Consider the following 144,179-nt stretch of genomic DNA (forward strand, 5'->3'; position numbering starts at 1 on the left):
TAAATGATGATTGAGTATGTGGACTTGCTGAAAAGCTCTTATTGACTCTTTCTGATGTTATGATAAATTGCAATTGCCTCAATGACTGAGATTAGAGTTTGTTTGTTCTCAATGAAGTTTCTGATTAATACTTGAAATTGTGATTGAATTATTACTTTAGCATAAGAGATCATATGAAAAAATATATGTATGTTGTTGTTCTAAGAATGATCATGATGCCCTCATGTCCGTAGTTTATTTTTATCGACACCTCTATCTCTAAACACGTGGACATATTTTTCGATTTTGGCTTTCGCTTGACGACAAGCGAGGTCTAAGATTGGGGGAGTTGATACGTCCATTTTGCATCATGCTTTTATATCGATATTTATTGCATTATGGGATGTTATTACACGTTATGTCAAAATACTTATGCCTATTCTCTCTTATTTTACAAGGTTTACATGAAGAGGGGGAATGCCGGCAGCTGGAATTCTAGGCTGGAAAAGGAGCAAATATTAGAGACCTACTCTGCACATCTCCAAAAGTCCTGAAACTCCACAGGAATTATTTTCAGAATATATAAAAAATATTAGGCGAAAGAAGTACCAGAGGGGGGCCACCCACCGTCCAAGAGGGTGGTTGGGGGGGCGCCCTACCCCCTGGGCGCGCCCCCTGCATCATGGGCCCCTGGTGGCCCTTTGATGCCCATCTTTGGCTATATGGAGTCTTTTGTCAAGGAAAAAAATTATAAGCAAGCTTTCGGGAAGAAACTCCACCGCCACGAGGCGGAACCTTGGCGAAACCAATCTAGGGCTCTGGCAGAGCTGTTCTACCGGGGAAACTTCCCTCTGGGAGGGGGAAATCATCACCATCATCATCACCAACGATCCTCTCATCGGGAGGGGGTCAATCTCCATCAACATCTTCACTAGCACCATCTCATCTCAAACCCTAGTTCATCTCTTGTATCCAATCTTTGTATCCAAACCTCAGATTGGTACCTGTGGGTTGCTAGTAGTGTTGATTACTCCTTGTAGTTGATGCTAGTTGGTTTACTTGGTGGAAGATCATATGTTCAGATCCATTATGCATATTAATACCCCTCTGATTATGAACATGAATATGCTTTGTGAGTAGTTACCTTTCTTCCTGAGGACATGGGAGAAGTCTTGCTATAAGTAGTCATGTGAATTTGGTATTCGTTCGATATTTTGATGAGATGTATGTTGTCATCCCTCTAGTGGTGTCATGTGAACATCGACTACATGACACTTCACCATTGTTTGGGCCTAGAGGGAGGCATTGGGAAGTAATAAGTAGATGATGGGTTGCTAGAGTGACAGAAGCTTAAACCCTAGTTTATGCGTTGCTTCATAAGGGGCTGATTTGGATCCATATGTTTCATGCTATGGTTAGGTTTACCTTAATACTTCTGTTGTAGTTGCGGATGCTTGCAATAGGGGTTAATCATAAGTGGGATGCTTGTCCAAGTAAGGGCAGTACCCAAGCACCGGTCCACCCACATATCAAATTATCAAAGTACCGGACGCGTATCATATGAATGTGATGAAAACTAGCTTGATGATAATTCCCATGTGTCCTCGGGAGCGCTTTCCTTTATATAAGAGTTTGCCCAGGCTTGTCCTTTGCTACAAAAAGGATTGGGCCATCTTGCTGCACCTTATTTACTTTTATTACTTGCTACTCGTTACAAATTACCTTATCACACTTGTGGGTGATCAACGGCTCTATGGCGTATGCGTCCCATAGTGCGTGCCTATGCTCCTCTGTAGGGGTGTGCGTCGGTATACCATATTTACGGTTTTTATTTCGGGGGGAAATTGTTTCTGACCCCCGGTATTCGGCTAGCGAGTCTCTTCATCATCGCTATCACTGGGCAGCCCCTTCCCCATATGTTCGGTATTAAGCTTGCCGGCTTGTTTGAAGACCCAACAGCTTCTGTTGGTGTGAGTAGCTGGTTTATCGGGGGTGCCATGAATCTGGCAGGGCCGATCCAGTATTCTGTCTAGATTGGATGATCCGTCTCTATGTGCCTTGAATGGCATTTTCCGTTGACCGGGTTTGGAGCCGCTGAATCCGGGGTTGACCGCCATGTCTTGCGTTCTTTCGCTATGATTGCGATGTTTGTGTTTATTGCGCCGTGGCTTGCCGTTGTTGTCTCGTACTTCGGAAGTGCTTGGATCGCTGGTGCTGTTGCTTCTACGAGCGAGCCAACTGTCTTCTCCTACGCAAAAGCGGGTCATCAGAGCGGTAAGGGCTGCCATGGACTTTGGTTTTTCTTGACTGAGGTGGCGGGCGAGCCACTCATCCCGGACGCTGTGTTTGAAGGCCGCGAGGGCTTCAACATCCGGACAATCGACAATTTGGTTCTTTTTAATTAGGAATATAGTCCAGAGCTTCCTGGCTGCTGGATGACGTGACTTAAGTCATCGGCATCTGGTGGCCGGACATATGTACCTTGGAAGTTATCGCGGAAGGCGTCTTGTAGGTCTTCCCAGTTGCCAACGGAGTTCTCTGGAAGGTTGTTGAGCCAGTGCCGTGCTGGTCCCTTTAGTTTTAATGGGAGGTATTTGATGGCGTGGAGATCATCACCGCGGACCATGTGGATATGGAGAAGAAAATCTTCAATCCATACCGGGGGATCTATTGTTCCATCATATGATTTGATATTCATGGGTTTAAACCCCTTTGGGAATTCATGCACCATTACTTCATCAATGAAGCAAAGAGGGTGTGCGGCGCCTCTATATCGGGCCACATCGCGACATTGCTCAGATGGAGTTCGTCTGCGGCATTCGGCCTGCGTGTGATTAAGCTTGTCACGTCCGAATAGATAGCCGTCGTCGCTTGTCGGGGCACACCCCCGCGATCCCTAGATCGATCTGGTATGTCCTGCTCTTCTATCTAGGTTTTTCCGAAGGTCATATGTATATGCCCGAGCTGTTTTATCCTTGCTTTTACAGTGAGGTAGTACGGGCTGGTGTTCAGCTTGGGTTACCGCTTTGTCCCGACCACGTGGTGGCCGGTCAGCCGCATTGTGTGCTGATGGCACGGGCTCCAACGCCTCGTGTCGAATTGAGGTAGTAATTTGCGCTTCGGGTAACTTTCGGGTGGTCGCTCGCGGCCGTATTCCTCGGCTGCCAGGATGTTAGTCCATTTATCATTGAGCAAATCCTGATCGGCTTGAAGCTATTGCTGCTTCTTTTTCAGGCTCCTCACAGTGGCTATTAGCCGGCGCTTAAAGCGCTCCTACTCGAGAGGTTCCTCAGGCACAATAAAAGCCTCGTTGCCGAGGCTCACCTCATCCTCGAAGAGTGGAAGATAATTACTGTCCTCCGAGTCTTCGTGCATGGCCTGTTCGTCAGGGCTGACGCGCCCATCTTCTCATTGGTCCTGTCCGGAAGTTGGCTCAATGGGGTCTTCATTGTCTTCGACATCGTCTAGAGTATTATTTTCTCATATGCCGGTATTGCTGTCTTTCTCACGGCGTGACTTAGAATGGCGCCGCTGTCATCGGTGCTTTGGCTGTGTCTCAGGAGGTTTATCTTCCACTGGGTCTTCTTTGTCATCGCCATTGGTTTCTTTGGGTGTGTCTACCATGTACACGTCGTAGGAGGAGGTGGTCGTCCAGCGCCCGGTAAATGGCGGGTTTTGGGCCTGCTCCTTTTCGGCATCATCGTCCATACCAATGTCTCCGGAGTCATAGTCGAGCATATCGGTTAGATCTTGGACAGTGGCTATTAAGTGGGAGGTGGGTGGGGCACGAAATTCCCCGTCGTTAGCCCCTAGTTCAAACCAGATATAATTCGACTGTGAGTCCCCTGCTAAAGAGAGGTTTTTTAATGAGTTTAGCACATTGCCTAAAGATGTCCGCGGAACTGAATTCGACGACCGGCGCCTGGTAAGGCTCATCAGACGCAGATGCATGAAGTTCGGAACCAGTGACTAGAGATGAGTCCGGGGGTCCGGTGATGCATACCTTGCTCGAAGTCGGGTCTGTGTGCGGCTCCAACGCCGCTGAGTCTGCGGCTTCCATGGAGGGGTTAAGCTTCCCGTCTTTGGATGGCGCAAGTTGCTTCTAATATAGGGCCGGAGCACTTATAGGCGCAATCTCCTATGCATGGTCCGACAAATTTAGGTCATGTTCATCGTGGTGGCAGGGAGTGGCTGCTATGGGCTCAAATCCATCGAAGATCAAGTCTACGTGGGTATCAGCGATGTAGTTCAAGCTTCCAAACCTGACCTGACGGCCAGGGGCGTAGCTGTCGATCTGCTCTAGATGGCCAAGCGAGTTGGCCCGCACTATGAAGCCACCGAATATGAATATCTGGCTAGGGAGAAAGACACCCCCTGGCAGCATTGTTGTAGATGATGGATGGGGCCATCGAACCTTCTGATGACGGCACAATGGAACTCTCAATGAAAGCACCAATGTCGGTGTCAAAACCGGCGGATCTCGGGTAGGGGGTCCCGAACTGTGCGTCTAAGGTTGATGGTAACAGGAGACAGGGGACATGATGTTTACCCAGGTTCGGGCCCTCTCTATGGAGGTAATACCTACTTCCTGCTTGATTGATCTTGATGAATATGAGTATTACAAGAGTTGATCTACCTCGAGATCGTAATGGCTAAAACCCAAAAAGTTTAGCCTATGTGATTATGATTATCCCTATGGACTAAACCCTCCAGTTTATATAGACATTGGAGGAGACTAGGGTTATACAAGGTCGGTTACAGAGAAAGGAATCTTCATATACACAAACCAAGCTTGCCATCCACGCCAAGGAGAGTCCCATCCGGACACGAGTGAGAATCTTCGGTCTTGTATCTTCATAGGCCCATCAGTCTAGCCCATGTCCAACAGGCCGGACGCTCGAGGACCCCTTATTCCAGAACTCCCTCAGTAGCCCCTGAACTTTGATTTGGCGGTATTGTTGGATGAAGCGGTCCGGACCGACATTACATGACCGCGTTCATGAGACTAGTTCTACCGACGCGCTTCACACACAGGTGGCTAGCAGGTGTCTGTTTCTCCAGCTTTAGTTGAATTGAATTTGACTACGCCCGGTCCTTGTTGAAGGTTAAAACAGCACACGTGACGAAAAATCGTTGTGGTTTTGATGCGTAGGTAAGAACGGTTCTTGCTAGAAGCCCGTAGCAGCCACATAAAACTTGTAACAACAAAGTAGAGGACGTCTAACTTGTTTTTGCAGGGCTTGTTGTGATGTGATATGGTCAAGATGCGATGATATATAAATTGTTGTATGAGATGATCATGTTTTGTAACAGTTATCGGCAACTGGCAGGAGCCATATGGTTGTCGCTTTATTGTATGAAATGCAATCGCCATGTAATTGCTTTACTTTATCACTAAGCAGCAGCGATAGTCATAGAAGCAATAGCTGGCAAGACGACAATGATGCTACGATGGAGATCAAGGTGTCAAGCCAGTGATGATGGTGATCATGACGGTGCTTTGGAGATGGAGATCAAAGGCACAAGATGATGATGGCCATATCATATCACTTATATTGATTGCATGTGATGTTTATCCTTTATGCATCTTATTTTGCTTAGTACGACGGTAGCATTATAAGATGATCTCTCACTAAATTTTAAGGTATAAGTGTTCTCCCTGAGTATGCACCATTGCTACAGTTCGTCGTGCCAAGATACCACATGATGATCGGGTGTGATAAGCTCTATATTCACATATAACGGGTGCAAGCCAGTTTTGCACACGCAGAATACCCGGGTTAAACTTGACGAGCCTAGCATATGCATATATGGCCTCGGAACACTGAGGCCAAAAGGTTGAGCATGAATCATATAGTAGATATGATCAACATAGTGATGTTCACCATTGAAAACTAATCCATCTCACGTGATGATCGGACATGGTTTAGTTGATTTGGATCACGTGATCACTTAGAAGATTAGAGAGATGTCTATCTAAGTGGGAGTTCTTAAGTAATATGATTAACTGAACTTTAATTTATCATGAACTTAGTACCTGATAGTATTTTGCATGTCTATGTTGTTGTAGATAAATGGCCTGTGCTACTATTCCTTTGAATTTTAATGCGTTCCTAGAGAAAGCTAAGTTGAAAGATGATGGTGGAAACCACACGGACTGGGTCCATAACTTGAGGATTATCCTCATTGTTACACAGAAGAATTACGTCCTGGAAGCACCACTGGGTGCCAAACCCGCTGCAGGAACAACTCCGAACGTTATGAACGTCTGGCAGAGCAAAGCTGATGACTACTCGATAGTTCAGTGTGCCATGCTTTACGGCCTAGAACCGGGTCTCCAACATCGTTTTGAACATCATGGAGCATATGAGATGTTCCAAGAGTTGAAGTTAATATTTCAAGCAAATGCCCGAACTGAGAGATATGAAGTCTCCATTAAGTTCTACATCTGCAAAATGGAGGAGAATAGTTCTGTCAGTGAACATATACTCAGAATGTCTGGGTACCACAATCACTTGACTCAACTGGGAGTTAATCTTCCTGTTGATAGTGTCATTGACAGAGTTCTTCAATCACTGCCACCAAGCTACAAAAGCTTCATGATGAACTATAATATGCAAGGGATGGATAAGACAATTCCCGAGCTCTTCGCGGTGCTAAAGGCCGCGGAGGTAGAAATCAAGAAGGAGCATCAAGTGTTGATGGTTAACAAGACCACTAGTTTTAAGAAGAAGGGCAATGGGAAGAAGGGGAACTTCAAGAAGAATGGCAAGCAAGTTGCTGCTCAAGTGAAGAAGCCCAAGTCTGGACCTAAGCCTGAGACTGAGTGCTTCTACTGCAAAGGGACTGGTCACTGGAACCAGAACTGCCCCAAGTATTTGGCGGATAAGAAGGATGGAAAAATGAAAGGTATATTTGATATACATGTTATTGATGTGTACCTTACTAATGCTCGTAGTAGCGCCTGGGTATTTGATACTGGTTCTGTTGCTCATATTTGCAACTCGAAACAGGGGCTACGGATTAAGCGAAGATTGGCTAAGGACGAGGTGACGATGTGCGTGGGAAATGGTTCCAAAGTCAATGTGATCGCGGTCGGCACACTACCTCTACATCTACCTTCGGATTAGTTTTAGACCCGAATAATTGTTATTTGGTGCCAGCGTTAAGCATGAACATTATATCTGGATCTTGTTTGATGCGAGACAGTTATTCATTTAAATCAGAGAATAATGGTTGTTCTATTTATATGAGTAATATCTTTTATGGTCATGCACCCTTGATGAATGGTCTATTTTTATTGAATCTCGATAGTAGTGATACACATATTCATAGTATTGAAGCCAAAAGATATAAGTTTAATAATGATAGTGCAACTTATTTGTGGCACTGCCGTTTAGGTCATATTAGTGTAAAGTGCATGAAGAAACTCCATGCTAATGGGCTTTTGGCATCACTTGATTATGAATCACTTGATGCTTGCGAACCATGTCTCACAGGCAAGATGACTAAGACTCCGTTCTCCGAAACAATGGGGCGAGCAACATACTTATTGGAAATAATACATATTGATGTATGTGGTCCGATGAGCGTTGATGCTCGCGGCGCGTATTGTTATTTTCTGAACTTCACAGATGATTTGAGCAGATATGGGTATATCTACTTAATGAAACATAAGTCCGAGACATTTGAAAAGTTCAAAGAATTTCAGAGTGAAGTGGAAAATCATCGTAACAAGAAAATAAAGTTTCTACGATCTGATCGTGGAGGTGAATATTTGAGTTATGAGTTTGGTCTTCATTTGAAACAATGTGGAATAGTTTCACAACTCACGCCACCTGGAACACCACAGCGTAATGGTGTGTCTGTACGTCGTAACCGCACTTTATTAGATATGGTGCGATCTATGATGTCTCTTAATAATTTACCGCTATTGTTTTGGGGTTATGCTTTAGAGACGGCTGCATTCACGTTAAATAGGGCACCATCGGAATCCGTTGAGATGACACCATATGAACTGTGGTTTGGCAAGAAACCCAAGTTGTCGTTTCTTAAAGTTTGGGGCTGTGATGCTTATGTGAAAAAGCTTCAACCTGATAAGCCTGAACCCAAATTGGAGAAATGTATCTTCATAGGATACCCAAAGGAAACTGTTGGGTACAACTTCTATCACAAATCCGAAGGCAAGATATTCGTTGCTAAGAATGGATCCTTTCTAGAGAAGGAGTTTCTCTCGAAAGAAGTGAGTGGGAGGAAAGTAGAACTTGATGAGGTAATTGTACCTTCGCCCGAATTGGAAAGTAGTCCATCATAGAAATTAGTTCATGTGATTCCTACACCAATTAGTGAGGAAGCTAATGATGATGATCATGAAACTTCAGATCAAGTTACTACTGAACCTCGTAGGTCAACCAGAGTAAGATCCGCACCAGAGTGGTACGGAAGTCCTTTTCTAGAAGTTATGTTACTTGACCATGACGAACCTACTGTCAGGACCCCGATCCTAAGTCACACCGATCTAGCATGTAACACATCATATTACTTTGCGGCCTCACGCACGATATTCCCACGGGTGCCACCTTACCTGGCCCGGGACCGTTTGCGCCTTTTGGCTCACGTATATGATAGTGTCGCTAGCATCCATATGACAGAGAACTCGAGCCGACATGACTAGTCTTGAATCCAAAGTGGCACTAACTTACAGGGACAGACATACATGACCCAGCAACGAACGTGTCGGTCATCAATGTATGAACCCAAGTCGTAGCAAGCTATAAGGACTTAAAGGAACAACGCGTGATATTTCCCTGAAGGGACAGACACATGAACAAAGAAGGACACATGCCGGCCAGCCTAAGTGTTCCAGAGCAGTAGCAAGCTACCATGGCTCAGTGGAAACACTAGGAGACATTTCCCCATAAGAGCGGCTACCAAAAATAAACAACTAGGTTGTCGGATCCCACACATACCAAGCATTTCAAAATCATACACACAATATGCTTGATATGTGCAAATACAACATGGCATCACAACAAAACTCCATGACTCAAAGTATTTATTCAGAAGGCTCCGAAGAGTCATACATAGTAAGAATTACAATCATGGGTCACATGACCCAACATACAGAGCATACAAGCAACGGAAGCATACACATGTCTGGGTACAGACATCTGAAAAGGAAGAAGGCTTTAGAGCCTGACTATCTACAATACCCTCCCAAAGGTACAAGATCGTAGCTGAGGTAACAAGCTAAACGCCGGAGTCCACGTGGAACTACTAGTGAGACTGAAGTCTCTCTGCAAAAACATAAATTAAGAAAACGTGAGTACAAATGTACCCAGCAAACTAGCTACATATGCATCAGTATCAACAAAGGGGGTGGTGGAGTTTAACTGCAGCAAGCCATCTTTGACTTAGTGGCTATCCTGTACTACGACTACTGGTAACTCTTTTGAGGTGGCGCACACGAGTCCACATATTCACCAATCAATACACCACTATGGATCCGCTCCCGTCTCCCTGCAAGAACGCCACCCATAGCACTCACGCTTATCTTGCGCATTTTAGAGTATCCACTTTCACTTGTCTATGAACTATATAAGCAACCCAGTAGTCCTTTACCGCGGACGCGACTATTCGAATAGATCATGTTAACCCTGCAGGGGTGTACTTCTTCACACACGCTCTCGCCACTTACCGCCATGTACACGTCATGTATCTCGGCAACCTTCAAGCGGAAGCCTGGCAAGGGTGTCGGCCACGACCTAACTAACCAAGCAAGACTCTAGTCTAGGTTTATCGCCTATTCGGGTTCCATCCGCAAGGAGAACCGGCCGAGGTGTCGCTCACGGCCCCAAACGATGTGTGTAGGGTTCCCAATCCCACCTCGTCGGATGGATCTATGCTTGGTACACGGTGCCACGGTGCCAGTCTATCCCAAGCCCACCTGTACCGGGTGCCACTTGCTAGACTATTAACACAACCTACAAACACCAGAAACTAGTTGCAACTCCTGGATAGAGATCGAGGCGATTAATAAGCCGAGAGGGGTCGAGTTACCGGAACCCAATGTGTGGTAGTAACCATCTTGGATCACAGACACAGAACTCAGTTCCTGAGGACAGTTTCAATGAGACAACCCACCATGTACTCCTACATGGCCTCTCACCGCTACCTTTACCAAATCATGTTCACACACTTAGCTCTCAACAGTAAGACATGTTCACCACATTCCAATTCATCCCCGATGAATCAGACCCGACTCAACTCTAAGCAGTAGCAGGCATGACAACAAGCATGAATGAGTAGGCACATCAGGGTTCAAACAACTCCTACTCATGCTAGTGGGTTTCATCTATTTACTGTGGCAATGACAGGTCATGCAGAGGAAAGGGGTTCAACTACCACAACATGTAACAGTTGAATCGTTGTTGTCCTAATGCAGTAAATGAGAGCAGGAGCGAGAGAGTGGGATTGTATCAAAATGAACAAGGGGGTTTTGCTTGCCTGACACTTCTGAAGATGTGTAACACCCCGTATATGATTTACCTAATATGTAATCCAACTCTTGTCGTTTCTGGCGTTAAGTTATTTTATTTTCTCGGGTTCTGGTTTTTGTCTCCGTGTGTTGTTATCGTTGTCATGCATCTCATATCATGTCATCATGTGCATTGCATTTGCATACGTGTTCGTCTCATGCATCCGAGCATTTTCCCCGTTGTCCGTTTTGCATTCCGGCGCTCCGTTCTCCTCCGGTGGTCATTTCTACCTTTCTTTTGTGTGTGGGGATTAAACTTTTCCGGATTGGCCCGAGACTTGCCAAGCGGCCTTGGTTTACTACCGGTAGACCGCCTGTCAAGTTTCGTACCATTTGGACTTCGTTTGATGCTCCAACGGTTAACCGAGGGACCAAAAAGGCCTCGTGTGTGTTGCAGCCCAACACCTCTTCAATTTGGCCCAAAACCCACCAAAACCCTCTCCATCATCTAGAGCGTTCGATCATGATCGCGTGGCCGAAAACCGCACCTCATTTGGACTCTCCTAGCTCCTTCTATGCCTATATAAAGACCCCCCCCCCCGAAATTCTCCTTCTCCTTCCCCCCGAAACCCTAGATCCATTCCATCCGCCGCCGCCGGACAAAAATCGCCGGGCCGGACATTGTCTGACCCGCACCGCCGCCGCCACGTGTCGCCCGCCAGTTGGTCCGCGCCGCCGCCGGCCCGGGAGGCCCAGGAGGGGCCCCCGAGGCCCATCTCATCCCGCCGCTGCCCGGGATCCTCTTCCCCGAAGCCGGCCACGTTGCCGCCCGCCGGTCGCCGCCGCCGACGCGCCCTCGCACCGGTGCGAGCTCGCCGCCGCCTCGGCTCACCGGAGCTCGCCCCGCCGCCCACCGGCTCTGCCTCCCCGGCCTCTCCGTCCTCCCCGGCCCCCATCTCCGTCCTCAACCCCGGCCGTCTCCGGCATCTACAGTGCATCCCAGCGGTCCTCGGTTCCCGCAACCTCAGATCCAGATCTAGAAACCATAGGGGTTGTTTTTCCCTAAGTCCCTAAATATTTTTCTATGTTTGTCTTGTCGTAACTCTGCATTCGTAGCTCCGTTTTGGGCATATAGCATATCAAAATGTTCGCCTCAGAGAGCCCATCATTTCATCTCATTGCATCATTTTTATTTGAGTTCATCTTGATGCACGAAATGCTGTTGGAAAAATGCTATTTGAGATAATTGTCAGATCTGCTGCTCCAATTAGATATTTGTCATTTTTGCCATGATTATTGTGTGCATGATATGCCCCTGAGCTCTACATGTGTTTTGTTATATGTTTTTCCATCTATCCAGAGGTGCAACCCATGTATTTTTGTGATGTGTGTGTGGTGACTAGCACAAGCTTGCAAAGTGGTGCAATTGATAATGCTGATTTCAGGGACTTAGCTTTTCCACTAAGTCCTTGGATTGTTTATCTCAATATGCCATATGTTCATGTTGTTTCCTAGTGATCTGTGCCTCTTTTGAGGATGATCAGTAAGGATGTTTTGCTAATCTTATAGTGCTCTATCCATCCATGTCTTTTTTGCAAAGATGGAGCACCCTAGCTTGAGTCAATCGAGCTCTACTTTTGCTATTTCGTGAATCTGGGCAGATTGTCTACTTGTTAGCGATTTTGCCGAGGATGTTGTAGTTGATCCGTGCATGCTATGTTATTGTTCTTGCCATGTCTAGCTTGTATAATGTGTATTCTTGATGGGTGTATGCTTAGATTGTCATGACTTGCTCTGTAGTGAGTGCATCGAGCTCGTAAACATGCCTACTTGATATCTGATTTGCATGCTCCAGTTTTTCACTAAGTCTGAGAACTGCTTATGTTTTTGCCATGTTCACATGCTTGCAAATGTATTTTCTGATCCCTTTTGGCTCAAGGTCACTAAGGGACTTTTGTTAAGCTCTTTGAGCACCTCCATTCCATTCTTTACTTTGCCATGTTCAGGTCTTGTAGAATATAGTTTTCATGCTCCAAAGTGTGCTACCTGATCTGAAATTCCAGACAAGTGTTAATTTCACTAAGTCTGAAATCTGTTTACCAAATGCATTTTTGCCATGCTTGTTTGAACCTGTTAATGGATGAATTGGCCGTAGCTCAGTGTTCATCTTTTGTTAAGCATCATGAATGGATCCCTGCCATGTATTTTGTTGTCATGTTTGAGTGCTGTAGCATGTTCATCTTGTTGCATTTAGATGGCTACTTGCTGTATATCACAGACCGGTGCCATATTTGAATTGCTTGCCATTTCCAAACCGTAACTCCGATTCCGGTGATCTTTATATCGTTTTCAAGCGATTTCATCTCACCTTTCCAGTGGCACACTTGGATTTCCAAGTTGAGGCCAGGTTCATTCATTCCTTGTCAAATCTTGCATATGCATCACATATCGCATCCCGCATAGCATACCATGTTTGCATCATATTGTTTGAGCCTTGCACGTGGTTGATTGTGTCCTTGTTGCTTGTTTGTATTGTTTGGGTAGAGCCGGGAGACGAGTTCGCTAATGAGGAGCCCGTTGAGTTTGCTTTCGAGGATCCAGTCAACTCTGACAACTTTGCAGGCAAGATGATCATACCCTCGAAATCACTACTATCTTTGCTTTGCTAGATGCTCGCTCTTTTGCGATGCCTATGCTACGATGCCTACCACTTGCTTATCATGCCTCCCAAATTGCCATGTCAAACCTCTAACCCACCATGTCCTAGCAAACCGTTGATTGGCTATGTTACCGCTTTGCTCAGCCCCTCTTATAGCGTTGCTAGTTGCAGGTGAAGATTGGAGACCGTTCCTTGTTGGAACATTATTTACTTGTTGGGATATCATTATATTGCCTTGTTATCTTAATGCATCTATATACTTGGTAAAGGGTGGAAGGCTCGGCCTCTCGCCTAGTGTTTTGTTCCACTCTTGCCGCCCTAGTTTCCGTCATATCGGTGTTATGTTCCCGGATTTTGCGTTCCTTACGCGGTTGGGTTATAATGGGAACCCCTTGATAGTTCGCCTTGATTAAAGCTTTTCCAGCAATGCCCAACCTTGGTTTTACCATTTGCCACCTAGCCTCTTTTTCCCTTGGGTTTCCGGAGCCCGAGGGTCATCTTATTTTAAACCCCCCCGGGCCAGTGCTCCTCTGAGTGTTGGTCCACCTGTCAGCTGCCGGTGGCCACCAGGGGCAACTCTGGGCTGGCCTACCCGTACCTAAGACAATCTGAGTGTGCCCTGAGAACGAGATATGTGCAGCTCCTATCGGGATTTGTCGGCACATTCGGGCGGTGTTGCTGGATTTGTTTTAACTTGTCGAAGTGTCTTGTAGAACCGGGATACCGAGTCTGATCGGAATGTCTCGGGAGAAGGTCTATTCCTTCGTTGACCGTGAGAGCTTGTCATGGGCTAAGTTGGGACTCCCCTGCAGGGATTTGAACTTTCGAAAGCCGTGCCCGCGGTTATGGGCAGATGGGAATTTGTTAATGTCCGGTTGTAGATAACTTGAACCTTAACTTAATTAAAATGAATCAACTGTGTGAGTTACCGTGATGGTCTCTTCTCGGCGGAGTCCGGGAAGTGAACACGGTGTTGGAGTAATGCTTGCCGCAGGTTGTTCCTCTAGTTATCGTTCGCGCTTTGCCTCCTCTTCTCGCTCTCTTTTGCGAACAGGTTAGCCACCATATATGCTAGTCGCTTGCTGCAGCTCCACATATTTACCTTGCCTTACCTATAAGCTTAAATAGTCTTGATCGCGAGGGTGCGAGATTGCTGAGTCCCTGTGGCTCACAGATTACTTCCAAACCAGATGCAGGGCCTGATGACTCCGTTCCAGATGACGCGCTTGAGCTCAAGTGGGAGTTCGACGAGGACTCACGCCGATACTACGTGTCTTTCCCTGATGATCAGTAGTGGTGCCCAGTTGGGGCGATCGGGACCGTGTCGCATGTTGGGTTTATCTTTTATTTTGGCGCCGTAGTCGGGCCATGAGTGTTTGGATGATGTAATGCTATTTATGTACTTTGATTGACGTGGCGAGTGTAAGCCAACTATGTATCTCCCCTTTTATTATCTATATTACATGGGATGTTGTGAAGATTGCCTAACTTGCGACATTGCTTTCAATGCGGTTATGCCTCTAAGTCGTGCCTCGACACGTAGGAGCTATAGCCGCATCGAGGGCGTTACAAGTTGGTAATCAGAGCCTTCCCCGACCTTAGGAGCCCCCACTGCTTGATCGTTTTAGCAGCCGTTGTTGAGTCTAGAAAAATGTTTTGAGTCATTTAGGAATTATATATCGGAGAGTTTAGGAATTCTTTTTACTCCCCAGTCTCCTCATCGCTCTGGTAAGGCATCCTGACGTAGAGTTTTGACTCTTCTCTTCTCAAATTTCACTAAAAAATTTTAGGATCACGCGGGTATCTTGGAATCGTTCCGATGGTTTTGTGACGAGAACATTGTTCTTGGTGCCTCCTGTCTTTAGGGGTTGTGGCAGTGTCCCGGGGAGTTGAGCTCCGAGGTGTTGTCGTCACAATTTTATCGTTGCAGTTCTGGAATACCTGAGTTTAGTACGCCGACATCGAAAATCTCTTTTATGCAGTTCGTTGGTGAGATAACCTCGACGCCACCCAGTACTGGGGCGGGAGTTCGGGAGTATCGCCATAACTTGTATAACGGATGCTTTTCGAAGGTTGAGGTAGATGGTTTCCGAAGTTTTTCTCGGTTATGTGTTGAAGGATGGATACAGCTGGATGTAGGATTTGCTAGATTTGGGTGAGATATTATGCTTCCCCTGTATCCCCAACACCTGATTGCATAACCGGAAAGGTTCGGGAGTTTCATAGGTGGGAATTCTTGTAGCTCTAGTTCTTCTTCCACGGATATTTGGTTTGAGATTGGGATTTCTTACCGAGTATTCGTTCTTGATCCGTACCTTGTTGATTTATTCCTCTACCTAAATTCTAAGTGGCTTCTCAATTTATGGATATGTGACCATTTCAAGTGGAATGCATTCGTTCATTTTGTTCGGATGTGAAGACTATATGTTGCAATTTCATTCCGTTGGATTCAGCTTCATTTTGTCTATCAATGTGCTAATGGATGTCAACCCTCTTCAGGATGGCTCCTCCAAGCGCACGACTCAGAATCCTGATCCGCCACCACCTCCACCTCCTCCGGAGGCATGGCAAGCTGTGATGGCCGCAACCAATGCAAACACGCAGTTGATCATGCAAATTCTTCAAGAGCGCAATCAAGCGAACCAAGGCAACCAAGGCAACAATCAGAATCACTTTGCTACACTCAACCAGTTCCTTGCTAACGGGCCAAAGACTTTCAGCAATTGTGTTGAGGCAACTGATGCTGACGATTGGCTCGTGGATCTGTGCAAGCATTTCGAGTGCAGTAACGTCAGGCCTGAGGACTTTGTCAAGTTCGCTTCCTTCCAACTCAAAGACCAAGCTGCAGAATGGTTCCAGCAGTACAAGGATTCCAGAGGAGGCCGTGTGATTACCTGGGATGAATTCCGTCAAGATTTCAAAGCTCATCATATTCCTCAGAGCGTGGTTGAAAGCAAGCGTGAGGAATTCCGCAACCTGAAGCAAGGCTCTTTGTCTGTCTATGACTACAACAAGTTGTTTCAGAAGCTCGCCCGCTTTGCTAAGCAGGACGTCCCTGATGAGAAGAGTATGATATACCAGTTCAGGGGTGGTCTCAGAGAAGAAATCCAGCTAGCTCTTGTTCTCTTTGAGCCCTTGAGGTACGATGAGTTCTACAACATGGCATTGAAGCAAGAGGCTGCTCAACTGAGGTGTGATGCTTCCAAGAAGCGAGTCAGAGACACTACTCCTTCCTCCTCTACTCAAGTGGCCAAGCAGCAGAAGTATTGGCTTCCTCCTCCTCCGTTCCGTCAGCCGTTTCAGAAGAGCAAAGGTGGTAGTGGATCTTCCCACCCACCCAACCCTGGCTTTCAGAACAAGACTTGTCTCAAGCTCCAAGATCGAGTGCTCCGTATCACCGTCCGCTTTCAGAGGTCACGTGCAACAAGTGCCAACAGAAGGGTCACTATGCCAACAAATGCTTCAATCAGAGGTGTCTCCCTCCTCCTCCTCCTGTGAGATTGGCAAGTACAACTGTTGTCAAGCATAACCCCAAGCACGCCAAGGTCAACTTGATGAACGCAGCTCAGGCAGAGGACTCGTCAGATGTCATCATGGGTAACCTTCCTATTAACGATATTCCAGCTAAAGTTCTTTTTGACGCTGGTGCATCACATTGTTTCATCTCAAGACCGTTTACATCTAAGCATGGTTTGGCTTTGCAAGTTTTGCCTAGTCCATTAGCAGTTGTCTCTCCCGGTAGGTGCATGCATGCTAACTCCATTGCTCCGGATGTTACTATCACTTTGGGTGACTACAAGTTTCTATCTTCTCCTATGGTTCTTGGTGATTCGGATATTGATCTTATTCTCGGAATGGATTGGCTTTCCAAGCACAAGGCTCAGCTTGATTGTGCTGCCAGACAGATTCAATTGACTCATTCGTTTGAGGATGTAATTGTCTTTGCCGCTCGTGATGATACAATCCGTCTGTTTTCTCTCAACGAGAAGGGTGAACTGGATGCCATCTCGCAAATTCCAGTCATTTGTGAATATCAATACATCTTTCCATAAGAGCTTCCAGGAATGCCTCCACACCGGCCAGTTGAATTCGTCATTGATCTTGAGCCTGGCACGGAACTAGTGTGCAAGCGTCCTTACAAGCTCGGACCTGAAGAGTTGAAGGAACTGAAGAAGCAACTCGATATTCAAGAGAGAATGGGTCTCATCCGACCTAGTTCTTCTCCGTGGGGTTGTGGTGTTCTTTTTGTGAAGAAGAAGGATGGAACGGACCGACTTTGTCTTGATTACCGTCCATTGAACAAGAAGACTATCAAGAACAAATACCCACTTCCCAACATCAATGAGCTGTTCGAACAACTCAAAGGTGCCCAAGTATTCTCCAAGCTTGATCTCCGTATGGGTTATCATCAGATTCGAATCCGTGAACAAGATATTCCCAAGACGGCTTTCAGGACAAGCTATGGTTCATATGAATACACTGTCATGTCTTTTGGCCTCGTCAACGCTCCTCCGACTTTCTCTCGCATGATGAACTTCATCTTCAACGCCTACACCAATGACTTCGTTTTGGTCTATCTCGACGACATTCTGGTCTTTTCGAAGAACAAGGAAGATCATGCCAAGCACTTGCGTTTGGTACTGGATAAGCTCAGGGAACACCAGTTCTACGCCAAGTTCTCCAAGTGCGAATTTTGGCTCGATGAGGTTCTTTATCTTGGTCATATCATCTCTGCCAAGGGCATTGCGGTGAATCCTGAGAAGGTGTCTGCAATTGTGAATTGGGAACCACCTCAGAACGTGAAGCAACTCCGTAGCTTCCTCGGTCTCGCAAGCTACTGTCGAAGATTCGTTGAAAACTTTTCTAAGATCGCGAAGCCTCTCTCAAATCTTCTCCAGAAGCACGTCAAGTACGTTTGGTCTCCGGAATGTGACATCGCTTTCAACACTTTGAAAGAGAAATTGGTCACTGCTCCAGTTCTGACTCCTCCTGATGAATCCAAACCGTACGAGGTCTTTTGCGATGCCTCTCTCCAAGGTCTTGGCGCAGTGTTGATGCAAGAGAAGAAAGTTGTGGCTTATACCTCTCGCCAGTTGAAGCCCAACGAGAAGAACTACCCCACTCATGACCTCGAGTTGGCGGCAGTTGTGCATGCTCTTTTGACTTGGAGACATCTCTTATTGGGAAGAAAAGTGGACATCTTCACTGACCACAAGAGTCTCAAGTACATCTTCACTCAGCCTAATCTCAACCTCAGGCAGACTCGATGGGTCGAAATGATTCAAGAGTATAATCCGAGTATCGAGTATACTCCAGGCAAGGCCAATGTGATTGCTGACGCATTGAGCAGGAAGGCTTATTGCAACAGTCTGATTCTCAAGCCTTATCAACCCGAGCTTTGTGAAGCTTTCCGCAAACTTAATCTGCAAGTTGTTCCTCAAGGTTTCCTCGCCAACCTTCAAGTCTCTCCTACCTTGGAAGACCAGATTCGCCAAGCCCAGCTTCTTGATGCTATGGTGAAAAAGGTGAAGATTGGGATTGCCAAGAGTCAACCCAAGTACAAGTGCTACCGCCTTGATGACAAGGATACTCTCTTCTTCGAGGATCGTATTGTTGTGCCCAAAGGTGACCTTCGTAAAGTGATCATGAACGAGGCTCACAATTCTCTCCTCTCCATCCACCCTGGGAGCACGAAGATGTATCAGGACCTCAAGCAGGCTTATTGGTGGACTCGAATGAAGCGCGAGATTGCTCAGTTCGTGAATGAATGTGATGTCTGCAGAAGAGTGAAGGCAGAACACCAAAGGCCAGCTGGTCTCCTCCAACCTCTTGCCATTCCAGAATGGAAGTTTGACCACATTGAGATGGACTTCGTGACTGGGTTTCCAAAGTCCAAGCGTGGCAATGATGCTATATTCGTTGTCATCGACAAACTCACTAAAGTGGCTCACTTTCTGCCTATCAAAGAGTCTATCACTGCAGCTCAATTGGCGGAGCTCTATACCTCTCGAATTGTCTCTCTGCACGGTATTCCACAAGTGATCTCTTCAGACCGTGGCAGCATCTTTACCTCCAAGTTTTGGGATTCTTTTCAGAAGGCCATGGGCACCAACATCCGCTTCAGCACAGCTTTCCATCCTCAAACTAGCGGTCAAGTCGAGCGTGTCAACCAGATTCTTGAAGATATGCTCAGGGCTTGTGTGATCTCCTTCGGCATGAAGTGGGAGGATTGTCTTCCATATGCTGAATTCTCCTACAACAACAGTTTTCAAGCAAGTTCGGGCAAGGCCCCATTTGAAATTCTGTATGGCAGGAAGTGCCGTACCCCTCTCAACTGGTCTGAAACCGGTGAACGTCAGCTTCTCGGAAATGACTTAATCACAGAGGCAGAGGAAATGTGCAAAGTCATTCGAGATAACCTCAAAGCAGCCCAATCCCGCCAGAAGAGCTACTATGATAGTAAGCACCGTGATTTGGCTTTCGAGATCGGAGATCATGTTTACCTCCGCGTCTCTCCAATGAAAGGTACTCGTCGCTTCGGTATCAAAGGGAAGCTTGCCCCTAGATACGTGGGACCTTTCAAGATCGTCAGCAAGAGAGGCGATCTCGCCTATCAACTCGAGCTTCCTTCAAACTTTGCAAATGTGCATGACGTGTTCCATGTCTCTCAGCTCCGAAAGTGCTTCAAGACTCCTGACCGCACCGTCAACTTCGAAGACATTGAGCTCCAAGAAGATCTCTCTTATCGTGAGCACCTCCTTGCTATTCTTGAAGAGACTGAACGCAAGACTCGCAACAAGTCAATCAAATTCCTCAAAGTCAAGTGGTCACACCATTCCGACCGTGAAGCTACCTGGGAACGCGAGGATCACCTCCGTTCTGAAGTACCCGGCGTTCTTTCAGTCCTAGATCTCGGGATGAGATCCTTTCGTAGTGGTGGAGTGTTGTAACACCCCGGATATGATTTACCTAATATGTAATCCAACTCTTGCCGTTTCCGGCGTTAAGTTATTTTATTTTCTCGGGTTCTGGTTTTTTTCTCCATGTGTTGTTATCGTTGTCATGCATCTCATATCATGTCATCATGTGCATTGCATTTGCATACGTGTTCGTCTCATGCATCCGAGTATTTTCCCCGTTGTCCGTTTTGCATTCCGGCGCTCCGTTCTCCTCCGGTGGTCATTTCTACCTTTCTTTTGTGTGTGGGGATTAAACTTTTCCGGATTGGACCGAGACATGCCAAGCGGCCTTGGTTTACTACCGGTAGACCGCCTATCAAGTTTCATACCATTTGGACTTCGTTTGATGCTCCAACGGTTAACCGAGGGACCGAAAAGGCCTCGTGTGTGTTGCAGCCCAACACATCTTCAATTTGGCCCAAAACCCACCAAAACCCTCTCCATCATCTAGAGCGTTCGATCACGATCGCGTGGCCGAAAACCGCACCTCATTTGGACTCTCCTAGCTCCTTCTATGCCTATATAAAGATCCCCCCCCCCCGAAATTCTCCTTCTCCTTCCCCCCGAAACCCTAGATCCATTCCATCCAACGCCGCCGGACAAAAATCACCGGGCCGGACATTGTCCGACCCGCGCCGCCGCCGCCACGTGTCACCCGCCAGTTGGTCCGCGCCGCTGCCCCACATCATCGCCGCCGCCGGCCCGGGAGGCCCAGGAGGGGCCCCCGAGGCCCATCTCATCCCGCTCCCGCCCGGGATCCTCTTCCCCGAGGCCGGCCACGTCGCCGCCTGCCGGTCGCGCCGCCGACGCGCCCCCGCGCCGGTGCGAGCTCGCCGCTGCCTCAGCTCACCGGAGCTCGCCTCGCCGCCCACTGGCTCCGCCTCCCTGGCCTCTCCGTCCTCGCTGGCCCCCCATCTCCGTCCTCAACCCCGGCCGTCTCCGGCATCTACAGTGCATCCCGGCGGTCCTCGGTTCCCGCAACCTCAGATCCAGATCTGGAAACCATAGGGGTTGTTTTTTTCCCTAAGTCCCTAAATATTTTGCTATGTTCGTCTTGTCGTAACTCTGCATCCGTAGCTCCATTTTGGGCATATAGCATATCAAAATGTTCGTCTCAGAGAGCACATCATATCATCTCATTGCATTATTTTCATTTGAGTTCATCTTGATGCCCGAAATGCTGTTGGAAGAATACTATTTGAGATAATTGTTAGATCTATTGCTCCAATTAGATATTTGTCATTTTTGCCATGATTATTGTGTGCATGATATGCCCCTGAGCTCTACATGTGTTTTGTTATTTGTTTTGCCATCTATCCAGAGGTGCAACCCATGTATTTTTGTGATGTGTGTGGTGACTAGCACAAGCTTGCAAAGTGGTGCAATTGTTAATGCTGATTTCAGGGACTTAGCTTTTCCACTAAGTCCTTGGACTGTTTATCTCAATATGCCATATGTTCATGTTGTTTCCTAGTGATCCGTGCCTCTTTTGAGGATGATTAGTAAGGATGTTTTGTTAATATTGTAGTGCTCTATCCATCCATGTATTTGTTTGCAAAGATGGAGAACCCTAGCTTGAGTCAATCGAGCTCTACTTTTGCTATTTCGTGAATCTGGGCAGATTGTCTACTTGTTAGCGATTTTGCCGAGGATGTTGTAGTTGATCCGTGCATGCTATGTTATTGTTCTTGCCATGTCTAGCTTGTATTATGTGTATTCTTGATGGGTGTGTGCTTAGTTTGTCATGACTTGCTCTGTAGTGAGTGCATCGAGCTCGTAAACATGCCTACTTGATATCTGATTTTGCATGCTCCAGTTTTTCACCAAGTCTGAGAACTGATTGTGTTTTTGCCATGTTCACATGCTTGCAAATGTATTTTCTGATCCCTTTTGGCTCAAGGTCACTAAGGGACTTTTGTTAGAATCTTTGAGTAGCTCCACGCCATGCTTTACTTTGCCATGTTCAGGTCCTATAGCATATAGTTTTCATGCTCCAAAGTGTGCTATCTGATCTGAAATTCCAGACAAGTGTTAATTTCACTAAGTCTGAAATCTGTTTGTCAAATGCATTTTTGCCATGCTTGTTTGAACCTGTTAATGGATGAATTGGCCGTAGCTCAGTGTTCATCTTTTGTTAAGCATCATGAATGGATCCCTGCCATGTATTTTGTTGTCATGTTTGAGTACTGTAGCATGTTCGTCTTGTTGCATTTAGATGGCTACTTGTTGTATATCGCAGACCGGTGCCATATTTGAATTGCTTGCCATTTCGAAACCGTAACTCCGATTTCGGTGATCTTTATATCGTTTTCAAGCGATTTCATCTCACCTTTCCAGTGGCACACTTGGAATTCCATGTTGAGGCCAGGTTCATTCATTCCTTGTCAAATCTTGCATATGCATCACATATCGCATCCCGCATAGCATAACATGTTTGCATCATATTGTTTGAGCCTTACACATGGTTGATTGTGTCCTTGTTGCTTGTTTGTCTTGTTTGGGTAGAGCCGGGAGACGAGTTCACTAACGAGGAGCTCGTTGAGTTTTCTTTCGAGGATCCAGTCAACTCTGACAACTTTGCAGGCAAGATGATCATACCCTCGAAATCACTACTATCTTTGCTTTGCTAGATGCTCGCTCTTTTGCTATGCCTACCACTTGCTTATCATGCCTCCTAAATTGACATGTCAAACCTCTAACCCACCATGTCCTAGCAAACCGTTGATTGGCTATGTTACCGCTTTGCTCAGCCCCTCTTATAGCGTTGCTAGTTGCAGGTGAAGATTGGAGACCGTTCCTTGTTGGAACATTATTTACTTGTTGGGATATCATTATATTGCCTTGTTATCTTAATGCATCTATGTACTTGGTAAAGAGTGGAAGGCTCAGCCTCTCGCCTAGTGTTTTGTTCCACTCTTGCCACCCTAGTTTCCATCATAGCGGTGTTATGTTCCCGGATTTTGCGTTCCTTACGCGGTTGGGTTACAATGGGAACCCCTTGATAGTTCGCCTTGATTAAAGCTTTTCCAGCAATGCCCAACCTTGGTTTTACCATTTTCCACCTACCCTCTTTTTCCCTTGGGTTTCTGGAGCCCGAGGGTCATCTTATTTTAAACCCCCCCCCCCCCCCCGGGCCAGTGCTCCTCTGAGTGTTGGTCCACCTGTCAGCTGCCGTGGCCACCAGGGGCAACTCTGGGCTGGCCTACCCGTACCTAAGACAATCTGAGTGTGCCCTGCGAACGAGATATGTGCAGCTCCTATCGGGATTTGTTGGCACATTCAGGCGGTGTTGCTGGATTTGTTTTAACTTGTCGAAGTGTCTTGTAGAACCGGGATACCGAGTCTGATCGGAATGTCTCGGGAGAAGGTCTATTCCTTCATTGACCGTGAGAGCTTGTCATTGGATAAGTCGGGACTCCCCTGCAGGGATTTGAACATTCAAAAGTTGTGCCCGCGGTTATGGGCAGATGGGAATTTGTTAATGTCCGGTTGTAGATAACTTGAACCTTAACTTAATTAAAATGAATCAACTGTGTGAGTTGCCGTGATGGTCTCTTCTCGGCGGAGTCCGGGAAGTGAACACGGTGTTGGAGTAATGCTTGCGCAGGATGTTCCCTAGTTATGCGTTCGCGCTTTGCCTCCTCTTCTCGCTCTATTTTGCGAACAGGGTAGCCACCATATATGCTAGTCGCTTGCTGCAGCTCCACATATTTACCTTGCCTTACCTATAAGCTTAAATAGTCTTGATCGCGAGGGTGCGAGATTGCTGAGTCCCTGTGGCTCACAGATTACTTCCAAACCAGATGCAGGACCCGATGACCCCGTTCCAGATGACGCGCTTGAGCTCAAGTGGGAGTTCGACGAGGATTCACGCTGATACTACGTGTCTTTCCCTGATGATCAGTAGTGGTGCCCAGTTGGGGCGATTGGGACCGTGTCGCATGTTGGGTTGTTCTTTTATTTTGGCGCCGTAGTCGGGCCATGAGTGTTCGGATGATGTAATGTTTATTATGTACCTTTGATTGACGTGGCGAGTGTAAGCCAACTATGTATCACCCCTTTTATTATCTATATTACATGGGATGTTGTGAAGGTTGCCTAACTTGCGACATTGCTTTCAATGCGGTTATGTCTCTAAGTCGTGCCTCGACACGTAGGAGCTATAGCCGCATCGAGGGCGTTACAAGATGGCAATAGCTCTTCATCGGTGTCATCGAACTCATCGTCAGAACTACGTCCACTGAGAGGGGACAAATACTGGCAAACAAGAGGGAACACAATCAATGCAATGCAACAATATGATGCATGAATGTGACATGGCAATATGCTGTTGATTGAGCTAATGCAACTAGCAACCCGATTAAATGAAGTTGGTTTGAACCAAAGGTTCAAATTCAAACTCCATATTAGACATTTCAAATGCCATTTATTCAAATTGTCATATACAGTGGCTTTAAGTTGTTCAAACATGCATGAGGATGCCATAAACAGATTCTTTGGATTTTTCTGATAATGTTTCCTATATAATTTATTTCATTTGGAGTTACGGTTTAATTTCTATGATTTTTTAGAAGTTTTAACTATTTTCTGAAATTTGTTGGATTATTTTTAATCCGGAAAATGGTTAACTGTGTCAGCATGATGACAGGATGGCGTCAGTAGGACAACATACCGGGTCCGGGTCAAAGCTGATGTGCGGGTCCTACCTGTCATTGAAACATCGGCTAAACAGTGATTAATTAATCCTAAAAAACTACTTAACAGGCACTAGGGCCCCCTGTCAGTGGCCTAGTATTAAACCGACGAGGTAATTAGCCTAAGTAATCACCGCCACGTTGGTGGTCACCGGAGTTAGGCTGGCGACGACCAAACCGACAGCGGAGCGTGTCGGAAGATCGCTATGGGGCTCCGTTTTGAGCGCGGTTTGTTGCTGCGCCTTGTTGAAGCTCTCGCGCATCTAGTGGTGGCAGCGGTAGCAGCTGGGATGGCCTAGGTTGACGGCGGCGATGACTTGTGCAGCGGCCGGAGATCGGGCGTCGGTGAAAACAATGCTGCAGCGCATCTAGTGAGTGTTCTGAGCATGTTGCAGTGCTCGGTTGCGGTCATAGCTAGCTTTGGCAACGACGGCGATGAGGCCTGATGGCGGCAAGCTTCGGAGCTCATGGGGACGGCGGGTACAGGATGCTAGGGATGACGGGGCAAGGAGGAATCGGGTCAGCGGCTCACCGCGGAGCTGCAGGGATGGTTAGCGGGCTCGGGGACACGCCGGAGTGGCCAAATCGACGGAGAAGATCCTCGGCGGCCGGTGGTGGAGAAGGCGACGGTGGAGACGATGGAGGCCATCCGGGATCGCTTCCTTCGGTGGAGAGGTTCTCCATGGATTGGTGGATCTCGTGGTCACGACGATGAGGCACGGGGTTGGCTGTGGCTGCGCGCAGTGTGAGCGGCGGCGGCGTTCGACCGTGTGAGAGAGAGAGAACAGAGGAGGGGGAAAGCACGGGGAAGAGTGAGAGGGAGACCAGGGAGGTGCGTGGCGTCGCGGGAGGCCACCAGCGCGAGCAGGCAAGCTGGAGGTGGCCGGGCGCGTGCGTGCGTGCCGCGGGCACACGCCCTCATGCCTACTGGCACGAGGTTGAAGACAGGGGAGGAGTTGGGCTGGGCTGGCTACAGTGCTGGGCCGCATAGGTGGGCTACAGGTAAGCCAGGTAAGTCCCCCCCCCCTCTCTCTCTCTCTCTCTCTCTTTTGTTTCTGTTTTTTCTATTTATTTGCTCTGTTTTGATTTGATTCAAGACCAAAACACTTCCATAAATTTGGAAAATATTCTTGGGCTCTCTCCGAGTTATTATAGATGCCCTAAAAATAAATCCAGAAGTATTGGAGCTATAACTTATTTTATAGCATTTATTAGCTCCAATTCAAATAGGTAATGAGTTAATTCAAAAATCCAAAAATGTCCTAGAAATACATTCATCATTTTTGGCATAGCTTTCCACCTTAACTAGAAATCATGAACTTTTCTTAAGGCATTTTGGGCTCATTGAAGATTATTTTAGGTTGAACCTATTTGATTTGATCTCGTGCTAGGGTTTGATCAATCCCCATTTCAGATTCATCTGAAGTTAAACATGATGACATGAATGCTAATGCAACTAATTACAATCATTAATCTAGGGCTGTGACACCTATGAACTATGAGAAGCGATGATGAGCCCAGATTCCGCGAAATGGCTTGAGGCCTTGAAATTTGAGATGGGATCCATGTATGAGAACAAAGTGTGGACTTTGGTTGACTTGCCCAATGATCGACAAGCCATAGAGAATAAATGGATCTTCAAGAAGAAGACTGACGCTGACGGTAATGTTACTGTCTGCAAAGCTCGAGTTGTTGTGAAAGGTTTTCGACAAGTTCAAGGAGTTGACTACGATGAGACTTTCTCACCCATAGCGATGCTTAAGTCTGTCTGAATCATGTTAGCAATTGCCGCATTTTATGATTATGAAATTTGGCAAATGGATGTCAAAACTGCATTCCTTAATGGATATCTTAAAGAAGAGTTGTATATGATGCAACCAAAAGGTTTTGTAGATCCAAAAAGTGCTAACAAAGTGTGCAAGCTCTAGCGATCCATTTATGGACTGGTGCAAGCCTCTAGGAGTTGGAATATACGCTTTGATAGTGTGATCAAAGCATATGGTTTTATACAGACTTTTGGAGAAGCCTGTATTTACAAGAAAGTGAGTGGGAGCTCTGTAGCATTTCTAATATTATATGTGGATGACATATTGTTGATTGGAAATAATACAGAATTTCTGGATATCATAAAAGGATACTTGAATAAGAATTTTTCAATGAAAGACCTCGGTGAAGCTGCTTATACATTGGGCATTAAGATCTATAGAGATAGATCAAGGCGCTTAATTGGACTTTCACAAAGCACATACCTTGATAAAGTTTTGAATAAGTTCAAAATGAATCAATCGAAGAAAGGGTTCTTGCCTGTGTTACAAGGTGTGAAGTTGAGTCAGACTCAATGCCCGACCACTGCAGAAGATACAGAGAAAATGGAAGTCATTCCCTATGCTTCAGCCATAGGTTCTATCATGTATGCAATGATGTGTACCGAACTTGATGTGTGCCTTGCTATTAGTTTAGCAGGGAGTTACCAAAGTAATCCAGGAGTGGATCACTGGACAGTGGTCAAGAACATCCTAAAATACTTGAAAAGGACTAAGGATATGTTTCTTGTTTAGGGAGGTGACAAAGAGCTCGTCGTAAACGGTTACGTCGATGCAAGCTTTGACACTGATCCAGATGACTCTAAGTCACAAACCGGATACGTATTTATATTGAATGGTGGACCTGTCGGTTGGTGCAGTTCCAAGCAGAGCATCATGGCGGGATCTACATGTGAAGCGGAGTACATAGCTGCTTCGGAAGCAGCAAATGAAGGAGTCTGGATGAAGGAGTTCATATTCGATCTAGGTGTCATACCTAGTGCATCAGGTCCAATGTAAATCTTTTGTGACAATACTGGTGCAATTGCCTTGGCAAAGTTATCCAGATTTCACAAGAAAACCAAGCACATCAAGAGACGCTTTAATTCCATCCGTGATCAAGTCAAGGAGGGAGACATAGAGATTTGCAAAATACATACGGATCTGAATATTGCAGACCCGTTGACTAAGCACCAAGACTCCATGGGTGTTAGAATCATTACTATGTAATCTAGATTATTGACTCTAGTGCAAGTGGGAGACTGAAGGAAATATGCCCTAAAGGCAATAATAAAGTTGTTATTTATATTTCCTTATATCATGATAAATGTTTATTATTCATGCTAGAATTGTATTAACCAGAAAGTTAGTACATGTGTGAATACATAGACAAACAGAGTATCCCTAGTATGCCTCTACTTGACTAGCTCGTTAATCATAGATGGTTAAGTTTCCTAGCCATAGACATGTGTTTTCATTTGATGAACAGATCACATCATTAGAGAATGATGTGATGGAGACAAGACCCATCCGTTATCTTAGCACTATGATCGTTTAGTTTATTGCTATTGCTTTCTTCATGACTTATACACGTTCCTATGACTATGAGATTATGCAACTCCCGGATACCGGAGGAACACTTAGTGTGCTATCAAACATCACAACATAACTGGGTGATTATAAAGATGCTCTACAGGTGTCTCCGATGGTGTTTGTTGAGTTGGCATAGATCGAGATTACGATTTGTCACTCTGTGTTTCGGAGAGGTATCTCTGGGCCCTCTTGGCAATGCACATCACTATAAGCCTTGCAAGCAATGTGACTAATGAGTTAGTTACATGATGATGCATTACGGAACAAGTAAAGAGACTTTCCGGTAACGAGATTGAACTAGGTATCATAATACCGACGATCGAATCTCGGGCAAGTAACATACCGATGACAAAGGGAACAACGTATGTTGTTATGCGGTTTGACCGATAAACATCTTCGTAGAATATGTGGGAGCCAATATGAGCATCCAGGTTATGCTATTGGTTATTGACCAGAGAGGTGTCTCTATCATGTCTACATAGTTCTCAAACCCATAGGGTCCACATGCTTAATGTCTCGGGTGAGATCACGGACATGACGAGGAGTCTCGAAATGGTCGAGACATAAAGAATGACTAGATCACCGATGGCACGCGTTGCTGCGCCCGTCTATTTTGTCTCTTAGTTATTAAGGATATAAAGTAATTTGTATATATTTGTTGGGAATGCTTTGAAGTATCGTACTTTGTTGTAGCTTGTGCTTGTCTGCTTCATTTAAAAAAAATATTGCAATGAAGAAGAATCTGATACGTTACCAAGATAGTAGTTTGTTGAATTTTTCTCTTTCTTTCTTATTAGATCAAATATACTTGGTTTGAGCTTGGCTTTCAATTGTATGTGCTTTGAATTAGGACGGCCGATACATGTGTTTGTGGCATATCGTGGCCTCTTTTGGCTCACGGTGTCTTCAAAGTGTAGTGTTTTAAATCGGGACAAGTACTGAAAGATCTAAAAAATAGCAAGTGCGGATACAAATTTGCCTTCAAGTAATTATTACAAAATACATGAAAATGTGAATAAATAAGTATATCAAATGAGTTTTCCATGGTAATCTAGAATGACATTGATAATAGAAAGAAAAGAGAATTTATTAGTGGCACTACTTTATTGCCTTACAAAACTATTCAGCCTAACAATTCTATAAAGCATCTTGCATAATGGCTTTTACAGGTTTCACATAATGTATTTCCTACAAAGAAGAGAAGAACAAGAAAATAACCAATACATGGTACATGGTCGAAAGCGTTTTGTGTGCCTTGTGAAGAAATTGCTAGGACAATTCCTTTAACCCTGTAAGAGTGAAAGCAGAACCAAGAATAATTCAAAAATCAAAGTTATGATTTATTCACTTCATTTTATATGTGATGTGCTATCTCAATATGTATATTCAATTGACATTTACTTCTCTGTTAACAAACAAATGCATACCTCTGACTGGCATTTTTTGCCACCAGAATATAAGATGAAACATAATTATCATATGTTACTAACAGAAAGAGAGGCCACTTGCAACTGATTACAAAGTTAGGTTGCTTCAATATATTATATATTGGTAATTTATAGAACTATACCTCAACATGAAAGTTAGTACATGAGCCAACCAACCTAAAGGCTTAGTCCAAATCATTATAATTTTTTAGATCTCATTCTAAGAATTATACTTAGGAACTCTTCAGCTTGAACATAACCTCGTCATTATTTGGCTAGTAGGACAAATGGGCAGTTGTCATTTGACATTGTGTAGTGATTTTTTCCAAAACAGGACCTCTTGCTAGTATCAATTGATACGTTCATCCTGTGTAAATGCATCATAAGGAAAATAACTTGAGGCACAATAATTACAGCCATTAAGCTCATTATGTATATACTATTGGATTAACATTTGGTTCACCCCCTTCCTAAAACTCTTTAGATTCGTAACTGAATGTTTGGAGCATTGGTCTCCCTTTCCAAGTGTTTTAGCAGCTCCAACTCCTTGCACCAAATATAAGGGCCCATCTCGATGAATGACCCTTCTTGTAAGAAAGAGAACTTGAGTGATTCTTGCATTGCGCTCCACCTTCTGTTAAGCATCACAACTCCTCGCCGCACTAATCTACTGAGTTCCATATGAATTTAGCTTGGTTGATGTATACAAGTATATGAAAATGTACAATGTGATGGCAATAGTGGTGATGCTTGTTTACTAAATTCAACACACAGTGGACTGGATACTGTATGCCACCTGGTGAAGAAATAGCTATTAATTGTTTATCGTTTGAGCATATTTATTCAAATAATATGTGCTAATGATAATACGACTGAGGTTTCTAAGATTTATGGGTCTCATATTCGACTTCTGTAGATAATCATAACAGTACAATTTTTGCATGGGTATACGAAATCTTTCAACATCTGATTCTTCCCATTGTGAACTTTGCCTGAAAAATTACGACCATGCTTTCGGTGAGCAGACTGGATTAGAAGTGGCATAAAGCTAATGCAAGGAACAAAATCATGTCCCGGACATCTGCACAGCCCGAACCAAACTTGTCACCTACAACAAGAACTTTATGCTAATTCCAAATGATATTTAATTTATCTAAAATAATGATATTTAGTTCAATGTTTCATGCCTGAAGCAAACCTGAAACATGTACAGTGCTTATCCTCCCAATCTTTGCTGAACCAACAAACTTTGGGGCTTCAGCAATAAGAACTGAACAAATGAAGGCCTCTGTTTGGTCAGCAGCACAGAAATCCTTCATGCCCAATGTACAAAAAATACAAACAAATGTAACACAAGAAAAAAAGAGATATATGCAGAAACAGGAATCACACGTATCCTGACAAACACAACACCTCGCTGCCCAAACAAACTGTAGACGTAGGCGGACTGCTATGAGAGAAGGTGGATGAAGAAGGAGGGCAAGGACCCGGGGGTGGGGTGTGAAATAGAGTTGGAATACATTTTGATCTACTTCCCCTCTGGATATATGCCTTGGGGTGTCTGATCTGGTGGCTTTGGGGCTCGTGGTGACCGGAGACGCCCTGCAGCCCGCCATGGTGCTACTGAATCGAATGCCATTGGCAGCATGGAGCTATATCAGAAGTGTGGCAGCTCTCTTGGACGTCATCGCGGTAGGATGCTGGTGAGTAGAGGTGGGCGCCGCCGTCGAGGTCAAGGGCGGCGGAGGTGGGAGGTATGCCCCCGGGCATGCTAAATAAAGGAAGCGGGGAGCAGGCCGGCGAGTAGAGCACCTCCATTGGCATTAATGGATTTTAGTAACGGCAACATTACTCCTCGCTCGAATATCGGCAGACGTACTCCAATCACCCACGATGCCGCATCACTACCCCTTCAGTGTCTCCCATTCAATGTCTCCCTGAACAAGGGCCGTGTCGCTATCTCTTTGCATCACCCGCACGCTGCCCTTCCCAAATCGGCTGCTCTTTTTTCCTTGCGATATTCTTTGTGCTAAGTGGGCCGGTGTCAATGGGAAACGAATACGTTAAATGGGCTTCATGAGCGAGAAAGGCCCGATTAACCATAAACCACAGATTTTGTTACGAGAGCAGCAGCCCATGAGACATCTGGTCCACTTAAAGCTATTTAAGAGTATCTCACGGCCAAAAATGAGCATCACAAATGATCCAATGGTTAGAAACATCGGTGGCTTGAGAGGGCTAGGAAAGTGCACAGTTTTAATATATCTAAATATATTGGACGATGTTATTCGGACACCGGATGAGTTCCGAGGGGTACCGGATGACTATCGGAGTGCCGGGGGTTTATCGGAACCCCCGGGGGAACTACTGGGCCACCATGGGCCTTATTGGAGAGAGAGGAGGGCATCCAGGGCAGGCCGTGCCCCCCTTAGTAGTCCAAAATGGACAAGGGAAGGGGGGGACGCCCCCTTTCCTACTCCCTCTCCCTCTCCTTCCTTACCCATCTCTCCCTTTTGGTGGAATCCTACTAGGACTAGGAGTCCTAGTAGGACTCCCCTCTTGGGCGCGCCCTAGGGGCCGGCTGGCCCTCCCCTCCTCCCTCCTTTATATACGTGGGTAGGGGGCACCCTAGAACACACAAGTTGATCTTTTAGCTGTGTGCGGTGCCCCACCTCCATAGTAACACACCTCGGTCATATTGTCGTTGTGCTTAGGCGAAGCCCTGCGCCGGTAACTTTATCATCACTGTTGCCATGCCGTTGTGCTGACGAAACTCTCCCTCGGCCTCAACTGGATCAAGAGTTCGAGGGACGTCATCGAGCTGAACGTGTGCAGATCGTGGAGGTGTCGTACGTTCGGTACTTGGATCGGTTGGATCGCGAAGACGTTCGACTACATCAACCATGTTACTAAACACTTCCGCTTTCGGTCTACGAGGGTACGTGGAAACACTCTCCCTATGCATATCCTAGATAGATCTTGCGTGATCGTAGGCAAAATTTTGAAATACTTCGTTCCCCAACACCTCCTCCTCTTATCAGTGATGTCAATTCCTGGTCCAGATGATTTAGAAGACTTATTGGAAACAAAACCGGCTACATCCTGGGGCAAACTAAAACACAATTGATACAAGCTCAAGAACGTATGAAGAGATATGTCAATTGAAAAGATCCTCGTGGGTTTTTAAAGTGGGGGACGTGGTTTATTTGAAGATGATCCGATATAGACTTGCTACATTGGCTTTGGAGGAGCATTGAAGATGTAGAATGAGTGAGCCTCTCATGATCATACAATAGATAGGCAAAGTGGCATACAAGTTACAATTCCTAGAACACATCAAAATACACCCTTTTCATGTAAGTCATCTGAAACAACACTTTCCCCCAAAGCAATTTCTAGTCCAATTTTACTAGAGGTCAATCCTGACGGAACTTTGAAGACAACTCCGACACTAGTTCTTCCAGTAGACGAGTACCACGCATGCAATGTGGCAGTTGTAAAGTGGTTGGCACAATGGAAAAACTTGGCTCCTGATGATGCCATGTGGGAGGACCCCAAGTACATCAAGTACACCTCTCTAGAATTTTTCAAGAAGACAACTACAAAACAGCGTGCTAATTCTTCTTCAATGCCATGAGGTCATGATGATTCTTAGGGGAGGTAATGTCAGGCTCCAGCGACAATATTCAGTTACCTGGCTCAGTTCCAGCAAACGTTCACTTGATCCAGCGTTTGTCATCGCTCAGGTGAAACCCTCCGTCGATGGCCTAGATCTACGCTATCGCAAGTTCCATTTAAACTCAGTTAGAGTATTTTTTTGAAGCAGACATCAATGATGTTTTTCCATTGATTTTAGCAGAAGAGAGAATGACAAATGGGGGAGGGTGATTAAGTGATCAAGCGCTGAGAACGGAAAGTAAAAATTACAGCTCGTCCGAAGATGAAAATCTGCGAACGTTGGGGGATATTCTCACGTCACATCCCCAAAGGGTTGCTCCATGCACCTTGCACGTGCCATCCTCCACTGTTCCATGTCGCGCCTACATGCTTCGATAATGTGCCTCATCTTTGCCTGCTTTCCTCTGAAGATGCATGAGTTGCGCTCCAGCCAGATATGCCAAGAGATGAGCGCCACTATAGTCTTCGCGCCCTTCCTGTGTCCGGGGCAGCTGCGGCCTCAATCCTCTGGACTCTATCGGTTGTTGTTGTGCCCGTGCTCCAAGTCCTTTCGCTCAAGGATGCACATCCATTCCAGGTCGCGTGAATGCTCCAGACCTGCAGGGCGATCGGGCACTCCCACAGCAGATGGACAGAGGTCTCCAGGCCGCGCAAACACATAGGGCAGAAGTATCCATTCTCCCAGCCCCTCCATTGTAGTTGATCATTGCACCAAAGCCTGTCAAGATGCAGCAACCAGAGAAACATCTTGATTTTGCCCGGAGCACAGATTTATCCAGATGAGAGCTTTGAAGTTGCAGGGCTGGCTATTGATGAACTTATGCCGATCGCATTGAGTACATGCCCGAGCTACAGAGCATCCATTTGATTGTATCTTGGGTTCCCTGCTCCAAAATGATAGCAGCTTGTCTGATCTCCCTCGCTAGTTGCACTTCTTGCTGAGCTATGGCATCCAGGTCACCTTGCCACAAGTCTAGGATCCATCTATCTTCATGTAGTGCATCTTTCAACATTCTGTTCTTCCTAATGGATCTAGCAAATAGCAGAGGAAAGGCCTGGCAGATCTGCCTCCCCCCAGCCATGAGCAGAACTGAAAGGAAGCTGTAGCTCTGTCGCCGATGGTCACCACAATGGATGCAGCAAACAACACTCTGTTAGAGGCGTCGCAAGGTGTACCCGTGCCTACCCAGGGTCTGTCTGGTTGTTTCCACAATTGTCGTAGCCATCGCAGTCGCAATGCTCTAACGAATCGAGGCAGATCATGGATGCCCAGACCGCCGTATTGTTCTGGCGTGGTCATCGTGCTCCATCCTACTTTGCATTTTCCACCTGATATCTCCTTGTCCCCCGCCCAGAGGAACCGTCGTCTTGATTTATCTACATCTTTGTAGAACTTCTTTGGAACATGCAGGGCTGTGAGCGCAAAAGTTGGCATGGCCAGGAGCACGCACCGCACTAGGACACACCGGACTGCCAGCAACATTAGCCTACCCTTCCAACCTGCAAGTCGAGCTCTGATTCTATCCAGAATTGGTTGAAGATGAACTAGCCTAATACGCCCGATCGTAACTGGGAGACCTAGGTATCTAATCAGAAAAGCCTTCATGGTGCCGCCAAAATTTTGAAGGACCGCTCCTATGTTTATGTCGTCACATCTGATGGGGACTGTCGAGGACTTGGAGAGGTTGACACGGAGTCTATGAACTTCCTATTGTATTGGGTTTATGAAAATGACGGCGTCGTCGGTGGACAGGCTTGTGCGCATCCTCGCTGCCGTGCCCGGGATCGGGTTCAGAACGCCCGTCCTAGTGGCCGCCTCGAGAAGGTGGTGCAATGGGTCGATGCAAAGGATGAACAACAGCGGCGAGAAGGGATCTCCTTGCCGTAGCCCTCGCAGGTGTATGATGCAGTCTCCCGGATCACCATTGATGATGCAAGTCGAGGAGGAGGATGAGATTAGCAGGGCAATCCAATCTCTCCACCTAGCCGAAAATCCTAGACTCTGTAGTAACTCCATGATGTACTCCCATGATATACTATCAAAAGCTCTAGCTATGTCTAATTTGAGTAGGAGCGCTGGAGTTTTGTTCATGTGAAGAGCTCGAACAGAATTCTGAACATATAAATAGCTATCGAGGATACACTTTCTTCGCTGGAAAGCCGTCTGTGCAGGAGAGATTATCCTATCTATAACAACCACCAATCTCATGGAAAGCACCTTTGTGATCAGTTTAGCAATGGAGTTGATGAGAATTATAGGTCTAAACTCGCTCATTTTGGTGTCCCCGTCCTTCTTTGGTATGAGCGCGATCATGGCCGTGTTAATCTCTGCGAATTTTCCATCTGCTAACCTATAGAAGTGATAAAAAACAGCCATAACATCACCCTTTATTGTGTTCCAGCATGCTCTGAAGAATGTCCCCTAGAAGCCCTTGGGGCCTGGCACTTTGTTGGTCGGGGATGCTATGACAGCAGCCCAGATTTCAGGTTCAGAGAAATGGTTGTCTAATCCCTTGTTTTACAGGCTTGGCATGTCCGATTCCTCCTAGTTGATGGAGCACGGTCTTGCCTCTTTTCTTCCCAATAGGTTTGCAAAATAGTTGTGAGCAATTGAATCTTTCTCCTCATGGGTTGTGGCTGTGATTGTGTCCATTTGCAGTGAAAGAATAAAGTTCTTCCTTCTTCTTGAGTTGATCTTTGCTTGAAAAAATGTCGTGCGTGCGTCTCCTGCCTTGAGCTAGGTGATCCTTGAGGCTTGTCTTTTCCGTGCTCTTTCCACTATTGTCAGTCCAAGTATCCTGAGTTTGAGATGCTTTCTTAACAGGAATTCATTTTGGGTCAGCCCTCTTCTCTCTTGAGCAACGTCAAGCCAAAGAATCACCTCACATGCCAAGTGAAACTGAACTTTTGCATCACTAAAGAGTGACTTGGCCCAAATTTTTAGATCATGTGCTATCCTCTGCATTTTCTTCTTTAGCTTGATGATGGGGCAGGTGTGATTAACACGCCGTTCCCTATCTCTTTCAACGGTTCCATGAAAGTGTGGGAATCTCAGCCAAAAGGATTCAAAATGAAACATTGGTCTTTGATACATCTCCAACGTATCTATAATTTTTTATTGTTCCATGCTGTTATATTATCAATCTTGGATGTTTTACAATCATTTTATATCATTTTTTGGTATTAACCTATTGACATAGTGCCAAGTGCCAGTTGTTGTTTTCTGAATGTTTTTTACATCGCAGGAAATCAATACCAAACGGAGTCCAAACACAACGAAACTTTACGGAGATTTTTTGGGACCAGAAGCCACCTAATGGGCCTTGGCTGCGCCCGGGGGTGCTCCGAGGAGAGCACAGCCCACCAGGGCGCGCTAGGAGGCCCATGCGCGCCCTGGTGGGTTGTGCCCACCTCGGGTGCCCCCGGACCACCTCTTTGCTCTATAAATACCCCAATATTCCCAAAACCCTAGGGGAGTCGACGAAATATTGATCAAGCCGCCGTAGAGTCCAGAACCACCATATCCAATCTAGACACCATCTCTGATGGGGTTCACCACCTCCATTGGTGCCTCTCCGATGATGCGTGAGTAGTTCTTTGTAGACCTTTGGGTCCGTAGTTCATAGCTAGATGTCTTTCTCTCTCTGAATTCTCAATACAATGGTCTCTTGTGGATCCATATGAAGTAACTCTTTTTGCAGTGTGTTTGTTGGGATCGATGAAAGTATTTGAGTTTCTTTGATCTTTTTATGCATGATTAGTTATAGCCTCGTATTTATTCTCCGATATTTGGGTTTTGTTTGGCCAACTTGATCTATTTATCTTGCAATGGGAAGATGTGCTTTGTAGTGGGTTCGATCTTATGGTGCTTGATCCCAGTGACAGAAAGGGAACCGACACGTATGTATCGTTGCTACTAAGGATAAAACGATGGGGTCTATCTCTACATAGATAGATCTTGTCTATATCATGTCATCGTTCTTATTTCATTACTCCATTTTTCCATGAACTTAATACACTAGATGCATGCTGGATAGCGGTCGATGTGTGGAGTAATAGTAGTAGATGCTGGCAGGAGTCGGTCTACTAATCTTGGATGTGATGCCTATGTAATGATCATTTCCTAGATATCGTCATGATTATTTGGAGTTCTATCAATCGCCCAACAGTAATTTGTTCACCCATCGTTTGCTATTTTTCTCGAGAGAAGCCACTAGTGAAACCTACGGCCCCCGGGTCTCTTTCTCATATTATTTGCCTTTACGATCTATTTTCCTTTGCTTTTATTTTCAGATCTATTAAACCAAAAATACAAAAATACATTGCTGCATTTTATTCTTATTTATTTTATTTGGCGTTCGATCTATCAATCTACTACAATTTTATCTCACGTCCGTTTCCCTATTTTGAGGCGCCGTACCAAGAAGGGATTGACAACCCCTTTAACAAGCCGGGTTGCGAGGATTTGTTATCTGTGTGCAGGGTTTTTTTTATGTTGTGTCGCTTGGTTCTCCTACTGTTTCAATAACATTGGTTTCACATATGAGGGAAATACCTACTGTTGCTGTGCTGCATCATCCCTTCCTCTTTGGGGAAATACAGACGTAGCTTCAAGCCGCATCAAAAGGTATTTCTGGCGCCATTTCCGGGGAGGATCTTCAACATATACCATGTTCCTAATCACAAACCTCATCTCCTTGCAATTTACATTATTTGCCATTTGCCTCTCGTTTCCCTCTCCCCCACTTCACAAAAATTGCCATTTTTATTCACCCCTCTTTTTCGTTCACTGTTTTCTTGTCGGGTCTATCCTTTGCTTGCAATCATGAGTGATTTCGGCATGGCACCAACAGATGATGGCCTTACTCCTAAGATTGGACGTACGGGCAATCTGGATGCTAAAACTTTTATCTTGGGGCAAGGGAATGTTATGGGAAAAGAACGTATTCAAGAATTTTTCAATTGTGTTGGAAATTTGTGTCTTCATGATGCTCCTATACTTAAGACTACTAGATCTTATGCGGATGCTATTACAGCACTTGTTCTGAAACTTGAAAGAAAATTTATCAGTACTAATCCTACTTTGCAAAGATTGTTTTTTGAGCTCCCCATTATAAAGAATCCTAAGGCTAAAAAGTTGGACAGTCTCGTTCTTATGAATGAGTTTGACTACATAATACGGGAAGCTAGGGAAATCTTTGATTTTTATGGTATGAATCGTGAAGAACCTGTGATAGATGAAATTCTTTACAATAGTGATTATGCGCTAAGGCATTTGCTTGGGGATAATAAAATCTTTGATGAGAATCTTAAAAGGAAGTACCCGTTTTAGATATAATCCAACAAGTTTTCAATAATGTTAATCAACATCACTCATGGATTGTTGCGGGAAATCAAAGGGGTTATGATGAAGACCAACTTAGAAATGCTAATGTTTCTATGGATAATATGTTTTATGATGTGTTTACAAAACCCCATGATGAAAAAACCTCTAAGAAAATTAAGAAGAAAGATGACAAAACTTAGATCCTTGCTCCATGCCTAGCGAAGGGCGTAAAACTATAGCACTTGTTGGGAGGCAACCCAATGAATACAATTTATTTTTGCTTTTTGCTTTCTGTTCTTGAGTGTTAGCACAATTATTCTACTGTTATGAGTGTGTTTTTTGTGTTTTAATTAGTGTTTGTGCTAAGTAAATCCTTTAGGATCTTCTTGGGTGATAGTTGTTTGATCTTGCTGAAAAACAGAAATTTTTGCTCTCACAAAAACAATTCTCATTTTTTACCAGGGCATGCTAAAATGCCAATTCTTTTCATAGAAGATTAACATACAAATTTCTCAGGTAGTCCTAATTTTTAGAATTTTTGGAGTTCTAGAAGTTTTCGAAATAGTTAAATTGCTACAGACTGTTCTATTTTGACAGATTCTGTTTTCTTTGCGTCGTGTGCTTATTTTGATAGCTCTATGGTTTTCTTTGATGAGTCTTTTCCATAGAAAAGTTGGAATATAGTAGATATAATTCAAAAACAAAATATGAATTGGTTTGATACAATACTTATAGTAGTGATTTGCTTTCTTTACTAACGGATCTCACAAAGGGTTTGTTAAGTTTTGTGAGATTGAAGTTTTCAAGTTTTGGGTTATCTTACGGTGGATGAAGGAATAAGGAGTAAGAGGAGCCTAAGCTTGGGGATGACCCGACATCCCAAGCTATTATCCAAAAATGAGCAAACAACTAATCTTGGGGATTCCTCCGAGTGGCATCCCTCTTTCTTCTAACGACCATCGGTATTTTACTCGAAGCTATATTTTTATTCGTCAGATACTATGTGTTTTGCTTGGAGTGTCTTGTATGATATGAGTCTTTGCTTGTTTTATTTTGTGTTCTAAGTCTTGATTCCTTGCTGGACACACCTATTTGAGAGAGCCAAAATTATGTCATGACTTGTTAGAATTGCTCTCTATGCTTCACTTAAATTTTTATGAGCTATGGACTTGCTCTAGTGCTTCACTAATATCTTTTTGAGCACGGTGTGCTTTAGTATTTTTGAAGAAATGCTCTCTTGCTTCACTTAGATTTATTTGAGAGTTAGTAAAATTTTCAAGAAATTCTCTCTTGCTTCACTTAAATTAATTTGAGAGAAAGAAAGAAATATTATGCTCATGATCTTCACTTATATTTGTTTGAGCTTGTCAAAAGCAACACATGAAAATTAGTCCCAAAGTGATAGATTTCCAAGAAGGATCTAATAAAAACTTTCATGAAGATCATTGGACAAAATAAACTTGATTCTTAGTAATAGTTTTGAGATATGATGATGTGATATGTGAGTTATGTTGATGAGTAATTATGCTTTAGTAAGAATATTGGTGTTAAGGTTTGTGATTCCCTATGCAAGCACGAAAGTCAATAGTTATGCAATGAAATTATATCCTACTTGTGGTGCATTATTCGATGTTAATTATGCTTAATGCTCGCTTATGAGATTATCCATTTCTTGGTTGGTCGCTTCTCAATCTTTTGCTAGCCTTCATTTTGCACTAAGTATGATCACTACTTGTGCATCCAAAAACCTTTAAACCGGTTTTGCCACATGAGTCCACTATATCTACCTATATGCGGTATTCTTTTGCCATTCTAAGCAAATTTGTATGTGCCATCTCTAATTTTCAAAATAAACTTCTCTTTTGTGTGTTCGTTTTGCTCGTGGAGTGGTGAGGGGTGGCTAATATTTTTCATGCTAGATGTGTTATTCTCATGATGTGTGTTTATTCACTTGTCATTGCACAAGAGTAAGGCAAAGGTATTAGGGATGCCCAGTCCCGAAATGAAAAATGATTTTTTATGTTGTCAAATAATAAATTCCTTGGAAAGTGTTGGTATGGAAGGCAACTGTGTATACAGCTAGCCATGAAAAGTGAAAGCATGGTTGAAAAAGGAATAAACTTTATTTTCTGTTTGGGAACCGCCTACGATATATCTAGCATGGAAAGTGTTGGGAACTCTAAGTCATTTTCATTGGTGGGAAGGATACACCTCCCAAAATGTTTTTATCTCTAAATTTTCGCTTTCAGCTCCGGCACCTCTACAAATCCCTACTTCCCTCTACGAAGGGCCTTTCTTTTACTTTGTGCAATTTTTATTTTGAATTTGAGTCTCCATCTTCTCTTATAAAAGCACCAACTAGGAGGCAATATGATCGTACTTGTGTATTAGGTGCATGTCGGGGAAACTGATCATCGAACACCTATGGGGCCGGCGGACCGAGCCCCTTTCGGTTCGGCGGGGGGCGGAGATCACACGAAGAGCAGATCGAGGCGAAGCACACGAGCAGTTTACCCAGCTTCGGAGCTCTCCGGAGAGATAACACTCCTACTGTTGCTTGTTTGATTATCTGGTGTTCTTGCTCCAGAGAGAGAGCGTAGTGTTTTTCTGGGTTCCGAGCCAGTCGAACCTGGCGAACCGAACCCCCTCTACGTTGCGCATGGGCCTCCTTTTATACGCTAAAGGGGTCACCGACAGGTGGCAACGCAGAGAAGGGTACAAATGTAAAAAGTGAGGTGGTTGGTACAGTTACTTGTACAATGTACTCTACCTAACCCTGACGGCAGGGGACAAGGGCATTAAATGCCCGTCTGAGTCGCCCAAACAGTGCAGAAAAGGACCGTTAGGGGCGCCACCGTTCGCCACGATGGCGATCTTGTCAGCTTCGCATGCCACTGCGCACCGCTGGCTGCACAGCCTCCTGCCACGCGCGCCTGGAGAGGCCCCCAGAGCGACACGTTGGTGGATGCGCTGGAGCATGGGCACAGAGTGGCCGCCTGCCGCGGCAAGCGCCTTGCCGCTGCTGTTATCTTGTCGGGTCCGGAAGCTTGTCGCTCACCGGGCCTCGAGGTACCTTGGTTGGTCTTCCCGGCAAGCTCCTCTTGCCGGGGCCTTGTTGCCTTGCCGGAGCACATGGCGCGTCGCGGCAAGTTCCTTGGAGTGCCTTGGTTGGCCTTCCCGGCAAGCTCCTCTTGCCGGGGCCTTGTCTCCTGAGCTTAAATACTTTGTTCTTGAATGGCTCCAAGGGAACGATGGAGGATCTTGGCGTTCTCCCGGCAAGCCTTGCCGCGGGGTGCTGCAACTGCCCGTGCACAAGTTCGGGGTACTAGGGTAGCCCTATTCTAGTACACCGACAGGAGCCCCCGGGCCTGGGCCAGACACGGTGCCGAGCGCTGTTGGGCCAGGCCCAATACAGGGCACGGGCACACCCGGAATGGGCCACGCCGAATCTCACTCCGTATCCACCGCGCTCTCCCCTAACGGCACGCCTTGAATGCGGCATCGTGGGAGAGATCATGGGTGGTTCTTTATTCGGAAGGGCGAAACGTCTGCCCCGTCCCTCTTTATAAGCAGAGGAAACAGGGGCAGTTCGTTCCCCCTCGCTGGTTGCTACTACTCCATCTTCACGAACCTCCGTCGCTCCTCCCCCTTCTTCTCGAAGCCGAGAGAGCAGCGCTCCGCCCCCCATTGCCACCAGCATCACCAACGCCGTCGACCTCCCCCACCACCTCCGCCATGGCTCTGAAAGCCGACAAGGGAAAGGGCGTGAAGTCGGCCAAGGCGCAGCGGCTCGCGGCGCTGCAGAAGGAGCGGGCGATCTTCTCCCCCCAGCTCGGCGCGAAGGAGCTGAGGGAGTACTTCTACCTCTTTTGGGCGACGGAGACGCGGGCGCATCCGCGCACGAGGGTACTCCCGGCCGCTGCTTCGGGACTGGCTCCAAACGGGTACCCATTCTTCGCGCTGTTCTTCTATTGCAGGCTCTGCCCGCCCTTCTCGGAGTTCTTCTGCGATATGATGAACACCTACGGCCTCCGCCTCCTTGATTTCACCCCCAACGCCGTTCTGACCATGGCAGTTTTCGCACATTTGTGCGAAAACTTTGTCGGAGTCCACCCCAATGTTGCCCTTTTCCGCCACTTCTTCATGCCTCGGGTAGAGATAGGAGAGCCGCTTGCCGGAGGGATCGCCTGGATCTCGAGAGTTGGCAAGAAGGAGGCGTACTTGGAGGGTGAGCTCCGCAGCAAGTGGGAGGAGTGGAGAGCGGAGTGGTGCTGGATCGTCGAGGAAAATCCGCAGCCCTTCACCGCCGTGCACCAAGCTCCAATAGTGCGTGGCAATGACTGGAGCAACGTGGCCCCGGAAGACGAGAGGCTGAAGATCGCCATTACTAGGATCCTTCGCCTCAGGCTTGTCGGGCTCACTGTAGGCGCTGTAGGCGCAGATTTCCTCCGCTGCCGCATCGCTCCCTGCAAGAGAGGGGGAGGCCCGCCTGGGAATTCAAGAACTCGGTGGACATCATGAGGCTGTGGCCGGGCCTCAACTACAACTTCACCGTCATGGAGCTGGATGCAATGCTCCTGGAGTTGTTCAAACGCGATCCCCAGCACCCATTCGCGCTGCCGAGGGGCGTCGTTCCATTGTGCAATAATTCTTCGCTTGACCGGATCCGCGCCATGATGCCATTGTGCGATTCACACGGAATCGTTCCAACCTGGCAAGAGCCTGCGGATGACGTCGTGCAAGCGTTCTTAGACAACTTGGAAGAAGTGCCGGTCCACGCTGACGAGCAGAAGAGCCTCACCCGTGACACCACCGACGAGGAGCTGCAGCGCATCGCCACTAGGGCGGAAGAGGTTGCGGCCGCAGCTGCCGCGGGCGCGTTCGGGTTCACTATGGAGGAGGCGGACGCGGCAGAGGCGGCAAACCTCGCCGAGCGCCCGGAGTTCATTGGCGAGGAAGAGCCTACCGGTTCTGAAGCTGAGCCAAGCGAGGCCGGCGAGGAAGAGCCCGAGCCTTCAGAAAGCTTACCGCAGGCGGAGCCCCCGGCCCCGCCAAGAAGGCGTCTTCGCAGGGCCGCGGACGTAGCGGGGTGGCAGCCGGGTCAACAGCCGCCGAGCCGTGCGACACGCTCTACCGCGGCAAGCAATGTTGCCGCGGGAGCGCCTCACGCAGCAGCGGCAACTGGAGCGGGATCTTCCCGGGCCACCGCCACCGCCCCCGCCAAGCGGGCAAGGGATCCTACTCCTCCGCCTCGCCGCACCGGAAGGGAGCCGGACTTCGATCTTTCCGCGCTCAGCTCCGACGAGGAGGAAGAAGAGTAAGTTTCTTTGGTGCTCTTGTAGCTCTTCAATTTTGCTGTTTTTATCTTGTATCTGACTTGCTTCAATCTGGACTCCTTTCTTTTCAGGACACTGGCCCAGAGAGCGGCGAAGAGGGACAAGGCCGCGGTGATTGTCATCGAAGATGACCCCACCGTGTCAGCAGGGGGTGGGTCCGAGACCACCTTGACGGACCCGGCAACCACTCCTCAAAGTAGCCCCCAGCGCAGCCCCCAGCGTAAGTTCATAGTTAGCTTTCTGCTGTCAGGCGCGCATGAGTGCTTTTTCCTTTGTTGATATCTTGCTTGTTGATTTGTGTAGGAGCAAAGCAGCCATATCAGGAGCGCCCGGAAGCTGGTCCCGAAGTGCCATCTGCTTCGACTACGCCGCCAAGGGAGGAGTCCCTGGCAAGGGAGCGCTCTCCAGCAAGGGGCAGCACCGTCGACCCTGCGGCGGCCGAGACCACAACTGCAGATCTTGGCACAGGTAATTCACTTGTCCAAAAACTTTCCCTTGGGTTCTTCTTCTTCTGATTTTCTTCTCTTGGATTTTTGATTGATTTTTCTCCCTTCTTCGTCCTTCAGACCCATCTGCTGGTGAGCCAATGGAGACAAAGGGCGCCGGCGAGGAAGGCGCGCACGGTAGCACTGACGACGCTGCCGCCAATGAAGAAGGGGCCGGTGCTGATGAGACCGCCGGCGAGGAGGCCGCCAAGGCTGCCGCCGCAGAAGCCGGTGAGGGGTCGGGCGATCGTACTGACGACCCTGAGGCCGTAGGAGCGCCAGGCGCTACACCGACCGCCGATCCCTCTGCCGCTGCTGCGGAGCCGGGCTCCGAGGAGCCCCAGCCCAGCGCCTACTTGAAGGCCGGCGACGATATCTTCATCAAGCTACCCTGGGCGTTGAGCTCCAGGGCGCCGGTCGAGGGGGAAACTTTCAATGAGGAGGTGCTCGCCTCCGCCGGACTGTCATTGGTAGACGCGCCCAGCAGCAGCAGTGGCGAGCCTGAGGAGGAGCAGCTGCTGCGGAAGCTGCTATCACTCTACCACGCGTGGCAAGCCAAGCTGGCTTCCCGGGAAGCGCTTGTCGCGAAGGCGGGAGTTGATATGGAGAAGCGCGCGGAGGAGCTCCGGGGACACAATCAAGAAGCTCTCCGGTCCCTGGCACAGGAGCGGGAGCGACTCGACGAGGAGCGCACGGCCTTCCTTCTCGAGAAGGCCGAAGCTGAGGAGGAACAATGGCTGGCCGCCGAGAAGCAGTCCGCGCGAGAATGCGAATTGGTGCAGCAGAAGGCCAACCTCGACAGCTACGAGGAGGAGCTCGCCGAGCGCGAGCAAGCACTTGGCAGGGCACTCAAGGAAGCAAAGGACGTTGCCGCAATCGTAGAGGCCGCCAAGAAAGAGCTGGAGGAGAAGGTGGCGCAGCTGGAGGCCAACATTGGGAAGAGCGGCGAGGAGCTTGCCGCGCTCAAGCGTGAGCGTGAGAAGGATGCTGCCGCCCACGGTGAGCTGCAAGGTCTTCTCGCTGAGAGGGGCAAGGAGCTCAGCGCCGCCAAGGATTCCAATGCAGACCTGGAGTTGAAGCTGGCCACGCTGACGCAGACGCTGGAGGCCGCCAAGGAGCGGGAGAAGATCTTGTCGGAGAAGGTCAAGGCTGACACTGCGCTGCTGGAGAGCATCGCAGTTACCCAGAACTCATTCAGAGATACTGTGGAGCACTGGACCGAGGGTCTGGTGAATATTGCCGCAGTCATCAACGAGGAGCTGGCGCAGCTGGGGATGGAGGACTTTGGGTATCCCTCCGACGAGAATCTCCAACCCAGCGCCAAGCTCAGCCTGTTCTTCAAGGGCGTGGCGACGGCACTCCAGCGGCTCCGGGAGAGGATCCCAAAGTAGTTGGCCGACGAGTCGCGCAAAATCTGTGCCGGGGTTCTCCAGAAGGTGCTGATGAAGGTGGCCTTCCGCAATCCAGGCCTCAGCTTCACCAACGTCCTCAAGTCCTTGCCGCCAGACGCCGATCGGGACGCACTCAAGGCCCTTGTCGCACCCATTGTGGACAAGGTGAGCGAGATCAAGAGGGTTGAGGGCGACCGCGTAGACTAGGCCGCCCATTTCTTCTTTTCCCTTGTCGCTGCTAATCATGTTATGAAAACAGTCTGTTAGAGCTACGACAAGTTATCTTGTAATATAACTTTATTTCTGTTATCAATTGCTATGTTATTTCCTCTACTAGATTCCTTCCTTTGTATGTTTTTACCCTATGCTTCTAGGGAACTTGCCGGCGCAGGCACCCGAGCCGCGAGCGCTGAGTGCGGAACGTCAGCAACCTGCTGGCGGCGCTGCTTCCGACAAGAAACCTTGTCGCGACTAGATGCAGCACACTTAAGTTGTTGAGCGGACTCGAAACAAAGTAAGGGCGCAACTAGCCACGAGTTGGTTCCTCCGCACACAGGTTTTCCATACAAAGCAGGGTCGTTCGAGGAAGATAACTCAAAAATTTAAAAACTGATTGCTCAAACTTTGGCAACTTAGCTTTTCTGCCGTTTGCTTCCCGACAAGGCAAAACTTTGCTTGAACGACGCCTGGTCCATACCGCAATCTTCTCCTCCCCCCCGGTAAACTTGTGTGCGAGGGAACCTTCTTTTCCTTTGTTGAAAAGAAGAAAGAAGAGAAAATAATGATATGGAGCTCTTCGGCTCGTTATTGCTTACCGGATGTAGGTGTTGCACAAAGTGTCAAACAACACATGCAAGAAAGAAACTAATGCATGAAATGGACAAGTTGTGCGGAGCACATGGGGTTTTACTTATGCACGGGATCTGCGCCCGGCTTTGTACAAAGAATTACATGCAACAGCGGCAAGACTTGTACAAAAGGTGGTTGCCGGAACGGGTTCCGGCAACCGCGCCCTACGGAAAAAACTTACGAAGATGTTCTATGTTCCAGGAGTTGCTCACCGGAATGCCATCTTCGGTCTCAAGGCAGACAGCGCTGGGCCTAGTGACTCGTTTCACCCGATAAGGGCCTTCCCACTTCGGCGTCAACCTGTTGGAATTCTTGGCGGACTAAACGCGCCGAAGAACAAGGTCGCCTTCCTCGAAGCTTCTGGCCTTAACTTTGCGGCTATGGTAGCAGCGCAAAGCTTGCTGGTATCGAGCAGCTCGTACAGCAGCCTGAAGACAATCTTCCTCGAGGAGCAGCGCGTCGTCTTGTCGCAGCTGTTCTTGCTCAAGCTCATCATAAGCGAGCACTCGAGGCGATCCGTATACGAGTTCCGTGGGGAGAACTGCCTCTGCTCCATAGACTAGAGCGAAAGGCGTCTGGCCAGTGGCTCGATTTGGCATCGTTCTGATCGACCAAAGAACCACCGGCAGCTCCTCGATCCAGTTTCTTCCGCACTTGCGCAGCCTATCGAAAGTTCTGGTCTTGAGCCCGTGCAGCACTTCAGCATTTGCCCTCTCTGCTTGACCGTTGCTTCTCGGATGAGCAACAGAAGCGAAGCAGACCTTGGCGCCAAGGTCTTGGACGTACTGCATGAAGGTGCGGCTCGTGAATTGCGTGCCGTTGTCGGTGATGATCCTGTTAGGGATCCCGAAACGGCAAACAATTGACCTGAAGAACTTGACTGCTGACTGTGCTGTCAACTTCCGCACTGGCTGCACTTCCGGCCACTTTGTGAACTTGTCGATTGCGACGTACAAGTACTCAAAGCCCCCGACAGCTCGGGGGAAAGGGCCGAGGATAACGAGCCCCCAGACCGAAAATGGCCAGGATAAAGGGATCGTCCGGAGAGCTTGAGCTGGCTGGTGTATCTGTTTGGACTGGAACTGGCACGCTTCACACTTGGTTACTTGTGCAGTTGCATCCTAGAGGGCTGTCGGCCAAAAGAAACCTTGCCGGAAAGCTTTGCCGGCAAGTGCTCTTGCGCCAATGTGGTGGCCACATATGCCTCCATGTATCTCTACCAACAGCTTTTGTCCATCTTCCTGGCAAATACACTTCAATTTCACGCCGTTGAGTCTTCTTCTGTACAGTATGCTATCGACAAACTGGTACATACTTGACTGTCGGGCTACTTTTTCCGCTTCTTCTTGCTCTTCGGGAAGTTCTCCTGTCTGAAGGAAATGGACAATCTGCTGTGCCCATGCTGGAGCTTGTGGCTCGACAACAAGGACTAAAGGCACATCTGCTGCTGCGGGAACATCCGCTTCTACGGCAAGGACTTGCGGCCCTGCCGGAGCTTGATGTTCCCCAGCAAGCTTGCCGGAGCAAAACTTGCCGGGAGCGTCTGCTTCAACGGAACAAACCATAAGGTTTGCCGGAGCAGACTACTCCTCAGCATCCTTGGTGTTGATCTTGGGGGCTTTCTTGGCGGCGGCTTCAGGGAGGTCTACCGGAAAGTAGTCACCAGAAACCAACTTCCTCTTCTTGCTTTGTCCAGTTGATGGTGTTACGGATGGTTGAGTCAACTTGAGCACAAAGATCCCTGGTTCCACAGGTAACTTTAGTGCGGCGCACTTTGACAGGCCATCAGCAATGACATTCTGAGCTCTTGGGATATGCTCCATTTGTAGGCCGTCAAAGTGCTCTTCTAGCTTCCTCACTTCATCAACATATGCTTCCATCAATGGACTCTGGTAGTTCTTGTTCACTTGGCGGACGACAAGCTGTGAGTCACCCCTGACAATGAGCTTCTTGATCCCACGGTCTGCTGCGATTCTAAGACCGGCAAGCAATCCTTCATATTCTGCAGTATTGTTGGTTGCTTGCTCCTTGGGAAAGTGCATCTGGACTACGTACTTGAGGTGCTCTCCGGTGGGCGCGACAAGCAGCATGCCCGCACCGGCGCCTTGCAGCGAGAAAGCACCATCAAAGTACATCAGCCACTCTTTGCTTGCCTCTTTGACGGGGATGCTCGTCTCTGGAATTTCTTCATCTGGTGTTGGCGTCCATTCTGCTATGAACTCTGCCAATGCTCTGCTTTGGATAGTTGAAGTGCTCTCAAACTTGAGGCCAAAGCTTGACAGTTCCAGCGCCCACTCGACAATCCTGCCTGTCGCTTCTGGATTTTGCAGTATCCTCTTCAGCGGAAAGAGAGTGACGACTGTGATCTCATGTGCTTGGAAGTAATGGCGCAGCTTTCTCGAGGCCATGAGGAAGCCGAAAAGCAACTTCTGCACACCAGAGTACCTTGATCTAGCTCCCTGTAGAAGGGAACTAACAAAGTAAACTGGACGCTGCACCATTCTCTTCTGCATCTTATCATGCTCCTGCGCAGATCCATCTCTGTCGGGACCAGAGCTTGTCGGCGAAGCCCCCTGCTTGTCGCTGGATGCATCTGCCGTGGTTGCTGGCTCATCATCTGCCTCCCTCTTCGCCACTAACGCAGCACTAACCACTTGATTGGTTGCCGCTATATACAGCAGTAACTTCTCTTGCGGCTTAGGTGCGACAAGTGTTGGAGTGGAGGACAGGTATCTCTTCAAGTCCTGCAGCGCAGCCTCCGCCTCCGGAGTCCATTTTATTGGACCTGCCTTTTTCAAAATTTTGAAAAATGGCAGAGCGCGCTTAGCAGATCTAGAGATAAACCTGCTGAGAGCAGCCACGCAACCGGCAAGCCTTCGTACATCCTTGACGCGCTTTGGTGCTTCGATCTGCTCAATGGCCTTGATCTTGTCGGGATTGGCTTCAATTCCCCGCTGAGACACGAAGAACCCCGAGAAGCTTGCCGGAAGGGACTCCAAACACGCACTTCTTGGGGTTAAGCTTGAGGTTGATCTTGCGCAGATTTGCAAATGTCTCGTCTAAATCTTGAATCAGGGTTGCCCTGTTCTTGCTCTTGACCACTATGTCATCCATGTAGGCTTCCTCATTTCTGTGCATCTGCGGCTCAAAAGCGTGGTGGACTACCCTTGCGAATGTTGAACCAGCATTCTTCAAACCGAAAGGCATCCGTACGAAGCAGTACGTGCCACACGGGGTGATAAATGCGGTTTTCTCTTCATCCTCTTCCGCCATGAAGATCTGATGGTATCCTGAGTATGCATCAAGAAATGAAAGCAAATCACATCCGGCTGTGGAGTCAACAATCTGGTCAATGCGCGGCAAGGGAAATGGGTCTTTGGGACAAGCTTTATTAACATCAGTGAAGTCAATACAAAGCCTCCATTTCCCGTTAGCCTTGCGCACGACAACAGGATTGGCCAACCACGTGGGATGGAGCACTCCTCTGACAAGGCCTGCTGCTTCCAACTTTTTGATTTCTTCTGCGATGAATTCTTGGCGCTCCACTGCCTGTTTCTTGACTTTCTGCTTGACGGGCCGCGCATGAGGACAGACGGCAAGGTGGTGCTCAATTACTTTCCTGGGAACACCGGGGATATCAGACGGTTGCCACGCAAACACGTCGACATTCGCCCGCAGGAAAGCAATGAGCGCGCTTTCCTATTTGGGGTCAAGAGTGGCACTGATGGTGAAGGTACCACCAGTGCCGTCCTCCTTGGCGGACACCTTCTTGGTCTCAGGTGGAGCTGCCATTGCCTTCTTACACTTGCTGGTGGAGCTCGATGGTGCGTCCTCGACGGTAGCGCAGCACTCCGAAGAGGTGCGCTTGCCGGAGTGGGCATCAGAGCTCTTGCCGGACTTGGTCTTCTTCTTCCCCCCGGGAGCTTCAGCGGCAAGTGTCTTGCGTTCTGCTGCGGCTGCTGCTTCCCGGTAGATCTTGTCGGCACAGATAAGAGCATCCTTCTTGTCGCCAGGGACAGAGATGACACTTATTGGGCCTGGCATTTTCAGTACGTTGTACGCATAGTGAGAGGCTGCCATGAACTTGGCGAGTGCCGAACGGCCAAGGATTCCATTGTAAGGTAATGGAAAGTCAGCAACATCAAACGTGACCCTCTCAGTCCTGAAGTTCAGCTCGCTGCCAAATGTTACCGGCAACGTGATCTTTCCCTTCGGCTTGCTCCTTCCCAGGTTGATTCCTTGAAATGTACCGGTCTCTTCGAGCTCGCTGTCAGGGATCTGGAGTTTCTGGAGCACCGCGGAGGAGATCAGGTTTAAGCCGGCCCCGCCGTCAACTAGCATCTTAGTGACCTTGAGGTTGCGGATTGTTGGTGAAACCAACATTGGCAAGCACCCGAACGCAGTTATGCGATCAGGGTGGTCCTCAGTATCAATGATGATAGGCGTGCTGGACCATTTTCAGAGGCTTGCGTGACTCGACGGGTGGTTCTGCTGCATTAACTTCCTGCACCCACTGCTTGAGCTGACGGTGCAAGGTATGCAAAGAAGCACCACCGTCAATGCACAGGACCTCTGTGGCTTTCTGGAACTCCTGCTCATCAGTCTCCTCATCATCCACGTCTTCATCGTCGTCGTCATCTTCATCCTTGTCGCGGCCGCGAGGAGGTCTGTCTCCTTGCCGCTGCTTGGCCTTGCTGCGGCGTCCTCCTCGGCCGGGACGTTTCTTGCCGGATCCCCCAGCACCTTCCTGGGCCTTCTCCTTGTCGCGCCGCTTGTATTCAGCTCTCTGTTGCTCAACAAGCTGCTCGACTTTTTTGCAGCTCTGGAGATCATGGCCCTTGGTGCGGTGGATCTTGCAATACTGCTTGTTGGTGCCGTCCTGCTTGTCGGCGACCGCCACCTCCGCGGCAACCTTCTTGTCGGAGTCACCAGCTTTGGCTTCCTTGGCGCCACCACCGTTGCAGGACTGCTCAACAACTAGCACTTCTTTGCCTTTCCTCTTCCTGTTGTTCTGCCGCCGGTTTTTCCTTGTCGGGGCAGCATCTTCACTGTCAGATCCTCCCGCTCCTACATTCTCTCCGGGGAGTCTCCTCCCTTCCTCAACATGTGCACACTTGTCGGCCAGTGCATATAATTCACTGACGTCCCTGATCTTGCACATCGCCATTTCGTCCCGCATCCTGCGGTTTCGCACGTTCTGATGGAACGTGCTGATCACCGCGGCAGGGTGGACGTCTGGGATGTTGTGCTGCACACTGCTGAATCTCTGAATGTACTTGCGCAGGGGCTCTCCTTCCTTCTGGGCGAGCAGATGAAGATCACTCTCCTGGCCATGAGGCTTGTGTCCGCCTGTGAAGGCGCCGACAAACTGATGGCACAGATCAGCCCAAGAGGATATGGAGTTGTCCGGCAAGTGCATGAGCCAGGATCTGACGTTGGGCTTGAGCACCTGCGGGAAGTAGTTGGCAAGGATCTTGTCATCCCGTCCCCCGGTAGCCTGCACCGCAATGGTGTAGATGCTAAGGAATTCCGACGGATGCGTCTTGCCGTCGTACTTCTCCGGTACGTCTGGCTTGAAGTTCTTCGTGTTGGGCCACTGGACTTGCCGCAGCTCATGGGTGAACGTAGGGCAACCTACCGCGTACGGCAGATCGCCTGGTTCCCCTGGCGCATGCATGTAAACAGAGGGCCCAGCGCGCTTGTCGGATTGACGTCGCGCTTCTCTTTGGCGCTTGATGCGAGTTCGAGCGTCTTCTTGTTGTCGATCATGAAGAACTTGGCGCTGATCGCGACGAGCTCGTGGATTCGACGATGCGGTGGAGTCGCTGTCAAGGTGGATCCGGCGAGTCGGCGATCTTGGCCTTTGGGGTGGTGATTGCATGGTAGTTGCACCTCCACCCGTTTTGTCGCCACCGGCTCGTGCCCGGCAACCCTGCCGCAGCGGCGACGCGCTCGGCCGCCGTGGAGTGTCGCCGTTGGCGTAGCCGATGAGACTCTGAATGGTGGCCCTCCATTCGTCGATCTTGTCCGACGTCGGAGGGTAATCTAAGAGCAGTTGAGCTCGTGCCAAAGCTTCTGCTGGAGTGGTGGGTGGTAGTGGCAGACGGTGCGAGGAGCGGGACGTGCTCGGACTTCTAACTATGTTAGAAGGAGCAGTATCCCGTCCAGGCGACCGTGCCCCGCTCATGCCAGCACGCTGGCGTGCATGCTGGTCTTGAGTGCCCCGGGATCCACCAGCTTGGTCTTGGCCTATCATGCATATGGCACTGCGAGTGTCATGACGCTGTTGGTCTTGCGCCTCCTGAGAGTGACGCGGAACATGTACAGCCGCCGAGGTTTGTGCAGCCTTGTCCTTGGATCTGGCAGCATCATAAGCTTCCTCGTCGACGTCCATTCTTCTGCCGGCGTCCATTCCACCACCCATTTGCTCCAACGGTGGCGGAAGTGACGTGGACGGAGCGGCTGCCGCCGAAGTCTTCTTCTTCGGTGGCATGTTGATGAAGGGAATGAAGATCTAGCTCGTGTGAATGCCGGATCAGGTTCACACAATCTCGACGCCCCCTACCTGGTGCGCCAAAGATGTCGGGGAAACTGATCCTCGAACACCTATGGGGCCGGCGGACCGATCCCCTTTCGGTTCGGCGGGGGGCGGAGATCACACGAAGAGCAGATCGAGGCGAAGCACACGAGCAGTTTACCCAGCTTCGGAGCTCTCCGGAGAGATAACACTCCTACTGTTGCTTGTTTGATTATCTGGTGTTCTTGCTCCAGAGAGAGAGCGTAGTGTTTTTCTGGGTTCCGAACCAGTCGAACCTGGCGAACCAAACCCCCTCTACGTTGCGCATGGGCCTCCTTTTATACGCTAAAGGGGTCACCGACAGGTGGCAACGCAGAGAAGGGTACAAATATAAAAAGTGAGGTGGTTGGTACAGTTACTTGTACAGTGTACTCTACCTAACCCTGGCGGTAGGGGACAAGGGCATTAAATGCCCGTCTGAGTCGCCCAAACAGTGCAGAAAAGGACCGTTAGGGGCGCCACCGTTCGCCACGATGGCGATCTTGTCAGCTTCGCATGCCACTGCGCACCGCTGGCTGCACAGCCTCCTGCCACGCGCGCCTGGAGAGGCCCCCATAGCGACATGTTGGTGGATGCGCTGGAGCGTGGGCACAGAGTGGCCGCCTGCCGCGGCAAGCGCCTTGCCGCTGCTGTTATCTTGTCGGGTCCGGAAGCTTGTCGCTCACCGGGCCTCGAGGTACCTTGGTTGGTCTTCCCGGCAAGCTCCTCTTGCCGGGGCCTTGTTGCCTTGCCGGAGCGCGTGGCGCGTCGCGGCAAGTTCCTTGGAGTGCCTTGGTTGGCCTTCCCGGCAAGCTCCTCTTGCCGGGGCCTTGTCTCCTGAGCTTAAATACTTTGTTCTTGAATGGCTCCAAGGGAACCACGGAGGATCTTGGCGTTCTCCCGGCAAGCCTTGCCGCGGGGTGCTGCAACTGCCCGTGCACAAGTTCGGGGTACTAGGGTACCCCTATTCTAGTACACCGACAGTGCGGCTAATATGCGAGTGTGTTTTATGAATGGATCAATGATTGAGCATGATGGGCTAGGGATAACTTATTTTAGCATTGATATTTTGAAAGACATGGTTGCTTGTTGATATGCTTGAGTATTTAAGTTATCATGTCAAAACTAGACTATTGCTTTGAACAATATAAAAGTCCAAATGTCCATGCTATAAAGAAAAATATATGATATGACAAGATAGGCAGCATTCCACATCAAAAATTTTGTTTTTATCACTTACATACTCGAGGACGAGTAGGAGTTAAGCTTGGGGATGCTGATACGTCTTCAACGTATCTATAATTTTTGATTGTTCCATGCTGTTATATTATCACTCTTGGATGTTTTATAATCATTTTATAGTCATTTTATATCATTTTTTGGTACTAACCTATTGACATAGTGCCAAGTGCCAGTTGCTATTTTCTGCATGTTTTTTACATCACATGAAATCAATACCAAACGGAGTCCAAATGCAATGAAACTTTACGGTGATTTTTTTGGACCAGAAGATACCTAATGGGCCCTGGCTGCGCCTGGGGGTGCTCCGTGGAGAGCACAACCCACCAGGGCGCGCCTAGAGGCCCAGGCATGCCCTGGTGGGTTGTGACCAACTCGGGTGCCCCCCGAACTGCCTCTTTGCTCTATAAATACCCCCAATATTCCAGAAACCCTAAAGCAATCGACGAAAATCAATTCCAGCCGCCGCAGAGTCTAGAACCACTAGATCCAATCTAGACACCATCTCGGATGGGGTTCACCACCTCCATTGGTGCCGCTCTGATGATGCGTGAGTAGTTCTTTGTAGACCTTCGGGTCCGTAGTTAGTAGCTAGATGTCTTCCTCTCTCTCGCTGAATTCTCAATACAATGGTCTCCTGGAGATCCATATGATGTAACTCTTTAGCGATGTGTTTGTTGGGATCGATGAACTTTGAGTTTATGATCAGATCTATCTTTTTATATCCATGAAAGTATTTGAGTTTCTTTGATCTCTTTTATGCATGATTGCTTATAGCCTCGTATTTCTTCTCCGATATTTGGATTTTGTTTGGCCAACTTGATCTATTTATCTTGCAATGGGAAGAGGTGCTTTGTAGTGGGTTCAATCTTACGGTGCTTGATCCCAGCGACAGAAAGGGAACCGACACGTATGTATCGTTGCTACTAAGGATAAAACAATGGGGTCTATATCCACATAGGTAGATCTTATCTACATCATGTCATCGTTCTTATTGCATTACTCTGTTTCTTCATGAACTTAATACACTAGATGCATGTTGGATAGCGGTTGATGTGTGGAGTAATAGTACTAGATGCTGGCAGGAGTCGGTCTACTAATCTTGGACGTGATGCCTATGTAATGATCATTGTCTGGATATCTTCATGAGTATTTGAAGTTCTATCAATTGCCCAACAGTAATTTGTTCACCCACCATTTGCTATTTTTCTCGAGAGAAGCCACTAGTGAAACCTACGGCCCCCAGGTCTCTTTCTCATATTATTTGCCTTTGCGATCTATTTTCCTTTGCTTTTATTTTCAGATCTATTAAACAAAAAATACAAAAATACCTTGCCGCAATTTATTCTTATTTATTTTATGTGGCATTCGATCTATCAATCTACTACAATTTTATTCACGTCCGTTTGCCCATCTTGGGGCACCGCTACCCGAAAGGGATTGGCAACCCCTTTTGGACGCCGGGTTCCGAGAAGTTGTTATTTGTGTGAAGGTGCTGTTCACATTGTGTTGCTTGGTTCTCCTACTGGTTTGATAACCTTGATTTCACATCTGAGGGAAATACCTACCACCGTTGTGCTACATCATCCCTTCCTCTTTGGGGAAATACCGACGTAGCTTCAAGCCGCATCACACGCGTCGATGCTATACAAACGGTTTTAACCCCTTTCCGCGACGACATTTGGAACCGTCACCAAGTGAGTGTGGGCGATAGGGGGTCCTTCCCACACGACCCAGAAACCGTCGGGGATATGCTCTCCTGGCATACACGCTTGGCAAAATGAGGTCGTGTGCGATCGGCGAGCGATCGAATACGGTTATACGTACAGTAGTGCTAAAAAAATACAATTATATAGGCGAGATCGTTTTCAGTCGTAGGTACATCCCACATAGTCAGCCCCCCTAAATGTTTTCGTTCGTATATACATCCCACACAGTCGCTCCGAGGAAACGTTTCCGTTCCCAGGTACATCACACACATTTCCCCCGTTAAATCGTTTGTGATAGTGTTGCCATTGCACATGATATTAACAATTTTATCATTTGTGTTATTGAATGCATCACACACGGTGCGTAGAAGAAACTATGTGGCAAAGGCTTTCCATCACACACAGTTTTTATGTGATAAACATTTGCGCAAGGTGGCCTAACGCAAATAGTTTTCAAGAGAATGTTGTGTGTGATTGTTCATTGATCCAACACAGTTTATTCCTAGAAACTGTGTGCGTTGCATGAGGTCATCGCCCACGGTGTTTTCTGAATAACCGTTTGCAATAGAAAAACCCAATTTGCAGGCTAATTGCCCTATTATTAATAATATCCACTTATTAATCTAATTGACATTCATATTAAGCACATAATATATTTCATTCCCATATTAAGGAAGCATGATTTCATAATTGACATACATCATAGTACAACATCATATAGCTTCAGCACTCAGCTACCCCATTACACAACTGCACTAGCACCAAGTTTCACATGCAACATGTAGAACCTTTTGAAATTGGCATCATAGACAGTACATAGAAAGATGCATCTCATCTGGAAAACTACTAAAGCGGAAGGCGAATATTGAGCCTTCATTCATGTTGAAGGTCTTTGCTACTTTAGGCTAGTGCCCGTGGATGATTGACCGTCCATCCTTTGTCCTCTTCAGGAAACACTTCAATATTGAACCATGGGTGTTGTATAAAAACCTTCCTCGTCTCCTGACCATAGTTAGTACCATCTTGTAGTTAACTGAGATATGCATAAATATCTTCTCTATATTGGAAATCATCAATGAACTGCTTTGAAAAGGCCTGAAAACAAGGATGTGCATAAATATCTTCTCTATATTGGAAATGGGGCAAAGGAATAAAAAAGGCAAGGTATAATAGTTAGTACCATCTTGTAGTTAACTGATGTCTTCTTCATTGTGCAGACACAGTTCTTGTTGTTTTTTGTCCCTAATTTCTTTATCCTAACAATCTTTCTGAGTTTCTTGACTTGATTCACTACTGCAGGATGTTGCTAACGCGACACTACGATCAGAGACCCTTCGACGAAACTGTATGAGATGCAATAATCACAAATGGTGGTGTAAAAACCGTCAAAAAGGTGCAAAACGTTTGCGATGGAGGATGCATCAAACACGATTCAGATTTTAGTTGCGTGTGCAATGCAGGGCACACAATTCCGTTCAATTATCTGTTTGCGATGAGGAGGAACAAAAGAAACGGGCAGCCAGATGAAGGTGTGTGCGATATACAACATACGGTTCACTCGGATGAAGTTTTTGTGATTAGGCAACACAAAAGAAACGGTCAGCCAGATCAAGGTGTGTGCGATATACAACATGCGGTTCACTCGGATGAACTATTTGCGTTGAGACAAGAGAATAGAAATGGTTCAATATATCAAGATGTGTGTGATACGCGGCAAACATGTCTGTAATCATAAATGTGTGCGAAGACTGATAGTAACACAAATGATTGCTTCTAATAAGACGTATGTGATATGCTCTGTCTACACAACATCTATTGGCCACTGGGGGACGGGCGGTCATCCAGATACGCCATAAGGATGCGAAGAGGCATCCTATATCAACAAGGACTAGCTGTTCCACCAGTAGCTCATGTAAGAGAACTCCCAAGTTAAGTGTGCTCAGGCTGGAGCAGCCATCAGATGGGTGACTGGATGAGAAGTTGTGTTGATGTTAAATTAATTGAGAGGGTGGGTCATATCTGTCAAATTAAATGACTGATATGACCCATCCCATGAGTTAATTTAACCTCGACGTCCTTGTTATTTATTATTTTTTAACACATGTTAAAGAAGGTCTACCGCATTACTTTTTGGCAATCTACGATACGTGGCATACAGTTGATCCACCCGACCTGTTTGTGATGGAATAAGCCATGCGTGTTGTGGGCAAACGCTTGCTAGTATTCAACAGTTTGTGATTGATGTATTCATCACCGATGGGTTTCCTAGTGTGGTCCGTGTTCATCTCATCATCATCTACTTCTTGTGCTAGCTCAATGTTCCTTCTATGCTAAGTTTCCATTAATTGATGGCGTTTTATGAGCACACCACTATTTCCCACAATTTCCTCACCTGTTTCTCGCCACCCAGCGATATTGCGCATAAACCTAGGCGGTGCGTGATGCACGGAGGCGACAAGCGTAGCCTGTAGCACATCAAACTTTTCCAAGCATGCCAACCCACCAAAGCGCCGCCTCTGCCATGCATCAACCTCATCGACAAGGAAAACGAGTAGGCGGCACGGCCCGCCAAGGCCGAGGCGCTCCCTGGCAACGCAATGGACGACCCCATGATGCTTGTCATCGACAGGGTTGAGGAGACCTTTAGCGCATGGCGCTTGAGCGCCGCGGGTCAAGATAGGCATGTCAGCGCCGACAGGCTGTAGCTCGCCGCATAACATGATCAATGGCATGCCGTAGAGTGATGTCTACTACACAACCTTATTCTTGTAGACGTTGTTGGGCCTCCAAGTGCAGAGGTTTGTAGGACAGTAGCAAATTTCCCTCAAGTGGATGACCTAAGGTTCATCAATCCGTAGGAGGCGTAGGATGAAGATGGTCTCTCTCAAGCAACCCTACAACCAAATAACAAAGAGTCTCTTGTGTCCCCAACACACCCAATACAATGGTAAATTGTATAGGTGCACTAGTTCGGCTAAGAGATGGTGATACAAGTGGTATATGGATAGTAGATATGGGAATTTGTAATCTGAAATTATAAAAACAGCAAGGTAACTAATGATAAAAGTGAGCGTAAACGGTATTGCAATGCGTTGAAACAAGGCCTAGGGTTCATACTTTCACTAGTGTAAGTCCTCTCAACAATAATAACATAATTAGATCACATAACTATCCCTCAACATGCAACAAAGAGTCACTCCAAAGTCACTAATAGCGGAGAACGAACGAAGAGATTATGGTAGGGTACGAAACCACCTCAAAGATATTCTTTCCAATCAATCCGTTGGGCTATTCCTATAATTGTCACAAACAACCCTAGAGTTCGTACTAGAATAACACCTTAAGACACAAATCAACCAAAACCCTAATGTCACCTAGATACTCCAATGTCACCTCAAGTATCCGTGGGTATGATTATACGATATGCGTCACACAATCTCAGATTCATCTATTCGACCAACACATAGAACCTCAAAGAGTGCCCCAAAGTTTCTACCGGAGAATCACGACGAAAACGTACGCCAACCCCTATGCATAGGTTCATGGGCGGAACCCGCAAGTTGATCACCAACACATACATCAAGTGGATCAATAGAATACCCCATTGTCACCACGGGTATCCCACGCAAGACATACATCAAGTGTTCTCAAATCTTTAAAGACTCAATCTGATAAGATAACTCCAAAGGGGAAACTCAATTCATTACAAGAGAGTAGAGGGGGAGGAGAAACATAAGATCCAACTATAATAGCAAAGCTCGCGATACATCAAGATCGTGCCAAATCAAGAACACGAGAGAGAGAGAGAGAGAGAGAGAGAGAGAGATCAAACACATAGCTACTGGTTCATACCCTCAGCCTCGAGGGAGAACTACTCCCTCCTCATCATGGAGAGCACCGGGATGATGAAGATGGCCACCGGAGAAGGATTGCCCCCTCCAGCAGGGTGCCGAAACGGGTCTAGATTGGTTTTCGGTGGCTACGGAGGCTTCTGGCGACGGAACTCCCGATCTATTGTGCTCACGGATGTTTTTAGGGTATATGGAGATATATAGGCGGAAGAAGTACGTCAGGAGGCCACGAGGGGCTCACGAGGGTGGAGGGCGCGCCCAGGCAGGTGGGCGCGCCCCCCTGCCTCATGACCTCCTCGCAGATCCCCCGACATGCACTCCAAGTCTTCTGGGCTTCTTTCCTTCCAAAAATGAGTTCTGTGAAGTTTCAGGTCAATTGGATTCCGTTTGATTTTCCTTTTCTTCGAAACCCTAAAACAGGGTAAAAACAGAAACTGGCACTGGGCTCTGGGTTAATAGGTTAGTCCCAAAAATGATATAAAAGTGTATAATAAAGCCCATAAACATCCAAAACAGTGGATAATGTAGCATGGAGCAATCAAAAATTATAGATACGTTGGAGACGTAACATAGAGCAAGCTAAGCGCGTCCGCGCCAATAGGCTACGCCTCGCCGCACGACGAGACTGTTGGAGCACCGCAGAGCGAGAGGCGCGTCGTGCCGCACAAGAAGAGCGGATCCATCGGTGCTTGTCTGCTGTCAACACGACATCGCAGCTAGGTACACGTCCCGTCACTACCCCCATTCCTCGCCAGGAGTGGGCAGAGGCCCTCGGCGCCGTACTTGCAACAGAAGCCGGTCGCGCCATATTTGCACCGGACGCCCACCGTGTTGTTCACATGGGTGGCGCCGTTTTCCTTGTCCGCAACCCGCTGGATGCTAACACGTTGGTTCGTAGGCTCGACCGCCTCCTTGGCCCAGGTGTCCACCTAGGCGGCAGTAGAGGAACATGGCCGTCGCATCCTCGAGCTGGTGATCTCCAATGAAATAGCCAACTTGGAGCTCGAGATCGCGCTCCAGATGTATCGAGAGCGTGTCGACCGTTCGGACGAACGCCTGCGCGAGTTCAGGCAGATCCAAGAGCTACCGTAGGCAAGGGCTACTAGTCATGGTCTCATGGACGCGTTTTATTTTGTAGAGTCATTTCGACGTGGATAGCTATGTATTCATAGCAATCATAGTATTGCTCTGTTTATTCCTTTGTTTCAATGTGTGTACTCTGTTTTTCGTTCTTATATGTTCTATTTTAATGTGTGTATATACGCTTTCCATTTTGTATATGTGGATGATAATAGCTAGATTCAAATTATACAAAAATAGATATAAAATGAAATTCATTATATATATATGTATTAATTGTTCATTAGTTCATCACAGAATATATATATATATATATATATATATATATATATAATCATCACATATACATGATGATACTTAACTACTAGGTACAATGCATAAAATTGAAAACAAACAATACTAAAACTAATAATCCCTCCTGGGGCCAGTATTCCGGAGCCCCTCGCCAGCAGCTCCCTGATGCGCGGCGTCTTCCCAGTGCGGAGGCAGTACTCCGCCTCCTCCGTCTCGCAGCGCTTGACGTACCGTTCTGCCTCTTGCTGGCGGACGCGCGCGAACGATCTTGCCATTTCGTTGGGCGCCCACCGGAGCTCCTCGTCGGTGGCACGTTGGAGCTTATCAGCCCACCTGCACGCAGTGACGAGGCGCCCAACGCCTATGACCTTCCTCGCGAAGTAGCCGTCTTCGTACACCTCCTCGGCACGACGATGCGCCCGCCCCCAAAGCTCCGCCGCCTCCTTTTTCCAGGCGGCATCACAGACTTCACAGGGCGCCTGGTACCAGGCTTCCTACTCCAACATCTCCTTCTTGAACGACACTTGTCTGGCTTTCTCAGCCGGCGGCAGTGACTTCTAGAGACAAAGATTGTACTGCCCCCAAAACCAATCCAAAGTTGGGGGGTCCGGTGCAACCTCGTCCGGCGGCGTGTAGGGGTCCTCGTTGCTGCTATTCGAGTGAGCGTCCTTGGGCGGGGGGGGGGGAGGCGGCGGCTCCTCGTCGGCGCGTGGGCAGACCAGTGACGCCATGGCAGAGATTTGAGAGAGAGAGGGCGAGCGAGGGGAGGATGTAGATGAGAATGCAAGCGGGACAATGTGAGCAAGGTAGTATTTATTGGCGGCCAGAATCTAGATCGACGGGGACAGTACACACGCCGGTCGCCGGAATTTACGAGTACTGTAGTTTGAATTACACATGATTCCCGCAGCAAAATCCGTGTGTGAACATAATAGCTTATGGTTTCCAATGCAGAACCGTCTCTGATTAATGATCCCCGCCACTCACCTACCAAACCTCGAGCTGCGAGATAGATTTCCAATCGTGTGGGGGACGGTTGTATTGCCAGATCTTTACATTTTTTTTGAACACCAGATATTTACATCGTCTAATGATTTTTTAACTCGCACACAAGAACACAAAAATATGATTTTTCGAACTGTTATGGTTAGGCGTTGCATGTAGATGTAGTTCAAATTTGAATTATGGTTATTAAATGGCTAAAAAATCACTTAAATGTCTTTAAAAGGTCAAATGACCCCTGAAATTTTTCAAATTTTCACATGATAGTTGTATTAGTGCACGTTAAACGTAGAAAAAAATTGAAGGCCGTGAATCTATCTCCCATTCGTCATCAAACATGCATTATTCCCACTCGGAACCACGAACTTTCTAGTGAGTTGCTCCGGTTTGTGAGGGGTGTGTGTCCAAACTTTTGTCAAATAGGCCAATTTTTTTACCACATCATCTTGGTAGCATGACATTACATCAAGCAAGGTTTCAGGTTTTTTTGATCATTTTTCAATTTTTTTCGAATTAAAATGCCATGGCACTCCATCCATGTGCCCATGCCGTGAGACCAATATGTTTGAAAATTCCTTCTAATTTACTGCACATGGAATTAACTCGCACACAAGTACACAAATATGTTTTTTCAAACCGTTTTGGTTAGGCATTGCATGTAGATGTAGTTCAAATTTGAATAACGGTCATTAAATGGCTAGAAAATCACTTAAATGTCTTTAAAAAGTCAAATGACTCCTACAATTTTCCAGAATTTCACATTACAGTTGTAGTAGTGCACGTTAAACGTAGAAAAAAATTGAAGGCCGTAAGAGGAAGCTATCTCCTGTTCGTTTCAAAAATGCACTGTTCCCTCTCGGAACCACGAGCCTTCTAGTGAGTTGCTCCGGTTTGTGAGGGGTGTGTGTACAAACTTTCGTCAAACAGGCCAATTTTTTACCACATCATCTTGGTGGCATGATATTACATCAACCAAGGTTTCATGTGTTTCTAATTTTTTTAATTTTTTGGAATTAAACTACCATGTCACTCCATGCATCATATGCATGTGTCCATGTCGCGAGACAAATATGTTTAAAAATTCCTTCTAATTTACTGCACATGGAATTAACTCGCACACAAGTACACAAATATGATTTTTCAAACCATTTTGGTTAGGCGTTGCATGTAGATGTAGTTCAAATTTGAATTACGGTCATTAAATGGATAGAAAATCACTTAAATGTCTTTAAAAGGTCAAATGACCCCTAGAATTTTCCAAAGTTTCACATTACAATTGTACTAGTGCATGTTAGACGTAGAAAAAAATTGAAGGCCATAAGAGGAAGCTATCTCCCGTTCGTCATCAAATATGCATTGTTCCCTCTCGGAACCACGAGCCTTCTAGTGAGTTGCTCCGGTTTGTGAGGGGTGCGTGTCCAAACTTTCGTCAAACAGGCCAATTTTTTTACCACATCATCTTGGTGGCATGACATTACATCAACCAAGGTTTCATGTGTTTTTGATCTTTTTTTATTTTTTGGAATTAAAATGCCATGTCACTCCATGCATACATATGCATGTGTCCATGTCATGAGACAAATATTTTTAAAAATTCCTTCTAGTTTACTGCGCATGAAATTAACTCGCACACAAGTACACAAATATGATTTTTTTAAACCGTTTTGGTTAGGCGTTGCATGTAGATGTAGTTCAAATTTGAATTACGGTCATTACATGGCTATAAAATCACTTAAATGTATTTAAAAAGTCAAATGACCCTCTAGAATTTTCCAAAATTCACATTACAGTTGTAGTAGTGCATGTTAGACGTAGAAAAAAATTGAAGGCCGTAAGAGGAAGCTATCCCGTTCGTCATCAAACATGCATTGTTCACTCTCGAAACCACGAGCCTTCAAGTGAGTTGCTACGGTTTGTGAGGGGTGTGTGTCCAATCTTTCATCAAACATGCCAATTTTTTTACCACATCATCTTGGTGGCATGACATTACATCAACCAAGGTTCCATGTGTTTCTGATATTTTTTTTGGAGTTAAAATGCCATGTCACTCCATGCATACATATGCATGTGTCCATGTCGTGAGACAAATATGTTTGAAAATTCCTTCTAATTTACTGCACATGGAATTAACTCGCACACAAGTACACAAATATGATTTCTCAAACCGTTTTGATTAGGCGTTGCATGTAGATGTAGTTCAAATTTGAATTACAGTCATTAAATGGCTGGAAAATCACTTAAATGTCTTTAAAAGGTCTACTGCCCCCTAGAATTTTTCCAAAATTTCACATTACAGTTGTAGTAGTGCATGTTACACATAGAAAAAAATTGAAGGCCGTAAGAGGAAGCTATCTCCCGTTCGTCATCAAACATGCACTGTTCCCTCTCGAAACCACGATCCTTCTAGTGAGTTGCTCCGGTTTGTGAGGGGTGTGTTTCCAAACTTTCGTCAAACATGCCAATTTTTTCTATCACATCATCTTGGTGGCATGACATTACATCAACCAAGGTTTCATGTGTTTCTGATTTTTTTTATTTTTTGGAATTAAAATACCATGTCACTCCATGCATACATATGCATGTGTCCATGTCGTGAGACAAATATGTTTGAAAATTCCTTCTAATTTACTGCACATGGAATTAACTCGCACACAAGTACACAAATATGATTTTTCAAACCGTTATGGTTAGCCGTTGCATGTAGATGTAGTTCAAATTTGAATTACGATCATTAAATGGCTAGAAATTCACTTAAATGTCTTTAAAAGGTCAAATGACCCCTAGAATTTTCCAAAATTTCACATTACAGTTGTAGTAGTGCATGTTAAACATAGAAAAAAATTGAAGGCCGTAAGAGGAAGCTATCTCCCGTTCATCATCAAACATGCATTGTTCACTCTCGGAACCACGAGCCTTCTAGTGAGTTGATTCGGTTTCTGAGGGGTGTGTGTCCAAACTTTCGTCAAACATGCCAATTTTTTTACCACATCATCTTGGTGGCATGACATTACACCAACCAAGGTTCCATGTGTTTCTGATATTTTTTAATTTTTTGGAGTTAAAATGCCATGTCACTCCATGCTTAATTGTGTCATAGCTGTTAAACTAATATGTTTGAAAATTCCTTCCAATTACCGCACATGGAATTAAATCGCACACAAGTACAGAAAATATGAGTTTTCAAACTGTTATGGTTAGCTGTTGCATGTACGTGTAGTTCAAATTTAATTACGGTTATTAAATGGCTAGAAAATCACTTAAATATCTTAAAAGGTCAAATGACCCCTAAAATTTTCCAAAATTTGACATGATAGTTGTATTAGTACTACAAAATTTCTCGTACATTTAAAACACTATCCGTTGCCACTTTACTCCAAATTCGTCTTTCACAGCTAATAAAAAATATCTTGTAATGCGCGGATAATTATGCTACAGTAAACCACTGTTAATGGTTCCATGTCTTTGATTTTACCGTTGTTAAGTTCGCGTTGATTCAAAGTCGGTTCCAAATTCGAATTTAAAATCAGTAAAAGGGTAAGGAAAAAGTAAATAAAAGAATAAGAGAAAAAACAAACAAACAAACAAAAGGACCTCCTCGGCCCATTGGGTCAATAGGCCCAGCTGGCCACCCATGCAGCCTAGCCGGCCCACCTCCGCTGCCTCTAGGCTATTAGGCCACACCCCGAACCCTAACCACTCGACCCCCCACTTCCCCCATGCCCCCACGCTCCTTCCCCTCTCCTCCCTCGATCTAGGTCGCGGGGCCGCGACCCCGATCCCGCGTCGCCCCGTCGCCCCTCGTTGGCGCCCGCCTCCCGTCTCCTCCCGCATGGAGCCCGCTCCCTCCTCGACCCGTACTGGATCGGGGGCTCGACCCCGCGGCACCCCGAGCCCCGACGCCGCGCCGTCACCACGATGCATCGAAAGCGCCGCCCTAACATCGCCGCTCGCCATCGCCGGACCTCGACACCGGATCACCGCAGCCGTCCCCGACTCCTCCTTGCCGGAACGCTTCCTCCCCGACCCGGCCTCCCCACGCCTCGCCGCCCTCGCTTCCCTCCATCGCCGGTGAGGCCCCTGGCCTCCTCTCCCCTTCTCTCCGCCCCGGCGCTCGTCGGTGTCGCCCTGTGCAGCCGCCCTGCAGTCCTCCCGCTCCACCGCCGCCGCCTGGCCCCAATCGAGCCAGCTCCGGCCGGCCATGTCCACTCGGCCGGGCCTCGACGTGACCTCGGTCGGCCGCCCACGAGCGCCCGCGCCCGGCACGCCCGTCTCCGCCCACGCATGCCTGCGGCCCCGGCCGCCCCTCACCCCGCACGCGCCATCCACTACCGCTATCGGGCACAGCTCCGGCCGGCAGGCCCCGCCTGCTGGCCGCGCCCTGATCCAGCAGCCGCACCCGCTAGGGCCTGTGTGCCACTGCACGTGGGGCCCGCCCCCGAAACATTTAAGAAAATTAAATGAAACGAAAATGTAAATAAAAAATTAAATTAATTAATTGATTATCCTAATTAATCATGTTAGTTAACCTGTTAACTACTTAATTAGTTAAACCAATCCTGTTAGTTAAATAGGCAAGAAATGACAGGGGGCCCCACCCCCTGTCGACCAATCAAACTTTGACTGGTCAACTGGAATCCCATGGACCCACATGTCACCCTCTGGTACACTTCTGTATACGCAGATCTGGGTGCGCCTAGCATTTACTCATTATTTTCAAATTAAATTAAATTACAGAATATCTTTTAAAATTTTGAAAAATCATATAAAATAATCCGTAACTCATATGAAAAAGTTCTCTACATGAAGTTGCTCAGAACGACGAGACGAATTAAAATACGCTCTCCTTTCATCTGTCACACATCCCTAGCATAGTGAACATCGAACCTTTCCCCTCCGGTTTGTCTGTCCAAAAATGCCTAACCCCGGGAAAACTTTCCAGAATGTTTCCCCCTTCGCCGATATCATGTAGAATTGTGGTAGAGCACCCCTAGCGCTGATTATTGTCTGTCATGCATCTGTTTGCTATGTATTTACTATTTCTCCCCCCTCTTCTCTTTGGTAGACCCCGTGACGGATGCTGATGCCCCTGTGATCGACTACGTCACCGACGACCCCCTCCTTCTCGCCTGAGCAACTAGGCAAGCCTCCCCTTTGATCATCCCAATATCGCCCATTCCATTCTCTCATGCTTGCATTAGATTTTGCTACTGCTATTGTTTGCTCCTATTCTGATGCATAGCCTGCTTTTGTAACTTGCTCATTGTACCTTATTTGCTTATCCTAAACTGCTTAGTATAGGTTGGCTAGTAGTCCATCAATGACCCCCACTGAGGGAGTCCTGGATTAGGGGGTGTCCGGATAGCCGGACTATAACCTTTAGCCGGACTCTTGGACTATGAAGATACAAGATTGAAGACTTCGTCCCGTGTCCGGATGGGACTTTCCTTGGCGTGGAAGGCAAGCTTGGCAATACGAATATGTAGATCTCCTCCCATTGTAACCGACTCTGTGTAACCCTAGCCCTCTCTGGTGTGTATATAAACCGGAGGGTTTTAGTCCATAGGACGAACAACAATCATACCATAGGCTAGCTTCTAGGGTTTAGCCTCTTTGATCTCGTGGTAGATCTACTCTTGTACTACCCATATCATCAATATTAATCAAGTAGGACGTAGGGTTTTACCTCCATCAAGAGGGCCCAAACCTGGGTAAAACATTGTGTCCCCTGCCTCCTGTTACCATCCGGCCTAGACGCATAGTTCGGGACCCCTTACCCGAGATCCGCCGGTTTTGACACCGACATTGGTGCTTTCATTGAGAGTTCCTCTGTGTCGTCACCTTTAGGCCCGATGGCTCCTCTGATCATCAACAACGATGCGGTCCAGGGTGAGACCTTTCTCCCCGGACAGATCTTCGTGTTCGGCGGCTTTGCACAGCGGGCTAATTCGCTTGGCCATCTGGAGCAGATTGAAAGCTACGCCCCTGGCCGTCAGGTCAGATTTGGAAGTTTGAACTACACGACTGACATCCGCGGAGACTTGATCTTCGACGGACCCGAGCCACAACCAAGCGCGCCGCACTGTCACGATGGGCATGACTTAGCTCTACCGCCAAACAGTGCCCTGGAGGCCGCGCCCGCAACAGCTCCGACCCTTAGCTTGGAGCCAACTGCGCCGATCGAGGGCGGGTGGCTAGACACCGCCTCGGGGGCTGCAGTCTCAACGGCGATTGAGCTGAACACCAGCTTTATCCTCTGTGAAGCCCGTGACTCCAAGGTGCCGGACCCTGCTCCGGACTCCGAACCCTCCGCGTTCCTGCCAATCGAATCCGATTGGGTGCCGATTATGGAATTCAGCGCCACAGATATCTTTCAGCACTCGCCCTTCGGTGACATTCTGAATTCACTAAGGTCTCTCTCTTTGTCAGGAGAGCCCTGGCCGGATTATGACCAACAGGATTGGGATGCGGACAACGAAGAAATTCGACGCCCACCCACCACCCACTTCGTAGCCACTGTCTACGATTTAACCGGTATGCTTGACTTCGACTCCGAAGACATCGACGGCATGGACGACGATGTAGGAGGCAAACAGGAACTAGCGCCCACAGGGCACTGGACAGCCACCACATCCTACAATGTATACATGGTGGACACACCCAAAAGAAACGACGGGGACGAACGGGAGGATACAACGAAGCGTCGTTCCTCCGAAAAGCAGTCAAAGCGGCGGCGTAAGCGCCACTCCAAGCCCCGCCTCGACAGAGACAGCGGTCATACTGACCCAGCCATAGAGCAGGGCGAGCCGACAAACGATAAACATGGCATCGAGCAACCGTCCGAACAAGGCAACTTGGATAAACAAACCGCACAACCCGTCCCCGGCGAAGATAACAGTCCGGACGACCTCACGCCGGACAAGTTCCTGGAGCAGAAGAACCTCCACAAAAGGCTCGTCGCCACTGCGTGTAGCCTGAAAAAGCAGAAGCGGAAGCTCAAAACTGCGGAAGATGCACTCAGAATCAGGTGGAGCAAAGTACTCAACACCGCAGACAAATACGGCGACAGTCGCCACACAAAAAGCTACCCGAAGCGAAAGCTCCTGCCTGAATTTGATGAGGAGGCCTTAGAACCTCCGCAATCAACAAATAAGGAAGCCACCCGGTCGGATAAACGACCCCATGACCAATATAGAGCGGCAAGAGGCGCCGCACACAAGCCAGCACGCGACCCACTCAAGGATTCACATCAAAAAGATGGCCCAACCAGATCTATCTACGGGCCAAGAAAGCAAGCTTTAGTAAGCAATGCAACACAACAAACATCCGAACACTATGACACACCCAAATACAGGGGTGCCACACCCCCCTATGTTTCACCGATGAGGTGCTGGACCATGAATTTCCAGCGAGATTCAAGCCCGTAAACATAGAGGCGTACGACGGAACGACAGACCCTGGAGTCTGGATTGAGGACTATATCCTCCATATCCATATGGCTAGAGGAGACGATCTCCGCGCCATAAAATACTTACCCCTCAAGCTCAAAGAGCCAGCCCGGCATTGGCTTAAAGGCCTTCCCGAAAACATCATTGGAAGTTGGGAAGAGCTCGAGGATGCTTTTCGGGCAAATTTTCAAGGGACCTATGTCCGGCCTTCGGATGCAGACGATTTAAGTCATATAACTCAACAGCCCAGAGAGTCAGCCCGGGAACTCTGGAACAGATTTCTTACTAAAAAGAACCAGATAGTCGACTGTCCGGACGCCAAGGCCTTAGCAGCTTTCAAACACAGCGTTCGAGACGAATGGCTCGCCAGACACCTCGGCCAAGAAAAGCCAAGAACAATGGCCGCATTAACAAGCCTCATGACCCGCTTTTGCGCGGGAGAGGACAGCTGGTTGGCAAGATGCAGCACCAGCGACCCAAGTACATCCGAAGTAAGGGACAGGAAACCGCGTCGCAGCAAGGACCAGCACCGGAATAAGGGAAACAGCCCGAAGAGCACGGCAGTCAACACCGGATTCAAAAGCTCTCGGCAGGGTCAGAAAAAGCTACCCCTCAAGGATAACAGGGACGAGCTATCTAGCCTAAACAAAATCTTGGACAAAATATGTCAAATCCACAGCACTCCGGGAAGGGTCTTCAAGCAATCCGGTAAACTCAACGCCGAACACAAGGGGCTCAATACACCAAGTGAGGACAATGACGAACCCCACAAGCAGAGCACCGGGAAACAAAAGAATTTCCCACAAGAAGTCAAAATAGTAAACTTACTTCACGTGACAAAAGGGAAAAACAGAGTGGCGCCTATAGAGATACGCGCCATGCGGCCTATCACAAAGCAGTCTCGCCACTGGTTGTTAAAACCGATCACCTTCGACCATCAGGATTACTCCGGAAGTATCCGGAACGCAGGTTGGACCGCCTTGGTATTAGATCCGATAATCAATAGATTCCAGTTTACACAAGTCCTGATGAACGGCGGCAGTGGTCTAAACCTGCTATATCAGGACACAGTCCGCAAAATGGGGATGGACCCAACAAAAACTCGCCATAGCAACACTTCCTTTAAAGGAGTAACGCCAGGCCCGGATGCCCATTGCACGGGTTCTCTCCTACTAGAAGTAATGTTCGGTTCCCCCGATAACTTCCGTCGTGAAAAGCTAACCTTCCACATCGCCCCATTTTCAAGTGGCTATCAAGCACTACTGGGACGCGAAGCTTTCGCCCGCTTTAACGCAATACCGCATTATGCATCTCTCACGCTTAAGATGCCCGGCCCACGAGGCATCATCTCACTAAAGGGAAACATTGAATGTTCCTCGCGCGCAGAAGACTATACGGCTGCCTTGACAGCCACACATTAAAACAACTTCACCAACAAAAGCATCTAACAGGTCATTAAGACCACGGACACGGCTAGGTGAGTCCGGAGCAAACTTATAATTGATAAAGGTTTTTGTAGCCATACACCCCTATACAAGGGGCTCCGCATATGTAAAATAAGCGACAATAAGGCTCAATTTTCCCCATCTTGAATTATACTTTGTTTACTTAGTACAACATATATTTTGCACGGCTATTCTTCTTTCATCTAAGTTCCTCTCTTTTACAGATGAACACCGTGCTACACCCGTCCAGGACACGGCGCAACGGAGACACAGGCGTAGACGTGCAGCAGGGACCCGTCCCAAGGATTCTCTTTAGATTAAGACCCTGCGTAAACCTTTTTCATTATCTCTTGTTGATGCACGTCCCCCGGATTCACAGTATAACCGAGGAGGAGGCTGGCATCTTGGCATGTGGCCACGTCAGAATTTTGCACGTACCTGGACACCAGGGGCTTATTATCATGGGCACTGCTCAGCCCGTTTTTATAAAGACCGAATACCTTAGGGAGTGTTCGGCATCGCGAGTTTGGCCTTATATGCATCAGCTCCGAATCATGTCTTTGGTCAAATGTTGGGTTTGCCCGGATCCTGTGTTTTGCTGCCTTACGTTCCACTCTATCGGCTAAGGCGGCACCAAGAGAACTACTGCGATTGTGCCCCAGTTCAGCAAGGCGAGCACCTCACTAGAGAAAGCCGAAAACTGACTGTCATGATATAGCGTGAGATTGGTCAACCACTATCGGAGTCTTCGGGATTCCTCCGCATTAATGAAGGGCCGTTTCCCGGCTAGGCACACACGCACCCTGAGTTCGGGCGAGCGCGGCGCCACCAGGGGCTATATAGTAGCCCCCCTGTCAAACTCCTATGGCTAAGTGAAAGTGATAAAGCATTATAGTCCGATTGCCTAGTTCGCTGCGCTATCACCTCCTTCATGGACCAAGACGTTGCATCAAGTGTGAGAATGTGCCTTCTGTGAACACCCCCGCATTATATGCGTGGGGGCTAAAGCCGACGACTGCCATCTTTCAGATTATATACACATATACCTCAACGGCCGCACATGAGGCATTATAATACTTGCAGGCACAAGTATAAAAAGCTTCTACAATTCATCAAAATATTGTTTTACAATAATACACGTTATTCGAACATAATATCCTTCGAGCACTGCATCTCTATCAAACGAGCGCCTTGCAGAACTTCCTGAAAATATTGCTCAATAGGTATTCGGCCTCCGTCCGAATCTTGGGATGCAACAGCGGCGGCCTCCATCTCCGCCCAGTATGTCTTGACACGGGAAAGGGTCATCCGCGCACCCTCTATGCATGCTGACCTCTTCATCACATTGATAGGCGGCACTGCATCAAGGAACGGTTGCACCAAGCTAAAATAACTGTTCGGCTTTGGCCTTTCCGGCCACAGATGATTAACGACATCCTTCATGGCGAGTCCGGACAAACTATTCAGTTCGGCCCATTCGGCCAAACGATCAGTCAACAAAAGCGGACGCTCCAGATTGTTGAACTGTGACCAGAAGAGCTTCTCCACTTCGCTATCTTTCTGATCTCGGAAATGTTCGGCCGCATCAGCGGCACTCGCAGCTAAATCCAGATTTGCGTCCGCCGAACTCCACATCCGGTCCAACGAACTGTATTTAGGATCTCCGAACTTCATCCGCAGCATAAAGGGCTTTCCAGCCGCGATATCTCCGGCCTGACGTAGCTCCTCCTTCATCGCTCTCATCGCAGAACAAGCATCCTTGGCCGTTGTAGTGGCCTTTTCCAGGTCTGTCCGCTCCGCCCGATCTTCTTTTTCAAGAAGCTTGCAGCGGTCAGGAGTGTTCTTTTACTTCACAGCCATTTCGGCCATTTCCTTCTTGCTTTGGCAGTGAGCAGCCTGTTCGGCTTTCAGCTCTTCAATTGCCTTTACGGCAGCCGCATCACTTCCCCTGGCTTGCTCCTTGGCTCGGGCAAGTTCTCCCTGAAGGTTCTCCATGGCAGCGGCCCCATCTGCATCAAGCGCACGCGCTGTAAGATACTGGCATCAAGCTCCTCTTACCAGGTGTCTCCGGAGAAATTACATACCTTGTGCCTCGTCAAGCCGCTTGTTGACAAGCGCGATGTCGGCATCTGCCACGTCAAGTTGCCGCGTTAGCTCGGAAAATTCATGAGTCCGACTGGCCACCAGACACTTCGCCACCTACATAGGAAGGCAGCAAAATTACACCTGGGACTATGATCCTCTGCGTGTTGTCGTCTTCGACAACACACAGAGTCTTAGGGGCTACTATCTACACAGGGCACATCTTATATGCAGAACTGTCAAAAGGTACATCACCTCGCGTACCTCAAAACGTGTCAGTGAACTCCTGATGGCCTCATGCAACCCGCTTTCAGCGGACGAAATACTTTCAATTACCGTACCCATCAACGTACGGTGTTCCTCTGAGATAGACGCTCGCCCTAACAGATCCTTCAGGTCATCCGACCGAGCACCAGGCAGTGCCGAACTTGTTCGATGGCCTTTTTCAAAGTCCAGACACGGATGGCCTTGGGGGGCCATATGACTGCCGGATTCGGAGAAACCCTCCGCGATGATACCTTAGGATCGCCCGCCTCGTAAGGCGGTACGGCAGGGGAAGGCGTTCCGCTCTCCATCATCTCCGGAAGAATATCCCCCGAAGATGAGCTCTGCTGAGAAGGGCTGAGATCCGAACTACAAGGTAGAATTTCGGTTATTTTCCTCAGAAATAAACAAGGATTTCTCTCATTTTAAACCCCCCCCTCTACTTACGGCTCGGTGAAGGGCTGATCCCCTTGAGGGCATAGTACGGCCGAGGTATCCCCCGACACAGGACCCTCTGGCAAAGATTTCTTCCCCCGCTTTGAGACCATGGACTCCGGGTCTTCAGAGGCAGTCCTCTTCCTCCCCTGAGTAGAGGAATTTTCGATTCCTCCTTTCCAGACAGCCTCCTTCGGGGAGGCAGCAACTTCTTTGTCCTCCCCTTCGCTTTCTTTCGAAGGCACGATCTCCAGCATCCTGGTTAGCACGGGATCTGACAAGGTCTTGGGAAGGGGGACCGGACACCTGATTAACTTCGCCTTCGCTACCCACTCCTGTTTCAAAGACAACTCTTTTAAGGGTGATGTTGTGATAAATGAACGGATGGTGTGTCCAGGCACAGGGCTACTTACTTGAGTATCCGGACGATTGCAGCTCAAACCTGCGTCCTCCGTAGAATTCGGACACACTACTTGTGGTCCGAAGAACAATTTGTACATCTCCTCGGGTGTCATGCCAAGAAAATGTTGGAGAGCTCGTGGTCCCTCCGGGTTGAACTCCCACAGGCGGAGGGGGCGACGTTTGGGCAGAACTCGGCGAATTAACATAATCTGCGTCACCATGACCAGACTGATGTCTCTTTCTAGGAGATCTCGGATGCGGCCCTGCAACAGGGGCACGTCCTTTGCCGACCCCCAGTCCAGCCCCTTATTGACCCATGACGCCAGTTGTGGAGGGGGACCCGAGCGGAAAGTAGGCGGCGCCACCGACTTGGTGCCCCTGGGAGCTGTGATATAAAACCACTCTTGTTGCCATAAGCTGAACTCCTCTTGAAAAGAGCCCTCGGGCCATGGAGCGTCAGCATTCTTGCTTATAATAGCGCCTCCGCACTCCGCGTGCTGTCCCTCTATCATCTTCGGCTCTACTTTAAAAGTCTTAAGCCACAGTCCGAAGTGAGGAGTAATACGGAGGAAGGCTTCGCACACGACAATGAACGATGAGATGTGGAGGATGGACTCTGGAGCTAAGTCGTGAAATTCCAGCCCATAATAAAACATGACCCCCCTCACGATGGGATCCGTCGCGAAGCCTAGCCCTCGGAGGAAATGAGACATGAACACCACGCTCTCACCATGCTTGGGAGTAGGAATAACCTGCCCGTGAGCAGGCAGCCTATGCGAGATTTCGCCGGTCGAAAACCTGGCCTCTCTCAGCTTTAGCACGTCTTCCTCCATGACGAAGGAAGGCGTCCATCGGCCTCGAAGGTCAAAGTCGGACATCGTCGAAGGTCCGAAGCGCCTGAAATCTGGGGCCTTGGGTGTTGGAACTTGAGGCGAAGGGCGAGTTTGATTGAGATCAAAAGAAAGGAGTAAGGCCTTGGTCTCTTTATAAGAGGTTGAATACCAAGAGCCCTCCCCGTGACCGTTTGCGACTCGCCTTTGATCGAGGAGACACACTAGCGGGCACGATTGGGTTACCCACGCCCGTATTGATGAGAACCCCAGGATAAGAGGACACGATCTCTGCTTTGACAAGACGTGCCAAGGAAACTGCCTCACAAAACGCGCTGAGGCGGGACAGTAAAAGTGGTTCAAATAAAGGCTTGGCTGTGGCGTGATGACATGCTACGGAATACGTCAACAGATTAGATTTGTGTAAATACTATTCTCTCTACGACAGTATGTGGAACTTATTTTGCAGAGCCGGACACTATCCTTGTGTTCAAAATCTTCTATGAAGTATTCGGAGGAGGAACCCGCCTTGCAATGGCGAAGACAACCTGCGCGTCGGACTCGTCGTCATTGAAGCCCGGTTCAGGGGCTACTGAGGGAGTCCTAGATTAGGGGGTGTCTGGATAGCCAGACTATAAGCTTTAGCCGAACTCTTGGACTATGAAGATACAAGATTGAAGAATTCTTCCCGTGTCCGGATGGGACTTTCCTTGGCGTGGAAGGCAAGCTTGGCAATACGGATATGTAGATCTCCTCCCATTGTAACCGACTCTGTGTAACCCTAGCCCTCTCCGGTGTCTATATAAACCGGAGGGTTTTAGTCCATAGGACGAACATCAATCATACCATAGGCTAGCTTCTAGGGTTTAGCCTCTTTGATCTCGTGGTAGATCTACTCTTGTACTACCCATATCATCAATATTAATCAAGTAGGACGTAGGGTTTTACCTCCATCAAGAGGGCCCGAACCTAGGTAAAACATTGTGTCCCCTGCCTCCTGTTACCATCCGGCCTAGACGCACAGTTCGGGACCCCCTACCCGAGATCCGCCGGTTTTGACAACGACACCCACCTTGCCCTTGTTGCCCCTGCTTCATCATCAACGACTCGATCAACGTGACTGACGACCAGAGCCTGACACCTCACATCACATCACACCCCTTTTGTTGCTCGACTCTGCAGAGCTACTATCGAGTGCCGAGGGTGAGACCTCACAACGCACTCCCGATGACAACTCTGTAGTGTAGCTTTTCGGTCGTGGTCAACGAGGGTGGTTCCTGGAGATCTATTCTCTCTTTTTGATTCTCAATACGATGTTCTCCTTGTTGTTCTTGGAGATCTATTTGATGTAATGACTTTTTGCGGTGTGTTTGTTGGGATTCGGTGCATTGTGAGTTTATGATCAGATCTATCCATGAATATTATTTGAGTCTTCTTTGATCTCTTATATGCATGATTATTATAGCCTCACATTTCTTCTCCAAAACGTTGGTTTGGTTTGGCCAACTAGATTGATTTTTCTTGCAATGGGAAGATGTGCTTTCTGATGGGTTCGATCTGTGCTGTCCTCACCCAGTGACAGAAGGGTAGCGAGGCACGCATGTATCGTTGCTATTAAGGATAAAAAAGATGGGGTCTATTCCTATATGAATATATCGAGTCTACATCATGTCATCATTCTTATTGCATTACTCCGTTTCTCCATGAACTTAATACACTAGATGCATGATGGATAGCGGTCAATATGTGGATAAATAGTAGTAGATGCAGGCAGGTGTCGGTTTACTAATCTTGGACGTGATGCCTATATACATGATCTGAAGGAAATATGCCCTAGAGGAAATAATAAAGTTGTTATTTTATATTTCCTTATTCATGATAAAGGTTTATTATTCATGCTAAAATTGTATTGATCAGAAACCTAAATACATGTGTGAATACATAAACAAACACCGTGTCCCTAGTGAGCCTCTACTTGACTAGCTCGTTGATCAAAGATGGTTATGGTTTCCTAACCATGGACATGTGTTGTCATTTGATAATGGGATCACATAATTAGGAGGAGGATGTGATGGACAAGACCCACCCGTTAGCTTATGATTGTTCAGGTTTATTGCTATTGCTTTCTTCATGTCAAATACATATTCCTTTGACTATGAGATTATGCAACTCCCGGATACCGGAGGAATGCCTTGTGTGCTATCAAACGTCACAACGTAACTGGGTGATTATAAAGATGCTCTACAGGTATCTCCGAAGGTGTTTGTTGAGTTGGCATAGATCGAGATTAGGATTTATCACTCTGAGTATCGGAGAGGTATCTCTGGGCCCTCTCGGTAATACACATCATAAGCTTGCAAAAAACAATGACGAAGGTGTTTGTTGATGTATGATAAAGAGACTTGCCGGTAACGAGATTGAACTAGGTATAAAGATACCGATGATCGAATCTCGGGCAAGTAACATACCAATGGACAAAGGAAATTGCATATGTTATTTTAATAAAGTACTTAGATCTAGAAGTTTTTAAATAAAATAGAGTCCTCAAATAGTTTTCAGGGAGGCTAGGTAAGTGGCACACACATCCTGTCAACGAAGCTCTTTTCTGTTGAATTGCTCTAGTGCTTCACTTATATATTTTTGAGCACGGTGTGCTTTAGTATTTTTGAAGAAATTCTCTCTTGCTTCACTTCAATTAATTTCAGAGAAAGAAATATTATGATCATGATGTTCACTTATATCTTTTTGGAGTAGCTTGTCATTTACTCCCGTGCTTCACTTATATCCTATGAGTAAATTGTTGAATGAATTGAATATCACAAAGTTGAAATTATATCATGCCTAGTGGTAGCTTCACATTGGGTTTAGAAAGTGAAATCTTTTGAAGCCTGACAATCACAATATTGGTCATATAAGCAATACATGAATAATTAGTATAAGGGAGAGAACTTTCACATGCAAATATACTATCCTGGAAATCTTTTGTGATTGTGAGCCCCCAACAAAATATTATATGCCAAAATTGTTGACGTTGGACAAGGAAGACAACGTAATGGTTTATGTTTGTTCATATTCACATAGAAGTTATATTGTCATAGATCCTTCAACATGTGGTGCTTTCCCCCATCTTTGCTAGCCAAAAATACCGCACCAAGTGAAGATACTACTTGTGCATCCAAAAACCCTTAAACCCAAATCTTATTTTCAAGAGTCCACCATACCTACCTAGGTATTGAATAAGATCCTTCAAGTAAGTTGTCATCGGTGCAATAAGATAATAAAAATTTCTTCTAAAAGTGTTAGATCATTTAGTGTAAGATAAAATTGAGCGTTGTACGAACTTGTGACGGCAAAGAATAAAAGCGATAGACTGCATAATAAAGGTTGCTATCATAAGGGGCAATATAACGTGATGTTCTTTTGCACTAAGGGGTTGAGCATACAAACAATTAAGTGCATGGCAACCTCTGCTTCCCTCTGCGAAGGGCCTATCTTTTACTTTTCAGTATTTAATTTTATGCAAAGAGTCAAAGTATTTCTCTGTATTCCTTTTTAGTTTTCTCTTTTGGCAAGCATCATGTGGCGAGGAAAGATCTAGACACATATATCCAGTTGGATATGGGTAGCATGAGTTATTATTGTTGACATCACCCTTGAGGTGAATACATTGGGAGGCAAAATTATAAGCCCCTATCTTTCTATGTGTCTGGTTGAAACGTTTTGCTCATGTGTATGCGGTGAGTGTTAGCAATCATAGAAGACTATATGATGGTTGAGTATGTGGAGCTCTTACTTAAACTCTATTGAATAAGTTGAATTGCAATTGCTTGGTGACTGAGAACATAGGTTGTTGAGTTTCAAGAGAATTTATTGTTTGAACCTTAACATGTGAATTGGTTGCTGCTTTAACATGAGAAATTTTATGAGAAAGAATTGCTGTCATGATACTAGGAAAAGTGAATTAAATTATCATTGATCAAACTTGTGCACTTTGCTAGCACTCACACTTCATAAATTATTTCTTTTATCATTTACCTACTCGAGGACGAGTAGGAATTAAGCTTGGGGATGCTGATACGTCTCCAACGTATCTATAATTTATGAAGTATTCATGCCATTATATTATCATTCTTGGATGTTTTACAATCATTTTATAGCAACTTTATATCATTTTTTGGGACTAACCTATTGACCCAGTGCCTAGTGCCAGTTGCTGTTTTTTGTTTGTTTTTACATCGCAGGAAATCAATATCAAACAGAGCACAAACACCACAAAACTTTTTGGAGATTTTTTATGGATCAGAACATTCAGGATGGGCCAGAGAAGCACCTAGGGGGGTGCCCCGAGGGGGGCACAACCCACTAGGGCACGCCTGGGGCCCCAAGCGCGCCCAGGTGGGTTGTGCCCACCTCGGTGGCCTCCTGCACCCCCTGTTGATATATGTCTTGCAATTGAATACTCGTAGTGACAATGGGGTATCGTATTGATTCACTTGATATATGTTTTGGCACTCAACTCGCGGATTCCCGAGGTGACATTGGGGTAAGCTATGAATAGGGGTTGATGCACATTCTCTTTGTTTCTCTGGTAGAAATCTTGGGGCACTCTCTGAAGTTCTTTGTGTTGGACTGAGTATTATGAATATGAATTTGCTTTGGTGTTATTTTAGTACGAACTCTAGGATAGATCGAACGGAAAGAATAGCTTTGTGTTATTTTAGTATGAACTCTTGAATAGATCGAAAGAAAAGAATAGCTTTGAGGTGGTTTCGTACCCTACAAACAATTTATTCTTATGTTCTCTGCTAGATAGGAACTTTGGAGTGATTCTTCATCGCAGTTTGAGGGGTGGTTATATGATCCAATTATATTAGCATTGTTGAGAGATTGCACTAGCTAAAGTACGGGCCCTATGCCTCATTTTCAAGCATTGCAATACCGTTTGTGCTATGTTTTACCAATTGTTGCCTTGCTGTTTTTTATTGTTCTGATTCAAAAATCAATATCTACTATCATCACTACACTTGTATCACCATCTCTTCGCCGAACTAGTGCACCTATACAATTTACCATTATATTTGGTGTGTTGGGGACACAAGAGACTCTTTGTTATTTGGTTGCAGGGTTGCTTGAGAGAGACCATCTTCATCCTACGCCTCCCACGGATTGATAAAACTTAGGTCATCCACTTGAGGGAAAATTTCTACTATCCTACAAAACTCTGCGCTTGGAGGCCCAACACGAGTCTACAAGAATAAAGTTGAGTAGTAGACATCAGGTACTCAGACACCGGAAGTGTTCCGGAGGGTACCGGGTACATATTGGGTCACCGAAAGGTGTTTCTGGCACCCCTGGGAAAAGATATGGGCCTTATGGGCCAAGAGGGGAAACGCACCAGCCACCAGGGGGTGGTGCACCTCCCATATGGGCCGAACCAAGGGGAGAAGGAAAGAGGGGAAGAGAAAGGAAATGGGGGATTCGGCCTCCCCCTTCCCTTTCTCCCCCTCCTGTTTGCTTCCCCCTCCGGCAAATAAGGAAGGGGGCACCGGTCAAGGAGGAAACCAAGTAGGATTTGGTCCTACTTGGGGTGCCTCCTGGCCTCTCCCCTCTCCCTCCCACCTATATATATGTGTGGGGGCGCCCCTAGCACACACCAGACAATTGCCTAGCCGTGTGCGGCGCCCCCCTTCCTCGTTTACTACCTCGGTTATTGATACATCTCCGTCGTATCTACTTTTCCAAACACTTTTGCCCTTCTTTTGACTCTAACTTGCATGATTTGAATGGAACTAACCCGGACTGACGCTGTTTTCAGCAGAATTGCCATGGTGTTATTTTTGTGCAGAAATAAAATTTCTCGGAATGACATGAAAATCAACGGAGCATTATTTTGGAATATATAACGAATATTGGAAGGAAGATCCATGCCAGGGGGTGCTCCAATTGTTCTCGTGGCCTCCCTAACGCTCCACCGACCTCAACCTGGACTCCATATATTCACTTTCAGGGAGAAAAAAACCGAGAGAGAAGGATTCATCGCGTTTTACGATACGGCACCGCTGCCAAGCCCTAAACTCTCTCGGGAGGGCTGATCTGGAGTCCGTTCGGGGCTCCGGAGAGGGTAATCCGTCACCATAGTCATCATCAACCATCCTCCATCACCAATTTCATGATGCTCACCGCGGTGCGTGAGTAATTCCATCATAGGCTTGCTGGACAGTGATGGGTTGGATGAGATTTCTCATGTAATCGAGTTAGTTTTGTTAGGGTTTGATCCCTAGTATCCACTATGTTCTGAGACTGATGTTGCTATGACTTTGCTATGCTTAATGCTTATCACTAGGGCCCGAGTGCCATGATTTCAGATATGAACCCATTATGTTTTCATCAATATATGAGAGTTCTTGATCCTATCTTGCAAGTCTATAGTCACCTATTATGTGTTATGATCCATTAACCCCAAAGTGACAATAATCAGGATACTTACCGGTGATGACCGTAGTTTGAGGAGTTCATGTATTCACTATGTGTTAATGCTTTGGTCTGGTACTCTATTAAAAGGAGGCCTTAATATCCCTTAGTTTCCGCTAGGACCCCGCTGCCACGGGAGGATAGGACAAAAGATGTCATGCAAGTTCTTTTCCATAAGCACGTATGACTATATTTGGAATACATGCCTACATTGCATTGATGAACTGGAGCTAGTTCTGTGTCACCCTAGGATATGACTGTTGCATGATGAAGCACATCCGGCATAATTCTCCATCACCGATCCATATATTGTTCTTCGCTTATTTACTTTTTCACTGCTACTATTGTCATCACTACAAAACACCAAAAATATTACTTTTGTTATTGTTACCCTTTACCACCATTACCATTACTATCATATTACTTTGCTACTAAATACTTTGCTGCAGATATTAATTTATCCAGGTGTGGTTGAATTGACAACTCAGCTGCTAATACTTGAGAATATTCTTTGGCTCCCCTTGCGTCGAATCAATAAATTTGGGTTGAATACTCTACACTCGAAAACTGTTGCGATCCCCTATACTTGTGGGTTATCAAGACTATTTTCTGGCGCCGTTGCTGGGGAGCATAGCTCTATTCTTTGAGTCACTTGGGATTTATATCTGCTTATCATTATGAAGAACTTGAAAGATCCAAGATCCAAGATCTATCCCTCAACTATGAGGGGAGGTAAGGAACTACCATCTAGCTCTGCACTTGATGCACCTTCTGTTTTGAGTAAGCTTGCGACACCTAAACCTGCTTCTGCTATTAATTCTGATATGTCGCATGTTATTGATGATGCTAATTCTGTTATGCATGATACTTATGATGAAACTACTTCTATGGTTGATACTACCGTGCCACTTGGTGAATTTCTTGATGAACAACTTGCTAGGGCTAGAGAGAATGAAATTATTGAAACTGATAATATTGATGAAAGTGATGATGAAGATTCTCCCCCTAGATATGAATTACCTGTTGTTCCTGAAGGTTATGTTATGGATGAAGAAACTGCTAGAGACTTTCTTGCTTGCAATGATAGAAGTGATCTTAAGAAACTATTGGCTAAGCTTAAACAAAAAACTTTGAATGCTAGAATGAAATATGATCCTGCTTATGCTACTTCACCTATCTTTGTTACTGATAAGGATTATGAATTCTCTGTCGACCCTAAGATAATTACTTTAGTTGAATCTGTTCCTTTCTATGGCTATCAATCTGAAACTGTTATGGCACATCTTACCAAATTAAATGATATAGCTACCCTGTTCACTAATGATGAGAAAACTCGCTATTATTATATCCTTAAATTATTTCCGTTCTCATTAAAGGGTGATGCTAAGATATGGTTTAATTCTCTTGATCCTGGTTGTGTGTGTAGTCCCCAGGATATGATTTATTACTTCTCTGCTAAATATTTCCCCGCTCATAAGAAACAAGCTGCTTTAAGGGAAATATACAATTTTGTGCAAACTGAAGAGAGTCTCCCACAAGCTTGGGGGAGGCTTCTCTAGTTACTTAATGATTTGCCCGATCATGCTCTCAAGAAAAATGAGATACTTGATATCTTTTATAATGGACTAACCGATGATTCCAGAGACCACCTAAATAGTTGTGCTGGTTGTGTTTTCAGGGAAAGAACTGTTGATGAAGCTGCAATTCTATTGAATAATATGTTGACTAATGAAAATAATTGGACACTTCCTGATCCAATCCCTGATCCAATTCCTGAACCAACTCCTGAGCCAACTCCAAAGAAAGGGGGTATTCTATTTCTCAGTTCTGAAGATATGCAAGAGGCAAAGAAATCTATTAAAGAAAAAGGTATTAAAGCTGAAGATGTTAAGAATTTACCTTTTATTGAAGAAATACATGGTCTTAATTTACCGCCTGTTGAAGAAATATATGGTCTTGATAACCCGACACAGGTAGTAAAGGTAAATTCTCTCTATAGATATGATAAAGCTGAAATCCCTCCTACTAAGTTTGCTAGCCAATGTTTGGATGAATTTGATAACTTTATGGTTAAGCAAGAAGATTTTAATGCTTATGTTGGTAGACAATTGAAACATAATGCTTATGTGATTGAATACTTGAGTGATTATATGGCTAATGTTAAAGGTGAACTAAAACTTATTAGTAAACACGCTTCTATGGTTACCACTTGTAACATCGCAAAATTCTAAATTTTGGAATGTTATAATAAATAGATAGGTTTGAGTGATTGTTTGATTGATTGTCTGAAAGTGAGTGAAATTCAAACTTTTTGAAAGTTAAATGAGAGGGAATAAAAGGACTTTCCCAAACTTTCACCTTTTTCTTTTGATCTCCGGGAATTCAAATTCTTTTCACCATGAAACCCTGGAGAGAAGATGACATGACTTCTTCCATTTATTTAAATGACATGGGGTGTTGAAAATATTTGAATTTCATTTGGAAAATAGTTCCAATTCAGAAACTTTAAGCAACTCAATGATTTTCACGAGAGAAGTTAAAATGACTGCTTCAAATTATATGAAATATGAGTTGGGAGTTTCAAAGAAACTCAAATTTAAAAATCCAGTTGAAGTTATTTTTCAATTTGGGTTATTTGAGTTTTTATTCAAATTATTTTTCTCCAAAAATAAAATATCTGGAAAATAGGGTAACATGATTCCCTACAACAAAAAATTGGGAAAAAATTAATTTGAAAACATTTTGGTACTTTCTTAAAATGATTTTTGTTGGATTTTAATAGACCAGTAGCACTCTTTGAATTATCTGAATTTTTGTGGATTTTATTTGAAGTTATAAAATGTCCATGTTGTTGGAAATCTTTTTATGGAAATTTTGATATATTATATGCCTATAAAATATTTTTAGTTATTTTGTTTTTATTATTTTAGTTCTCTGAAAAAATGTGTTTAAAAAAAAGAATTTCCCCTCGCCGACTGGGCCGGCCCAGCATCTCGCCAGGCCGCGACCCAGCTCCCCGCCGCCGTCCCTGCCGTCTCCGACGGGGACTCCTTCCCCGGAGTCCGCCGCGCCACCACCTCCTCTGCCCCCTTCCCCACGCCACCCCTCGCCTCCTCCCCTGGCCTTTAAAAGGCGGGCCCCCGACACCGCGCCCTCGACCCCGCTCCGCCCCGCATCTGGCCGCCTCATGCCGCGATGCGCCACCGTCGCGCAGACCGCCACCGCCGCGCCACACTCGCCGCCGTTCCCCGCCCTGCGCCGCACGCGCCGTGCCCCTGCCACCACGCCGCTCTCCGTCGCCGATGCCGCCGCCTCGCAGCCATCCCCGGAGCCACCGGCTTGCCTCGGCCCACTCGCCGGAGCCGCATGTCCCTTGCCGGAGCTCAAACAGATCCGCCGCCGCCGGTTTATTTTGGCCGAACCGGTAACCACCCCGGTTTATTCTCGGTTAGTTCGGTTCTAAAAAACCCCTAGATCGTTTTTTATAAAAAAACAATTTTCTTTTAGATGAATCTATTTAGAGAACGTTCGCTGGTTAGGTATAGAAAACGAACGTTTGCCTTTTAGTTTTTTTCTTTTTCTGTAATTTCGGCCAGGGACCTAGATGTGAATACTTTATTTATAGAATAGTCCATGTTCTTCAAACAAGCACAACTTTTTACTCGTTAGTCCAAATTCAATGAAACCAACGCTCACGTCTTCGTTATGATCTCCTCTATCCAGTAAAACAACTCAAACATGTTGTTTAAAAGTTTAAAATTTGAATTAGATCAGATTTGAATTCAAACTTCGTTTGATCATAACTTGAGTTCCATAGCTCCGTTTGAGTTGATTCTTTTTGCAAATCGAAGCTCTTGACCTAAACTTGCTGATAGGCCAAATTCATGTAATTTTGGTACTGTTAGAAATTGTTTTATGTTGCAAGAGTTATTTGCTTGGTTTTGATGTTTTCCGAATTGTCTTCTTCGATCTTTCTGATCTCTTGATTGATTGCTTATGTGTGGTTACTATTGCTTGCTTACGATAGATTGACCGGAGTGTGACGAGTAGAGCTATCAAGATTTTGAGTGTGAATCATCTTCATCAACATTGCAGGCAAGTTCACACTTTGATCATATCCCCTTTCATACCCAGTTTTTATGCATTAGTTTCACCCTCAAACATTGCATGAGTAGGATTGATAACATGTGGGTATTGGGAAGTAGTTGATGAGGTAGGAACCTATTGCCCTGCATTCAAACCTTGGGAGTTACTATTACATTATGCTTACAATGCCATGCTATGCTCGTAGACGTGGATTGAGTTTTGAGAGTATTTCATGACATATGTGAGAGATTATTGTTAACTAAGGTTTAACTTAAGGTGGCTACTTTAATACACATCTGGGTGGATTGGTTGGGGCACCCTGGGGATATACTAGTGGACTTTCCCGGACACCTGGGGATATACCAGTGTTGTCCTAGGAGATCCCGGGGTTACCGTGTGATCCTCCTATGGTTCGCCACCCAGGCTCAAAGGGCTCATGAGACTATTCATACTAGAAACTTCCGTGTGCAGCCACAAGCTATTATGGGCTCTAGCATAGTTGATTAAGTCGTGTGAACTCTTATAGTGGTAGACTAGCAGATGTAGGGGTTGTAGGTGGTACGGTCTACCCATCGTAAGGTGCAAACGCTTCTGAAAGACGATGTCTCGATCATCCGTTTCTCAAACACCATGTAGTGCGAGAAATCCAACGGAGGAGATCGAGTCTTGTGGGGAAAAGTGCGCAAACCTCTGCAGAGTGTATAAACTAATCATGATTAGCCATGTTCCCGGTTATGGACATCTTGAGTATCTAGTACTTGGATTATCATGTGAATCTCAACATGTTACTTTAAATGAATATTGTTGGGTGTTAATGATTACTTTTAATTGGGATTGAGAATGCTGTCAACCATTCTCAATGTTCAACAACCACCATGATAGTTAAATAAAACGTATTCCTTTGCAGTAGGGAAAAATTGGCTTTTCGCAAAAACCTTATAACCATAGAGCATTTCCACCAGCCAAATATGCATGTAGTGATAGCCTTTATTCATCATTCTCTATGGTGTGAATTTGCCAGTACATTCAATGTACTGACCCTCTGTGGCTGCAATGTCTCATGTTGCAGGATTATCTTACGACGAGTAAGTGATACGTTAGGGTTACGATTTCTACACCCAACTTTGCCGTTGGTGTTGATGGGAATCCACAACCTTGTTACTTCCGCTATTTGGATTGAGGTAATAGTATTTACGTTACTTATACATGTGATTTACCTCTGTTATAAATCCTCGAGTACTGTGTGTGTCAGCATACCGATCCAGGGATGACACTTAAGCACAGAGACTTGATCCATTCGGGTCGGGTCGCTACAAGATGGTATCAGAGCACATGTTGACTGTAGGACGTGACCCTAGAAACTGGCAAGCCCATAGCAAAGATTTTCTCTACAACTTTCCCTTTCAAAAAGACCTTTTACCTCTCTTCTCTTCTGAGCTTATTCAAAAATTCCCTTTAGTGAGACTATACCCCTTTTTCCCCTTTGACCACATGAAGATTCGACTGATGAGACCACTCCAAGAAGTACAAGATATTGGACAACTAAGACCGTTTCGGAATGAAGAGGATTTTACTGTGCATCTGAATAATGGAAACTACAACGGTTGAAGACTCCGAAGACTAGGAGAATTGAAGGCTCTGAAGAATTCCCAGAATTGTATGACCTAGGAAGGCTACCCTTATGGAACTTGGCAGACTATGGAAGTTGTCAATACCCGAGATCAAGGTGTATCGGAGAAAGACTGAAACAAGGAGCATGAGAACTCGAAGTTTTGTCAAAGAAAACCCTAAGGCAGGAGATATCAACTATGGAATGATAGCTCATGGGAATGACAAGAGCAGAAACATGGTTATCCGTGATCTCATCGCCCGCTGATGCTATTGTCACCGGGCTAGGTTAAGCAGGCATTTCTTCGGAATGATTGGATGGTAGAAGGCTGACGTAGCAGCTATCAGCAAAAGATGAAGTTTTAACCTTAGCCGGTGTATCACCAAGATCTGGAGTGTTACATCAAGAAGTTAAGACGGAGCTACAAGAAGCCGTATTTTGACAAGGAGCATTTCGTGAAGAACTTAGGACCCAGAAGTTGAAGTAGCCAAGCTGGAGGAGCAAAACCTCGAGAAACCGGAGATTCGTCAAGAACTAGACCATGGTTCATGCCAAGGATGTTGAAACCTAGAAGTTTGAAATACAACTCCAGAATATTAAAGGATGTCACGAGAGATTTCACGTCAACAGAGATGATCTAGCAAAAGAACTTGAGAAGACAAGCATGATCGGAAGAAGCCATTGGAGGCATGAATAAGGCTTGAAGAGTTTGGAGACGTTGAAGATTTATTGACCTTTAGAAGACCAAACCCCTGTTATATACCTACGTTAGATGCGATGTTTGTGAGCTGTCATTTGTTTGATGTTTTTCCCGCAGCCACAAATAAAATCTGTCTTTTCAAAACTTTTGTTTGTATTGTGTGTATCCCTCTCTATCTCTCTTATCTCACCCCAAACCTATGGACCCAATAGAGGATGAATGAAGATGAGCTTATATTTTCTGGACCGATGAGTCAATTGGAGACGGACCAATGGATTCAGAACATGGAGGTTCACATGAAGAATAACCCTATAATCGGAAAGGATATGACCCAGCATGCTCTTCAGTGCTTTGAAAGAGGTGCTGCTACTTGGTGGAGGATGTACCAAACCATCAATGGATGGCAAGGGGTAACCACTTGGAAAGAATTTAAGTTGACTCTGCCAAAGTCTCAGCTTGTGTCCCAGAAGTTGAAGCCTTATGGAAAGGATATGAAGAAACCTTGTGCATGCAAGATTTGTGGAGAAATAGGACACACCCATAAAGAACACAAGGATGAATGCCCTAATTGTGAAGGAAGTCACCCAGTTGAAGAATGCCCAACTAGGCAGATTACTTGTTTCTTGTGTGAAGGGGCTACCCACTATCCTGCTCAGTGTCACACTTACCCCGTGGTACAACGAACCATCCAGCAGAAGAAAGAAGTAAAGAAAGGAGCCCTTATGGGAATTTTAGAAGAAACTGTGGTGAAGGAAGAGGTGGAGGACACACCTAAAGAAGACCCGAGTAAACCCTGCACTAAGTCTTGCTATTCATGTGGAGAAGAAGGACACATCTCCCAAAATTGTTTGAATGGGGATGTAGTAGAATTCCCGACAGAGGAAGTAGAATATGACCCACAGGAAATAGAAGCCCTGATTGGAATGGAAAAGTCCAGGAAGAGAAACCGATTGGAGCCCAGGAGGGACCTGAGTCATATCACCTGTTACAGGTGCAAGGAGTCAGGGCACTACCTCAACAATTGCCCAAATAGGAAACCTCGATACTTGTCAGAAGTAACATGTTTTAGTTGTAATGGAGTAGGGCACTTTGCCAGAGAATGCCCTAAGGATAAGGAAACTTGTGCTAGATAGTTGAGTTTGCAACAAAGGAAATTGGGTAGTAGAAGTGAGAACATTTTCTTTTTTATTGAGGTGTTGAGTTGAGACATGTAATGGAAAAGCAAGAGATTGTAATCATTGGAGAATCAATAAAGTTAGCATCGTTGGTAAAGATTTGGGTTTTATGAGTTGTTACTCTATGAAGAAGAATTTTGGCCATTCTGAGGATATGAGAAATATGGTCTATGGAAGATTTGTGCATTTTAAGGGTGGTAGTACCCTGTAAGAACCATTGACCCCTGGAAAAGATAAGGATACTCCACTGAGTGGATTTCGGACAAAATGAATATGAGTTTTGTCTCGATATGTGTGATACCCCAAGAGTATGTGGGATGAAGTTGGAGACCGTCAAGTTGTTGGACCAAAGGTGATCAAAGGAGTTAGAAGATAATGTTGAGTTGATTCAAGATAGACTGAAGGTAGCTCAGTCCAGGCAGAAGAGTTATAAAGACAAAAAAAATGCAAGGAGGTAGTCTATGAAATTGGAGACAGAGCATGTCTTCGTGTGTCCCCTCTGCGAGGAGTTAAACGAATTGGAGTTAAAGGAAGTTAGCCCCGAGATTTGTAGGACCATACCAAGTTTTGGAGTGTATGGGAGAAGTGGCCAACAAGTTGGAGTCACCCGAAGGACTGTCAGGAGTTCAAGATGTGTTTCACGTTTCCCAGTTGAAGAAGTGCCATGCAGAGGTGGCCAATATTCCCATGTAAGGACGCTTGACCCTGGAAAGGATAATGATGTTCCACGAAGTGGAATATGAACTTCATAAGTATAAGTTCTTATCTCGGTATGAGGGATATCCCACGAGGATGAATAGATAAATTACTATTGGATATAAAGGAGGTATGATGTTGGAAATATGGATCAATGAAAATTCCATGATGAGTCTGAGTAAACATGTCCTAGTTTGGTGCCAATAGAATGAAGGAAGATAGTACAATAGGATGGATTTAAGAATACTAGGAAGTTGGAACTTGGAATAATGATCAGTTGCCCGATGATAAGTTCAAGGACTACAAGTGATAAGATGGGCCATAACCCACAGGCCCAGGACCTGCCAAGAAGCGAGCACATTCTTGCTGAAGGAAAACCCTGGAGAGAGTTACGGCTTTATCAACAGACGATTCTATAGGAGTTTACGCAAAACCTGAGAGTTGTGAAGAAACGATAGATGTTTGTTTGGCATGCAGAATCAATGGATTATTCCGAACGCAGTTCATGGACAAGAGAAATTCTGCAATGCTTGTGAGGATGACCGAGTGTTAGAATGCGAGATTCGCTAAACCGTATACAAGGTAATGATTTGGGTGCGGGATGGATTGATCACCATACCGACCTACTCTTATTGTTCGCCTTGATATATGAGATGGTAAATCTGAGTGACTTACCTATAGTAGAGCACCGACGATCAAAACCTTGTTTAAGCCTTAGAATGGTATAGGTATTTTTCCCTTGTACAAGGCAGTTTTTGCCAACCGTAGGTTATACGGTGAGGATCAACCCAGACCCATTTCCTGCAGGAGAAACCATAAATGGTTAACCACCATGAGATATTGATAGTTGTTTAGTTTTGGCGCCAGACCCGTCAACTAAGAAGACCCAGTCTCGGAATAACCTTACCAATAGGAAAGGACAAAAGAATTGAGGAAAAGGTTATGCCACTACCGAAAGAGCCAGATAAGGGATTATCCTGAGGATCTGAGAAGACCGGCCCCGCCAAGAATAAGGACGGAGTATATGAGTATTGATGGGACCGTAACAACGTTTCTAAGGGTGGTAGCACCCGAGACCCCGGAGACGATCGATGGATTTTAAGACCCCGAACCTAACCTTTTTCTTTCTAGCCTCTCCGAATCTCGAGGACAAGATTCATTTTAAGGGTGGTAGATTTGTAACATCCCAAAATTCTAAATTTTGGAATGTTATAATAAATAGATAGATTTGAGTGATTGTTTGATTGATTGTCTAAAAGTGAGTGAAATTCGAACTTTTCGAAAATTAAATGAGAGGGAATAAAAGGACTTTCCCAAACTTTCACCTTTTTCTTTTGATCTCCAGGAATTCAAATTCTTTTCACCACGAAACCCTGGAGAGAAGATGACATGACTTCTTCCATTTATTTAAATGACATGGGGTGTTGAAAATATTTGAATTTCATTTGGAAAATAGTTCCAATTCAGAAACTTTAAGCAACTCAATGATTTTCACGAGAGAAGATAAAATGACTTCTTCAAATTATATGAAATATGAGTTGGGAGTTTCAAAGAAACTCAAATTTAAAAATCCAGTTGAAGTTATTTTTCAATTTGGGTTATTTGAGTTTTTATTCAAATTATTTTTCTCCAAAAATAAAATATCTGGAAAATAGGGTAACATGATTCCCTACAACAGAAAAAATTGGAGAAAAATTAATTTGAAATCATTTTGGTATTTTTTAAAAATGATTTTTGTTGGATTTTAATAGGCCAGTGTCACCCTTTGAATTATCTGAATTTGTGTGGATTTTATTTGAAGTTATAAAAATGTCCATGTTGTTGGAAATCTTTTTCTGAAGATTTTGATATATTACATGCCTATAAAATATTTTTAGTTATTTTGTTTTTATTATTTTAGTTCTCTGAAAAAAATGTGTTTAAAAAAAAGAATTTCCCCTCGCCGACTAGGCCGGCCCAGCATCTCGCCAGGCCGCGACCCAGCTCCCCGCCGCCGTCCCTACCGTCTCCAACGGGGACTCCTTCCCCGGAGTCCGCCGCGCCGCCGCCTCCTCTGCCCCCTTCCCCACGCCACCCCTCGCCTCCTCCCCTGGCCTTTAAAAGGCGGGGCCCCGACGCCGCGCCCTCGACCCTGCACCGCCCCGCATCTCGCCCCCTCCTGCCGCGATGCGCCACCGTCGCGCAGACCGCCGCCGCCATGCCACACTCGCCGCCGTTCCCCGCCTTGCGCCACACGCGCCGCGCCCCTGCCACCGCGATGCTCTCCGCCGCCGATGCCGCCGCCTCGCAGCCATCCCCGGAGCCACCGGCTTGCCTCGCCCCGCTCGCCGGAACCGCATGGCCCTCGCCCGAGCTCAAACAGAGCCGCCGCCGCCGGTTTATTTCGGCCGAACCGGTAACCACCCCGGTTTATTCTCGGTTAGTTCGGTTCTAAAAAAACCCTAGATCATTTTTTTATAAAAAACAATTTTCTTTTAGATGAATCTATTTAGAGAACGTTCGCCGGTTAGGTATAGAAAACGAACGTTTGCCTTTTAGTTTTTTTCTTTTTCTGTAATTTCGGCCAGGGACCTAGATGTGAATACTTTATTTAAAGAATAGTCCCTGTTCTTCAAACAAGCACAACTTTTTACTCGTTAGTCCAAATTCAACGAAACCAACGCTCACGTCTTCATTATGATCTCCTCTATCTAGTAAAACAACTCAAACATGTTTTTGAAAATTTTAAAATTAGAATTAGATCAGATTTGAATTCAAACTTTGTTTGATCATAACTTGAGTTCCGTAGCTCCTTTTGAGTTGATTCTTTTTGCAAATTGAAGCTCTTGACCTAAACTTGCTAATAAGGCCAAATTCACGTAATTTTGGTACTGTTAGAAATTGTTTTATGTTGCAAGAGTTATTTGCTTGGTTTTGATGTTTTCTGAATTGTCTTCTTCGATCTTTCTAATCTCTTGAGTGATTGCTTATGTGTGGTTACTATTGCTTGCTTATGATAGATTGACCAAAGTGTGACGAGTAGAGCTATCAAGATTTTGAGTGCGAATCATCTTCATCAACATTGCAGGCAAGTTCACGCTTTGATCATATCCCCTTTCATACCCAGTTTTTATGCATTAGCTTCACCCTCAAACATTGCATGAGTAGGATTGATAACATGTGGGTATTGGGAAGTAGTTGATGAGGTAGGAACCTATTGCCCTGCATTCAAACCTTGGGAGTTACTATTACGTTATGCTTACAATGCCATGCTATGCTCGTAGACGTGGATTGGGTTTTGAGAGTATTTCATGACAGATGTGAGAGATTATTGTTAACTAAGGTTTAACTTAAGGTGGCTACTTTAATACACATCTGGGTGGATTGGTTGGGGCACCCTGGGGATATACTAGTGTACTTGCCCGGATACCTGGGGATATACCAGTGTTGTCCTAGGAGATCCCGGGGTTACCGTGTGATCCTCCTATGGTTCGCCACCTAGGCTCAAAGGGATCATGAGACTATTCATACTAGAAACTTCCGTGTGCAGCCACAAGCTATTATGGGCTCTAGCATAGTTGATTAAGTCGTGTGAACTCTTATAGTGGTAGACTAGCAGATGTAGGGGTTGTAGGTGGTACGGTCTACCCATCGTAAGGTGCAAACGCTTCTGAAAGACTATGTCTCGGTCATTCGTTTCTCAAACACCATGTAGTGCGAGAAATCCAACGGAGGAGATCGAGTCTTGTGGGGAAAAGTGCGCAAACCTCTGCAGAGTGTATAAACTAATCATGATTAGCCGTGTCCCCGGTTATGGACATCTTGAGTATCTAGTACCTGGATTATCATGTGAATCTCAACATGTTACTTTAAATGAATATTGTTGGGTGTTAATGATTACTTTTAATTGGGATTGAGAATGCTGTCAACCATTCTCAATGTTCAACAACCACCATGATAGTTAAATAAAATTTATTCCTTTGCAGTAGGGAGAAATTGGCTTTTCGCAAAAACCTTATAACCATAGAGCTTTTCCACCAGCCAAATATGCATGTAGTGATAGCCTTTATTCATCATTCTCTATGGTGTGAATTTGCCAGTACATTCAATGTACTGACCCTCTGTGGCTGCAACATCTCATGTTGCAGGATTATCTTACGACGAGTAAGTGATACGTTAGGGTTACGATTTCTACACTCAACTTTGCCGTTGGTGTTGATGGGAATCCACAACCTAGTTACTTCCGCTATTTGGATTGAGGTAATAGTATTTACGTTACTTATACATGTGATTTACCTCTGTTATAAATCCTCGAGTACTGTGTGTGTCAGCATACCGATCTAGGGATGACACTTAAGCACAGAGGCCTGATCCATTCGGGTCGGGTCACTACAGCACTCAAGTAGAACAAGTACTTAAAGCTCAGAATGATTTGCTCAATGAATTAAATAGTAAGAAAAATGATAATGTTGTTAGAGTTATGACTAGAGGTGGTAAAATGACTCAGGAACCTTTGTATTCTGAAGGCCATCCTAAGATAATTGAGCAAAATTCTCAGAGAAATAATATTGATGCACCTAGTCCTTCTAAGAGGAAGAAAAAGAAAAATGATAGGACTTTGCATGCTTCTAGTGAACCTGTTGTTGACAAACCTGAGAATCCCAATGATATTTCTATTTCTAATGCCGAAACACAATCTGGTAATGAGCATGAACCTAGTGATAATGTTAATAATGATGTTCATGTTGATGCTCAACCTAGCAATGACAATGGTGTAGAGATTGAACCTGTTGTTGATCTTGATAACCCATAATCAAAGAATCAACGTTATGATAAGAGAGACTTTGTTGCTAGGAAGCACGGTAAAGAAAGAGAACCATGGGTCCAGAAACCCATGCCCTTTCCTCCTAAACCATCCAAGAAAAAGGATGATGAGTAGTTTGAGCGCTTTGAGTGCTTTGCTGAAATGATTAGACCTATCTTTTTGCATATGTGTTTGACTGATATGCTTAAAATGAATCCTTATGCTAAGTACATGAAAGACATTGTTACTAATAAAAGAAAGATACCAGAAGCTGAAATTTCCACCATGCTTGCTAATTATACTTTGAAGGGTGGAATACCAAAGAAACTTGGAGATCCAGGAGTACCAACTATACCGTGCTCCATTAAAAGAAACTATGTTAAAACTGCTTTATGTGATCTTGGAGCCGGTGTTAGTGTTATGCCCCTCTCTTTATATCATAGACTTGATTTGAATAAGTTGACACCTACTGAAATATCTTTGCAAATGGCTGATAAATCAACTACTATACCTATCGGTATTTGTGAGGATGTGCCTGTTGTGGTTGCAGACGTTACTATTTTGACGGACTTTGTTATTCTTGATATTCCCAAGGACGATAGTATGTCCATTATTCTTGGAAGACCCTTTTTGAATACTGCAGGGGCTGTTATTGATTGCACCAAAGGCAATGTCACTTTTCATGTTAATGGTAATGAGCATACGGTACACTTTTCGAGGAAACAACCTCAAGTCCACAGTATCAATTCTATTGGAAAATTTCAACTATTACTATTGGAGGTTTTGAATTTCCTCTCCCTACTGTCAAGAAGAAATATGATATTCTTATTGTTTGGGACATGCATATCCCCGTTGAGGTAACCTAGTGTTATTCGAAAATTCTCCGGTTCCATGTTATTCAAAATGAGTTTGTTAACAAGACCTGATCAACCTTGTTAGTGGGTTCCTTTTGATGAGCATGAGATGGATGAATTTGGAAAACACAACTCTCTGTACCCTCTTTTTTATTTTCTGTTATTTATATTAAATAAAGCAAAAACAGTATTTTTTTTGTCTATTTTCTGAATTATACATGCAATAAAAAATGCCTCGAAAATAAAAGCTCTCCAAATGCCCTGAAAATTAAATATGATTTTTTCTAGAATATTTGAGAATATCTGGCACTGAGAACACAGCAGGGGGAGCGAGCACCTGGCCACGAGGGTCCAGGGCGCTCCCTACCCCCTTGGGCGCACCCCCTGCCTCGTGGGCCCATAGTGGCTCCCCTCCACTTATTCCAGCTTCCACACACTCCTTCTTCCTCCCAAAAACATCACTAGCCAGCTCAAACCCGAGTCCAAGCTCATATTGCTGCCAGTTTCGATCTCCTTGCTCAAAACTCCATTCACAAAACTGCTTTGGGGGTTTGTTCTCTGGTATGTGACTCCTCCAATGGTCCAATTAGTTTTTGTTCTAGTGCTTTATTCTGCAAATTTTTGCTGCTTAGGTGACCCTGTTCTTGAGCTTGCTTGTCAAATTTATGTGGTCAAAAGTAGTTTTGATGCATGATATATCCTCTACTTGTGGGAGTAGTTGCTATCAATATTGTTGAGTTTGGTTCACTTTTATTTTGAAGTTACTAAAAATTTCAGTTTTTTCAGAAAAAGATGAAAAGATTTTTGAGGGGCTCATCGAGCCAAAACTCGAAGGATAAGCAAAGTGAGGAGGATAAGAGGCCCAAATATAATCTACCTCGCACCGCGGAGGTTCGGCCGTGTGAATGGCCTTGTGATGATTTCTTGATAGCAGCCGGGATTTATGATAATTTCTATGAGTTGGCTGAGAATGCAGGCCTCACCGCCTTCCTCCACGACCAACGTGAATAGTATCTCTTACTCACCAATATCTTTGTGCAAAACTTCCATTTCCATGATAGGAGCTCACCACTTCAGTGGAATTTTATTTATATGATGAACATAAGGAGATGTCACTTCATGACTTTTGTCGGATTTGTTTGATCCCTTTTGAGGGCAGTGTAGAGGAACCGCATCGTGATGATGTGGAAGGGTTTATTGATACAATTGCTGTAGGGGAAACGAGGAAAGTTTCTGATGCAAGAATCACTAGCATACATTTTCCTGTTTTACGTTACTTTGCAATATTTGCTAGTAGATGCTTAATTGGTCACGGAAACTGTGGGAACCTTAGTGCCCTTGATATTGTTATTTTGTGCCATGCCTTGTTTCGTGATGACATATTTAGTATGGGTGCTATTGTTGCAAAGCGGTTAAATCTTAACCGTACTAAGGGCCTCGTTCTTGCAGGCATCTTCGCCTCGCGCCTCGCTGCACACTTTAACATACCTATTAGGCATTATGAGAAGGAAGAGAAGTTGCTGCCTCCTGTTTTTATAGACTATAAGAGTATGGTAGCACATGATTTTATCGTTAAGAATAAGGAAAAGATGCTTAAGTACAAGCTAATATTTGATAAAAATCACCCTGAGACTATTACTTTGCCTGCTCCTTCCTTGTTTGATTTATCTGCAGGCAAGTACCTTGTTCCGTCGGAGGCCATTTACGCCTACCAAAACCCCACATAAGCTATAGAGCCAGAGCCGGAACCACAATTTGATCCTCACCGGCAGTCTATTTATCAGTGGAATCCGGAGGAGATTGCCAACCAGTGGCACCGGGGGGATCCTTCTCAGTACGACCCCAGCTATAACTTTGGATATCCACCAGGCCAGCCATGGCCATATACCAACTTAGGCCAAAGGCCTAAGCTTGGGGGAGTACGTATTTCTCGCCAACATTACATTCATGTTCACACACTCATGCTAGTTGTTAGTGCTCATACTTTTTCACTGTATCATCCATGCTAGTTTATTTTCCTTTTTATGCTTTCTTCTTGTGTGTTTGATAAACCTTAAGAAAAAACAAAAAAATATAGTTGTAGCTTTCAGCTAGTTTACTTTCCATGCGTGTAGTAGTAATAATTAAAACAAAACCCTAAAATATTTCTTGTTCTTCTTTTGCTTGTTGGGAGCTTTCCCACGTAAATAGTTTTATTTATTTTCTTGTTCTTTGGGGGTCGAGAGGAGAAGACCATAATGAAAATGTTGAGTGGCTATTATATGCATTATTGTCTTCTCTCTTGAATTGAATGCTTGTAGATTCCAGCTTAGTCCAATGCACGTGCACTATTATTATTATCCACACTATTCGGTCATGCAAGTGAAAGGCAATAATGACGATATATGATGAACTTATTGAGATGAGAAAAGTTGGTATGAACTCGACCTCTCTTGTTTTTGTAAATATGATTAGTCCATCGTTCCTGATTCAGCCTATTATGAAAGAAACATGTTTGCAATGACAATTAGAGATTATAGTTGCTTATGCCATGCTTAATTAGCTAGGAGCTTATAATGGTTTACCTTGCGTGCCAACATGCTATTAAAATGGTTGTGATGTGGTATGATAGGGTGGTATCCTCTTTTGAACGATTCGAGTGGCTTGACTTGGCACATGTTCACTCATGTAGTTGAAACAAAATCAACATAGCCTCTACAATGTTTATGTTCTTGGTGCATTATATCCTACTCATGCTTGCATTCGGTGTTGATTAATTTTAATGCATGTTCATGACTGTTGTCGCTCTCTAGATGGTCGCTTCCTAGTCTTTTTCTAGCCTTCACCTGTACTAAGCGGGAATACTGCTTGTGCATCCAATTCCATAAACCCCAAAGTTGTTCCATATGAGTCCACCATACCTACCTATATATGGTATCTACCTGCCGTTGCAAGTAAATTTGTATGTGCCAAACTCTAAACCTTCAAATAAACATTCTGTTTTGTATGCTCGAATACCTCATGTATCAATTAGGCTGTCTACATCTTCCATGCTAGGCGGGTTATTCTCAAGAGGAGTGGACTTCGCTCCTCACTCACGAGAACATGGCTGGTCACTGGGATGCCCAGTCCCATGCTTTATGCAAATCAAATCAAAATAAATGCAAACAAAACTCCCTCGGGACTCTTGTTAGTTGGAGGCACTCGTTCTTTCGAGCAAGCCATGATTGATGCTTGTTGGTGGAGGGGGAGTATAAACTTTACCATTCTGATTGGGAACCGCCTATAATGTGTGTAGCATGGAAGATATTGAGATATCTCGGTTTTTATGTTGACAATGAAAGTATACCGCTCAAAATTTTATTCATATCTATTTCAAAACCGAGCTCTGGCACCTCTACAAATCCCTTCTTCCCTCCGCGAAGGGCCTATCCATTTACTTTTATGCTGAGTCATCACCCTCTTATTAAAGAGCACTAGTTGGAGAGCACCGCTATCATTTGCATCCATTACTGTTAGTTTACATTGAGTATGAATTGACTAGATCTCTTTTACCATGAATTACAATGTCTAGTCAGTCCTTGATCTTTAAAAGTGCTCTGCATTTATTTTTTGCGGTCTCCGAAAGGGCTAGCGAGATACCATCTTGTTATATCATATTATGATTGTTTTGAGAAAGTGTTGTCATCCGAGATTTATTATTATTGCTTGCTAGTTGATTATGCCATTGATATGAGTAAACATGAGACCTAAATGTTATTGTGAATATGGTTAGTTCATAATCTTTGCTGAAAACTTGAATGTTGGCTTTACATATTTACAACAACAAGAGCAAACAGAGTTTGTAAAAGTTTTTCTTTATCACTTTTAGTTTATCAACTGAATTGCTTGAGAACAAGCAAAGGTTTAAGCTTGGGGGAGTTGATACGTCTCCGTCGTATCTACTTTTCCAAACACTTTTGCCCTTGTTTTGGACTCTAACTTGCATGATTTGAATGGAACTAACCCGGACTGACGCTGTTTTCAGCAGAATTGCCATGGTGTTATTTTTGTGCAGAAATAGAAGTTCTCGGAATGACCTGAAAATCAACGGAGCATTATTTTGGAATATATATAATGAATATTGGAAGGAACATCCACGTCAGGGGGTGCCCCACCTGTCCACGAGGGTGGGGGGCGCCCCCCTGCCTCATGGGCCCCCTAACGCTCCACCGACCTCAACCTGGACACCATATATTCACTTTCAGGGAGAAAAAAACCGAGAGAGAAGGATTCATCGCATTTTACGATACGGAGCCACCGCCAAGACATAAACTCTCTCGGGAGGGCTGATCTGGAGTCCGTTCGGGGCTCCGGAGAGGGGAATCCATCACCATCGTCATCATCAACCATCCTCCATCACCAATTTCATGATGCTCACCGTGGTGCATGAGTAATTCCATTGTAGGCTTGCTGGACGGTGACGGGTAGGATGAGATTTATCGTGTAATCGAGTTAGTTTTGTTAGGGTTTGATCCCTAGTATCCACTATGTTCTGAGATTGATGTTGCTGTGACTTTGCTATGCTTAATGCTTGTCACTAGGGCCCGAGTGCCATGATTTTAGATGTGAACCTATTATGTTTTCATCAATATATGAAAGTTCTTGATCCTATCTTGCAAGTCTACAGTCACCTATTATGTGTTATGATCCGTTAACCCCGAAGTGACAATAATCGGATACTTACCGGTGATGACCGTAGTTTGAGGAGTTCATGTATTCACTACGTGTTAATGCTTTGGTCCGGTACTCTATTAACAGGAGGCCTTAATATCCCTTAGTTTCCGCTAGGACCCCGCTGCCACGGGAGGGTAGGACAAAAGATGTCATGCAAGTTCTTTTCTATAAGCATGTATGACTATATTCAGAATACATGCCCACATTATATTGATGAACTGGAGCTAGTTCTGTGTCACCCTAGGATATGACTGTTGCATGATGAACCGTATCCGACATAATTCTCCATCACCAATCCATTGCCTATGAGCTTTCCATATATTGTTCTTTGCTTAGTTACTTTCTCGCCGCTACTGTTATCATCACTACAAAACACCAAAAATATTACTTCTGTTATCGTTACCCTTTACCACCATTACCATTACTATCACATTACTTTACTACTAAATACTTTGCTGCAGATATTAAGTTATCCAGGTATGGCTGAATTGACAACTCAGCTGCTAATACTTGAGAATATTCTTTGGCTCCCCTTGTGTCGAATCAATAAATTTGGGTTGAATACTCTACCCTCGAAAATTGTTGCGATCCCCTATACTTGTGGGTTATCAATTATATTTTCGTAGTGCTTAGGCGAAGCCCTGGGAAGATCACTTCACCATCACCGTCACCACGCCATCGTGCCGATGGAACTCATTTACTACCTCGACGACTTGCTAGATAAAGAAGGTGAGGTACGTCACCGAGCTGAATGTGTGCAGAACTCGGAGGTGTCGTACGTTCGATACTCGATCAGTGGAGCACGAAGAAAGTTCGACTACATCAACCGTGTTGTGAAACGATTCCGCTTACGGTCTACTAATACATCTCCAACGTATCTACTTTTCCTAACGCTTTTCCTCTTGTTTTGGACACTAATTTGCATGATTTGAATGAAACTAACCCCAGACTGACGTTGTTTTCAACAGAACTACCATGGTGTTGTTTTTGTGCAGAAATAAAAGTTGTCGGAATGGAATGAAACTTTGCGAGGAACTTTTATATAATATATAAGAATTTCTGGAGCCAAGACCTATCGGAGAAGGGCCCTTGGGTGGGCACAACCCACCAGGGCGCGCCCCCTCTCCTGGCGTGCCCAAGTGGGTTGTCCCCACCTGGTGGCCCCGCAGACCCTGAAACCAATGCTATAAAATCCTATTTTTGGAGAGAAAAATCAGGGAGCAAGAATTATCGCGATCCACGAGACGGAACCGCCGCCAAGCCCTGTTCTTCCTCGGGAGGGCAGATCTGGAGTCCACTTGGGGCTCTGGAGAGGGGGATCTTCGTTCTTCATCATCACCAACCCTTCTCCATCGCCAATTCCAAGATGCTCCCCACTGGGAGTGAGTAATTCCTTCGTAGGCTCGCTAGTCGGTGAGGAGTTGGATGAGATCGATCATGTAATCGAGTTAGTTTTGGTAGGGCTTGATCCCTAGTATCCACTATGTTCTTAGATTGATGTTGCTATGACTTTGCTATGCTTAATGCTTGTCACTTTGGGCCCGGGTGCCATGATCTCAGATCTGAACCGCTTATGTTACCATCATTATATCCATGTTCTAGATCCGGTCTTGCAAGTTATAGTCACCTACTACGTGTTATTATCCGGTAACCCCGGAGTGACAATAACCAAGACTTCTTCCGGTGATTACCGTGGTTTGAGGATTTCATGTATTCACTATGTGTTAATGCTTTGTTCCGGTTCTCTATTAAAAGGAGGCCTTAATATCCCTTAGTTTCCAATATGGATCCCGCTGCCACGGGAGGGTAGGACAAAAGATGTCATGCAAGTTCTTTAATAAAGCACGTATGACTATTTACGGAATACATGCCTACATTATATCGATGAACTGGAGCTAGTGCTGAATCGCCCTAGGTTGTAACTGTCTCATGATGAATATCATGAAACAAGTCATCAATCCAATGCCTGCGAATTTATCCTATATTGTTTCTGCTAAGTTACTATTGATATCATCACAGTTACACTTGCTATAAAACTATTGCTATCGCTGTTACTGTTACTATTGCTACTGTCACTACTATCAAAACAATCAAACTACTTTGCTATTGATCACTTTGCTACAGATAATTAATCTCCAAGTGTGGTTGAATTGAAAACTCAGCTGCTAATACCTTCAAATATTCTTTGGCTCCCCTTGTGTCGAATCTATAAATTTGGGTTGAATACTCTACCCTCCAAAACTGTTGCGATCCCCTATACTTGTGGGTTATCAAGACCTTTTTCTGGTGTCGTTGCCGGGGAGCATAGCTATATTTGTTGTGTCACTTGGGATTATTATCAATTTATCACTATGAAGAATCTGAAGGATCCTAAGACTAAGATATTTCCCTCAAGTACGAGGGGAGGTTCTACTTTAGATTCACCTTCTGTTATGAGTAAACTTGCAACACCACCACATGCTATAAATTCTGATATGTTGCAAGTTATTTATGATGCCACTTCTACCATGAATGATGCTTAGGATGATGCTAGTACCTTGCTTTATAATGATGATGTGCCACTTGGTGAATTTCTTGATGAACAAATTGCTAGAGTAATACAACATGGTGTTGTTGAATCTGATGATGAGCTTGAAACTGAAACTCCTGAAACACCTGCTAGAACTAGCCCTCCTAGATATGAATTGCCTAAGGTACCAGAAGGTTATGTTACGAGTGAAGAAACAACTAGAGATATTCTTGCTTGTAATGATAGAGATGATCTAGAGAAATTACTACACAAGTATAAAGAAAAATCTCTGAATGCTAGAATGAAATGTGATCCTAAGTTTGCTACTTCACCTGTTTTTATTAATGATAAGGATTATGAATTCGCTGTCGACCCAGAGTTAATTACTTTGGTTGAATCTGATCCTTTTCATGGTTATGAAACTGAAACTATTGTGGCACATCTTACTAAGTTGAATGATATAGCCACCCTTTTCACTCATGTTGAGAAAACACACTACTATTTTATTCTCAAATTATTTCCTTTCTCATTAAAGGGTGATGCTAAAGCTTGGTACAATACTCTTGCTCCTGGTTGTGCATGTAGTCCCCAGGATATGATTTACTACTTCTCTGAAAAATATTTCCTTGCTCATAAGAAACAAGCTCCTTTACAGGAAATATTTAACTTTTTTCAAACTAAAGAATAGAGTCTCCCACAAGCTTGGGGGATGCTTTGCCAGTTACTTAATGCTTTTCCTGATCATCCTCTTAAGAAAAATGAAATACTTGATATCTTTTATAATGGACTAACCGATGCTTCTAGGGACTTCCTAGATAGTTGTGCTGGTTGTGTTTTCAGGGAACGAACTGTTGGACAAGCTGAAGAATTATTGAATAATATATTGAAAACTATGATGATTGGATTATTCCTGAACCACCGCCTAAACCCACTCCGAAGAAGAGGGGTATATTATATCTCAGTCTTGAAGATATGCAAGAGGCAAAGAAATCTATGAAGGAAAACGGTATTAAAGCTGAGGATGTTAAAAATTTACCTCCTATTGAAGAAATACATGGGCTTAATACACCACCGCTGCCTAAGGTGGTAGAGGTAAATTCTCTTAATTTCAATGATAATGACAATCCTCACAATATGCATCCTAGTCAATGCCATTATGAGTTTGAAAACTACATTAGAAAACAAGATCACTTCAATGCAAATGTTATGAAACAATTGAAATATAATTCTGATATGATTGCTCACTTGAGTGACTTGTTATTTAGAATTTTAAATGATGTTAGAGGTGTTAGAAAACATGCTTCTATGGTTCAAACTCAATTAGAACAAGTTTCTAAATCACAAAGAGAATTACTTGATGAAATGAATCATAATATGCATGACTTTGTTGTTAGAGTTGCAACTAGAGGAGGTAAAATGACTCAGGAACCACTTTATCCTGAGTGACACCCTAAAAGAATTGAACAAGACTCACAAAGAAATAACACTAGTGCAGCTAGTCCATCTAAAAATAAAAATAAAAATAAAAATGATAGGACTTTGCATACTTCTAGTGAACCTGAAATAGAAAAACCTCTTGTTAATGATAATGAAGTTTCTATCTCAGATGCTAAAACTCAGTCTGGTAATGAACACTCACCTAGTGATAATGAAAAAGATAATGCTAATGTTCATGAAGATACTCAACCAAACAATGAAAAATAACTAGATAATGATGTTGAGATAGAACCACCTGTTGATCTTGATAACCCACAAGCTAATAATAAAAGATATGACAAAAGAGACTTTGTTGCTAGAAAACACGGTAAAGAAAGAGAACCGCGGGTTCAAAAACCTATACCTTTTCCACCCAAGTCAACTAAAAAGAAAGATGATGAAGAATTTGAACGCTTTGCTGAGATGCTGAGGCCAGTCTTTTTGCGTACTCGCTTGACTGATATCTTGAAAATGCCTCCTTATGCAAAGTATATGAAAGACATCATCACAAATAAGAGAAAAATACCGGAAGCTGAAATCTCCACTATGCTTGCTAATTATACTTTTAAAGATGGAGTACCTAAAAAACTTGGAGATCCGGGAATCCCAACTATACCTTGCTCTATCAAAAAGAATTTTGTGGAAACTGCCTTGTGTGATTTAGGAGCTGGTGTTAGTGTTATGCCTTTCTCTTTATATAAAAGACTTGACTTGAATAAACTCACACCTACTGAAATATCTTTGCAAATGGCTGACAAATCAACTGCCATACCTATCGGTATCTGTGAGGATGTGCCCATTGTTGTTGCTAATGTTACTATTTTGACTGACTTTGTTATACTTGAGATGCCCGAGGACGACAACATGTCGATTATCCTTGGTAGACCCTTCTTGAATACTGCAGGGGCTGTTATTGATTGCAATAAAAGCAAGGTCACTTTTCATATCAATGGTAATGCAGCATACGGTGCACTTCCCGAAGAAACAATTCCAAGTGAATGGTATTAATGTTATTGGAAAATCTCCGACAATCACTATTGGAAGTTTTAAAATACCTCTACCTACTGTCAAAAAGAAATATGAAATGCTTATTGTTGGGGAAATGCATATCCCCATTGAGGTAACTTAGTGATTTACGAAAGTTCTTTGGTTTCATGCTAATCAAAAGTGGTTGTTAATAAGACCTGATCAACCTTATTAACGAATCATTTTTGAACAGCATGAAGTTGATGAATTCAGTAAGCACTACTTTTTGTCCCTAGTTTCTATATTCTGTTTTTATTAGTTAAATAAAATAAAATGCCATGTTTGTCTGTTTTCTGATTCTCCCGTGCAATAAAAAATGACCCAAAAATAAAAGTTCTCAGAATGCCCTGAAAGTTTTATACAATCTTTTTGAATATTTAAGAATTTTTGGTGCAATAAACATCAAAGGGAGATGCACCAGGTGGGCACAACCCACCTAGGGGCGCCAGCACTCCCAAGCGCGCCCTGGTGGGTTGTGGTCCCCACGTGGGCCCTCTCACTTATTTCTTCATCCCACATCATCACTTACCTCCAGAAAAAATCTCCATTGCTCTCTCTCCCGTGTTCTTGAGCTCAAACCCACAGATTTCAATATCTTTGCTTGAAGCTCCATTTTCGAAACTATTTTGGGGGATTGTTGCTCGGTATGTGACTCCAGCGTTTGCCCAATTAGTTTTTGCTTTAGTGGTTTATATTTTGATTAATTAGCTACTCTTGGTACTGCTGTAGATGTGCCTGCATGTTAAATTCTCAGTGTTCTAAGTAGTTTGAATGCTTGCTATGGACTTTAGGTATCCCTATGAGTAGTTGGTATCATTTTTGTGAAGTTTTGCTGAGAAAATTTTGTGGGCAAATAAATGTTAGAACTTTATTCATAGAAAAACCATGAATATCTTTAGGAATTTCGGCTCCAAGAAGAACTCAAAGGGTGTTATTGGGGAGTCATCTGATAGTGATCTCCATCCTCGGAGGTTAGCGGAGGTACGGCCGTACGAATGGCCGCACACCCCGTTCCTGGAAGAGGCTGGGATCCTTCAGGAGTTCATGCAATATGTTGCTAATGTCGGCCTCACCGACTTCATTGCAGATGAGTGTGAACAGCACCAAATCCTCACAAACGTTTTTGTTTAGAGCTTTACTTTCCTTCCTAGGAATAATCCTCCTGAAGTTAGCTTTGATTTATATGCTGAAAACCATCAGATACCACTTACTGAATTTTGTGACATATGCATGATCCCCTCTGATGGGAGCTTGGCCTAGACTAGACCGGCTGGGTTTGAGGACTTTTATCGCACTTTGACGGTAGGAGATGAGAGAGGGGTGTCAGCTACCACTGTCGCTGGCTTGCATTTTCCTGTTGTTCATTACTTTGCACTGTTCATTGCAAAATGATTGCTTGCTAGGGAGAAGGTGGGTGCACTTAGTTCACCAGACCTTGTTGTTTTACGTCGTGCATTGGAGGGCGACATCACTTATAGCCTGGGAACTATTGTGGCTCGTCGCCTCCATCTTAATAAATCTCAGGGTAAAATCCATGGTGGGATTTATGCTACTCGCTTGGTGGCCCACTTTAATGTTGGGATACGCCCTCATGACTACCCTCTGACCAAGGTTTACCTAGACCGTGCAGCCATGGAGCATCATCATTTTCTTGCATGAGATTATCCTGACATTACTATTCCTTATAACCTGGTCTTTAGTGTTCAAACTCGTGATATTATTCCATTGCCTGCTCCCGCTTTGTTTGATTCTACTGCCAGGGGCGGATATAGGATTATGCCTGAGGATATCATCGCCTACCGGAACGCTCAGGCTATTGCAGAAGTGGCACAGGAGGAGCCTCAACAATGGGACGAGTGGATGCCCGCTCCTCAGCACCCCTACTACCCTCTAGGCTACTGATCGACTACCAAGTTAGGCCAAAAGCCTAAGCTTAGGGGAGTACATGTTTCCACCGACTCTACATTCATGTTTACTTATTCCATTAATCGGTGTCCACACTTTTTCATTGTATTATCCATGCTTAGATTCATTTTTGCTTACTTTCTTCTTGTGTGTTTGAAAAACTTTAGAAAACCAAAAAAACCAAAAAAATGGTTTTAGTTAATTTGCTTTCTATGCATGCTTAGTAGTAACATTAAAAAGAAAACCCAAAAAGATTTCCTTGTTCTTCTTTTGGTTGTTGGGAGCTTTCCCGTGTAAATAGTCTTTCTCGTTTTTGCTTTTCCCCCAAAAACTCCGAAAATATTTCGGTGTGTTGCTCTGAATTTATTTTCCTTTTATTCGAGTTGTACCAAGGAGAAGACCATGATGCAAATGTTGAGTGGCTCTCATATGAATAATTGTTGAGCTAATAAAGAGCACATTTTACCTTGTCTTCTACTGTTGAATAAAATGTTTACAGATTCCAGCTTAGTCCATGGTACTCTTGCACTATTATTATTTTCATATCATTCGGTCGTACAAGTGAAAGGCAATAATGATGATATTCAATGAACTGGCCGTGGCAGAGAGAAACTGGTATGAACTCGACTTGTTATGTTTGTGTAAATATGTTTAACCTAGTATCCATGATTCAACCCATTATGATTAAACATGTTTGTAATGACAATAAGAGATTATAGTTTCTCATGCCATGCATAAGTAGCTGGGGGTTGATAATGATTTATCTTGGATATCAACATTGAGTTAAAATGATTGTGATGTAGTATGATGATATGGTATCCTCCTCTGAATGTTCGAGTGGCTTGACTTGGCACATGTTCATGCATGTAGTTGAATCAAAACCAACATAGCCTCTATGATATTTATGTTCATGGTGTTCATATCCTACTCATGCTAGTGTCCAATGTTACTTATGCATAATGCATGGTTATGATCGTTGTTGCTCTCTAGCTGGCCGCTTCTCAATCTAATTGCTAGCCTTCGCCTGTACTAAGTGGGAATTCTGCTTGTACATCAAAAACCTTGAACCCAAAAGTTATTCTAGATGAGTCCACTATACCTACCTATATGCGGTATTACCCTGCTGTCCTAAGTAAATTTGCATGTGCCACCTCTAAAAACTTCTAAAAATATCCGTTTTGTGTGCCTGGATCGTTCATGGAACGATAGGAGGTAGTCGGTATCTTCCATGCTAAGCGAGTTATTCTCAGATCGAGTGTTTATTCACTCGCCATTGCACGAGAAAAGGGCGGTAATAGGGATGCCCAGTCCCAAACTGCAAAATACAAAAAGATTTAATCGCTCGAATAATCAAATGAAAACTCCCAATGGAGTCAAAACCTTTACTTTTTTATCGCTTGGGAACCGCCACTATCTTGTTTAGCATGGGAGATATTGATAACTGATGGTCGTGAAGTAAATGAAAAGGGTGCATGTCTCAAAATATCATTTATCTCTGTTCTAAAAATTGAGCTTTGGCACCTCTGCAAATCACTGCTTCCCTCTGCGAAGGGACTATCTATTTACTTTTATGTTGTGTCACCACCTTCTAAAACAAGCGCCAGAAACTGAGGGAGCACAGTTGTCATGATTTATGCATTGTGTGTAGCTAATGTTGGGTGCATCATGACTGGATCTTTTCTACCATGAATTACAATATTTAGTCGCTGCTTGAACTTTGGAGGTGCTCTGCATTTATGTTTTGCTGTCTCAGAAAGGGCTAGCGAGATACCACTATTGTCATATTTTATCATGGTTGTTTTGACAACCTATTGCTGTTTGAGATATCTTATTATTGCTCGCTAGCTGATTATGTCATTGATACGAGACATTATAATCTTTAAGAGTTATTGACGACATGGTTAGTTATAATGTTGGCTGAAAACCTGGGTGCTGTTTAAGCTTATTTATGCAAACAAGAGCAAAAGAGTTCGTAAAAGTTTTTGTTTTTCACTTTTCAGTTTATCAACTGAATTGCTTGAGGACAAGCAAAGGTTTAAGCTTGGGGGAGTTGATACATCTCCAACGTATCCACTTTTCCTAACGTTTTTCCTCTTGTTTTGGACTCTAATTTGCATGATTTGAATGAAACTAACCCCGGACTGATGCAGTTTTCAGTAGAACTACAATGGTGTTGTTTTTGTGCAGAAATAGAAGTTCTCAGAATGGAACGAAACTTTGCGAGGAATTTTTATATAATATATAAGACTTTCTGGAGCCAAAACCTACCGGACAGGGGTGCCTGGGTGGGCACAACCCACCAGGGTGCGCCCCCCTCTCCTGGCGTGCCCAGGTGGGTTGTCCCCACCTGGTGGCCCCGCAAACCCTGAAACCAACGCTATAAAATCCTATTTTCAGAGAAAAATCAGGGAGAAAGAATTATCGCGATCCACGAGACGGGGCTGCCGCCAAGTGTAACACCCGCAATGCGGCTATATCTCCCACATGTCAGGGCACGACTTAGAGGCATAGCCACATGGTAGGCCTGTCACAAGAGGGGTAATCTTTACACATCCCATGTACTGAATAAGAAAGGGATAAAGAGTCGGCTTACAATCGCCACTTCACACAATACATAAATAATCCATACATCATCCAAGGTACAATCAAAGGTCCGACTATGGAACCAAAATAAAGAAAGACAACCCCAAATGCTAGATCCCCGTTCGTCCCAACTAGGCTCCTCTACTGATCATTCGGAAAAGAAACATAGTAACGGCCCAAATCCTTGTCGAACTCCCACTTGAGGTCGATAGCGTCCCCTGCACTGGCATCATCGCCACCTGCATCTGTTTGGAAGTATCTGTGAGTAACGGGGACTCAGCAATCTCACACCCGCGAGATCAAGACTATTTAAGCTTAAGGGTAGGAAAGGGTAGTGAGGTGGAGCTACAACAAGCACTAGCATATATGGTGGCTAACTTACGCAAAAGAGAGCGAGAACAGAAGCAACGCACGGTCGAGAAGCTAACAGTGATCAAGAAGTGATCCTGAAGCTACTTACGCTCAAGCATAACACGAGACCATGTTCTCTTCCTGGACTCCGTCAAAAAGAGACCATCACAGCTACACACGTGGTTGATTCATTTTTAATTAAGTTAAGTGTCAAGTTCTCTAAAACTGGATATTAACAAATTCCCATCTGCCACATAACCACGGGCACGGTTTTCGAAAGTTCAAACCCTGCAGGGGTGTCCCAACTTAGCCCATCACAAGCTCTCATGGTCAACGAAGTATATTCCTTCTCCCAGGAAGACCTGATCAAACTCGGAATCCCGGTTACAAGACATTTTGACAATGGTAAAACAAGACCAGCAAAGCCACCCGATGTGCCGACAAATCCCGATAGGAGTCGCACGTATCTCGTTCTCAGGGAAACACCGGATGAGACTAGCTACGAGTAAAACAAACCCTCAAGTTTCCCCGAGGTGGCCCCGCAGGCAGCTTCGTTCTGACCAACACTCAGAGGAGCACTGGCCCCGGGGGGGGGGGGGGGGGTTAAAATAAAGATGACCCTTGAGTCTGCAGAACCCAAGGGAAGGTATATGGTGGTAGGTAGGCAAATGGTAAAATCAAGGTTGGGCCTTGCTGGAGGAGTTTTATTCAAAGCGAACTGTCAACGGGTTCCCATAACACCCAACCGCGTAAGGAACGCAAAATCAAGGAACATAACACCGATATGACGGAAACTAGGGCGACAAGAATGGAACAAAACACCAGGCATAAGGCCGAGCCTTCCACCCTTTACCAAGTATATAGATGCATTAAAGTAAATAAGATATAATAATGATATCCCAACAATATCCATGTTCCAACATGGAACAAACTTCATCTTCACCTGCAACTAGCAACGCTATAAGAGGGGCTGAGCAAAAGCGGTAACATAGCCAAACAACGGTTTGCTAGGAAAGGTGGGTTAGAGGTTTGACATGGCAATATGGGAGGCATGACATAGCAAGTGGTAGGTAGCGTGGCATAGCAATAGAGCGAACAACTAGCAAAGCAAAGATAGAAGTGATTTCGAGGGTATGGTCATCTTGCCTGCAAAGTTCTCAGAGTTGTCGAAAGCTTGATCCTCATTAGCATACTCAACAGGTTCCTCAATCACGTACTCGTCTCCCGGCTCTACCCAAAGCAAGAACACAAGGAAAGGACCAACAATCAATCACGGTGCAATGCACAAGCAACATGATGCAAAACATGGCATGGTATGCAAGACATGATATGCAATGCATATGCGTGCTCCGGAAGGGAAAGAATGATCAAGGAATCAACTTGGCAAACCAAGTAAGTCGCTGTAAAGATGATATGATTTCGTTCGAAAATGATATAAAGATCGCCGGAAACGGATGCACGGTTTGCAAATGGCAAGCAAAACAAGGATAGCACAAATCTGCGATTAACAGCTTGATTCCATATAGAATGCAACAAGAAACTAAGCTACTGCACTCCAACATAGCAAAAAAGCTCGTGGCAGTGATGTACACAAGATTCTTGACAAAACATGAACACTGAGCTACGGCTAAATCACACAAGAGCAGGTTCCAACAAGCATGGCAAAAGTGCAAAAGATATCAGCTTCTCGGACTTAGTGAAAATACTAACATGCCAGAAATAACATCAGGAAGCAATGTTTAGAGCAAGCAAACAACATGCTACAGAAACATATCATAGCACAAAAAAGGCATGGCATGATTCTACTAAATGCATAGAACAAAAGTCCCTTAGTGACCATGAGCCAAAAAGGCACAGAAGATATGATGGCACCCATGTAAACATAGAAAGTTTTATTAACAATTTCAGACTTAGCAGAAATCAGAGCATGGCATAAACAGAATTATGAAGGCAACTTTGCGAGATCAAACCACTCACCACAAAGCCTTGCATGCAAAAACAAGCATATCAACAGCAATATGACATGTTCATGAAGCTAACCATGGCAAGAGCAAGTTCATAGCATGCATGGATCGCTAGCAACAACCATGGAAAAATTGATTAACATGTAAACAATCTGCCAGGAATATTTTATAGAAAAAGTAGAGCAAGATTAAGACATGCTAGGGCACTCCATAATTGCAAATAGGGGCATGGATGGATAGAGCATAACCATATATTAAAAACATCCTTACTGAAGCATCTCAAAACAAGAACGGATCTCACTGTAGCATCAAGTTTACATCGCATCAAAATAACAATAGGATAAGGACTTAGCAAAATTCGGTCACTGAAATCAGCAACATCACGAAGCCTAGTTTGCATGCTTGTGCTAGTCACCACATTGATCACAAAAATACATGGCAAGCACCCCTGTAAATATGGCATGACATAGTTCAAAACACATGTAGATCTCATGCTCATATGAAGCACACATCAAATGTGGAAAAAAATGACAAAACATCATAATCTGATAAGTAGCAGCAGTAAACATTTTATAGCACTCTTGCATCAATTATTTGGGCATCAAGATGAACTCAAACAAGCATGCCACAATGGAATTAAATGAATAGCACCTCCCAATGAACATTTTGATATATCATATGCAGGAAGCTACGGTGATGGAGATATGGGGCAATGAATAGGACATAAAATTATTGGGGGAAAATGACTTAGACGAAATTCATCACCTCCCAGAGAATAGATCTAGGGTTTGCATGTTTTATGACGACAGCCGGAGTGCTCGCCGGACTTGCGGGCTGCGGCGGCGGGAGAAGAGGAGGAGGACGCCGGCGAGCGTCGGCGGCGGATCCGGGCGGCGCGGCACCGGGCACCGGGCGGCGGCGCATGACGGGGGAGAGGCGGCGGGACCGGCGAAGGGCGGCGGGGCGGCGCGGGATCTGGGCGGTGGCCGGAGAAGCGGGCATCAGCGAGGCGGGCGTCGGCGACCGGCGAGGCGGCCGGGTGGAGGAGGTGCGAGACAGGCGCGGAAGGAGAGGCGGCGGCGAGGCGCGGCCCGGTCGGCGTGCGGGAGGGCCGGTGCAGTGGGAGGTGGCGGCAGCCACGTGTCGCTCCCCTGTTGGCTGCAGGCGTCGGTGGTGGACGTGTCCGGCACCGACGGACACGTCCGGCGGCTGAGAGGGTTGGATCTAGGGTTTTCGGGACCCGGATTTGAACGAGGTCCACATATTTATTGCTAGGAGGAGGTAGGAGTGTCCAAATGGAGTGTATTTTTCGCCCACACGATTGTGATCCAGCGACGGAGGACATGGAAGTGGTTTATATGGGTTATTGGCCTGTTTTAGAGGGGTGTTGGACTGCAACACACAAGAGGCCTTCGTGGTTACCCGGTTAACCGTTGGAGTATCAAACGGACTCCAAATGGAACGAAATTTGACAGGCGGTCTACCAGTGGTGTACCAAGGCCACTTGGCAAATGTCGGTCCATTCCGTGAACGTTTAACACCCATTCACGAAAATAGACAAGAGGGGTGCGCTGGTGCATGTTGGAGTGTCAGATTGCAAAACGGACAACAGGGAAAGTGCTCGGATGCATGAGACGAACACGAATGCAAATGCGATGCACATGATGACATGATATGAAATGCATGACATGAACAAAAAGCAAAACAAAGACAAAAACCCAACCACAAAGGGAATCTCATAACTTAAAGCCAAAAATGGCAAGAGTCGGAGTTACAAATATGGCAAGTTACATCCGGGGTGTTACACCAAGCCCTGTTGTTCCTCGGGAGGGTAGATCTGGAGTCCGTTTGGGGCTCCGGGAGGGGGATCTTTGTTCTTCGTCATCACCAACCCTTCTCCATTGCCAATTCCATGATGCTCCCCACCGGGAGTGAGTAATTCCTTCGTAGGCTCATTGGTCGATGAGGAGTTGGATGAGATTCATCATGTAATCGAGTTAGTTTTGTTAGGGCTTGATCCCTAGTATCCACTATGTTCTTAGATTGATGTTGCTATGACTTTGCTATGCTTACTGCTTGTCACTTTGGGCCCGGGTGCCATGATTTCAGATCTGAACCGCTTATATTATCGTCATTATATCCATGTTCTATATCCGATCTTGTAAGTTATAGTCACCTACTACGTGTTATGATCCGGTAACCCCGGAGTGACAATAACCAGGACTTCTTCCGGTGATTACCATAGTTTGAGGAGTTCATGTATTCACTCTGTGTTAATGCTTTGTTCCGGTTCTCTATAAAAGGAGGCCTTAATATCCCTTAGTTTCCAATATGGACCCCACTGCCACGGGAGGGTAGGACAAAAGATGTCATGCAAGTTCTTTTAATAAAGCATGTATGACTATTTATAGAATACATGCCTACATTATATCGATGAACTGGAGCTAGTGTCGGATTGCCCTAGGTTGTAACTGTCTCATGATGAATATCATCCAACAAGTCACTGGTCCAATGCCTACCAATTTATCCTATATTGTTTTTGCTAAGTTACTATTTGTCGTGGAATTGTCATGGCAGATGTCCTAGCAAAAGGACTTAGTCGTAGGGCCATCACAACTAGGAAGCTTAAAGGGGTTAATCAGGACAAAGGACACGAGAGGTTTTATACTAGTTCGGCCCCTTACGATGAAGGTAAAAGCCTACGTTTAGTTGTGTTGGAATTGCTGGGGTTTTGATCACCAAGAGGCTAATCTGACGGCTTGGTTATCGATCTTTTGTCTATTGCCCTAAGCCGCCACCGGGTCGTCCCCTTATATACACGGGTTGACGCCTGGCGGCCTACAGAGTCCCGGCCGGCTCATAAAGCGTGTCCGGCTCGGTTACTTCTTTACATGCCTTTCTTTACAAGTCTTTCCTTACACACAGCGGCTTACAATATTGGGCTTTAAGCCGCCTCTGGGCTTAGGCCTTCTACAAGTCTTAATAACTATCACCTTGAATATTACTGGGCTCCTTTTGTGACCCGCCGTTGGGGTTGACCCGGCCCCTCCTGGGCGGGTCTTTACCGGTTAGCTATATTCCCAACACTATTGCTATCATCACTGTTACACTTTCTACAAAACTATTGCTATCACTGTTACTGTTACTATTACTGCCGTCACTACTATCAAAACTATCAAACTACTTTGCTATTGATCACTTTGCTGCAGATAATTAATCTCCAGGTGTGGTTGAATTGACAACTCAACTGCTAATACCTTCAAATATTCTTTGGCTCCCCTTATGTCGAATCTATAAATTTGGGTTGAATACTCTAACCTCAAAAATTGTTGCGATCCCCTATACTTGTGGGTTATCATCTACGAGGGTACGTAGACACACTCTCCCCCTCGTTGCTATGCATATCCATCGATAGATCATTGCGTGTGCACAGAATTTTTTTGTTTTCCATGCAATGATTCCCAACAGTGGCATCATGAGCCAGGTCTATGCGTAGATGATATGCACGAGTAGAACACAAAGAAGTTGTGGGCGGTGATGTTCATACTGCTTACCACCAATGTCTTACTTTGATTCGGCAGCATTGTGGGATGAAGCGGCCCGGACCAACCCTACATGTCCACGTACATGAGACCGGTTCCACCGATAGACATGCAACTAGTTCTGCATAAAGGTGGCTGGCGGGTGTCTGTTTCTCCCACTTTAGTTGAATAGAATTTGACTGTGGTCGGTCCTTGAAGAAGGTTAAAATAGCAAACTTGATAATTCACCGTTGTGAGTAAGAACGGTTCTTGCTAGAAGCCCGTAGCAGCCATGTAAAACTTGCAACAACAAAGTAGAGGACGTCTAACTTGTTTTTGCAGGGTATGTTGTGATGTGCTATGGTCAAGTCATAATGTGATATACGTTATTGTATGAGATGATCATGTTTTGTAAGTTATCGGCAACCGACATGAGCCTTATGGTTGTCTCCTTGTATGAAATGCAAATGCCATGTAATTGCTTTACTTTATCACTATGCGTTAGTGATAGTTGTAGAAGCAATAGTTGGCGAGACGACCATGATGCAACGATGGAGATCAAGGTGTCGAGCCGGTGACGATGGAGATCATGACGATGCTTTGGAGATGGAGATCAAAAGCACAAGATGATGGCCATATCATGTCACATATTTTGATTGAATGTGATGTTTATCTTTTATCCATCTTATTTTGCTTAGAACAGTGGTAGCATTATAAGATGATCCCTTCACTAAATTTCAAGGTAAAAGTGTTCTCCCTGAGTATGCACCGTTGCTACAGTTCATCGTGTTAAGACACCACGTGATGATCGGGTGTGATAGACTCTATGTTCACATACAATGGGTGTAAACAGTTTGGCACTTGCAGAATACTTGGGTTAGACTTGACGAGCCTAGCATATACAGACATGGCCTCGGAACACTGGAGATCGAAAGATCGAACGTGAATCATATAGTAGATATGATCAACATAGAGATGTTCACCATTGATGATTACCCCATCTCACGTGACGATCAGACATGGGTTTGTTGATTTGGATCATGTATCACTTAGATAACTTGAGGGATGTCTATTTAAGTGGGAGTTCTTAAGTAATTTGATTAATTGAACTTAATTTATCATGAACTTAGTCCTGATAGTATTTGCAAATTATGTTGTCGATCAATAGCTTGCATTGTAGCTCCCCTCTGTTTTTGATATGTTCCTAGAGAAAACTGGGTCCATGATCTAAGGATTATCCTCATTGCCGCATAGAAGAATTATGTCCTTGATGCACCGCTAGGTGACAGACCTATTGCACGAGCGGATGCAGATGTTATGAACATTTGGCAAGATTGGTATGATGACTACTTGATAGTTTAGTGCGCCATACTTTACGTCTTAGAATCAGGGCTGCAAAGATGTTTTGAATGCCATGGAGCATATGAGATGTTCCAAGAGCTGAAATTGGTATTTTAGACTCATGCCTGATACGTCCATTTTGCGTCATGCTTTTATATGGATATTTATTACATTATGGGAAGTTATTACACATTATATCACAATACTTATGCCTATTCTCTCTTATTTTATAAGGTTTACATGAAGAGGGAGAATGCCAGCAATTGGAATTCTAGACTGGAAAAGGAGCAAATATTAGAACCTTTTGAGGGAGTCCTGGATTATGGGGTTCTCGGGCGTCCGAGCTATGCAACATGGGCCGGACTACTGGGACATGAAGATATAAGAGAGAAGACTTTCTCCCGTGTCCGGATGGGACTCTCCTTTACGTGGAAGACAAGCTTGGCGTGCGGATATGAATATTCCTTTCTCTGTAAACCGACTCTGTACAACCGTAGCCCCCTCCGGTGTCTATATAAACCAGAGGGTTTAGTCTGTAGAGGCAATCATAATCATATAGGCTAGACATCTAGGGTTTAGCCATTACGATCCCGTGGTAGATCAAGTCTTGTAACCCCTATACTCATCAAAGTCAATCAAGTAGGACGTAGGGTATTACCTCCATCAAGAGGGCCTGAACCTGGGTAAAACATCATGTCCCCTATCTCCTATTACCTTTGATCCTTAGACGCATAGTTTAGGACTCCCTACCCGAGATCTGTCGGTTTTGATACCGACATTGGTGCTTTCATTGAGAGTTCCTCTGTGGAGTCAACTGAAGGACCGATGGCTCGCCTTGTCATCAATGATAGTATCACTTCCGAAGGAGCTCTAATTCTAGGGTAAACCCTCCGGCTCGGCGACTTCACTATGGGTGCCCGTCCGGCCATTAAGCCAAAGGCAGCCCCCGAAGTCGCCGAAAATCCCCTTCGTATCAGCCCCGAATATTCCGACAAGATGGATCCGACAGATCTATCATCTTTGAACGAGCTGCTAGATCGCATCGCCGCCCTGGGAGTCTCAACTAACTATGATCGGATCGGGCTTAAACCCGATCAGAGAGAAATTAAATCTCCGCCGATCACCCATCAGGTAGCGGTTGTGGAGGAACAGGCTGACAATAACTCATCTCCTACGTTGAGAACCAACTATGTTCGGATTTCCGAACCCAGAGAACTGGATACCTGCCCTCGAGAGGACACTCCCTCTCCTCAGAACACAAGATCGGATGTCAAGTCTGAGAATTCCCCGGACACTCTGGAGCCTGGGCCGGTAACCTCGGAAAGTCTTCAAACTCCGGATTCCACGTCAGGTTAGGGTGCGAATTCGAGCCCGCCCATCCACCACAAGCAATATTCTCCAAGCAACTCTGGCCCTCTGGACATACGCGACCTAATGTATGTGCGGCAGCAACCTTGGGAGACAGTCCATCACTTTTGGGCTAGATTCCTCCTTGTTAAAAACAAGATAAAAGACTGCTACGACGACGACGCAATTTCAGTATTTTGCAACAACTGTACGGACGAGGGAATCCTAAGCGCCCTCAATCGCCATCATGTCTTGCACTTCACATATTTGGCACACATAGTACAGAAGTATTGCGCAATGGAAAGCACCTGGAAAACCCAGACAACCCGCTGGGAACTGCAAGCCTTTAAGTTATCTCCCGAACGGGCAAAAGGGGTGCACCCTCGCAGGGCACCTAATCATCATCCCGTGGACAAGAAATTCAAGCCCTTTACGTGACACAAAATTGTCTTTTAAGAATGGCTCGACAGGCCCTGTCAAATACACATGACGCCAAATATCGAACCAATGCACAGTCTATGGGCATGTTGGATACTCCGACAGGTGACCAAGAGCGGTGAGGGTATCCTCACGAACACTACACCAGAAAAGACTTTTCGGAACACGATCCCGAAGTACTCACAGTCTTTGAGACATTCTCATCAAATAATAGGCGCAAACAGGCGCTTTGCGACCTTGCCGAGGTCTGCCATGTAGCAGCAATAAACCCTTGGAACGATACGGCAATTACTTTCAATGCCGATGACGAACCAAGATCCCGCTCAGTCCAAGCACCAGCCGCTCTGGTCCTCAACCCAACTGTGGACGGTTTTCGGCTTATTAAAATGCTAACAAACGGTGTCAGCGGACTGAACCTCATCTACAAGGACACGATCAATAAAATGCAAATGGACAGGAGTCGCATTGAGCAAAGCAACACATCCTTTAGGGGAATCATTCCCAGCAGGGAAGCAAGATGCTCAGGGAAAATTAAGCTGGACATGGTATTCGGCACACCAGAAAACTATAGGTCCGAAGAGATAATCTTCCAGGTGGCTCCTTTCAACAGCTGATATCATGCCCTGTTAGGGCGGGACACATTCACACGCTTTCAAGCTATACCTCATTACGGGTATATGAAGCTCAAAATGCCTGGGTCCAAAGGTGTTATCACTATTTCCAGTGACCTGGACATAGCACTCCACGCTGACAATAAAACCGCATCCCTGGCCCTTGAGGCACTATCCGAAGCCCTAGCGGCCGAGGAACTCACCGCATTGCGCTCCATAGTGGATAGGGACGACGTAATCCTTGATAAAAGGTCCAAATCCACCTCTTTCAAGCCAGCGGACGAGATAGTCAAATTCCTAGTCCACCCGACGGACCCCAAGAAAACAACTTCCATTGGGGCATAGCTGGACCCGACGGTCGATGCCGCATTACGCGTGTTCTGGCGCGAAAACTGGGACATCTTTGCCTGGCACCCCTCGAATGTGCCAGGAATCCCATGTGCCCCGGCCGAACATAGTATCAACATACTAAAGGGATACAAGTTGGTCAAGCAAACGCTCCAGCAATTTTCTGAACCCAAACGACAGGCTATGGGGGAGGAGCTAGCCAAGCTACTCGAAGCCGGGTTTATCAGAGAAATCAAACATCCAGACTGGCTAGCAAACCTGGTCATGGTACCAAAGAAGGATAAATCCTGACGCATGTGTGTTGATTTCAAAGACCTTAACAAGGCCTGCCCTAAAGACCCCTTCCCACTACCTTGCATCGACCAGATTATCGACGCGACCGCAGGACATGATACATTGTGTTTCCTCGACACATACTCCGGATACCATCAAATCAAGATGAAGGAATCCGACCAACCCGCAACGGCATTCATAATCCCGTATGGGCCTTTCTGCTTCGACACTATGCCTTTCGGGCTCATGAACGTCGGTGCCACTTACCAGCGCATGATTCAAACATGCCTGGAAAAACAAATAGGCAAGACTGTGGAGGCATATGTAAATGACGTAGTCATCAAAACCAAGCATGTTGAATCATTGGTGGACGACTTATGCCTCACATTCGACAACCTCCGAACATATGACATAAGGCTCAATCAAAAAAAGTGCGTTTTTGGCATCCCCGCCCGCAAACTACTCGGGTTTATTGTCTCCAATAGAGGAATTGAAGGAAACCCAGCCAAACTCTGATCCATGTCACAATTGGCAACACCAACTGACCTCAAACAGGTCCAAAAATTAGCCGGGTGCATGGCAGCCTTGAGCCGTTTTATCTGCAGACTAGGAGAAATGGCACTGCCACTGTATCGCCTGCTCCGACGCACCGACCACTTTGCATGGACGGACACGGCAACAGCCGGACTGGAAGAAATAAAAACTTTGCTAGCAAGCAACCCCATCATGGCCGCGCCAAATGTCGGCGAACCAATGCGGCTTTATATATCCGCAACTCACCAGGTGGTGAGTGCGGTGCTCATCGTCGAATGAGAAGAAGAGGGACATAAGTTCGCACTCCAGAAACTAGTATATTATGTATCGACGGTCCTCACACCATGCGAATCCCGGTACCCGCATTATCAGAAGATAGCATATGTGGTCTTTATGGCATCCCGCAAGCTACGACACTACTTCCAAGAGTGCTCAATCACAGTGGCTTCCGAAGTACCACTCAATGATATTGTAAACAACTGGGATGCCACCGGCAGGATCGCCAAATGGGCCAGTGAGCTCCTACCATTTGAAATAACGTACAAACCACGCCGAGCCATTAAATCTCAGGTGTTGGCTGACTTCGTCGTCGAATGGATAGAGGTCGAACACCCTAAAGAGTACGACACATATTCCAACTAGGTGATGCACCTTGACGGCTCTAAAATGTTAGTCGGACCAGGGGCTGGTGTCGTCCTGATATCCCCCACAAGAGACACGGTTCGTTACGTGCTCCAAATACTATATACAGACTCTAACAATGCAGCCGAATATGAGGCCCTATTGCATGGTCTCCGGATGGCTGTCTCCATGGGCATACAACGCCTTGAGGTGCGCAGGGATTCCAACCTCGCAATATCCCAAATAAATGGAGACTTCAATGCAAAATATCCAAAGATGGTGGCTTACCGCAACACCGTACTCCAAATATCAGCTCGGTTCGCGGGTCTCGAGTTTCATCACGTGGCTCGAGAGAGTAATCAAGCCGCGGACATCCTTGCTCGCATGGGCTCTAAACGCGACCCCATCCCACCTAACACCTTTGTGGAAAGGCTCTTCAAGACATCCGTGGTGTGGCAGGATGAGAATGGGAGCACCGAGCCGCGGCCGATCACACCCCCTGATTCCGAACACAGTCTCTATACCATCGGGGGCTCACGCACCGAAATAACCATCGTCCCATGAAATTATGGCTGTAATTGCCCCATGGACCGAGCCTTTCCTTGCCTACCTCACTAGGAATGAGCTCCCTGAGGACCAGACTCAGGCCCGTCGCATCGTTCGACGTTCGAAAGCCTACAAAGTTCATGAAGGAGAACTTTACAAGAAAAGTACTACCGGGGTCCTTCAACGATGTATCTCCGAAGACGAGGGACAGCAGCTCTTGGCTGAAATACATGCTGGTCTTGGTGGCCATCATGCCGCAGCCCGAGCCCTTGTAAGTAAAGCCTTCCGCACAGGTTTCTTTTGGCCCACGGCCCGGTTAGATGCACAAGACCTCGTGCAGCGCTGCGTTGGATGCCAACTTTTTGCTAATCAAAGCCATATGCCGCCTACTGCCCTCTGAACAATCCCCATTACTTGGCCCTTTGCAGTCTGGGGGCTCGATATGGTCGGACCTCTTAAAGGGGGAAGACATAAGAAGAAATACTTGTTGGTAATGGTCGACAAGTCACTAAGTGAATAGAAGCCAAACCGGTTAAAACGGCCGAAGCCGGACCGGTGATAGACTCCATATCCGGCATCGTACACCATTACGGTGTCCTGCACAATATTATTACTGACAATGGCTCTAAATTTACAGCCGACGAGGTGAAAACTTGGTGCGCCAACTTGGGCATCAAGCTTGATTACACCTCCATATACCACCCTCAGACAAACGGCCAGGTCGAACGGGCTAACGACATGATAATGAGCAGCATCAAACCCAGACTGGTGCGATCTCTGGAAGAACTAGACAAACACTGGGTCGAGGAACTCGATAACATACTCTGGGAGCTGCGGACCACAACCAATCGCACGACCGAATATACACCCTTTTTCATGGTGTACGATGCAGAGGTAGTCTTGCCTTGTGACATTATTCATGACTCACCTCGAGTGCGCATGTATGAAGAGAGAGAAGCCGAGCTCAATCGGCAGGATGACCTGGACGGCCTACAGGTGGAGCGTGATGTCATGATGGCCCGTTCCGCATTCTATCAAGAATAGGATCGGCGATACCAAAGCAGAGAAGTGCGGGCATAGACCTGCAATGTCGATGAACTAGTTTTATGCCTACCGGAAAAGAAAAAGGACAAGCTCAAGCCCAAATGGGAGGGTCCCATCATTATAGATGAAGTTCTCACTGGAGGAGCATATCGTCTTCACAATGCTTCGGGCAATCGCTTGGAGCCAAACCCATGGAATGCTGCAAGGCTCCGAAGATTCTACGCCTAAGTCCGCACATATACCTTTTTCTCGTTCTCTCTTTTCTCCCTTTTACAATTTTCCCTTTTTTGCCTCGTTTCTATATGAATTCTAGCTCGTGTTCGGATAAACCACACACCTAAAGGGTAGTCATCCTCAAATGTACATACCCCACAATACCTACGGGCTTCTTTTCACAAGAAGCTTATTCTTGTTATTATTTTTTGAGCATCAAGCTCACCGTATATATGTGTCATCTATCCATATATATCTTTTCTTCACCATTATATGCACCTTTATGACTTAAGTTTTTGCGAAGATGGGTTGCCCAGCTCCTGTGCTTATGCCCTACGTTTCTGCTTGTTCGGCTAGGGCATAAAGGGAGCACCTCTGGGATTGTTACAGCCGGGTCATCCAGACATGTACCTCAAATGGGTGAAGCCGAAAGCTAGCATTCTTAAGGTAATGATTGGTCGGTGAGCAAAAGATGAACTGCCCTCGTGGCACTACAAAACCCCAGAGTATAAATGCGTACTGTGATTTTTTTAGCATCACAGCTTCGGTATGCACAAAGAACCGCATACTAGCCCAGGGAAAGGAACCCTTAACGGAACTATTCTCTCTGGAAGATGTTTCTTACAATCAAATGTAATATAACATAACTCCCCGAATACAACTTGTCTGTTCAAGAAACGATGGCTAGACTGCGTGGTTTCCAAACATACTTTGGTGTTTACCTATGGTATAGTATTCAGAAACACTCCTAACCTAGGGTTTTCGGAGGTCGAAGCAGAAAGTCTGCCATGACAATCGTTTTACAAATTCGGCCGGAGACAAGTTTGTTGACAAAAGTACATTGCTACTTAGACTCAAAAACTTCTTGTTCCTGTAGACACTCTAACAGGCTGTCTAGTTTACAATCTTGTTGGGAGAACTTGGCGGCCACCTTCACTTGGTCGTACACCAGGCTGACCGGAATTTCCTGTCCGTCGGATCCTCGAGGTCCGACCCAGGCCATATGATTGGGATCAAGTCTGGTGTACCATGATTTTACCATGGCCCAGGCTTCCCAAGCACCTTCTCGGCATGCCGATATCTTCCATAGCCCAAAACAGCGCCGAGCTCCCCTGAATAAATTCACGAGGTCCCCCATACTTCCTGGAGGAGAATCGGCTGGCCATAAAGCCTTAGCAATGTTCCTCATTGCCTTCCGCTCTCGCTGATGCACCTTGGACCACTCTTGTAGCAGGTCGCCCTGAAATTCGGAAACCTCTTCTTCAGGCCGCCCAGTCAACACACCTACAGACATAAACTTGTTAGGATTCGCATCAATGAACTATAAGGACAATAAGTTAAAAGGCATACTGAATATGCCGCCTCTCAGCTTTTTGTTCTCCTTCAAGGCATCCGCTAGTTGGGCTCGCACATCTTTCAGCTCTTCGTCGAGCTGGGTGTTGGCATCCTGCAGCTTGTTCTTCTCGTCCCTGGTTCGTGTTAGTACACGATGACCAGTGGCCTCTTGCCTTTTGGCATGTTCTTTGTCCGCCTACGCGGCTTTCAGTTTCTCTTCTAGTTGCGCCACTGATCCTGCCATTGTAAAACGCAATGGAGTTCATTTGCATAAACATGACTGGCACATGATTATTTTTCCGGACAGAAGGAAACATTACCAGTCGGTGCTTCTTTGGACTTTTCCAGTTCGGCAGTAACAACAGTTAGCTGGGTCCGACACTGCTCCTGCTCCCGATATAGCATGTTGTTCTTCTCCATAAGTATCTGGTTATACATCAATCCTTCAAATCAGTTGCTTCAACTATTTTTAAGTCTCGGGGGCTACTGGTATATGGCTATTTAATCTACACAAAATGATCTTACCCGCATATCCTTTGAAAGCTGGCGAGTGGCCCTAACAAGCCCATCTCGAGCAGCTCGGATATATGCATCCGCCGAACTGAAGGCATTGAATGCCTCTTCAGTAAAATTAGAATCACGCATAGCTGCCCTCTGGCGCCGATGGTTCATGGCACTCTCTACCTCAGAGTTGGTAACGGATACATTATCCGAATCATCAGAGAGAGAACAATCCGGCATGGCACCTGTATCGACTCTCGCCCTAGAGGCAGGGTCCGGGGTCGGATTGATGGACGTATGTCTGGCGAGGTCTCCGAATATAGTCCAGTTAGTGCTCTTCCTGGAATATGAGGGAGGAGAAAAATGTCATAGTTTGGCATGTTTGCTGTAGGGCATATCAAAAGTTGTACCTTTTTGATGAAGGTCCGAGCTTGGAAGAATTTTCGTCTGCCTTTCTTTTTGAAGATCCGCCTTGTGTCGGCGTACCCATCTTAAGGGACGATCCCGATGCGGCGTGCCGAGACGAGCGCCGCCCCTTTTAAAACACAAGACATTGCAGCGGGTGAAGCGCAGTGAAAAACTCTTTTTGAGGAGACATCTTCAGGGTACTTACGTGGGAGGAAGGGAGAATTCCGGGGTAATCAGCTATAATGACCACTATCGGTGTCAAAACCGGCGGATCTCGGGTAGGGGGTCCCGAACTGTGCGTCTAAGGTTGATGGTAACAGGAGACAGGGGACATGAAGTTTTACCTATGTTCGGGCCCTCTCGATGGAGGTAATACCCTACGTCCTGCTTGACTGATATTGATGAGTATGAGGATTACAAGAGTTGATCTACCACGAGATCGTAATGGCTGAAACCCTAGAAGTCTAGCATGTATGATTATGATTGCCTCTACGGACTAAACCCTCCGGTTTATATAGACACTGGAGGGGTCTAGGGTAGTACAAAGTCGGTTACAGAGATAGGAATCTTCATATCCGAATGCCAGGCTTGCCATCCACGCCAAGGAGAGTCCCATCCGGACATGGGAGAGAGTCTTCTATCTTGTATCTTCATAGCCAATTAGTCTGGACCATGTCACAGAGGCCGGATGCCCGAGGGCCCCTTAATCCAGGACTCCCTCAGTAGCCCCTGAACCAGGCTTCAATGACGAGGTGTCCGGCGCGCAAATTGTCTTCCGCATTGCAAGACGGGTTCCTCTTCCGAATACTCCAAAACAACTCTCGAACACAGAGAACGTGTCCGGCTTTGTAAAACAAACACCACATATATCCGCAGAGAGTATAATATTTTATGAGTCCAATCCATTAACAACTTTTGTAGCGTGACATCATGTCATAGTCCGGTCATTATTTCGAACCGTTTTTTAGCCTCCCGCTCCATGTTTTCAAGATGCGGTTTTATTGGCATGTCTTGTCAAAGAAAAGATCGTGTCCCCTTATTGCGGGATTCTCATCAATACGGGCGGGTAATCCAACCGCGCTGCCTGCACGACCCTTGGGGAATAGGCTAGTTTTAAGGCGAGTAGGGAGGTGCTTGATATTCACTGCCTTTATAAAGGGATAAGGATTCACGTCTTTCACCCACGCCCTCTTCCTCTCTGCCCATCCATTCTCGAGCTCCAACACTCAAGCCTCCATCCTTTTCGCCTCCAAAAAGCACTCAAGCCATGTCCGGATCTGGAGCGCAAGGTAAGTGGATGGTTTCCTCCGTCAAGGTGAAGGACACCACTAGGCTCCGGGAGGTCAGGTACCTAGCCAAGGAAATCGCCCACCGGCTTCCGGCCAAGGGACAGAGTGTCCCCACTGAAGAGCCCCATGAGAGGGCCGTGTTCATCCCCCACTTCATTCGTGGGTTGGGATTTCCTATCCACCCATTTTTTCCGCGGACTCATGTTCTACTACGGGCTGGATTTCCACAATCTGCCCCCCAACTCCTTCCTCAATATCTCGACATTTATTGTCATGTGCGAGGCCTTCCTCTGTATCCCACCCCACTTCAGACTGTGGTTGAAGATCTTCAACGTGAAGCCGAAGGTGGTGGATGGCCAACATGCAGAGTGTGGAGGCGCCATGGTGAGCAAGCTGCCCAATGTCACATGGCCCAAAGGTACCTTCATGGAGACCGTCAAAGGGTGGCAACAAAAGTGGTTCTATGTCACAGAGCCTCGCGATGCCACCTGGGACGCGGCTCCTGAATTCCAGCCCGGCGCCCCGATGCGCCTCACCTCCTAGCTAGAGAAGGGCCTGGACTGGTCTTCGTCAGACAAGCTGACAACGCTTCAGACGCGCATCAGGAGCATGGTGGACAAGAACGTCAAGCTTGTCAATGTGATCCAGGTGATGCTCGCTCGCCGGTTCCTTCCGTGCCAAAGCCAGACTTGCCACTTGTGGGAGTTCAATCTGGCCAAGCACCAGACCTTGAAATGGTTCTTCGGCACTACGCACGAAGACATCTGGAAGGTGCTCTTCAAGGCCAACAAGACGTGGTCGGCGATGACCAAAGACTGCGGGCACGGCCTGGCCCATGCCGCTAGTGCGGTAAGTTTTCCGTATTTCAAGGTGTATCCTTTACTTGCTTACTGAAGGAAGATGTCTAAGCTTCCCTATTTATTTTTCAGGGCTGGACAAAGAAGGCGAAGAGAATTCGGTGTCCGGCTCCACTGCCCGAAGAACCAGCTATCCCACTTCTAACGAAGATGCTGGTTCTGGCGCCCTATCAATTGCCGGAGAAGAAGGCCAATAAGAAGGCCAAGGGGACCAGAGGTGGTCTCCGTCATAAGGGCACTTTGGACGTGATGTCCGAAGATGCCGAAACCCACTCCCCTCCCGCCACCGACGATGAGGAAGAGGAGGAAAGCAATTCTCCCCCTGAGGGGGAAGGAAGAAAAGGAAGGCCTCCACGCATCTGGAGGAAGAGGCGTCCAAGAAGGGGAAGGCCTCCGCTGCGGACAACTCCGCGTGGGAGGTTGATAGCAGCTCCGAGTGGCGCCCCAGGGATAAGCCCCTGGCCGAATCGTAAGTACTCGAAGATGCACACAAATACCCAGCCTCTTTACTTCATAATTTTAACATGTTAAATCATGCACTGCAATCCGGCTCGTTCCGACCTCGAGCGATCCTCATCTTTGGGAAATTTGCTGGATCCGAAGGTGATGGACAGCGGGTCCCTTTCGGCGGCCTCCTCTGCCAAGGCTACGGAGGACGCTGAAGTGCTGTCCCGAAGGACCCTCCCAGCTTAGGTGGAGGGACGGGAGGCCGTCACGGTGGCGCTAGAGGATGATACCTCGGCCGCCGAACACATAGGGGAGCAGATCCCCATGGAGATTGGCAATGGGGGCAATATCCAAATTGGCCCCCAGCTGAATATGATCCCGGAGACCTATATGGCTCCAGAATCCAGCAAGCAGCCTCCTTCGAAAGAAGGAGGTGCATCGATTCCACCGGTGCCCTCTGTCCATCTAGAGGCACCGGATACTCTACTGGAAGCGTTGCGAAGTGCTTCCATTGTTGAGGAACACCGTACCCATGAGTTGAGAGGATTCAGCCCGCAAAGAGCGGATTGACCGAAGCCTACACAAGCCTTCTAACAGGCTTTGAGGTAAGCGACGCAATTGTATAAAAATAATTTCATAGTATAGACAGTAGCCCCTGAGACTCTGTCCGGTGTTCGAAAAGAAAAGCCGGACAAAGGATCAAGTAATTTTTGCAGGAGACTAACTAAATATGTCTTATGTGAATAAGCAGGCGTCGTTGCTGGCCTCAACCTCCCATGCTGCTGAGGTCTTCGGACTAAAGCAGAGTCTAGAGCAGGCCAAGGAAGAGCTCGGCCGTGTAAAAATTAGCTAGAAGACAAGCAATCTTTGCAATGACCATGGGTATATCCGGAAAGGATAAATGATTTATGCTGACCATAGTGCCATGATATTTATTAAGGGCGGCGACCGAGGTGGAGGCCCTCAAGAAGGCGCTGGCCGAGGCTGAGGAGAGAGCGTCAAAGGAACAAGCCGCCCGTGAAAAGCATGAGGCAAGGGTCGGTGAGGTCCAGCAGGAGCTCCAGGACGCATGAAGAAATATGATTCCTTGGAGCACCACGTTGCGGATCAAGATTCCGAACTCGCCAAGGCCCGCCAAAGTGCACAAGATACCCGGGTCGAAGCCCAAGGCGCCCTCCAGGAGATCCAAGAGGCCAAAAAACATGAGGCAGGTAAGGCCTTCATTATGCAGAGCAAATATGCGAGGAAGAGGTATCTCTTACTAACCCGGATTTGGAGTTACTCCAGGAGCATTTGCGGATTTACCGCGCAGTGTTACCGATGCTGTGGAGTTCTTCCGAGCCGAAGAGGGGAGCTCAACAGAGAAGCTGTTCTGGTCGCAATACCTTGCGCCAGAACATCCGGTGCCCTTTATCGACCAGCTAAAATAGTTGGTCGGACTGCACAGGGTGTCCGAACTAGCCATGAGGGATTTAATAATCCTACTATGGCCTGCCGAAGTCATACCTAGCAGCTACTTCGGACTCGTGAAGCGGCTGGTCAATGCCTGCCCTCGTCTTGATGTTATCAAGCGGCCAGTCTGCATTGAGGGTGCGCGGATGGCCTTCGCTCGTGTCAAGGTGCAGTGGGCGAAGATGGACACCGTCAAGTTCACGACCGAGGGACCGCCCGCTGGCAAAGAGCACCACACGCCAGAGCAATATTTTGATGATGTCCTCAAGGGGTCCCGCATTGTAGAGGGCCTGTGCTCAAACGACGTTATCTTCGAATGAATATATTCATATTATCTTGTCTTGTATCATGAAACACAGCCGTTATGTAATATAATGCTTATTTATTATTTAAAAAATTTCCTCATGTGCGACTGTTTTTTATTAAATCTTATAGTTGGTCAGTCGTCGGCTTCAGCCACCATGTAGGTAGTACGGGGGTGTTCGGGGTGGAATCTAAACACTCTTGACCCAAGAATTTGGTCCTTGAAGGAGGTGTTTAGCGCAATGAACCAGGCAATCGGACTGTGTGGCTTTATCAACCTCACTTAGCCACAGGAGTTTGACAATAGAAATGTAGGCGCAACCCCTAGTATTCGTTAGTCCGGACTAGGGTGATGTAGACACCTGATTGGGTGAAGGCCGATCCATCGCATAATGCGGAAAAAACGCAAGAGATTTTAACCTTTGAAGAGCTGACCGGCTAACACCGCATCATGACAGTCAGTTTTCGGCTTTCTCTACTGAGGTGTTCATCCGGATAAACCAGGACACAATCATAGTAGTTCTCCCTTTACTACCCTAGCCGATAGAGCGTAACGTAAGGTAGTAAGCATAGGAGCCGGGCAACCCAACTATTGACCAAGGACATGATTCGGAGCCGATGCGTATAATGCTAAATTCGGGGGCCGAACTATACTGTATAAGTGTTTGAACTTGTTGCCGTAGTATGGAGCGCAACAAAGCCCCTTGGAAATTACGGCGTACCAAAGTGTACGGATGCAGTCAATAAGAATACCGAAATAAAATGAAGTAGTAAGCTAGTGCCACATAAGCTGGGCCGCAAACTGTTTCCATTATAATTTTGATTAATACGTCAAAGCGTATTTGTACAAATAGTGCGATAAGCAACAGTGGCTATTTAACATGCCAAGACCAAGGGGAAGCCGCATATGGGTCCTAAAAATAGGTAGAATGATCGTTAAGAAGAACATCTAGAGATTGCCCCACACGTATGTGCTTCTTGCCACCTTGGTATATCTGTCCTTCGAAAGGACCGATTATCAAGCTGTCGAGAGGGGCCTGTGGAAAAGAAACCTGAAAAGGATAAAAATAAAAGTAAAAGTATGTGTGTCCAGGGAAGGTCGAATCGTATTGTGGACCATAGTCTGGTTATGCCTCCATCTCTGCCCATGGTATTTTTAGTGCATAGTTATGTACGCGCGGTACGTATGCCTCCACTTGGTTGGGATTGAGACGGAGGTCGAATTGCTAGTCTAACTCCTGACGAGCCGGACTGTCATGCTGTGGAGTAGTCCGGACTTGTTTGACAGTGCTCGAGAGCTTGGCCGCTAAATTAAAGTTGTGCCTTAAAAGGCAGCTCTATACTTCCACTGCCAGGGCCGTGGTGTGCTCCTCGGTATGGAGGGAGCGCTCCGTGTTTCCATTGACTGTTATGACACCGCGTGGTCCGGGCATTTTGAGCTTGAGATAAGCATAGTGTGGCACCACGTTGAATCGAGCAAACGCAGTTCGTTCGAGTAGTGCGTGATAGCCACTGTGGAAGGGGACGATGTCGAAGATCAAGTCCTCGCTTCGGAAGTTGTCCGGAGATCCAAAGACGACTTCCAATGTAATTGAGCCTGTGCAGCGGGCCTCTACACCTTGTATTAATCCTTTAAAGGTAGTTTTTGTGGGCTTGATTCTTGACGGATCGATGCCCATTTTGCACATTGTATCCTGATAGAGCAGATTGAGGCTGCTGCCACCGTCCTTGAGGACTCGTGTGAGGTGGAATCCATCAATTATTGGGTCGAGAACCAATGCGGCTGAACCACCATGACATATACTGGTCGGATGGTCCCTGTGATCAAAGGTGATCGGGTAGGACGACCATGGGTTGAATTTTGGGGCGACTGGCTCTATCACATAAACGTCCCTGAGCGCGCGCTTGTGCTCCCTCTTGGGGATATGGGTAGCGTATATCATGTGTACCATTTTGACCTGAGGGGGAAACTTTTTCTGCCTCCCCTGTGTTTGGTGGACGGGGCTCCTTGTTGTCATTCTCGCTTTGCGATCCCTTCTCCTTGTCTTCGGCATTTAACTTGCCGGCATGTTTTAAGACCCAAAAACTCCAGTGGGTTTGATTGGCTGGTTTATCAGGGGTGCCACGGATCTGACATGGACGATCGAGTATGTGGTCCAGGCTGGAAGAGCCCGAATTGTTCCTTTTATATGGCTTCTTCCGCTGACCGGGCTTGGAGCCACTGAATCCGGCGTTGACCGTTGTGTCATCGGTATTGTTATCGTTGCTTCGACGCTTGTGTCTGTTCCGTCGGGCTTACCGTTGCTATTTCTGGCTTCAGAGGTGCCAGGTTCGCTTGTATTGTTATTGCTACGGGCTAGCCAGCTATCTTTGCACGTGCAAAAGTGGGTCATGAGTGCCGTGAGGGCTGCCATGGACTTCGGCTTTTCTTGGCCGAGGTGTCGGGCGAGCCATTCGTCGCAGATGCTGTGTTTAAAGGCCGCTAGGGCTTCGACATCTGGACAGTCGACGATCTAGTTCTTGCCACCTGCCAATAGAGTTTTCAGGCAGGTTGTTCAGCCAGTGCCGGGCTGGTCCCTTGAGTATTGGGGGGGGGGGGTATTTGATGGCATGAAGATCATCGTCACGGGCCATATGAATATGGAGAATAAAGTCTTCAATCTATACCGCGGGATCTGTGGTTCCATCATATGATTCGATATTCACGGGTTTGAACCCTTTGGGGAATTCATGTTCCATTACTTCATCAGTGAAGCAGAGGGGGTGTGCGGCGCCTCTATATCAGGCTAGATCGTGTCGTAGTTCAGATGGAGTCCGTCTACGGTTTTCGGCCCGGACGTGATTGTGCTTGCCATGTTCGGCTTGGTAGTCGTCATCGCCGTCGGGGCACCCCCGCAATCCGTAGATCGATCTGGCCGGACCTGCTTTATTCTTCAGGTCCTGCCGCAAGTCATATGCATATTCCCGAGTTGTTTTATCCCTACCTTTACGATGAGGTGGGGCGGGCTGGTGTTCGGCTTGAGTTATCGCTTTGTCCCTGCCACGTGGTGGTCCGTCAGCCACATTATGTGCTGCTGGTGCGGGTTCGTGTGCCTTGTCATAAAATTGAGGTAGCAGTTTGCGCTTCGGGTAACTTTTGGTTGGGCGCACAAGGTCGTATTCCTCGGCTGCCAGGACATTGGTCCATCTGTCGTTGAGTAGATCTTGATCAGCTTGAAGCTGATGTTGTTTTCTTTCAGGCTCCTCGCAGTGGCTATTAGCTGTTGCTTAAAGCGCTCCTGCTCGAGAGGTTCCTCAGGCACGATAAAATCTTCATCGCCAAGGCTCGCCTCATTCTCGGAGGGTGGAAGGTAATTACTGTCCTCCGAGTCTTCGTTTGCAGCCTGTTCATCAGGGCTAACCTGCCCATCCTCCCGATCGTCTTGTTCGGAGTTTTGCTCAACGGGGTTTTCTTGGTCTTCGGCATCATCCGGAGTATTGTTGTCTCTTGTGCCAGTATTGCTGTCTTTGCTGTGGCGTGATTTAGAGCGGCGTCGTCTGTGCTTTGGTTGTATCTTGGGAGGTTTATCCTCTACTGGATTTTTTATTATCGTTGTCACCCTCCTTGGGTGTGTCCACCATGTACACGTCATATGAAGAGGTGGCCGTCCAGCGTTCGGTAAACGGAAGATTTTCGGCGTGCTCCTCTCCGGCATCGTTGTCCATACTGTCAATGTCTTCGGAGCCGTAATTGAGCATGTCAGTTAAGTCCTCAACTATGGCGATGAAGTGGGTGGTGGGTGGGACGTAAAATTCCCCGCTCTCAGCCCCTAGTCCGGGTTGGGCGTAGTTCGGACGTTTCTCCTCTATAATCACGAGGATCGCATCAAGTCCAGAGCCTCGCTAAAAGGCAAGGTTTGTTGAGGGAGAAAAGATTTCGTGGAGTATGGCGGGAAGGGAATTCCTTGTCCGAGCTCACACGATGCTAACTCCGAGAGTTTGGAGTCAGTATCCGGGGAAGGGTCCAGTCTTGTGATGGTTGCCGGCGACACTGCTTCCTCTGGCTCTCCCGTACTGGGCCTAGTGGCCACAGATAGTCCGGCGGGTTCAGAAATCCCGTCTTAGGTCCTCGCGAGGCACTCCGGCTCTAAGGCCAGAGCGGAGGTTCGGGTCATGAATCCTTGGAAGATCAAGTCTCCTCGGATATCACCGACATAGTCCAGGTTTCCAAAACTAATCTGGTGACCCAGGGCGTAGCTGTTGATCTGCTCTAGATGGCCAAGTGAGTTGGCCCGCAGTGCGAAGCCGCCGAATACGAAGATCTGGCCGGGGAGAAAACTCTCCCCTAGGGCAGCATCGTTGCAAATGATGGATGGAGCCATCAAACCTTCTGGCGGCGACACAGTGGAACTCTCAATGAAAGCACCAATGTCAGTGTCAAAACCGGCGGATCTCGGGTACGGGGTCCCGAACTATGCGTCTAAGGTTGATAGTAACAGGAGACAGGGGACACGAAGTTTTACCCAGGTTCGGGCCCTCTCGATGGAGGTAATACCCTATGTCATGCTTGATTGATATTGATGAGTATGAGGATTACAAGAGTTGATCTACCACGAGATCATAATGGCTAAAACCCTAGAAGTCTAGCCTGTATGATTATGATTGCCTCTATAGACTAAACCCTCCAGATTATATAGACACCGGAGGGGGCTAGGGTTGTACAAAGTCGGTTACAGAGAAAGGAATATTCATATCCGAACACCAGGCTTTCCATCCACGCCAAGGAGAGTCCCATCCGGACACGGGAGAGAGTCTTCTGTCTTGTATCTTCATAGCCCATTAGTCTAGCCCATGTCACACAGGCCCGACACCTGAGGACCCCTTAATCCAGGACTCCCTCAACCACTTCTGTGCCATCATAACTCGCTTGATAGAAAACCCCCTCCTTGAGCTTTACGGACATATCCGGATCCTCTTCGAATCCGGGATCCAGGTCCCAATTATGGTCCTCCGGCTATGGGACGGGGCTATAGATCTCCGCGCCAACTTTCCTCCATTCTTGTCAAGAAATGGTGGGGTTAAGTTCAGTTGGGTACGGCTCAGGAGGAGTATTAAGTAAAATTACTGAGCGAAGGCTTACCCAGCTAGGAGGATTGTACGTCGAAAAGCTATCTCGGCACTTAAGGCGAGTGAATTCCTCTTTCTCCCCCTTAAAAAGATCAGCCAGCATGGCATCCAAGACAACAAAGTTGTCCGGACCCTTACATCCGCATCGTGATGCATCGTCTTCCCTATTGTAATGCCACATGGGGAGTCCTCTGGATTGGAGTGGCTGAACACCCCATGTTATTGAAATCGCCATTACCTCAATAATGGACAGTCCAGCTTGGGCGAGTGTTTTTATCTTGTCCATTAGCCTCTGAACCTCTGCACTATCTTCCTCCTCGAGGCTTCGGGGGCGCCAGTTGTGCCACTTCTTTAACGAAGCATTAGAAAGCGTGCGTAGGCCTCGTCGGATTGGGTCAGATAGTACGACATCTTCAATATAAAACCACTCCGAGGGCCACTCTTCGGTTGCCCTCTTTGGAGTGCCAGATAGGTATTCTGTCTCAGATATACGCCACACTTCAGTGCCGCCCACCTCAAATATGGATCCCTTTTCGGAGTGAGGGAAGAGGCAGAAAAGCTTCCTCCATAATTCAAAATGGGCCACACAGCCTAGGAATAGCTTGCAAAGAGCGACGAAGCCCGCGATGTGCAGAATGGAGCCTGGCGTAAGGTTGTGCAGTTGGATGCCATAATACTCCAGGAGACCTCGGAGGAAAGGATGGATTGGAAATCCAACGCCTTTTAATAAAAAGGAAGCGAAGCACACTCGCTCCCCTTCTGAAGGATTAGGGACATTTTTTGCCAAGGCTTCGCCAGTAAAAGAGGTTAATCCCGCCCGAATAGGGACTAGATCCGCAGGGGGGAGATATCCCTGCATCTGGAGCTAGGTCAGCTGGGTGTGGGATACAGAACAACTCTCCCAATTGCCTTTTTGCGGACCATGGGGGCGGGAAGAAGAACTAGGAGCGCTAGCCATGTTTGCGTGGTTTCTTGTGACAAGCTCTAAGGATTTTCTGCATGGTGTGGAATGGCATCTGAGATTCAATCTCCTTAAATAGACGCCTTCTTTACACGACCCGGGTGTTATGTGTAAAAATGCTTGGACCCTTCGTATTCGTCTAACACGTGGGAGCCGGAGCGGCGATGGCACAGAAGCCGAAGGATATAACATTTAATGTAAAGCCAAAGACCGAAGATGTAAATCCAAATATAGTCCTTTGGTTCAGATGCTTGGAGATCAGTGGAGGAGGAACCCGCCTTGCAATGACGAAGACAATTTGCATGCCGGACACGTAGTCATTGAAGACTGGTTTGGGGGCTACTGAGGGAGTCCTGGATTACGGGGTCCTCGGGCGTCCGGGCTATGCAACATGGGCCGAACTAATGGGTCATGAAGATATAATATAGAAGACTTTCCCCCGTGTCTGGATGGGACTCTCCTTTGCGTGGAAGGCAAGCTTGGCGTGCGGATATGAATATTCCTTTCTCTGTAAACCAACTCTGTACAACCCTATCCCCCTCCGGTGTCTATATAAATCGAAGGATTTAGTCTGTAGAGGCAATCACAATCATATAGGCTAGACATCTAGGGTTTAGCCATTACGATCTCGTGGTAGATCAACTCTTGTAACCCCTATACTCATCAAAGTCAATCAAGCAGGACGTAGGGTATTACCTCCATCAAGAGGGCCCGAACCTGGGTAAAACATCGTGTCCCCTGTCTCCTATTACCTTCGATCCTTAGACGCACAGTTCGGGACCACCTACCCGAGATCTGCCGCTAGGTGACAGACCTATTGTAGGAGCGAATGCAGATGTTATGAACGTTTGGAAAGATTGGTATGATGACTACTTGATAGTTTAGTGCGCCATACTTTACGACTTAGAATCGGGGCTGCAAAGACGTTTTGAATGCCATGGAGCATCAGATGTTCCAAGAGCTAAAATTGGTATTTCAGACTCATGCCTGATACGTCCATTTTGCATCATGCTTTTATATGGATATTTATTGCATTACGGGAAGTTATTACACATTATATCACAATAGTTATGCCTATTCTCTCTTATTTTATAAGGTTTACATGAAGAGGGAGAATGCCAGCAGCTGGAATTCTAGACTGGAAAAGGAGCAAATATTAGAACATATTCTGCACAATTCCAAAAGTCCTGAAACTTCACGGAGCATGTTTTTGGAATATGTAAAAAATATTGGGCGAAGAAAGTACCAAAGGGGGGCCACCAGCCAGCCACAAGAGTGGAGGGCGCGTCCCCCATCCTTGTGGGCCCCCTGGCAGGCCTCTGGTGCCCATTTTTGGCTATATGGTGTGTTTTGACCTGGAAAAATGAGATGGAAGCTTTCAGGACGAAGCGCCGCCATCTCGAGGCGGAACCTGGGCAGAACCAATCTAGGGCCCCGGCAGAGCTGTTCTGCCGGGGAAACATCCCTCCAGGACAGGGAAATCGAAGCCATCATCATCACCAACGATCCTCTCATCGAGAGGGGGTCAATCTCCATCAACATCTTCACCAGCAACATCTCCTCTCAAATCCTAGTTCATCTCTTGTATTCGATCTTGATCCCAAAACCTTAGATTGGTACCGGTGGATTGCTAGTAGTGTTGCTTACTCCTTGTAGTTGATGCTAGTTGGTTTATTCGATGGAAGATCGTATGTACAGATCCTTAATGATAATTAATACTCCTCTGATCTTGATTATGAATATGCTTTGTGAGTAGTTATGTTTGTTCCTGAGGACATGGGAGAAGTCTTGTTATAAGTAATCATGTGAATTTGGTATTCGTTCGATATTTTGATGAGATGTATGTTGTCTTTCCTCTAGTGGTGTTATGTGAACGTCGACTACATGACACTTCACCATTATTTGGGCCTGGGGGTAGGCATTGGGAAGTAATAAGTAGATGATGGGCTGCTAGAGTGACAGAAGCTTAAACCCCAGTTTATGTGTTTCTTCATAAGGGGCTGATTTGGATCCATATGTTTCATGCTATGGTTAGGTTTACCTTAATTCTTCTTTCGTAGTTGCGGATGCTTGAGAGAGGGGTTAACCATAAGTGGGAGGCTTGTCCAAGGAAGGGCAGCACCCGAGCACCGGTCCACCCACATATCAAATTATCAAAGTAATGAACGCGGATCATATGAGCATGATGAAAACTAGCTTGATAACAATTCCCATGTGTCCTCAGGAGCGCTTTGCTTTATATAAGAGTTCGTCCAGGCTTGTCCTTTGCTAAAAGAAGGATGGGGCCACCTTGTTGCACCTTAGTTACTTTATTTACTTGTTACTCGTTATGATTTATCTTATCACAAAACTATATGTTACCGATAATTTCAGTGCTTGCAGAGAATACCTTGCTGAAAACCGCTTATCATTTCCTTCTGCTCCTCGTTGGGTTTGACACTCATACTTATTTAAAGGAATATGATAGATCCCCTATACTTGTGGGTCATCAAGACTCTTTTCTGGCACCATTGCTGGGGAGTAAAGCGCCTTTGGTAAGTGAAATTTGGTAAGGAAACATTTATATAGTGTGCTGAAATTTACTGTCACTTGTTACTATGGAAAGTAATCCTTTGAGGGGCTTGTTCGGGGTATCTTCACCCCAACCGGAACAATAAAGAGTTGCTCCTCAACCTACTGCACCTACTGAAATTATTTATTATGAAATTCCTTTGGGTATGATAGAGAAACTACTGGCTAATCCTTATGCAGGAGATGGAACATTACATCCCGATATGCACCTAATCTATGTGGATGAAGTTTGTTGATTATTTAAGCTTGCAGGTATGCCCGAGGATGTTGTCAAGAAGAAGGTATTACCTTTATCTTTGAAGGGAAAGGCATTGACATGGTATAGTCTATTGGATGATATCGGATCATGGAACTATAACCGATTGAAATTGGAATTTCATCAGAAGTTTTATCCTATGCATCTAGTTCATCATGATCGGAATTATATATATAATTTGTGGCCTCGTGAAGGAGAAAGTATTGCTCAAGCTTGGGGGAGGCTTAAGTAAATGTTATATTCATGCCCCAATCATGAGCTCTCAAGAGAAATTATTATTTAAAAATGTTATGCTCGGCTTTCTCATAATGATCGATCCATGCTCAATACTTCTTGTACTGGTTCCTATATGAAGAATGACATTGATTTCAAATGGGATTTATTGGAAAGAATTAAACGCAACTATGAAGATTGGGAACTTGAGGAAGGTAAGGATTTAGGTATAAACCTTAAGTTTGATTGTGTTAAATCCTTTATGGATACCGATGCTTTTCGTGACTTTAGCACCAAATATGGACTTGACTCTGAGATAGTAGCTTCTTTTTGTGAATCATTTGCTACTCATGTTGATCTCCCTAAGGAGAAGTGGTTTAAATATCATCCTCCCATTGAAGTTAAAGTAGTAGAACCTATTAAAGTTGAAGAAGAAACTATTATTTACAATGTTGATCCTATTGTTCCTACTGCTTATATTGAGAAACCACCTTTTCCTGTTAGAATAAAGGATCATGCTAAAGCTTCAATGGCTGTTTGCAAGAGTTATACTACAACACCTACACCCTCTGAACAAATTAAAGTTGAACCTAGTATTGCTATGCTTAAAGATCTCTTGGTTGATAATATTGATGGGCATATTATTTATTTCTGTGATGAAGCTCCTAGGATTGCTAAACTTGATACTAAAGATAAACATAGACCTGTTGTTGGCATGCCCATTGTTTCTGTTAAAATTGGAGATCATTGTTATCATGGCTTCTATGATGTGGGTGCTAGTGTGAGTGCAATTCCTTATATAAAGAAATTATGAATGATATTGCAGCTGCTGAGATAGAAGATATTGATGTTACTATTAAGCTTGCTAATAGACATACTATATCACCAATTGGGATTGTTAGACATGTTGAAGTCTTGTGTGGGAAAATTAAATATCCTACTAATTTTCTTGTTCAAGGTTCCCCACAATATAATTTTTGTCCCACTATTTTTGGTAGACCTTTCTTGAATACCGTTAATCCTAAGATAGACTGCAGAAATATATTGTTACTATTGGTTTTGGGGATATGTCTCATGATTTTAATTTTCCTAAAATTCGTAGACAACCCCATGATAAAGAATTGCCTAGTAAGGATGAAATTATTGGTCTTGCTTCTATTGACGTGCCTCCTAATGATCCTTTAGAACAATATTTGCTAGACCATGAAATGATATTTTTATGAATGAAAGATGGGAAATAGATGAAGTATTATTTAATCAAGGACCTATTTTAAACACAATTTTCCTGTTGAAATCCTTGGGGATCCTCCTCCATCTAAGGGTGATCCCGTGTTTGAGCTTAAACAATTACCTGATACTCTGAAATATGCTTATCTTGATGAAAAGAAGATATATCATGTTATTATTAGTGCTAACCTTTCAGAGCATGAGGAAAAGAAATTGTTGAAAACTCTGAAGAAGCACTGTGCTGCAATTGGATATACTCTTAATGATCTTGAGGGCATTAGTCCCACTCTATGTCAGCACAAAATTAAATTGGAGAAAGATGCTAAACCGGTTGTTGATCATCAACGACGGTTAAATCCTAAGATGAAAGAAGTGGTAAGAAATGAAATACTAAAGCTTCTAGAGGCAGGTATAATTTATCCTATTGCTAATAGTCAATGGGTAAGTCCTGTTCATTGTGTCCCTAAGAAAGGGGGTATTGTTGTTGTTCCTAATGATAAGAATGAATTGATTCCACAAAAGAATTGTTATAGGTTATAGAATGGTAATTGATTTTGCAAATTAAATAAAGCTACTAGAAAATATCATTACCCCCTAACTTTTATTGATCAAATGCTAGAGAGATTATCCAAGCATACACATTTTTGCTTTCTAGATGGTTATTCTGGTTTCTCTCAAATACCTGTGTCAAAAGATGATCAAGAGAATACCACTTTTACTTGCCCTTTCGGTACCTTTACTTATAGACGTATGACTTTTGGTTTATGCAATGCACCTGCTACCTTTCAAAGATGTATGACTGCTATATTCTCTGACTTTTGTGAAAAGATTGTTGAGGTTTTCATGGATGATTTCTGCATTTACGGAACTTCTTTTGATGATTGCTTAAGCAACCTTGACCGAGTTTTGCAGAGATGTGAAGAAACTAATCTTGTATTGAATTGGGAGAAGTGCCACTTTATGGTAAATGAAAGTATTTTCTTGGGGCATAAAATTTCTGAAAGAGGTATTGAAGTTGATAAAGCTAAAGTAGATGCTATTGAAAAGATGTCATGTCCTAAAGATATCAAAGCTATAAGAAGTTTCCTTGGTCATGCTTGTTTCTATAGGAGGTTTATTAAAGACTTCTCTAAAATTTCTAGGTCTCTCGCTAATCTCTTGCAAAAAGATGTTCCTTTTTGTTTTTGATGATGATTGTGTATAAGCCTTTGAAATACTTAAGAAAGCCTTGATTTCTGCACCTATTGTCCAGCTAGCTGATTGGAATTTACCCTTTGAAATTATGTGTGATGCTAGTGATTATGTTGTTGGTGTTGTTCTAGGAAGAGTAGATAAGAAATTAAACGTTATTCAGTATGCTAGTAAGATGATATGTCTCCGATGTATCTACTTTTCCTAATGCTTTTCCTCTTGTTTTGGACACTAATTTGCATGATTTGAATGAAACTAGCCTGAACTGACGCTGTTTTTAGCAGAACTACCATGGTGTTGTTTTTGCACAGAAATAAAAGTTATCGAATTGGAACAAAACTTGGCAATTAATTTTTATATGAATAAAGATAATTTCTGGAGCCAAGAACCACCGGAGGGGGGGTACCTGGGTGGGCACAACCCACCAGGGCATGCCACCCTCTCCTCGCGCGCCCAAGTGGGTTGTCCCCACCTGGTGGCCCCGCAGACCATGAAACCGATGCTATAAAATCACATTTTTCCAGAAAAAATCAAGGAGAAAGAATTATCGCGTTCCGCGAGACGGAGCCACCACCACCTCCTATTTTCATCGGGAGGCCAAATCTGGTGTCTGTTTGGGGCTCCGGAGAGGGGGATCTTCGAGGAAACAATTCCAAGTGAATGGTATTAATGTTATTGAAAAAACTCCGATAATCACTATTGGAAGTTTTCAACTACCTGTATCTACTATTAAAAAGAAATATGAAATGCTTATTGTTGGGGACATTCATATCCCCATTGAGGTAACTTAGTGATTTACATAAGTTCTTCAGTTTCATGCTAATCGAAAGTGGTTGTTAATAAGACTTGATCAACCTTAGTAATGGATCATTTTTTTAGAGGTATGAAATTGATGAGTTTAGTAAGCACTACCTTCTGTCCCTACCTTTTGTTTTCTATTTTTATTAGTTAAATAAAATAAAATGCCATGTTTTGTCTGTTTTCTGAATTTCTCGTGCAATAAAAAATGACCCAAAAATAAAAGTTCTCAGAATGCTCTGAAAATTTAATACAATTTTTTTTGAATATTTAAGAATATTTTGTGCAAATAATATCAAAGGGAGGTGCACCAGGTGGGCACAACCCACCTGGGCGTGCCAGGATCCCTAGGCGCGCCCTGGTGGGTTGTGGTCCCCACGTGCCCCCCCCCCTCACTTATCTCTTCATCCCATATCACCACCTACCTCTAGAAAAAAATCACCTTTGCTCTCTCTCTCTCTCTTTCTCTCTCTCTCTCTCTCTCTCTCTCTCTCGTGTTCTTGCTCTCAAACCCACATATTTCGATATCTTTGCTCAAAGCTCCATTTCTGAAACTGTTTCGAGGGATTGTTGCTTGGTATGTGACTCCTCCATTGGTCCAATTAGTTTTTGCTTTAGTGGTTTGTATTTTGAATAATTAGCTACTCTTGGTGCTGTTGTAGATGAGCTTACATGTTGAGTTCTTAGAGTTCCAAGTAGTTTGAATGCTTGCTATGTTCTCTATGCATCCTTGAGTAGTTGCTATCAATCTTGTAAAGTTTTGTTGAGAAAATTTCGTGGACTAAAAATTTCAGAATTTTGTTCATAGGAAAAAGATGAGTATCTTTAGGAAGTTTGCTTCCAAGAAGAACTCCAAGGGAGTTATTGGAGAGTCATCTGACAGTGATCTCCACACCTGGAGAATGGAAGAGTTGAATGATTATGCCTGAGGACATCGTTGCCTACCGGAACAACCTAGCTGCAGCACAGGCAGAGCCTCAACAGTGGGATCCTCAGCTGCCTGCTCCTCAGCACTTCAACATAGGACCCCATAGTTTCTTCGACTGGTGATTAACAAGTTAGGACAAAATCCTAAGCTTGGGGGAGTACGTAATTCCATCGACAGTACATCCATGCTTATATATTTCATTCCAGTTGTCGGTGTCCACACTCTTTCATTGTATTATCCATGCTAGGTTTATTTTCTTGCTTTCTTCTTATGTGTTTGAAAAACTTTGAGAAAATCCAAAAATATTTCCTGCTTCTTTTTTATCTTCCTTCCTAGAGTAGTTAGCTATAGCACCAAAAATAAAACCCAAAAAGATTTCCTTGTTCTTCTTTTGCTTGTTGGGAGCTTTCCTGTGTAAATAGTTTTTCTCGTTTTTGCATTTTCTCTTTTATTTGCTTGTTTAAGAAAAACCAAAAACTCCAAAAATATTTCAGTGTGTTTCTCTGAATTTCTTTTCTTTTTATTGAGACATACTGAGGAGAAGACCACGATGAAAACGTTGAGTGGCTCTCATATGCATTATTGTTGATCTAACAAAGAGCCCATATTACCTTGTCTCCTCCTCTTGAATAAAATGTTTGTAGATTCCAGCTTAGTCCATGGCATTCTTGCACTATTATTATTTTCTTATCGTTCGGTTGTGCAAGTGAAAGGCAATAATGATGATATTTTATGAACTAGCCGTGGCAGAGAGAAACGGGTATGAACTCGACTTGTTCTGTTTTTGTAAATATGTTTAACCTAGTATCCATGATTCAGCCTATTATTCTCAAACATGTTTGCAATGAAAATTAGAGATTATAGTTTCTCATGCCATGCATAATTAGCTAGGAGTGGATAATGATTTATCTTGGATGTAAACATTGCGTTAAAATGATTGTGGTGTAGTATGATGATATGGTATCCCCCTCTGAATGTTCGAGTGTCTTGATTTGACACATGTTCATGCATGTAGTTTAATCAAAACCAACATAGCCTCTATGATATTTATGTTCATGGTGTTCATATCCTACTCATGCTAGTATCCAATGTTACTTATGCATAATGCATGTTCATGACCGTATTCGCTCTCTAGCTGGCCGCTTCTCAACCTAATTGCTAACCTTCACCTGTAACTAAGTGGGAATTCTGCTTGTGCATCAAAAACCTTAAACCCAAGTTATTCCAGATGAGTCCACCATATCTACCTATATGCGGTATTACCCTGCCGTCCTAAGTAAATTTGCATGTGCCACATCTAAAAACTTCAAATAAATATCATTTTTGT

This window comes from Triticum aestivum, chromosome 1A (genome assembly GCF_018294505.1).
Source record: "Triticum aestivum cultivar Chinese Spring chromosome 1A, IWGSC CS RefSeq v2.1, whole genome shotgun sequence".
NCBI lineage: Eukaryota > Viridiplantae > Streptophyta > Magnoliopsida > Poales > Poaceae > Triticum > Triticum aestivum.